Here is a 128,110-nt window from a genome sequence, read left to right on the forward strand (position 1 = left end):
CTGATGCTGGTGTTGCTTCAAAACTTATTTCCATAAAGGAATTGTATCTGAAGAACAAATGTGAGCTGTCTTGTGACTGTTTATGGTTTGCAACCAGTGTTCCTGCATTGCCAGGGTGCCAACATAAACTGGCAGTGAAGCTCCTATCATAAAATCCTGCCTCTTTTTCCTCTGGATAGTGTCACTGCAGCTGGTGGAATGACTCATGTGAGCAAGGTGACTAAGACTTGGCCCCTGAATTTACATTCCTGCAGGGTAGTTTCTGTTACATAAGTTGCCTATGTAGATATGTAAGCTGTAATCAACTATTTAATGAAAAGACCTTAAAAGAGCAGTAAGATGCCAAATGTTTGGCAGGACTCTGAAGAGTAGCTCAGCTTAATTGTACAAGTGGAAAGCATTATGCTGGAAAATGCCCCAGTTTCTCACTCTGCTCCCTCCCTCCCACAAAGCCTTCTGTAGGCTGAAGTAGGTTTTAGCAATCTGCTTTCTTAATCCCAAGGAAATAGAGGTACTTGAGCTGACTGCCTGAGCTGGGGGCATGAGGGTGAAGTGTGTGCAGTGCTAAGCACAGTTAATTATGAGCATACTCCAGCCATAAAAAGCTAACAAAACTTGTCAGTGATCTAGAGGACTGCTGTGAAAAGGGAGTGTAAAACCTGTCATTAATCTATTCTTTATTTTTCAGGTCAATAAGACATTTGCAAGAGGCTTCAGCAACAGATGGGAAAGGCAAGTAATCTGTAGTCTTTTTCCTCTTTTATGCTACATGTTCTAATGCCAGAATTTCAAACATCTGATGCAAAAACCAAACTAAGGCTATACATCTACACTGTATTAGTGTCCCTCTGCTTTTCTCAGTGGGCTCATGGGAATAACTTTTGGAAAATGACCTTTTTCTTGTATTGCTTTAATTAGCAGAACTGCAGTGTATAACCCATTCTCTGCTACTTGCACAGCTCTCGGTGCTCAAGCTAGACATGACATCTAGAGCAAATCATCTTGACAGATTTGCCATTTTTTCCTCACTTGAGTGTTCAGAAACAGAACTAGAAATGAATTCCAGAATTGCTGACTATTAGCCCAAATAGACCCACTTATTTCAATTTCTGCAGAAATGTATTCCTGACAGAATAGAGGGAAATAAACCTCATTATGAAACAAAACATAACTTGGCATTCAATGTAGCACAGTTCCTGACTTGTCCATGTTTGTGCAGCAGCTCCAAGAGCTGCCTGTGGAAAGTGGAGTTTTGTTTATTGTAGCACTGAAAAGGAGCTGATGGATGGAAAGGCCAAGCATGGCTGCTGTAGATTGTGCTTTTCCTGCCTTATCTGCTCTTTTCTTCTGGATTAGTTCCTTGGGTACAAGGTGTGGAGCACAGAACTGGCTTCCTTGGAAGCAGGCAGCCTTTTCCATCTTCTGTCATTCAGTGGTTTACTCTTCAAAGCTTTGTTTGTAGAAGGCCATTTGTTGGCAACAGCCTTTTAACTTCAGTCTCATCCTTCAGCTCTTGGCTCTCCTTTCTGGAATTCTGTAGCCAGGTCTGGATACTTCTTCCAGCCTTTTCCTTGGCTTTCACAGGCATTTCTGCACTTCACTGCTGATTGTAGGTGAAATGTAAGGTTGGGTACTGAACTTAGTTCTGTGCAGACCATACATGAGTTCATGTTTTGCCATCTGTTAAATTTAAACAATATTTATGATGAGCCAAGCATGCTATCTTGATGTTCCAAGCTGTTAAAACAGCCATCAAACAACAACCCTACAAGTTACCTACACCAAACCTAATGGTGGAAAATTATAAATTTCTAATAGAAACAAATGTTAAAAAGGGTAGTTATCAAAGTCTAATATAAATGTTGTTGGAAGCATTCTTATCAGTGTATTCAGTTGGGTTCAGTGACATTTACTGATGGATTTTTTACCTTGTCCACTGAACATATATTCTGGAGTATTTGTGCTCTTACCTTTAAAAAGTCCTGATAAGTTCTGATTTCCTTGAAGCAGTCTTTCTTCTGAACCAAGGACTTCACACATGTCAGGCCTGGTTCTTAGCTGGGTGGCCATGGATCTGTCTGTCCTGCTGGTGAGCATACAGCAATTAATGCACATAATTGAGACAGAAACCCTTCAGATCTGCGTGGCCCCATGTGATCCCCCTGTACCTTCTTTGGTTGTTATCACAAGATGGTGCTGTGGAGTTTGATAAATCTCAGACATGCTGAGAAGTGGTGAGGTGGCCATAGCAGGGATGTTCAGACAGGGACAGTAGACAGGCTGAGCCTCATACCAGGTGAAATCCAGATCTGAGTAAATCCAGGCACTTCTATAGGATGAAAAATTGTGGAAGGAGAAAAATGGTAATTTGAGAGGAACTGGCTGTGTCTTTACAGCTAGTCAGAGCAGTAGCACTTAAGGTCTGGTTTAGTCCTGTGGTTTGTGTTTTTCTCCATGGGTGATGATGCTCTTTGTCCTGAATGTTGCTTGTGAATCACCTACTGCTGTTGCCAGCTTTACCTGCTGCTGTTGCCGTCTGGTTGTGCAGATCCTGCAAGTTCAGTAACTGTGTATTCAGGGGGACTTAGCAACTCTGTTATGCTACACTGATAATAGAAGAATAGCTAAGGAATAGATTTTCAGGGAAAACATTGCACAGGCTGAGAGCAGATTGTGGCTGCAGTGCAGGGACTCACTTGTGAAACACAATCTGGTTGGGCTATTTAGAGGCTGTTGATAGGAGCCCACGGGGAGCAAGTGAATGGCAATGTGATGCCAGAAGCAAAATTTACCCAGTGCTGTCATGCTGCTAGGGTGTCTGAGAAAACCAAAAGTGATTTGGTTGCACTGTAAAAAAGTGAAATCATTCATGTTAGGCTTATCAATGAATTCTCTTCACTAGAACAACATGCTCTGTAAGCTTCCTTTGGAGGCCCTGTTCTTCTGAGGGGCTGCTCCATGTCTCAGCCTCTCATGGGAAGAAAAAATAGAACCATTGCTTACTATTAAATCATGAGCATTTTTCCCCCTGCAGTTAAAGGCAGTTTTCTCATGGAGTAGTAAAAATTACTGGATTTCCTCATGATGCAGATTAAGCGTCAGCTCATGGTTAGAGCTGGCTGGATTGTGTGCAGGCTCTGCTAGCTGGGCTGCTTCTGGCCTGCTGGGATTTATTGTCTAGTCAAGGGCTGCTTTCCCTCTTCTCACACAGACTTCATTAACTTCTAGAATGTTTTGGGGAATTACATACTAGACATTCAATAGCTGCTTTTCCTGCCACTGAGTCTTCTGGTGATGTCCTTGCTGGTGACAAACACCTAAGGAATTTTTTTTTTCTTGCTTGTATATGTTAGGACTAACAACTCCAGGACTTTATGGCTCAGTATCCTGGTGGTGTTTCCTGTTTCTCATGTTCTCTTCCAGGTGCTTCTCCACCTGTTTGTTAGGTAGCAGTCTCCTGGGTCAGGTGGCAGCCATGACTGGAGTGTGACTGGATTAGGAACAAAGCAGATTTGGATTTACCAGACCTTTAGCCTGGGCTTGTCATAGACCATTGTTTTAGCAACATACAATTAATAAAAAAGCCTGTTATAAGTGGCACTGATTTGGAGTTATTAGCTAATAGTAAGTTAAACTAGATTAGATATTTTAAAAGAAAAGCAAAGTGGGAAAGCTGGAGAAATGGGTCTAAAGCCATAATTATCCAGGGAGACCTTACATACCCAGATGCTATGGATTGCTAGTGAAGAGTAGGCAGGGCACAGTGCTACAGCTGAGTTTGAGCTGCCTGGTTGTTTGCCTTTTTCCCTTGAAGGTGATCTTTAAAGCAGTATATCTGACCTACACAGGCTTCTTATCTTGCACAGCAGTGGGCGTAAACATCCCATTTTTAGAATCTTTTTTCCTCCCCTTTTAAAATCGCCACCTTCAGATTTGAGCGAGTGCTTAGCTACACCTTTGATCTGTCACTATATCTTCCTTCAGGTGGGAGCCTTTGCTCTCTGTCCATTTGTAGATCTGCATTGCAAATGTCTTGCAGATTTGAGGAAATCAGCCTTGCAAACTGACCTAGAATTGTTCAGCCTGCCAAGCTGCTCAACTGCCACCACCTTGTTTACAGGCATCTCGAGAAAGGAGAGGGAGTATATATATTATTTGTACATCATTTTTGTTTGAAACTCCGAGTTTTTGGTCACTGGACCTCTCAAGTCTCATAGCACACCCTTGTGATCACATCCCCTGTTGTTTGAGGGAGGAATGGGGTTGGAAAGCAGGTTGTTCTGCTGGTACCTGTTTGTGATGACAGATGTGACACAGCACAGCTGGATCATGGGTTGCTGTTTTCCTGGAGCACTACATTTAGAGTTGGCAGCAGAATTAGGGGAAGTACATAGCAGCCTGTTGCTCCCAGGCATCATTCATTCCCTGGGCTCTGTGCAGTGGGCAAATGGTGATTAATGCTTTCGTGCTTGCCCCCATGTCAGCAAAAACCATTTGCAGTATTCAGTGTCTTCCTGCTGCTGTGCCATGAAAATGCTGTGAGCAGAGGGCCTGGTCCTGTGTGGTGCAGAGCAGCCTGTGCTTGGCTGGGCTCAGCACCACTTCCAGGTGCCCAGAGCTGTCCAGGCTTGATGTGGCAGCTCTGTGCTGGAGGTACAGTGCTTATCCTGTTCTTTGGACTTTCATCTGACCCTGGTGGAGCAATTCTGTGGCAAATGGCTGATGTGGTTCAGGACATTCAAGATTAATGAGTCTGTGCCACCTTCTTGGTGACACTGAGCCTTGCTCTATCTGTCTGACCTCTTCTTTCTAGTACAGGAATGCTTTTAAGCAGAGAGCTCAGGCTGTAGAGCCACACTTCTCAGAGCTGCTTTTTTGAGGGTTAGATCTACATGTGCTGCATCATCGGGAGAGAGCAGAAAGCTTCCATTTACAGTTTGCTAATGGCAGAAATCACATCTCAAATGCATCAGCGTGAGTAGGGCAAGCAAAGCATTGAAGAAATACTCTCAGCTGTACCTTGAGCACGTTCACAGGCTGCATTATGGTTTTTCTTTATGGATTGTATTGTCTGGGCTCAAGCTCCCTGCACCCTCAGCTGAAATCCTGTGATTGTTATTGCATACATATACTGAAAAGGTCAGATTTATTCATCAGAAGGCTATTGTGTGGTGTGCAAGTGGATGGTCCAGCTTCTTTTTCCATCTTCTAGACAGCCTCAACATTGGAAATTAGCATGGGGACAATCTCAAAAAGAGACTGCTTATCAAAACACTGGGGCGTGCTCTGTTTTGATTGAGGTAGATCAGGCTATTGTAGGCACAAGCTGTTAAAGTAAATGGTGATAGAGAGGGAAAACTGAGGGAAGCAAGGTATAGATGTTATAAATCTTCCGTGGAGGATGGCTCTTATCTTTCTAATTACTGTTTGAAAGAGCATGAATTAATTTCTAAAACCTTTGGTGGAAGGTCTCTTTCTGATTTTTTTTTTTCCTTTCTCTGCAGTTAAGTACTGTCCTTTGCAGAATGGTTATCATACTCGAAATACAAATTTACCCAACCTTTAGTGCATGCTGTGATTGCTGCTGTGTTATCACAGCCTTACAGGTTGGGGTTGCAAGTGATTCAAGTTGTAAGTGACAGCTGCTGGCTGAGCCTTGCTCCTTGTAAATGCTGCTGTCGCTGTCTGGGCTGCCAGGCTGAGGTGAACAGGAATCTTGGAGTGTCCATGATAGCAAGATTCAAATAATACTGCTTGGAGCACATTCAGCCTGTGAGGAAGCAATTCACAAGCTGCTGATGCCAAGCAATGATGATTTTAGATTTTTCTCCAGAACAGTGTGTCCTGTAACTTTGAGTTGTTTAAAAAAAAACTGGCTGAATTTTGTAGACATGCATTAATGCTGACTTACGTATCTGATAGTGGAGAGAAATATTGCTGCAGTTGAGGAGGGCAAGTCAGCTTCCACAGGTGCCTTGTCAGCCTTTCTCCTTGATGGTGGCTGTCTTTTTTTTCCTCTCCTTGCCCTTCCTTCCCATGCTCAGACATTCTGGATATGTGAATGCACCAATTTATGACTCTCTGCTATTGATTATCATGATGAATAGCTGAGATGTTGAGCTGTGCTCCATCTCTAACTGGGAGAGGTGGAATTCTGACACTTCATTTGGCAGTCAGATCTTTGGCTTTGCTGTCCTTTCATCCTGTGCAGTCATGAATCCAGCAGAAATGACTCCCCAGCTCACTGCTGTTGACTGTAAAGCACTGCTAGACCTGCAGTTTGAATCACAGCTGTTGAGTTGGTGTTCCTTCAGCTACAAAGCCTGGTAATTCTTCTGGCCTGTCAGTGCACCAACTGGTGGCAATTCTTGAAGTTGGACGTGTTGAGTTCAAAATAGATCCTTCTGTGTGCAAACCGGTGTGTGGGAAATCACAAGATCTTCATGGTCACACTTAATGCAGCTCTTCTTTAAATAGGACAATATTGCTTTCCTGTTTCACAATTCACTGCACTTATCATGCATATTTACATGCTTTCATCTTTCACCAGCTCTGTTAGGAAAAGCTTTTAACTTTAGATCATCAGTCAGTTCATGCCTTGTGCTGGTCAGGTTGCTGCTCTTAGAGTGTGTCTGCTGGGGGAGGGTTTGTATCTGCCTGAGGTGTCTGTAGCTTTCAGTAGTACCCCAGGAACACTAAAGGTAAACTGGAAAGGGACACTTGATCTTCAGATTATAAAAGTAGTTTCATAACAGAATTCTGTCTGTCTTCACTGTAGTTTCTGTAGTGGGAACCTACAGGAATTTATTTGCAGTGGTGCATTTGACACTTCCTTTGCATAAGAAAAGCTGCTTTGTTTTTGTCAAAGGAGGTGAAGCATTTCTTTGGGAGCTATTAGCTCTCCTCTCCCTCATCTGAAATACTGTATTTTGCTGTCTTGTGAACCTGGAAGACCTTACATGCAAATATGTGCAGCCTTTTATAAATCATTGCAGTGGGTGATTTCTGTGAGGGGGTGCAGGTGAACTTCAGCTCGATGTATTGCACTTCCACATCTGATAAATACATTATGGGGACTTGGAGGGAATACCAGTAAATATGTGGCAGTATTTTTTAACTGGCAGCTCATGTTCATTGGCTCTGAACTGCATCTCTGTATGCTGTCAACAGATCTTGGACTCTTTGCCTCTCATGTTGTCACAAAAGCATCAGTGGCCTCTGTTTGTAATCCTGCTGCACATCTAAAAGCTTTCTCTCAGAGCAGAGCTGACAGCTGCTCCATCTGTTGTTGACCTCAGCTGGTTCACACAGTGCTCTGTGCTCTCCAGCTGATGTGATGTGTGCAAGAAGGGCAGGTTTGCCCCGGGCCTGGGCTGGCACGTTTGGGGAGCTGCTGGGGGTGATTTCCTGCCTCGCTTTGTGAGTTGTGCCTGAGCCATGACAGAGGAGCTTGCTTAGGTTTTCAGGTGCTTGGGCTGCTGTCCAGCAAGGTGCAGTGGTTCCCAGAGCTGTGATTACCTGCAGGTTGTTCAGCTCAGCTGTAGGCATGGAGCAGGTCAGGGAGGGCTCTAGAAAGACAGGAATTTTCTAGGAGGCATTGTCAGGTGGAATGGCCCTTCTGGCAGGAGAGAGTGACAGAATGTACACAGGTAGAGGAAGGTTCTGTAATGCAGAGTGTGTGCATATAAAATTTAGAGACTGCAAAAGCAGTCTCAGTTCCCTTTTTGAGAGTGGATTCACCCCAGCCTGGGAGTTATCCTGTATGTGGGCATGCCAGGCTGGCACTCCTGACACAAATCCTTCTAGCCTGGGGTTACCTGAGTCCTGGTTTTGACCACTTGCCTACCCTGCAGACAGGCATCAAAATAAATTCTCATGTTAACAATTTTCTGATGAACTTTTGTGTTCTCTTGATAGCTGCCATTAACCTAGCAAAGCTGAAGCTCTTCAGACATTACTATGTCATGGTAAGTAAAACACCTGCACACATGCATGTGGGGAACTTGGAAGCTTTTCAAAGCTTTTTATGGAATACTTATTGGAAACTACTGCAGCTGATGGATGTGGTAGAGGCTCTTGGCACTGCTGTGCTTTGGCATCTTGGTCAACTGGCTTACAATCCTAAAAGCAACTTCCTTTTTTCTCCTAATGGTTATATCCTTCTGTCTCTCTTTAAATTCCAGCTATTTGTAATGCTTCCTGATTTCCTCTGGAGACAGCTTGAGCTGCCAGTTGAATTGATGGGCTTGAATAACATACTGTAAACTTGCTAAAAATTAAACTTGGGACCAAATGGTGCCTGGAGATGCATGTGTGCAGTTCCTGATTAAGTCAGTGGGAGCCATGAGTACGTTTCCCAGGAGAACACAGGCTTCTTAATGATTTCCAACGGCCTCATTTCAGGCTCTCCTAAGTGGCAAGAGTAATAAATTACACTTGTGATTCTTGAAATTCTATGAAATTGTAATACTTAAAGCATTTCCTGCTGTAACTTGAGTATGTTACCAATAGTTTGAGTTATTGGATGTTCAACAAGCAGTAGAGCCCTCAGCCTATATCTTCCATGTTTGAGGAGCATAATAAGGCTAGTCTGACATGATGAGTTGTCTGGGAATTGCTTGAGCTATTTCTCTGGGGTAAGAAGGTTCTATAAGGACGGTGCTATTGTTCTCATGCTTTCTCCTTTTCCTTCCCAGATTGTGTGTTACATTTACTTCACACGGATCATTGCAATTCTCATAAAGATTGCTGTTCCATTCCAGTGGAAATGGCTGTACCAGGTATTTGCCAGCAAAGGAAAATACATCAATTTCTTGATGTTTTTCTCTATTATTCTTTAGATATAAATGCACAACAAAATTCCATGAAATGTTCCTCATGTTGTACTAAAACATCTCAAAGCACAGTGCAGTACCCTGCCTCCTCCTGATTTTATCACTGATGTGCTTAAGGTGAAAGAATATATTCTTAGTTTTATGTTTGTCCAGCAAGGCTGCTGGATTATACATGAGATGTCTGAAAGTAATTGCATTATTGATTTTCAGTCTTTCAATTTAAAAATGTCTGAAGGAAATTAATCTAGAATGTACAAAGGAGAAAAAATTAGTCAGGTTTGCTCTATGTAATTGAAGCCTGAGGGAGCCAGAGAAATAGGCTTTTGCTCTTCCATCTATAGGCTTCTTTTGCCTATGGACTTCTAAATACTTGGTTTCTTAACACATAATCCAAGTAACTGTGCAGGGAGTCCTTGGAATACATTAACTGTTGAAAAAACTAAGCAATGTAAGGATGATTCCTTCCCCCACCATTTAAAAGCCAAGTCTTGCCATAGTTCTTTGAAAGCTCTGGAGAGATGGATAGAACTGTAACTCTATTTAAAGTGACAGGGAAAACTGAAAGAACAAAGGATTTGACAGCCTTTAGCCTGGGATTAATGACAACCAGACAGGAGTTATTTTAATTCTGCTGTGGCCCAGGCCTCTTGGCCATTAAACCTTGAACCTTCTGAATGAGGAGCAATGTTTGGTGACCACAGAGCATAGCAGGACTGAACTTCAGTCTGGTGTTTTCACTTGCAGCTGCTGGATGAAATGGCCACGCTGGTGTTCTTTGTCCTCACTGGGTACAAGTTCCGTCCAGCGTCAGACAACCCTTACCTCCAGCTCTCTCAAGATGATGAGGATGACTTGGAGATGGAAGCTGTGTAAGAACCCCTCTCCCCTTTGTTTACCTCTTCACTTGATTTGAGAAAAGTACTGTTTAAAACCAGTTTACTTGAATCTCTCCAAATCCTTCTGTGACAAAGATGATCTGCCCACGTTTAAAGAGGAGGTGTCTGTGTTGGTGTGTGTAAAGAGATTTGGGGTGTGCACAGGAGCCTCTGACCTGGATATTGCAGTAGTGTGGAAAAAGCTGGTAAAGCTTTTCATGGGGCAAAAAGATGCCTGTGAAAATGTGAAGAAAGCTTTTAATTTTAATTTAGATCATGGAACGTGAATAAGTTTTACAGTTCATCATTAATGCTTCATATTTAAAAAACTCAAGTGAACAACAAAAATGACCCACCAATCTGCAGAACATAAATAATAATAAATGTATAAAAATAATATAATAATAAATAGAGAAACAGGGTGTAAAGTCCCTTCTGCCTTGGTGTTCAGCATATAGCTTTGCAAAAATTTATTTTAAGCAACACGGAGCCAAGGAGATGGATTTTTATCAATATCTTCCCTGGTTTATTCCCTGCTGTGAAACCACGAGGCACCACAAATGCTTCAGGACCTGAGCTAGTCTGGAAAAATTACACAGCAGGGCTCAGGCTAAGTCCCTGTCATTTTCTTTGCAGTGGTTTTCTGAGGACTTAAAAAAAAATGAGTGGCATTTTTGAATGTGTAATTAAAAATGGCCTAAGAAATTCAGCCTGCCAGGAGTGTTGGATACAGCTTTATGTGCCCCACAGTCTGCTGCCTTAATAGGAGCAGAGCTGACCTAATCCTTTGGTAGTTATAGGTTTGATGCATAATTGCAGTTCATACTCAGAAGCCTCTTCCTAAGAGTTTTTCCAGTTTGGCAAATCTCCTTTACCTGGGTGAAATAAATCAACACTGGTTTTATTACAGAGGCAGAAAAAGTCCAAATGTGTTTGCTGTCATAGTTAGCTCAAAAAGAAATTAATCTTATTCAAAAACTGCTACAAGGAGGTTTGAATCATAGAATCCTGGCTGAAATGTCATGTAAGGAGTTTAACTTCTCAGAAATATGGCTAGTAACAAAGATCTTTTTAAATGCCTAGCTATTTTTGCTTCGGGTCTAGGAAATCTGTCATTTTTGCAAGTGGAATCCAACTAGTGGGTAGTGACCTTAAAATCACTATCACTTACATGTGTTTAAATGGTTTATGTAAGAAACTGGTCTCAGTTTGGAAGCTGTAAAAAAGCATTCACATCAGGAAGTCAGTGTCTGAACTGGCAGGATTTGTGATTGTACCAAAACAAGCTTTTTCCCTTTTTGCCTGTTAGAGCGAATTTCAACTTCGTATTACGTGCTTAATGAATTTTTGCTTGTGGGGGTTTTGCTAGGACTAATAATAGGACACCTTTCAAATACAGTGATTTTAGTCAATTGAGAAGTTGCTAAATTTAGGAGAATCTGCCAGAAATGAGCTGGAGAAAGTTTAATTAAGTAATTCAGTGATTTACATCTCATCATGAGATATACGTTGCTAAAAACTCCAGGGTTAGAATTCCTTGTAAGCCTTTTCCTAGTAAGGCATTTTGCTCTTTGCTTTGGGAGTTTCCATTGTTGTGCCTTGTGGGTTGTTCCCCTTAGCCTTGCTTGAATTTTCTGATCTGATTCACCAGAAGTTTTTTTCCATTTGGGCACTTGGCAGGGTATCATCTATGTCTGGTTCTCCCTTCCCCAGCTCCATCAGGAAGGTTACTTTTGTTGATATTTGAAAAACAGAGTTTATACACATTTTGAGACAGGTGAAGCACTGCAATGGATGTGTATTAAATTTCTCATTGATTTGGTCTTGCTGGTCCTGTTTTTGTCTTCATAAATATTAAATGTTGTTTCTGTGGGGGAAAAGATACCTGGGTTTATTTGAGTAGGTGACTAAGCATCTGTCAGTGTCCTGACTAACCACTGCATGAGTGTTTTGTCTTTCATGTGATAAATACCCACTTGTCTTTACAGGCTATGGCAGAAACAAAAAACCTGTGAACTTCATGGTGTTCTGCTATGTCACTTTTATTGTGATTTTCCTCTTTTGTTTTTGTTTAAAATCAGGTTCTCTAAAACAGAAGCATTCAGTTCCTTTAGATTCTACATTTCTGTGAGCCAAGAGAGGGGAAAGCTGTGAGGTTATCAAACCTCTTTTCCAGGCTTGTTTGTCTTCCATTAAAAAAAAAAAATTAGGACATTTTAAGTGCAGCTCTCTAGTTTGGGTCTGTTTTCATGCATTGCAAATGATACAAATCTTGGTCTGGCAGTAAATGCAAATATTGCTAAGGACATTGGAAATCTGGGAAGTTTCAAGAAAAATCTGCAAATTAGGTGTCTGCACAGAAGCAACACAAGGCACTCTCTTTGTAAGTCCTTGTAGCTTTCAGGAATAAAATACAAATCAAGAGTAGCAAAGGCAGCTCTGGCTTGGGGAAAGGATCCACAGACTTTGCTGGAATCTCTTCAGTTGTTCCAGGCTCCACAGAAGTTGCCCTGGCAGGGAGGAGAGTGTGACTAAAGCTGAGCTAAGGAGCTGTCTGTCCTTTTTCAAGCAGGTTCAATAGCCATTCATCATCAGCAAAGTGGCTTTCTGTGTATTCTGTGCTGGGCAGCCTCTTGAGTTCTGTCAGTACGGGGGCTCGTCGCTGACAGTTTGTTAGATTAAAGTTCCCTGCTTGAAAAGGTGCAGCCACACTTGGCAGAAAGAGCTGTCAGGCTTCCAGTCCTAATGCCATTTCTGGGGCATGAACACAAAAATATGAACAGTACAGTGGGTGAGGTGGGGGTGAGGAAGGGGAAAGGAAGAATTTTTGGTTGTTTTGGTTTTTTTTTTAAATGTCATTAGCTTGGTGAGCTGGATATCAAAATGCTCTTTAGTGGGTCTTGGTTGAGAATGATGTTGATGCATGCAGGGGAGGTTAAGATATTTCCACTGGAGGAGGGATTGCAGGAGAAGAAACCATTAATGGTTTTGTTCTCAAGTTGGTAAATCCATCTTACTCAGTGTGTGGAGACTTTGCTTCTCCCTAACACCCAAAACAGCCTCAACACAGGGAACTGTTGTGGTAACACTGATCTTTGCTTATGCCTTGGGATCTGGAGTTTCTCTCTGTGTCATGAGGCAGCTTATTCTGTGCTGAGATTTGATGAGCTGCTTGGTTGTTTTTCTCTGCTTTCTCTCAGGTTGTGCTTCATGGCAGACTGAGTCATGGTGCTCTCCATTAGCAGTGATTTTTCTTCACCTAACACATCTTTTGCTTGCAGAGATCAGCTTTTTTGCTCTATGGCTGATCAGTTTTCACTCCAGTTTGCAATAACTTGCAAGGGCTGGCTGCTGCCAGTATTGCAGTGTTTCTTCTTGGACTATAAGACAAATAAATAGGAGAAAAGACATTGAAATCCACCACTGTGGAGAGCTGGAGATACTTCTGAATGTTTAGCCATTCCTTGATACCTTGGATACAATGCAGGAGAAAAATAAACCCCATGAAATCTCTGCAGCACGTAGCACTGTGTGATGGAGTGCTTGGGGAACTCCTTCTCTGCCTCATTTGTGACAGATATCCCTCTGGCAGGCACAGAAATGCTCTCTGGAGAGGGATGGTTCAGTGAGAAGGATTTGTTGCATTTTAACTGCTGCTGATTTGTGGGCTGGAAATGCAGTTCAGCAGACTGCAGGTGAGGAACATTTCCCTGCTGTATTGCAGGTCAGAGCTGAAGTGCTGAGATTGTTCTGAGGACAATGAGCATTTCAGTGTGCTTGGTCTTAGTGCTGCTGCCCTTATTTTATGGGGCACTAAAATGTGATGACTGGACTGATTTTGAGAGTGAGAGGAATTGCCTGTTGTACCTGAACAATCTGAGCAAAGGAGGGAATTGAGAGCTACTTCATACACTTGTCACGAGACAGGAACAGTCTCTTCAACTCTTCAGATGGGATTTAGCCTTCACTCTTGGAGAATCCACACAGAAATCTCTCCCAGATATTTGAGGGGGGACACAGTAAATGGCCTCTCTGGTAGCAAAGGCTGTGACTTGATCTGCCTGCACTCTCAGTGTGTAACTGGCCCATAAACATGGGAAGTGGATCATTCCCTCCTAGCTGTAACCTTGCCTTACTTCTGTCACCACCTTGGTGTGCAGGGGCTCTCTGATGGCATTAGAGTGCAGTGCTGGAATCTAGGCTGTGTGCCAGGTGGGATCTTGCCAGCTGTGAGTCAAGTGCTGGGACTGCTTTGGTGTCATGCATGTGTGAAACACCTCTTTATATATCCCAGTGTCTGCTGCTGCATTGCTGTGTGAGATGCTCCTTTCTGCTTTGTAGTTCATGGCAATCTCCAGCTCCTCCCTGAGGAATAGATACTTAGCTCCTCATTCTGTAATTATGAAGTTGATTATTTCTGAAGAGTAAACTTGGTAGCTGTCTTGCTGCATCCTCCTGTACTTTTCAGACTATTAGTTCAATTTGCCAGAATCTTTCTGCATTCTGGTCTTGTTCTCCAGTATGTAACTCTTAGTGTCTTGTGCAGATTTAATAAGCAAGTTCTCTATTCCATTACCCAGGCAATTACTGAAAATACTGAGTAGAAGTGAACCCAGGACAGGCCTCTCTGGAACCACACTCAATGTTCTTACATTTTTGACAGGAAACCATTAAGTAAATCTCAATGCATACTTTTCCAATTAGTTATCCATCTCCTTTGGTTTTGTCTAGCTTATGTTTCTCCAGATTTTTTTCCTATCTGACTGTGGGAAACCTTTGGCAACAGGGAGAACTTAAAAGATCTGCATGCCTCTGTACTGATTAGTTTGATTTCTTCAAGGGAATGTTTATTGTTTAGTAATTCCATTTTTCTCCATTAAGCAACCTGCTTACTTATCTCTGTACTTGCCATTTTTTACTTTAGTAGGGAAAGAAGTTATTTGATCTGTACTCTTGTGACCCTTTCCTATTAAGCCCAAGCTCATCTAGGCTCACTCTAAAGTGAGAACCAGTGATGATGCCAGTGTGGCCACTGCTGGAATGTCACTGAACACAGCAGGCTGAGTAAATTATTTTTACAGTACATGAATAGAAGCTGGGATCTAACATGGAACTAAGGGAAGAGGAGTGTTATCTGAAGATAACTTCTCCTCTTGGGGTGGTGCTGGGAGATGTTGTTAGCAACTCTGATCAAATAAAGCACTCTGACATGGTAAACAGCAGGTGAAAGTGCTCAGAGAGCAACAGGGGCAGCTTTGAACAGGACAGGTCTGTGTGTGCTTCCAGGCATCCCTTGGGAATGCATTGAGCTGTTGGCACTCTTACCTTCAGCATCCAAAATAACCTTTGTAGCATGTTTGTGGGGGAAAAAAAATACCTGTATGGAATAAGAATCACACTGTGCAAAAGAATAAAGGAAATGTGTTGTGCATCCAGATTGCCTGTTTGGTGTAGCAGCAGAGAAAAGCTGCTGAGCTGAAGAGCTGTGGGAGAGCCAAGGCAGTTCCAAGAGGAATGGTGCTGTTCTGCCTGGATAATCAGTTCAGTCTGCCTCATATTGAATGCTGTTGTGAGGCTTTGTACTTTAATGGTCAGATTGCCATGACAAATCCAGACTTGGATGGTATAAAAGGATAACTTCTTTCTTTTTTGTTGCTGCTCATTTTGCTATTAAGAGGAGCTGGTGTGCATTAAGCTAATAAGGTTCATCTGGGGCACTGTCCACTGTGTGTTTGTGTAATGTGTTGTACCTATTAAAATGCAGAAGAAAGTCACAGAAGTAAGGGTGGCCAGCTGCATAGTAAATGGGGTTTTTAAAGTGAACTGCTCAAATGTAGCAAATAAACACCTGGTTTAGCTGTTTTACCACCCCTGTTACCTTTTTTGAAGTATGAGCCAATGTTACTTGCTGCTTTAGTTTAGTGATAGATGGGAAGGGCCTTGAGGTGCTCAAGGACAGTGGCTGTGCTTCCAAGTCCCATCTGTGCTGTGTCAGGGTGCAAGAGATCAGACATAGGAACTGCTCAGTGAGGGTCAAGAGATGTGGGAAGTGTTGTTTGATGGCTGTGAGCTGTTGCTGAAATGGATTTTACAGGTCAAGGTCTGATGCTTCTCCCTTCTCTTCCAGGGTGACGACTTCAGGAGTGATGGAGGGCATGAAGAAAGTCAAGAAAGTGGTGAATGGTTCAGCAGAGCCTCAGGGCGAATGGGAAAGCACAGCATGATGGACTGGACTAAGGCAGCACTTTCAGAGAAACTTTTTTAATTTATTAATACTACTCTCAGTGGAAAGGGAGCAACTTGCACTCCCCACCACTGAAACTGCAGAGTGGGGTGTGTCTAGGGAGAGCAAAGCAGTGCAGAAATATAACTATTCCTTTGATCATAAGAAAATGGGATCTCCTGGTACCTGCAAGGAGCATGAAGCTTTCCTAGGGATTTTGGGTAGCTTTTTTTCCCCCCTTTTCTGGATTGGTTCTTTATTCTGAATTGTTGTGTTCCTCAGAATGTGTAATACTAATGTGAAGAGGGATCTTCAGTGTGTATGTAAAGAATATATTTTATATAATGCTCATATATATACACACACACACACTTGCTTTGTAACATGAATGCTGGGACTTGCAAAGCCTGTCAGAAGGTGGGAAAAGAAGATAAAGACATGTAAGTATTTTTTTTCCTTTTTATAAACTCTCCTTTTGGCTTGGATGGAACATTGCAAAACAAATGGATAGGAACAACTGCAGTTATTTGAGAGACTGAACGTGTTTTGGATCAGATGACTTCTGCCACTGCTCATGCAAGTGTGAAAGGTGATAAGTATGTTCTTGTCTTATCCCTGCAGGTGTCCACCTGAATGTGTCAGGTTTTCAGATGTGTTGCTGTAGAGGAAATGAGTGACTATTCTCCATTAAAGCACTAAGCCCATAGTGCAATCAGTATTTATGTATGTTGTCCACTGTCCCTGGAGTTGCTCTTGACTCACCCCTACCTGACAAGAAGTACACAAGAGGTGTAAGACTGATGCTTGCTTTTTAGGGGTCTGCCTAAATGTTTACTTTCAAGCTGTGACCCAGAGCACATTGGTTTGCTTCATAAAATATTTTCAAGGTATTTCAAAAGTCACTCCTTTCTGGCACAGTATAAACAGTAGCAGACTCTCCAGTGGAAATCTGTCTAGCCATTTTACTGCAGCATAAATCTCTGGTTCAGTTACCCTGAGTTACTGGGCCTCTCTTGCTGGCTACTTGTACCTCTCTGGCTGTGTAGGATTAATAACACTGCTGTTTGAGGTGAGCTGAACTGGTCTAAGTAGTATTGCCACCAAAAACAGTAACTCCCAGTCCTATTTTTTTCTTTTTTTTTTTTTTTGTCAGGAGAGGAGAAGATTATGACCAGAACCTTGATGCAGGGGAATATGGAATCCTTGACTGTTAGCTGCAGACTTGCAGTGGAGTCTTTACAGACACATTCCAAAATGCCACGTGTGTTTTCTCTGTAGTCCCTGGGGTTCTCAGTAGGACAGTTGGTGTCCAAAGCTGTAGTTGAGAAAATGGGTGCTCATCTGGGGGAGGATGGAAGTGGCTCAGTGGTGGAATGAGGATTAGCTTTAACAAAAATAAATCATCTGTAAGTCACTGACCCACTGAAGCCTTAATACTCATGCAGAGACATTGACATGTGGTGCTGTGGAGCCAAGTGCTTCTGCCAGGGTGTCAGGGAGAGGCATCATCAGAGCTCTGGATGTGCAGCATTGCTTACAGACTCCTTCAGGAATTGGGTTTATTTTATTCTTCAAGCTGAGAAGGAAGATTTCCTCCAGGATCTTGAACCACTTCCTCACTCCTGAGCAGGGATTGTGGAGCTCTTGGTGAGCTGTCTGTACCAAGCCTTGCTGTTTGAGGAGCAGCATCCCTTTCCCCCATTGCCACTTCTTTTCCCAGGTGTTGGTTCTATGCACCATGGAGGTGGTAGAAACAAATCTGCCTGCTTTGATACCTGGAACTGCTTTCTCTTCAGATAAAGCACAAGAAGAAGAGCATTTGTCTCTGGCTGCAGAATCCTCTTCTGTTTTCCTCTTCAGCTGTAACCTCACAGTAATCACAGCAGTGATGGTTTCACTTTGCTGTCATTGCCTTGCATTGCCTCACAGTTTTAGTGAGAAGAGATCCTGTACCACTGGAAAGGCTCTTAGGTGACCTGTGGGCCTTTAGGCCTTCTGGAGGAAGAAATCTACATATTTAGCCTGAAGTGTGAGAAATTGGACCATAAACAAACACTGGCAGTCTCAGCTCTTACATTTAAATGCAATACGTGGAAAATTCATCCTCTGCAGTTTCTCTGTCCCTAGTCACTCCCTGCATCCAAAGGGCTGCTCAAACAGGCTGTAAAGTTTCTTCAGAGAAGCCCACTGAAGACTTGAAGTGTGTTGGCACTGAGGTATGTAAGGGATAAGGATGTGCTGGCAGGAACAAAGAGCATCTGGACAAGGCTATTCTAGAGCCTGTTAATCCTTTTGTGAATGAGATGTGAAGTTGTCATAGGTGTGGCATTTCACCCAGAACCACGAGGGCTGTGCTGTGATCCCAGGGAATGCTGAGCTGCTTCCAAACAGCTGCCTATTCCATACCTCAGCATCAGTGGAGCTGACAATTTGGCAAGTGCTGTTACCTTAGTCTCAGGTTTCTTTTTTTTTTTTTTTAATATTCAGGGTTTTTTTGCTAAAGTTGCATATGGTGTAGGTTTATCTGCCAAGTCCCTGCCTCACCAGTCAAAGGCCAAAAAAATGGGTCATTTCTTTTTGTCTTTGCATGAAAGGCCGCAGCAGTATTCTGGAAGTGCATTTTTTTACAAGAGCTTTTTCCAAGTTCAGCCCTGAGCTTCAGCAGCCAGCTCCACAACCAGCTCCTGCTGGTGTTTTACACAGGATGCCAAGCAGCAGGAAATGCTCAGACCTGAGCATTAGGAAGGAAAATCAGTCATGGACAAGTCAAAACCAAAAGATTCTTATTGTGGCCGTTTCCAAAATGAGTTTTCTCTGTTGCAATTCCTTGGATCAGGACAGAAAGCCTGTCTTGGTGGATATGATGGATGGGATGGCAGCTGGGAAGTTGGAGGGTGGAGGGGATGGCTGCAGCTGTGCTTCTCTCCAGCACAGCAAGTGCTGCACTGCAAAGCATCAAAGACAGGAGTGCTCCCTCCCCTCCTTCCCAGCAAACCCAGAGCTGCCTGGCTGGCACTGCGTGACTCGGGGCTAGTGCAGTGCAGCAGTCGGGGCTCCGGGCAGGATCGTCAGTGCCTGCCTTTCTCGTGCTGATGGCTGCTGGTCTGGTAGGGAGCTCTGCCTCTCAGGGAGGGAAGAGAGGAGCTCTTGTGGATTACAGATCGTTTAGGAATGTGCAGCTTTGCTTCCCCTGTCAGTGAGGAGCTGAAGCGATGGCCAGCAGTACCCAGCAGAGTGACAGGAGTCCTGGAACAGCAGCTCTGCTGCAATGGCAATAAATGGTTTGAATGCTTTCCCATATGCTGCTGCAGCCGAGCACTCGGTCCCCTCTGCAGGCAAAAATGAGATTGGTTCAGGCTTCACTTGGAATGCAGGTTATGCCCCAATAAATCCCTGGGGATGCTGGCATGCACATGGCACTGCTGCACCCCTCCTTCCTGCCCTGGCTGCTCAGCAGGCTGTCTTCCAGAGGAAGCCTCCTTGCAGTGCAACTGCCAGACTCTTGCATTCTTCGGGCTGGAAAATGTTTTCCTTGATGGTTCATCAAGAGTCATACTAAAAGAAAGCAAGACATAATGGGGTCATGTGGAACAGTGCTGCTGCCTGCTCGAAGTGGAGCAGTTGGAGTTGAAGAAGCCACATGCTGTCCTATTAAGATGCTCTTTCATGTTGCCATCTGACTGGGCGTGCTGTGATGTGTGCAGTGCATTGTTCAGTGTTTCCCTCCAGCTCAGTGCCCTGTTCCTGGATTTCCATGCTGGCATGCCCTGGGAGAGCATGTTGTAAAAATTTGCTGCATTGCAGCATTTTGTCTGGGGCTCGTAGTGTGGAAGATGTGTTTTTTCTAAGCTGAGTGGACTCTCTCTGGCATGAGTGTGCATCCACCATGTATCCTTGAGCACTGTGGCATTCCTTGTGACAGTGAAAGGCCATGCCCTCATCCCTCCAATGTGCACATCTGGTGCAAGTCCTCTAGAAGATTTTAGTGTTGTCTTTTATCCTTACTGTGTGTTCTTCTTAGAGAAAAGCAGTTGAGCCACTGACAATCAAATTGATGAGAAGGGAGGGGATTTTGTTGTTTGAAAACTGCCCAATTTGAAGGAAATGCTGGGTATTGTAGGCTCTATTGAGCTCTGAGAACTGGAGTTCTTCAGCTATTAAGGAGAGGGAAGGAAATCTTTCTTCCTTTAGCCTACTTGGTTTGTCTCCTTCAATTTGACCTGTCATGCTAGCTAACAGATTGCTGTCACTTTAAAGAAGACGTTTTATAGCTCCTGTGTTATGATCTCTGCTTCACTCATAGAGCACATCCCCATTTTTCACCTGTGTACAGAGTGAGGAGCTGTGGTCTGCAGGAGTGGGAGGTGCAGTGAGGTTTGAACACAGTGGGACTCACTGAAACTGTGACCTTGTGTGGAGTAGCCTCAATGTTTCATGAAAGCTGAGGTGGTGCTGCCCAGGGACACTTGACCAATGTTTCTTTGTGTTCCCTGGGGCTGATATGCTGTAAAATGTTCTAAATTGAATTAATTTGGCTTCTTTTTTGTAGCTGCTGGATACAATACTTTTGGGCTGATTAATCACTTTTCCTTGGCAATATTGGGAAGCTGTGCATTTTCCCTTTGTAGTGTCTTGCCTGGATATAGCAGTGATCCTGTGAGAACTGCACATGATCTGTGCTCCCAAGTGGCTGGAACAGGATGTAGGAAAATATCAGTACTCAGGTGTTGAGTGGTGTAGGAAGAAAGTGGCTGAGAAAGGAGTCACTCCTTTTAGGCTGACTGGCTCGAGAACCCATTTGTGTTTTGACTGCAGCAATCCTCTAGAAAGGACAGTTCCAAATAAATATTTCCCTGTGGGGTTTCACTCAGTGTTCTGCTCTCTGTGTACTGAAGTAGAGTCCGACCTCCACATCATCACAAGCACTTCATCCTGTAGCCAGTGGAGCTGGTACCTGCTCTGTTAAAACAGAATATGGGTCTAAATAGCTTCCCTTGCCCTTTAGGAACTATTAATAATTAATTCTAGATCCTCTTGTGTCATTAAGCAGCTTTAGGGCACCTTGTACAATGTAGCTTTGAATTCATCTAGTAAATGACCTCCAGAAGAGCTAAAAAACTTTTCTGTGTACAGCAAGGTCCAATTCTTGGGGTTTTGGTGACCTGTAAATATCCTATTCCTCAGTTCCTGTTCAGATGTAAAAATGGATTTTTTTTCAGTATTTTTTTAAACTTTATTAAAAGAAAAGCAAACAGTATTTGAAGAGAAGCAAGGTAGAGACAAGTCAGGACAGTCTATGTAACTTGGTTTCCCTGCTGTGGTGCAAATGTATAAAATAAAGATTGACCAGAAAGAAGTTTTTAATGCATCTCATTTTCTCCTTCTGACCTGCCAGCAGCCAAGCTGACCCATTGTTCCCAAAGTCTGCATTTCCCTCTGCTCAACTTCTGATTCCAGCCATCAACATCTGCATCATGGACTCAGGGCCAAATCACAAAAGTTGTGTGGAAAACTTCTTTAGAAGGGAAAAGCTTTCCTGTCAGTGGCCCAGTGAGGTTCACTGAGGTGCCTTTTCTTGAGCTCCAGCTACTGGAGCCGTGCTTGTGTGTGCCCAGCTGCTCTTTTAGTTTTGCAAGCTGAACTTCGGCAGTGTTTGTGGACTGAGTCTTGAACAAAAGTGTTTCTCCCAGCCCTGTCTCCTGCAGGCAGGAATCCAGGAGCATCCAGGCTTTGCTGCTCCCCAGCCCTGTGCTCTGTGTGTTCTCTGGTGTCAGCTTGGCAGGCGAGGGCAGACAAGGAGCTGATGATCTGAACCTTGGTGTCCAGATACAAATTATGGATAGAAGGTTACTTTTAAAGTGATATCTCTTGTGGATTTGGCCACACTATCTCAGAGGGGCAAGTCCTTGATCTATTTTAGGTTAGACTGATGGTGATTTGGGATGTCTGTAGTTGTGCTCTTCCTGAGGTGTTGGGATCTAACCTTGCATTTAATTCTTCAAACTGGTTGGGTTGGCAGGGATGAGGAGGGCACAGCATTCCTGTGAAGTGTTCTTCCTGATAATCCCCCCTCCCTCAAAAGCGTATGTCCTTCAGCACGAAATTCCAGTCTTCAAGATGTTTCTTACAGTTCAGCCTGTTGTTCTCATCCTGCCACCAAGGGGTAATGCCAGAAACAACCTCTCTTTTCTACCCTGCAGCTCCCAGGCAGCCAGTTCTGCATTGCCTCAAGCCTCTGGGTGGATGGTGTTTTACCAGGCAGCTAAATGATAAAAAGTACTTGGAATTTGGATTTCCTAATACCTCACTGCAGGTTAGAACTAACTTTCCTGATGCAGGTGGTCACTGCTTGTTGCATTGGCGTGGCCTAAATCTCTTTAATGCAGGTTTCTCCAAACTGAACATCCTCTGCATATCCTGTCTGTTGTGTATTTGGCCTTAAAACATTCCCCCTTGGCATTCCCTGACAGCAGCTGAGACTCATCCCCAGAGTTGCCTGCACTGAGCCAAACATCCCTCAGCATAGGGAAAGGTGAAATGTTAAGGGTGGAGTGTGTAAGGTGGGACTGAATTGTGGGAACACTCACTTGAGAAGGAGACCAAATGAAATTATCAGTGGAAAAATTGATTCCTGACCATTTTCTCCAAGGAGACACAAAGAAGAGCTCCCAGTATTTGAAGTCTGTTGCAAGCAAAGGTCATCTGGCAGACTTACACTGGGAGCAGAAGAAACAAAACCACAGCTAACAAAACTTTCCTCAGTGTTCTGTGCTTGGATGTAATTTTGTAGGTGTTTTCCTGCCCAGGGGACTAAATTGTTCTACCTGCACTAAGGTTTTTCTTCCAGTGTCTGAAATTCCCAGCTGTCTGATCATTTGCAGCTCCTCATTGCAGTCCTGGCTGCCTGCTGTCAATGCTTTTGCTCCAGCAAGGTTATCTTCATGACTGCAAAGAGCTGCCTTCTCCTTAAATCTGCTTTTGCCTTCCTTTCTTTCTGACTGACAGGCTCTAATGAGGGGAGAGTGTTGTAGTGCCCTGTATAGTGAGTGGTCAATAAAAACCAAATTGCTTTGTACAGCAGAGGTAATAACACAGCTTGTTATTGGCACAGCTGATCCTGATATTGGGGCCCTTGGTAAGGACACAAGGGCTTTCTCCTGTCTTAAGCAGTAAAAAGTGAATATCATCCATTCCTTTTCTCCCCCTCATCCATGGAGAAGGGTAATTGGGGGTGACACTGCTTTGTTGTGGCTCTTTTCCCCTGTGGGGTGGCTGAGACACAACACATGAGATGGCTTTTGTATTCCTGAAAAAAAAATAAACAGGCACGTGGGGTGAGGTTGTTTCAGGAGTGGCAGATGGAATAGGTGAGGATTGAAATGGAAGAGGCAGTGTGAAATTCCTTTTACTGCTCCCTCTTGGGATGATTGTGCTGAGCTTGGCAAGAGCATCCTTGATGAAAGGAGCAGTTCAAACATGGGTTACCTGTAAATGTAGTAATGAGTTTGAGGGTTTTAGCCCCTGAGGACATTGCTCTGGGGTGGATATATTCTATGTGCCTTCAGTCCTGAGTCATTTGGGTAAGGTGTCACAATATCCCCTGATATGCCATCACCAGCTTCTCCCTGAGATTGCACCCACTGCTTACCTGCAGGTGTGGAAGAGTCCCTGTCAGTGCTCCAGCTGCTTCTTCCCTGAACTGCTCAGGATCTTTGTTCTGCAGGAGCTCTGTGAAGCTGGAAGGAATCCTCCACCCAGCACAGCTGTGAAGGTATTGATCTGCCTCTCCTGGCAGAAGCCAAACTTGTTCATGTTGGGCTAGGTCTCATACCAGGAGGCAGTAGCCAAATTGGAGGGGCTACAAAGAACAGCTGCAGTGACTGAGAGAGGAATTGGGCAATGGCAGAAGATTACAAGAATGAAAGCTGTAAGTCTGACTAAGTGATGATTAAAGAAAGCCAAGAAGATGCAGCTCAGTACAAAATGGCTGCATGGGGGTAACCCACAGAAATGGGTTTGGAATTAGTGTGGCTGAAGGCTGAGCTGTGGAGGAAAACAAGATGTTAGGAGAAACCTTTTGCCAATGAGTTTGGCTGCAAACAATCTCCCTGGAGAAATGGAGGCAGTTCTGTGTTGTTTTAGATAATCAACACTAGGCTGGACAAATCATTGCTAAATACACTGCAGGGAATGACCCCTTGTCAGCTGTGAGCTGGATGAAATGCCTGGCTCAGCCAATTTCCATTTGCTTATCTCAGTGGGAAATATATTGCGTGCATAATTCCTGGTTTGGGGGGGTCATTTTAGTTTTACTGTTAAACCTCACAGATGCCTTGAGTGAGCCTGGCTGCTCCATAGGAGGAACACGTTGAGATGAAGCTGGTTGGTGTGTGCCCTAATCTGTATTCCGAGTCAGTCAGGGTTTTAACTGTTGCTGCAAAATCTGAGCGGAAATATCTGCTGGGATTTACCCAGCACACAATGCCTGAGTGTTGCCATGAATCAGAGCAGCCTTATGGGAGGCAACAATTCAAACTCTTAAACAGCAGCAGAATTTGAAGAATAGGTACAGGTCGAGCAGGTTGATTTTTTTGTATGTTGGAATGTTTTTGGGGATTGTTGTGGTTTTGTTTGGTTTGGTTTGGTTTTTACGGTTGCAAGCCAGGATTTGGGTGGGCAGACATCACTGCTGACTGCACAGTTTGCTTACAAAGCTTGCTCAAGAGACTTGTATCTTGTCTTCAAACCAGAGCAGGTCAGCACCAGCTGCCCCAGCCCACATGGGCTCAGCAGACAGACCCTGGGCACTGAGGGGCTGGTGAGCCAATGTAGGATTGATGAGTAATCAAGAGGCTGATTTCTGTCTGGTTTGTGGTGTGAAGCCCACCACTCCACCATTCCCTGTGCCCTCTGCAGGCTCAGAGCTCAGCGAGGAACAGACACCGAGCTGCCTTCAGAGCAAACATCTGGGCAGGATCACAGAAGAGCTGGAAGCCACGTGACTTCCCTTTATTTTGAAGGTTCTTATAAATATGTATATTTTCTAAAAGCTCTGTTCTGCTCCAAACCTCTTTCAGGTTTAAGGACGCTTCTGTCACAGATGTGGGGTTTGTTATTAAAAGCCCCTGCTGAAGCTTGGCAGCAGAGCTGGTGAGCAGTGCTCAAGTCACCTGCAGTGGGTGGAGAACAGCTCCTCCAACCCCTTTTCCAGCCCGGGAGGTGCTGGTGGATGCTGCCGGGAGTCTTTGCTGCAAAATGCTACTGCTGCCTCTGTGACTGTGATCTTATCTCACCCAGACAAAGTGCACAGCACTCCTCGGTTGTCCTTACAAGGAGCCTTTTATTTTCAGTCTGTCTGGAATCGAGCCTTGGCTCAAGGTGGCTGGGCTGAGCTCTGCAGGACGAGGACGGCAGGAGCAGAACAAGGGTGATTTCCCACTTGCCAGCCGGGATTTGTGATGTGCCACGAAGGAAGATCGAAGGAAGACCCACAAATCCTCCTCCTGCTTGGCTTTGTCTCAGCCCAGGGCTGCCTGCAAACTGCAGGCAACGGGAGAACAGCTGATGAGTTCACCACAGCCACCCTTCCCGGGTACCTACATTAGCATAACAATTACAGCCCCAGAGGCTGTAAGGAGAATACAGGCTTTAAAAAATAAACTAGAATTTAACAGAGAAATTAATAGCGTAGCAAATTGTGGCGCTGAGCGTGCCGGCTGCGTGTCAGGCTCGAGCGCCAGCTGTACGTGCAGCCCTGGCACAGTTGGATTTCCAGACCTTCCGCTGCATTTGGCCATCATTTCAGTATCTACACTTCCATTTCCTGGGGAAAGAGCCTGCCGGGCACCACTCCTGCTGCCACTTTCCCCAAAAACCTGGAGTGTTTTGTGCCTGTTGCGGTTTCTCCGCAGCCATGGGATGTATTGGCATTAAAGTGCTGGGCGATGGAAATTAATTTATGGCAGTGATAGCCATTAGAGCTGCTGTAGTCCGAGTCTTGGAGTGGTTTTGGTTATAAATCTTGATTTTTGAGGGCTTTCTTATTTAGTCATATATAGCTGAGCTATCAAAGCAGTTGGTAAATGCCAGCACTGGGTGCTTGCTGTGACCTGCAGTGATACCAGGGGCGAAGCAAGAGCAGCTCGCTCTCATCTTGTCAAGCACAAAACAGCTTCAGGAACACCCTGGCTGGTGAGCTGGAAGCTGTGGAGTCCCGTGGAACGCTGCTCACAGCCTTGAGATCAGCCGGATGTGCAATGGTTGTAATCCGAGATGCGGGTGATGCCTGGGAAGCCGAGGGTGTCCCCAGGACGGGCTGATGCATTCCTGTGCTCGTGGTTGTTGCACCAGGATGTTGAACTCACTCTAATGGCATTTTTTGGTTCAAACCCTCTGGAAAAGCAGCTATTTTGGTGGCTCTCTGTGCCAGCGGTGACCATGGCTTGTCTGGGGGAGCAGCCAGCACTGATGCCAATAATTCCTTTGGCTCTTTTTCTGACTGAGTCAGATCACTCAAGCATTAACCTTAAAATAGCAACTATTTTTTGTAGTTGATATAATTAATCTCCTCTGTGTGTATGTTCCTTCCCTATTCCAGGCTCCGATGCTTCACCACTCCCCTGCTGACCCACTCCTGCTTTGGCACAAGAAAACTCTGAGCAAAACTTGGCTTTTCCACAAAAAAAAGCACGAACTACAGGCTGTGTGTGCTCTGCTGCGTGAGTTCACTGCCAGGCTGGTGCCTCCAGTCACAGATTCCTCGCTCATGTGGTCTGTTGGTTTTGGAGCATCTCCTCGATCTGTTTTTGGGTGGGTGGATGTGGAAGGGGGATGTTCACAAGCTGCCAGGGCTGGGGGTGACACTGGCCACGAAGACAACCGTGATGGGCGGGTGGGTGGATGTGTGGGTTTCGTGATGCAGAAGGAAAAAGCGGTTTGGAGAAGCCTGAAGCCTGAGCGGACCCCGTGTGGAGCCTCGTCCAGCCCTGGGAAGGGGAGGAGCGAGGAAGGGGATGGGATGGGCTAACCAGCGTCCATCCCCTGCCTCTCTTCTCCCTTTCCTGGGGCAGCTCCTGCGCCAAAGCACATCTGAGTGCAAGTGTGCCATGCTGGACACTACCCCTGCCCCAGCTCCAGCCGTGCCAAGGTGGGATTCAGTGGGTGCTGTGCTTGGGCTGTGCGACACCAATGATTTTTTAGGTCTGAGAACATCAGCGAGGAGGATGAAGGGGGAAAGAAAAAACCATCTGTGATGAAGCACAGAGTGAGCACATGAGATCAGGACAGCCTGCACCTCGCTGCTTGCATGCAGTGCTATTCCCACGAGGCAGCTGCAATCCTGGCAATTAAATCAGGAAGGATGCGTTGGGGAAAGCCCCCGTGATGGCGTCTGAGGCTGCTGATTAAATGTGCACAGCCTGGTGAGCCCACGTGGAACAAATGGCTGCATGGCTGAGCCTGACAGACTTGCTGTGTCCTGGGCAGAAAGAACTCCGGGGTTTTATTAAACACTTTCAAGCAGATACCCGAGGAAGGAAAAGCTTTCTGCAGACACACACTCGGCTGTGCAGCCCACACAGCTCCCAGCTTTTACAGCCAGAACGTGCAGCATGGGATCCATCCCAACCTCCAGCGCTGGCGTGGCAGGAGGAGTAACAGCTTCCCTTGGAGCAGGAACCCGCTCTGACCAGGCAGCAACAGCAAATATTGCCCAGGGAATGCTCATTTCCATGGCTGCACTGTGTGGATCAGACAGCGGAAGCCCTGCAAGCACACGCTGCTTAATCAAAAAGCCAGCCCGGGTCACGCCTGGGCTGGCTCTGAGCTCGTCCTGCAGTTGCTGGTGGTGTGAGATGCGAGCAAAGCCTGAGGTCTGTCTTGGAAGAGAAAGCCAGGGGCATTTATAAAGCAAAACTACTCTCAAGGAGTGGCGTGCAGTGGATTTTCCTCTGAGCAAACAACCCGGCTCCTTCCCGGGCACGCTGACCACATTCAGCTGGGCACGATTGTTTTGTGTCCCAGTCGCTGTTCAGATTTCAATCCTGTCGGCCCCAGGAGTTTTTCCAGGCTTGGGCTGTGTTTCTCTGCCTGTAGAAATGTCACTTCATTCTAGAAAATGTCACTAGGGTTGTTATTTAAACAGTAATAGGGTTAAAGTTAATAATTGGGAAGTGAAAGTGACTGGCTTGCATAGTTTCCGATTACTTTTCTCCTCTCGTCTGTGTGATTTGAGTTCTCTCCTCAGCATTTTGCGTGAGGGAGGCAGAGTTTTAAATAGAATTAAATCCTTTCAACATGAGTTTTGCAGCAGCAGAGCCTGTGCTAGGATGGCTGTGCAGTGCAGGGAAGGTCTGGGACCTCGCTGGCCCCCCAGCCGGGCACTGACAGGTCATGCTCTGCACACAAAAGGACACCCCTGCTGCGTGTGGCTGCAGCCCAGGGAGCACAGATGAAGGGAAATACTGCAGAAATTGGAGTTTTGCTGATGGGCAGCAAAGAAGGGGCTACACAGGGTGTTTTTGCAGCACATTTGGGAGCTAGACTGGAATCTGAGGCCTGTTGGAGTCGCAGGCAGGCCTTTGTCCCTAAAAGCCATGCAAATGCTGGAAGCGACTGGGAGGGATGCTGCAGGGGAGACACGGCCTGACAGAGCTCTGCCTGCCACGTGCTGCCAGTCCCCTGTGCTCAGTGCCATCCCTCCAGCTCATCCCCAGGCTGTGCTGCTGCTGGGACGTGGTGATGGTGTTTTTATCCTCTTCTGCCTTAATGAGCTCGTTTGTGTGAGGCTGGGTAATGGAGGACGAGGCGTTTCAGAAACATCCACTTGGGGAATGTATCCCTGGAGAAGTGAGTGTCAGGCAACGTTTGGCTGGTTAAAAACAATAAAGGTGCAAAGAGCAGTGCTGTGTCAGCTGTGCTCCTCTGTGTCCTCTGCAAACACCCCATGTGTGTTGTGTTGGGCTCCCCACAGCCCCACAGACAGGTTTTGCTGTATCCAGGCACAGATTTTTCCCCCTCTTTGGTTGCTACCACGGGAGTCCAGGCATGCCCAGGCAGCTCCAGCAGGGCCCTCATTGCAACACAGGCAGGAAGAAAAGTGTATTTATCGTGTGCATCAGTACAGCTAATGACTGCACACAGACACCGAGCTGCTGTGGAGGCACAAAGCCCTGCATGGGTTTGAGGTGGGGAAAAGCCGGGTGCTGCTGCTTTTAACACTTGTATGGTTTCCTGGCTGCACCACAAACCCGCTGTAGGCTGGATCTGTGGGGCTTTTGAAGTGATTGAACTTCTTCTCTCTATGTACACATTGCAGAGTGTGTGAAAGCTCAGAGGAGCCCTGGTGTGAGAGAATGGTAAAATCACAGAAGGGTTTGGGTGGGAAGGGACCCTAAAGATCATTTAGTCCAACCCTCTTTCCAGGCAGGGAGACCTTCCAGTAAACCAGATTGCTGGCCTTGCACACTTCCAGGGATGGGGCAGCCACAGTTTCTTTTGGAAACCTGTGCCAGGGCCTCACCACCCCCAGAGAGAAGAATTTCTTCCTGATACCTAATCTAAACCCTGCCCCCTGTCAGTGTGAAGCCATTCCCCCTTCCTCCAGCCCCTTCATGACCTTGTCCAAAGTCCTTCTCCAGCTCTCCTGGAGCCCCTTTAGGCACTGGAAGGGGCTCTAAGGTATTCACAGAGCCTTTTCTTCCCGGGCTGAACAAACCCAGCTCTCAGCCTGAACATCCTGAGTGGAAAGGGACCCACATGGATCTGACTCCTCCACGTGGGGAATAAACCCCTCTTCATCTGGGGAACCCAGGGGTTGGAAAATGCTTCTACAACTGGAGGTGTTGATGTCCCACCAAGGTCACCCCCGGACTGCGAGCTCAGCCTTGCTCCAGGCTGTGTTCCACCGCCAGCCCCCCTTCTCCTCATCCCCCCGCTGCCATCAGCCCCCCCCGGCAGGACCCCGATTCCCGACATTTCCCTCCGAGTGTTTCCGCCCATCCCTGCGGGGCGGCTCGGGGGGGTCCCGGCGGCGGGGCCGCTCTGGAATCCCCCCTCCCTCGGGGGTCCTCCCGCCTTTGGGAGCGGCGGGGCCGTGCGGAGCCCCCTCCCCATCCCCATCCCCATCCATCCCCATTCCCGGCGGAGGGCGGGGAGGGCGCGTGGAGCCGCGGACACGCACACGGACACGGACACGCACACGCAGCGCGGCCCCGCAGCGCGGCTCTGCGGCCAAACCCCGCCAACAAAGACCCCTCCGCCCCCCTCGCCGCCGCCCCCCGCGGGATGTAGCCGGGCCGGGAGCCCCAGCGAGGCAGCGGCCCCGCCGCTCCGTGCCCCGCAGCGAGGCCGGGAGGCGGCGGGCTCAGAGGCGCTGCCGCCACCATGGGCAAATCCAACAGCAAGTTGAAGCCTGAAGTTGTGGAAGAGCTGACCAGGAAAACGTACTGTGAGTGCCCGGGGGGCTGCCGGGGGGATGCCGGGGGTGCGATGGGGTCCGCGCTGCCGCCCGGCCCCGCCGTCCCCCGGCTCGGTGCCGCGGCGAGCGGCGGCTCCTGCGGGGCCGCTCCCGGGGAGGGCGCAGGCTCGGCCGGGCTTTGTTGGAAGAATTCAGGGATTGGCCTGGGAGGAGGAAAAAACCCATAAGGCAGCAGAGACACGGAGAGGGGCAGCGAGCCAGGGGAACGCGCTGGGTTTTTTTACAAAAACCATCCTCCGTGGCCTATTTCTGAGCCTCCGGGAACGGCGGGGCCAGGGCCGCATCCTGCCCGCGGAGCATCGCGCCCTCCCCCGCCGCCCCCCGGCCCTGCCCCGAGCATCCTTCCCCCGTGCCCGGTACCCAGGGCCCGCCGCGGGGGTTGAGCTCCCCGCGCTGCCTCCCCGGAGCCCGGCAGCAGCTCCCGGAGCGGGGTGCCGAGCCTCTGGGTGGCTTCCAAAGTTTGGGTGCGTTAGTTGGAGGGGTTCCCTTTGTTATTGCGCTCTGAAGTGGAGAGAAGAGCCCGACACCGGCGAGTTCGATATTTATCTGAGTATCTCAGTATCGGTTTAATAACCTGATTTTCTGAACGAGTGGCTTTCCCGTCTGGACCTCCACCGTAATCTAATTAACGTGGCTGGTGCCTCAGCCATCCAGTTTTAGCAAAATCATTTTTTTCCCTGAAGGATGCACAAAGGAAACGAAGGCTTTGGTGGCTCAAGTTTGCCTCCCCGCTCTCAGGTCGCAGATATTCCCCAAACGTGCAGCAGACCTGCGAGCTCTCCCCGCTGTCATTGCTGCAGTCCCACGGCAGCGCTTACCCAAAAAGGCAATAGATTAGGATGCAGCAAGTTCTCCCATATGGAGAAGAGGCAATACTGGTGCATTGCACAACCCTACACGCGGGGCTGCTCTGTGCCGTGGCACAGCCGGCAGCGGGCGGCAGGGCAGGCGCCGGGGGCATGTCCGCATTGCCAAGCCGCCTGTGATGGTGGCAGAGCCTGGGCTGCCCCGGCTGGGCTTCCTCGAAGTGCTCGGGGGCAGGAAGGCGTGGGAAGGTGGCAGTGCCAGGTGGGCATGGCCCCCGCTGGAGCCGAGCTGGGTTTGGTGTCCTCACTGCAGCTGTCGCCCACGGCGAGGCAGCCGCGCCGGGCCGGTGCCGGCGGTGCCGTGCTGCAATCCCCGCGGTTCGCAGCCGCTCTGCCCACCTGATCTCCCATGGAGAGGAACCTGGGAGCTGCCAGCCCCAGCACAGCCCTGTGTGCTGGTGATCTCCCGTGTGCTGGGCTTTCTGCACACCCGGGGTGGCTCCTCTGCCCAGGAAGGTGCTGGCACCAGTGGGGCTGACGCGGGGCACACAGGCAGTGGTGCCCATGTCTCACTGGCAGCCAAAGCCAGCCAAACACAGCGCTGGTGAAACCAACATCTTTGGGCACAGGGATGTCTCTTAAGGTCAGCAGGTCATTGCTTTTTTGAATCACTTCATTCCCAACTTTCTGCTCCTCTCTTTTGGGTGCCCTCCCCTTTCTACTGCATCCTTCCCAAGAAAGATTGTGGTCCTCTGATCCCTCCCTCAATGAGTTTCCAGTCTGTCTGGAGACTTTCCTGCCTGCTCTGGACCTCTCACTGCCTCTTTTCAAAGATTCCTGTACCTGTGCAGGTGAGGCAGCAGCACCCAGCAGCACGTGGCCTTGTGCGTGGCTGGAGTCTGGTGCAGCATCCCAACGTGCCCCAGCAGCATGTGGCTGCTGTGTGGTGCCTGTCAGGGAGAGCTGTCACTAATTCCAGGGTCTGTTTGTTGAGCTCTGCTCATTCCACCTCTCATCTCTGGGATTAATTACTTTTGCTGTGTGCCTCTGCCCCTTTTCTGCAGCTGTCAAGGCGAGCGTGCATTCCCTTGTCTGGTGAAGACTTTACAGGGCCCTCCCAGGCACAGCTGAGAGCCTCTGGTTTATCTTCAGACCATGGGAGATTGGAAAGATCCCAATTTCCTTCTGTGTTTTGGGGAAGCCAGGCAGAGGAGAGGCAGGTAGGAGGGCAGGGCTGCACTGGGAGGAACTGATCCAGAGCCCTGTGCTGTGGCTGGTGGAACAGCAGGAGCAGGGGACAGTCTTACACACAAAGCCATGGCCTGCTCAAGAATTTCTGGGGGCCTGCTTGGAAAAGGTTTTTTCTTTCCACAGCATGTTGATATTTAGGCACGTTTCTGGCAGACACACAGGAGAGCATCCCTGGCCTGTGCTGCCTGTCCCATGTCCTGCCACATTGCTGAGCAGGTGCTGTCCCTGCCTTGTGTGTCCCTGCCTTGTGTCCCTGCCCTGGGCAGATGTCTCTAGCAGCCCAAGCTGATGGCAGCCTGCATTTCTCCCAGGGAGGTTCCCGTGGCAGCCTGAGCCGTGGCTGTGGTACGTGAGGGGCTTCTCCCACGCTGGGATTTCCTTCCATTGCATCATTTTCTGCTTGTGTGGATTTCCACACAGAACAAATACCAAAAAGGCCCCTCTGAGTTCTGCAGGATCAGAGGGAAATGTCACCCCCTCTCCTTGCCCCACATGGCTTTTCTGCTAATTTATCTCCTCCATGGGACACAGAAGACATCTGCTTCCCCTCAGTGCTCTTCAGTGCCTGGTGGCTTCTTGTGTCCCTTGTCCTCTCTGAGCTCTCCATCTCCTATTTGTGGTGTTTCTCTGGCCTCGCCTCAGCTGCAGCAATCCTGGGAAAAGCAGGAGATGGGAGCAGGCAGGAGAGGAGCAGGGAGGGCTCAGGTGCCAGGGCAGCTGTGGGCAGGGAGGCTGAGCTGAGGATGCCGCAGGGCAGCCGTCAACGGCCTCCGTGAGCTGCAGAAATATTTTCCTGTGTGCATTCAGAGCAGGCTGTCCCAGGCCCTGCTGGGAACTGGACATGGAAAGGCAGGAGCCTGGAAACCTCATCCCTTGGCTCCCCTCCCCACTCTGCTCCCGACTTCCAGTGCTGGGGGCCAGATTTTAATGGCACTTGGACACCTAAAGGCGCAGAAGGGCTTCTTTGAAGCGCCGGCTGCCCAAGTCCTGTTGGTTTGGACCCATCTCCGTGTGCCTTTCTGTGTCTCTGGGCACCTGAGTGCCCAGGAATACCTGGCAATGCCAAGCTCCACCGTCTGCCAGGTGCTGGAATAGTGCTGGTGGGGACAGCCAGGCTGCAGGGCTGTTTTACCCTCCTTGGAGACCAGGCTGGTGCCACACAGGAGCGTGCAGGAGAAGTCAATGTGGAGTGATAACAATACTGAATAATAAATTATGTAATTCGTTGTGCTTTCACAGATCCTGTCATTGAAAAGTGCTTAATAATGATTAATTTATTAATCCTTCTGATGCCTCGTTGGGGTAGCTCAGAGATGCAGTTTGGTGGTGTGTCCTAGGAGGTGATAACTCCCGAGACTTTTAGGAACCACCGTCCTCCCTGGATCACATCCTCTTCCGTGGGGATTTAAACCTGAGCTTAACTTGGGCCAGGTGCTCACGGCTTAGGGCCACAGTAGGATTTGGGATTGTGTTTAAGAACCTTGTGGGGCCACAGTCAGAGGGTTCTGCTCAGCTGGAGGTTTATGAAGGTCCTGAGGTGTGACTGCAGCCTGAATGGAGTGTGTGACGTGCACGCCTGCAGTTGTGGGTGCACAAAACATGTCCTGGGTGGAGAGGACTTGCTTTGGGGAGAGAAACTGGGAGAAAAACACAGTTCTGAATGTCCCTACTCACAGCAACATTCCCAGCCCAGGAACCCTTAAAATCACAAAGCAGTTTTAAAAATGAACACTTGTTTCAGAAGAGCACCTTTTAGCTCTTTTTCCCAGTCATTTTGGGGAAGGTTGGCTTTCAGGGTTCCCTGTGCACAGCTCTTGCCCATGTCCAGAAGTGGCTCTGTGTTATTTTTGAGGCTGCAAGAGCTGAGCAATCAGGCATGCTCAGAGCTCTGCCGGTGCAGCAGCGTGGCTCTGGGGCCAGGCTGGGGTCAGCATGGCTGGGGACGGTGCTCCTGCTGCTCCTGAGCCCACAGTGGGGCTCAGGTGAAGGTGTGGGAGCCACGGTGAGGGTGCCAAAATGACAGCCAGGCTGCAGAGTGGGTGCGAGGAAGATGCTCTTTTCCCAAGAACCGCATCCCACCCACTGTGATCTATTTTGTGGATTTTAAACTCACTCCAGCATCATCATTTTCTGCTCTTTCACAATAAGCCACAAAATTGGCTCCATTGCTCGACAGTAATGCAGGGAATTAAAGGGCATTAGTTTAAGAGCAAACTATAAACATATTGATTTGTAGTTACGGGGGTATGTGGTGGCGGGTGGAATTCTCTGGGAAAGGAAAGGAAATTCTACGATTGCAGCAGTTTTCAGCCAGGAAAATGGATTGGTTCCTTGCTGGCTGAGCCAGGCTGGGGCTTTGCTCCATCATGCCCCCCCAGTGCTGAGGAAATGTGCTGGCTGGGGCAGTGGGCAGGAGCAGAGGAGAGATCTTGGTCCTCCCCCCTGCTGCTGGTTTATTTTTAGCCTCAGAAGTGTTTGGCCCCAGGCACTGGGTATCTCTGCCAGGTTGGTTTGTGTTGAAATCCCTCCTGTTGCTCATCCAGCAGAAAGCAGGGTGAGCTGGCCAGGTGGCTACGGACCCGTTATCCCTCAGAGGCAAAGGCTGGGTGAAATTGTCACTGTGGGTGACTTTTAACAGGGCTTGGAGTGACACATTGGGCAGGAATGGCTTCAAACTGGCAGAGAGCAGGGCTAGATGGGATATCAGAAAGAAATTCTTCCCTGTGAGGGTAGTGAGGCCCCCTGGCACAGGCTGCCCAGAGAAGCTGTGGCTGCTCCATCCCTGGAAGTGCCCAAGGCCGAGTTGGTTTGGGCACTGGGGCAGGACGATGGGCAGGAGGTGCCAGAGGGATGCCCAGGGGCTGGAGTTTGTTTGTTTTGCTGCAGCCACGTGTAAGCCAGAGCTGTGCAGGGGGTTGCTGTGGTGCAGGTTCACTGCAAGGACAGTGTGGACCTGCTGTGCTGCCTCTGGAGGACTGTGGTGCCCTGGAGGCATCTCCAGCTCCTTCTCCAAGGCAACCCAACCTGTTCCCAGTGAATCCGACCCAGAGCACGCATGTGGGCCTGGGGCTCCATAGGTAGATGCAAGCAAAACAAGTTTTGGGGTTTCAAAAGCAAGTTTTGAGGAGTCCCTGCAGTCTCTGGGAGGTTCTTGCAGTGCCAGGGTGGGAAGGGGCAGACACGACCCACACCCTGAGGGTTTTTCTGCGGCAGAGCGGAGCAGCCGTCCCCGCCGGCCACGCTCACTGCTCTGCTCCAGCATCACAAGAATCACATTTCATTTATCCCCTGACATGTTAATGGATCTGCTTAACCACTCTCCTGACCTTTGCTGCTGCCGCTATAATTAAGGTTGTGAAACAAGAAGCTCTGAAGGCATCAAAGGAAGCGGCTGCTTCAGGGAGGAGCCCGTGGGCACGCTCACTCTGTTATCAGGGTGACATTTGTGGGGTCACTTTGTTCCTCCTTGTTCTCCTGGATCTTCTAGGGAGCTGGATGTCAAGGGAAGTCAGGGTTCATGCCCTGGGCAGGGGTGGCCATGGGGGCTCAGCCCCAGGGCATGGTTTGTGTCACTTCCATCACTGCCATGAGTTCCCAGCCCGGTGCTGCCAGCACAGGGCTCCCTCCCCACACCTCCTGCTGGAAGGAGAGCTACCTGTGCTTCATCCACCTGTTTCTCCAGCATCTTCTGATCCATGGCTGGACTGGTAGAGCTGCTCTGGGTCTCTGTGTCACCCCTCAGTGCACAGTGATCCCTGCAAGAGACACCAGGAGGGCAGCAGAGGTGGCCCTGCTGCCAGCAAGGCTTTGCCTTCAGCATCCTCCTGACCTTCCCATGGCTCCAGAGAGTGATGGCTGAGCCAGAGGCACTTCCTTCCTACTGCCACGCTGGTCTAGAGGGGAGTTTTCTCCTCTGCCCAGGGCAGGAATTGTTCCTTGGGTTGGAGATGGTGCCTTGCAGTGCCAGATCACCCTGAAATCCCTGTGGCCAAGGGATGGATTTAAGCAGGTGGCAGGACACAGCTGCCCCTGGATGGCCGGGCAGGGGGGCTGCTCCATCCCTGCTCCCAGCAGCACTGGGAATCCTCTGCCCCTCCAGGCATTGCTGTGTTGGCTCGTGGGGAAGCTGGGATTCAATCCTGAGACTGCCACAGCCACCAGCTCCTGCTGTGGGGGTGCTTCAGCCTGATTAATTTCCAGATGAAGGCACTGTCTTTGCCCTTCCTCTCCTGCCTTTGCTTCAAAGAACAACTTACTGCTTTTTCCCTAAACCCAATTTCCAAAGCCTAATGTCGGGCCCTTAAATATTTAATAAACTCTAAAAAGGATTTCAGCTGCATATTGGCTTTCCTGTTGGTACCAGCCCCAGGGGAGATGAGAGCTGCTCATGGACCTGTTTATCCAGTCTGGGAGCACGGCAGACCACTAATGGCAGCCTGGTGAGGAGGGTGCCAAACACCCCAGTGCTGCTGTGAGCACTGCTCCGTGTCCCAGAGTAACAAATGCCACCAAGAACTCTGTCAGGCTGGAGCTCAAACATCTCAGAGGCTCCCAGACCTGCTGAGGTGCTGGTGGTGTCTGTGTCTGATGGGGAGAGAAGCCAGCCTGGGAAATCTGGAATGGGGAAGTCCTACTGTTCCTGGCTGTGCTGGTGCCCCCGCAGCTGGGGCTGCCCCCAAATCCCTTGGGGATGTGGCAGGGATGGGCTCCCACACAGGGACACCCTGGTGTGTGGGTGATGTGGCCAGGAGCAGGGATGGGCACGGGGGTGAGCTGGGGAGCAGTGGTTGGGGTGAGCTGGGAGCAGAAGAAAATGCCATCAGTCATATTCCAGAATCAGCTGTTTGCATGGGCTGACCCTGGTGCCACAGTGTGTGTTACTGCCTCTGCCCCAGAGCTGTCCCTGTGTCCCTGGGAGCAGCAGCAGAGCCCAGCCAGGGGTGGTGTGGTGGCCCCAGAGCTGGCAGAGAGCTCAGGACTAGGACATCATTAAGGAGTTCAACCTGAATTTTAAGGAGACCACATCATCAGGATCAAACTATCCAAATTTCCAAAGTGCTGATGTGTGGTGTATCCTAAAAGTTACCATCATCAAACAGGGACCTGAGTGAGCTCTGAGTGCCCCAGGATGGCTGATGGACAGTCCCAGGGAAGGACTGCAAGAGTTCACCCCATCCCTCCACCACCGTGCAGCTCCCGTGGCACTGGGCTCTGCTGGAGCTGGGGCAGTGCCCTGGGAAGAACCTCGTGCTGGTGCTCCAGCTGTCCCTGAGTGCTTCCCCTGCCTGCCCCAAACTGCACAAAGCCACCTGACAGCCCAGGCTGCCAGGGGTGCCCCCAGCCAGCCCTGGCATACAGGGCCTCTGGCTCTCTGCAGGGAGGTGCCCGTTCTGCACCAGACGAGTTTGGGGGCTGGATGAGCTCCCACGGCTGCTGCACTCACCTGCACCGGCTGCTGCCGAGCTCTTGGCTGAGTGTTTTGTAGGGACAAGGCCTGGAGCTGGAATGGGATGTGTTTAGCCCAGGTACCTCACCCTGCAGAGCCAGGGGCTGGCACTGGGTGTCCCTGTGCAAACCACAGCCCTCGCCGTGTCCGTGTCTGCAGGTGTGAAGCTGCACCGAGCTGTGGTGGCTCTGAGGGACCAGGGGCGAGCTCTGCAGGGGCTGTTCAGGCCGTGATGCTGGCGCTGTGCTCCAGGGGCTGGAGGGAAGCCGGAGCGAGCCCGCACACGCTGCCGAGCCGGGCGGGAGGGAGCGGGGCGCTCCTAAGCGGTCAGTGTTAACATTGTGATGATGCTGAGGGTGCGGTTTGTGTCAGATTTATTCAGAAAAATTCCTAAATGCGTGTTTCGCCGGGCCGAGGGGCGGGGTGTGTTTGGCATAAAGCGCAGGGTGTGCGGGGCTCACCCCGCAGCTCCCGGCTGTTTTAGCGTGAGCACCCCGGGCTCGTCCGCATCGCCCCAATCAGTTCACGCATGAGCACCCAATTAACACACGCATGAGCGCACAGTTCATTTGCATACGAGCACCCAGCTGCATTTGTGCATGGCTGCCCAGCGAATTCCCGCTGGATCGCACGCTGCTGCTCCGCGCATGAGCGCCCCGGCTGTGGATGCATGAGTGCCCAATTAATTGGCGCACGTGGCTGCAATTAGCTCATGCCTGAGTGTCCAATTAATTCATGCATGAGCACCTGATGCATTCACACCTGAGTGCCCAATTAGTACGTGCACAAGTGTGTTATCTCCTAATTACACTAATTTACACATGAGTGCCCAATTAGCTCACGCAGGAGTGCCCAGCGAATGGACGTGTGAGTGCTGAATGAATCCATGCATGGGCGCCCCGTGAATTCATGAATGCCCAAAAAAATGGATGCATGGAACGCCAGCTGGTTCGTGCGTGAGCGGCCCTTTCACTCCCGCCGCAGCACCCGGGCAGTTCATGCATGAGCACCCAATTAGTTCACCTAAGAGCACCCACATAATTAATGCACGAGTGCCCAATTAGCCCACGCACGATCTCCCGGGGTGTTTTTGCATGAGTGCCCCTCTGGCTCATGGGTGCCCACTTAGTTGTGCATAAATGCCCCATTCCTTCATGCCTGAGCGCCCATTGTGGGTGCTTCATTTCCCCCCGGCCTGGGCACTGCTCTGAGCACCCAGAGCCGGTTTAGGCAGCCCCAAACCCGATGGGAGCCCTATCTTGGGGTGCTGTGCTGGCTCCCCCACACTGGGATGCCCGGGGACCCTGTGGAGGAGCCACAGCAGGTCCCTGGGGGAATAAATGCCCCAGGACTGCCCCTGGCATGACCAGTGCGTGGTGCTGGACCGGTTGCCCGTGGGTTGGCACGGCCCGTGAGCTGGCATGGTTGCAGTGCCCTGTGGCGGTGGGGGAAGCCGCTTTGTGCCTGGAAATAATTAACTGGTTTCCCTGGTAAGGCTGCGGTGCCCACGGGATCAGGGTGCTGTTCTAGCAGCTGAGACGGGGGGGACGTGTGGGGGCTCGGGGGAGACTCCTCACTGCGTGGGGCCGGTGCTTGCAGAGCCCTCGGGAACCCAGACCTGCACAAGGACAGAGCCGTGCCCTTGGTTTTGGCTCACAGGGCTGAGCTGAGCTCAGTCCTGCTCAGGGTGCAGCCAAACCCCTGCCCTTGCACACAGGGATGGCAGCACAAAACGAGCCCCTGGGGGGCTGGAGCATCGCGTCACCTCATGCATCCCACCGGGACCGGGGGTTCCCGAGCCATTCGAATCCTGCTTCCTCCTGCCCTCCTTCCTCCCGCCCCGTCCCCTCCAGCGAGCTCCCTGCGCCCGGGCCACGGATGGGGATTTGCAGTCCCGGGTCCCTCCTCTCCTCTCTGCCTGGCAAACGCAAATTAACAGGCTCGAGCACTGATTAACCAGAGCTGATTCTTGCTGCAGTGGCAGCTGGGTGGTGGGAGGAGAGGGGGCACGCGGAGGGCGGGTGGTGACGGAGCTGTCAGTCCTCGCCTGTGCCGCTGGGATTGATGGAGAGGTGGGGGGAGAGGGCTGGGGGGAGCCTTGGGGGGAGCCGTGGGGACCGGCAGCGGCTCGGAGCGGGCTGGGGGCTGCTCGGAGGCTCTGCCCCTCTGCGCTGTGGGAGACGAGGCGCCGCAACCTTCCTCCCCGAGGTGGGAAGGGACCGACCAGCCAAGAGAGAGGGCCCTTGGACGGGGTTTGGCCGTGTGGGGCAGCTCCCGAGCTGCTCTGGGTGCCTGTCCGTGTCCCTGTCCCCGCTCTCCGTTCTTCGCACGGGGCTGGGCGCCGGGGCTCCCCGCTCGGCGAGGCCTCTTCCAGCCTCGCTGTTCATAACAAACGAGAATACTCTGCCTTCATTTAGCGCCTTTCATCCCCGAGGAGCCCGGGCCACGCTGCTGCTGCTAACAAGCTGCTGCGTGCGCTATTTACAGCCCTGCCCGCAGCTGAGCCCGACCCTGCTGGGCTGGGACCCGGCCCTGCTCGGCCGGGCTGCTCTGGGGGGGCTGCTTGGGTCACCCCCTTGTTTTGAGGCGCCTGGTGCAGGTTTACATCGCTGCGGATTGATGTGTGCCGCAGTCGATGCCGCGGGAGGGAAATGCAGCAGCTGCCGCTGCACGGGAGCTGCCGCTGCACGGGAGCTGCCCGTGAGCCCGGCCGGGCTCTGCCGGCCGTGCAGAGCACCGGGACAGCCCCGGCCCCGCCGCTGTCCTCTGTCCCCAGCCTCGGGACGGGTGGCTCCGCCGCGCACGCAGTAGCGTGTCCCCAAGGCTCTGTCGGGCATCAGCGTTCCTAGTTGGTGCCACTCGGAGTGTCACCTCCCAGCAGGGCCGGAGCGGCTGGGAAGGGCAGCCGGGGTGTCATCGTGTGTCCATCAGCAGGTGCAGGAGGCAGTGCTGCTCAGTGCCACCCGGGTCGGCGCTGGGCCGGTTCCCTGCCCTGCGAGCAGACGGCGGATTTGGTGGCAGTAGAGGGGCAAACCCAGGGCTGGGTGGTTTTCCAAGGGCTGGGAGATGAGGCCGTGCTCCCACCTCGGGACAAACCCCGCAGATCCCCAAGCTGGAGGGCAGGCAGCGGTGCCGGTGTGCTGGAGGAGGGATGGGGCTGCGTGTGGCTCCGTGCCAGCCTGCACATCAACAAATCCCGTGCACATTAACAAATCCCGTGCACATTAACAAATCCCTCATCGGGAGCCCTGTGCTGATTTCCAGCCTGGCACCTGAGCGGTTTCCTCCGTCGGAAAAGCCTCTCCTGGGAGCATCACACATCTCCTGCGGCACGAGGGGAGCTGGCTCCGTCCCTCCCTCCCGCCTCAGCCCGAGCTGTCATTACCAGCATTTCTCCCGGACTAAAAAAAGCACAAATTTCTTAATTGTTTCCTGCTGGAGTTGAAAGGCAGCTCCCGGGCCCAGAATAGCACGTTGGGGGAAAAGCAGTCGAACAAGAGAGAGCAGAAGGCGATTTGCCTGGAGGGGCTGAGCCGAGCTGTGAGCGCAGCCCCGGCTGCTGCTTCGGTGCATTTTCATTTTTTCATTTTGCCTGCCCCGAGGGCTCACCCTCATCCTCCTCCTTCCACCTTGGTGCCCTCCTGGGTGCTCGGGCCTGCAGAGCCGGTGCCTGGGGCATCCCCCGGGCATCCTCAGGGTGGAGGTCACGCCTGGTGTCTCAATGCAGGTGTGTGCAGGCTCCTGCTGGAGATGTCACTCTGCATCTCTCTTTTGGAAGGATGCTTCTGTGCAACCCCTTTTTTATCTTTTTTTTTTTTTTTTCTTTATTTTTTTTTTTTGGATGGGGAAATCCCTTGGAACTGCTGTGACTGATGTTTTAGCCCACCCCAGCTCGGCTGCTGGATGCAGCATGACCTTCCTGCCTCCCTCCTGCCAAGAGACCGCTGTGTGCCCAAAAAAACCAGCCCTCCACTCCAAATCCCTTCTGTGGCACTGCCAAAGCTCCCTGTGCTCATCCCAGCTGCTGAGCATCCCTGTGCCTGTGTCCCCTCTCCTGGGGAGCTGCTGTCCCACACCCCCTGGTGCTACAGTGGGTGCTGCTCTTGCTGAACCCCAGGGGAAATGGGGAATGGAAGGCTCTGTCCCTTCAGCGACCCCTGTGCTGGGATGGAGGGACCCTCCAAAGCATGGGGACAGCCTTGGGCACAGAAATTCCTGCTGACAGGGATGCTGGAGCCAGAATCCAGCTGGTGATGAGGCGGGGGCCGTTGTGTGCCCTCACCTCTGAGCTCTACGCCTTCTGCCGGGCACGTTACAAATCTTCCTGATGGAAAATTGCTTTCTTTATTTTTCTTGCCATCCAAGGTAATTGGCATCTGTCGGTGTGTCTTCGGTCTCTGTTTTTATCAGCCGTTTGCACATTGACATCTCCACTCGCCTCATTATCCCCGCGCCTTTCAGACCTGCGGCTCTTCCATTATTATTTAGATGCACGACGCAAAGGAAATGACAAAAGAGGCCGTTCCCCCCTGTGCCCACCTGCTGGCACCTGGCTCCCCGCTGTGGGGAGGCACAGGCACAGCTCCTGCAGTGGGACACGCAGTGACAAGTGCCAGCACCCCGCACCCCTCAGAGCCTTTCCTCTGCTGAGGACATTGTCCATCTCAGCAGCTGTCCCTTGGCTGGGGACACTTGGGTTGCCAGTGCTGTCTGTTGGCTAGTTTTTGCTGTATTTGGGATTTTTCCAGAGCCTGGTGAGGCTCCCCAGTGTGCTGGGATGGGTTTGGTGATGTTTCTCCAGAGACTGCTGGTACCTGGGGGGATGCCAGCCCTGGGGCTGTGCCCACCTTCAGTGTGTCAGAGCCAGGCAAGGCCCTTCCCTGAGCTGCCTCCAGGCAGATGTTTTGGCAGATGTTTTCAGGGATGTTTTGGCTCTGGGAAGAGGAGGCAGCAGGGCCAGATCCTCCCTAGGTATGGTCAGCTTGTCCCTTTCATGGACCATCGTAGTTCTGCACTCCCTGAGCACAACACAAAACATCTTGGGAGTCTCCCTGGTTTTGGGGACCCCCAGCACCTGCAGCCCTGGCCCCATGGACCACCTGGGCTGGCCTGGGCTGTGCCCCAAAAGCAGTTTCTGCCACATAGGGAAAGCTTGGCAGCTCATGGAGCAAGTGAGCCCTGGGGCATTCCCCAGGGAATTCATTGTTGGGAGCCTCAGAGCATTCCCCAGGGAATTCATTGTTGGGAGCCTCAGAGCATTCCCCAGGGAATTCATTGTTGGGAGCCCCAGAGCATTCCCCAGGGAATTCACTGATGGGCCGTGCAGAGGAACAGCTGCCACTGCAACTGATGGGCCGTGCAGAGGAACAGCTGCCACTGCAAAAGCACTAAATTTCTGTCTCTTTTTTCTCTTTTCTCCTGTTTTCTCTTGCAGTCACAGAGAAGGAGGTGCAGCAGTGGTGAGTGCCCGCCGTGGTGGTGAGCTGGCTGGGGCAGGGGGCTGTGGGCAGGGGACAGGAGCTGGTGGCACTCAGCCACCCCACTGGCCAGGCAGAGAGGGACACGCAGGAGGTGTGGGCAGCACACCTGTACTGGGGTGCAGGTGCTGCCTCATAGAGGGGAGACCAGAAAATGGAGGGGTTTTCCTTGCACACCCTGTGCAAGGACTGGGTTCTAGTGGCTCTTCCCTCCCCATACGAGCAGCCAAAGAGAGTGGGGACACGGGGACTGTCCAGCTGTGACCTGGTGCAGGAGGCTGGCGCTGTCCCAGCTGTCAGGGGTGGGATCCACAGTTTCTTCCCAGCTCTCACTCCATCCCCTCCACCCCACCGAACACGGCGCCCTAGAAAAGCCACTGCTTCCCTTTCATCTCGCTATCCCACCAGCCAAGGTTTGCTTTCTTTATCTCTTTCTCTCATCCTTCCCCCCCTCCCGATGAGTCATAGCTGCAGCAGCGTGAAAAAGATGTCACTGGCACTTCGGATTCCCACCTCGCCACCCCCTTCCCCTCCTCCTCCAGCCCTTGTCCCGCTGCAGCGGGCGCCTGACAGATCTGGGCGATGTGTTGCATAATATTCCCGTACCCCACGTGATGCCCCTGTGGTCCCACCTGCTCCCTTCGTGCTCCCTTGTGGTGCCCACACCCACGGAGCCGCTGAGCCCCTTCCCCGCGCCCCCCGCCTCAGCTGCACCTTCCAGCAGCCAGGTCCAGCCTGGAGCTGGGACCGAGGGCTTTTTGGGGTGTTAAAGCATTGATGGGTTTTGGAAGTGACTGGGCTGTGCCACCTGAGGACACAGGAACCTTGCTGTGCTCCCCAGCTCCTCTGAGCAGCTTTCATTTGGGATCGTGCAAAAATTATCACAGAATATCCTGAGCTGGGAGGGACTCAAGCATCAGAATAAATCCAATGGTCCTGCTCATCCCAAGAACCTCATGTGCCTGAAACTGTTGTCCAAACACTTCTTGACCTCTGGCAGGCTTGGTGCCATCACCACTTTGCTGGGGAGCCTGTTCCAGTGCCCAGCCACCCTCACAGAACTCAGAGGTCCCTGTGCCATTGTTTTTTGCCAGGGCACGGCTGCAGCGTGGCATCGCTGCCAGTCCTGGCTGGGCAGTGGGTCCCTGTCACCTCCCATGTCCCAGTGTTCAACACAAGCCTGGCTGTGGCCCTTGTGGGCTGGCAGCAGGTTGGGGCAGTGCAGTGGGCATCACTCGGTGTCACTGGTGCCACTCACTGCTTGTCCCCGCTGCCACCCTCACTGTGGTGCCCACAGGGCTGGGGTGCTGTGGGCGGGTGACACAGGGAGCACCTGGGGACCTTGCCAGCTCCAGCCCACTGGGGAGAGCCTCCCATGTCAGGGGGGAGCCCTCCTGGGCCCACCTGTGCCCTCCATCCTCAGGTACAAGGGCTTTATCAAGGACTGTCCCAGCGGGCAGCTCGATGCCGCCGGCTTCCAGAAGATCTACAAGCAGTTCTTCCCCTTCGGCGACCCAACCAAATTTGCCACCTTTGTTTTCAATGTCTTCGATGAGAACAAAGTAAGTCTGGCATCCAGAGGCTCGGTCCAGGGCGGTCGGGGCTGGGCCCGTGGTGATGGTGGGATGGGTTTGGAATTTTGCACCGGAGGAGCAAAATATTCCAGCGCTTCCTGGGGTGTGAAATTGCAGCAGCGCAGCTGGAGTGAGCCCCTGTGCTTATTTTAGTTAGGTTACATGGGGAAGGGTGATGAAGTGGCAAAGCAGGAAAGGAGCAGTGGTGTTTTGGTGCCCCAGAAGCCCATTCCTGTGGTGCCCCCTGCATTCCAGGGCTGCTCCTGCCGGGATGTTCTCCAGTGGGCTGGGCACCGGCAGCTGGGTCACAGCGCTGGGGATAAACGTGCATCACTCCTCCCTCCCTGCTGCCTTCCAGATGTGCCCCCAGAGGGGATACCTGGGCAGGGAGGGCTTTGCTGGGCAGCAGTGGCAGCAGCAGCCTGACCCCTCCTTTCCTCCCCCAGGACGGGAGGATTGAGTTTTCGGAGTTCATCCAGGCGCTGTCGGTCACCTCCCGGGGGACGCTGGACGAGAAGCTGAGGTGTAAGTGCTCCCCGTGGGATGGGGGTGGGCTCAGCCCCACGAGGGTCCAGGCTGGGGGCCGCAGTCCCAGCCCCTTGGGGCTGCTCTGTCTCGCAGGGGCGTTTAAGCTGTACGACTTGGACAACGACGGGTACATCACGAGGAACGAGATGCTGGACATTGTGGATGCCATTTATCAGATGGTGGTAAGAGGGGCAGGGGGGCACGGGGCAGGCAGTCCCTGCTGGGCTGGAGCTCGGCTCTGTGGCTCTCTGGAACACCCCCAATTCCTCTTCTGGCCTTTTTTGGTGGGGGGCTGTGGCCATCATGGCCGGGGCAGTGTCTGGATCTGGTTGCTGAGGGTGGCTTGGGGCAAGCAGCCCCTCCTGGGCTGGAGCTCGGCTCTGTGGGAATGCTGGAACACCCCCAATTCCTCTTCTGGCCTTTTTTGGTGGGGGGCTGTGGCCATCATGGCCGGGGCAGTGTCTGGATCTGGTTGCTGAGGGTGGCTCTGGTGCCAGTGTTGTCCCCTTGCCCCCTGTCCTGATGTGTGTGGGGGGACAATCCTCGCCTGGGGACACTCTCCAGGCAGGGCACGGATGGGTGTGTGACCCAGTCCTGTGCTGCTGCTGCAGGGAAACACAGTGGAGCTTCCTGAGGAGGAGAACACGCCAGAGAAGAGGGTGGATCGGATTTTTGCCATGATGGACAAGGTGAGGACGCTTGAGGGTTTTTTCCCTGTGGCCAAGGGATTTAGGAGGTCCCTTTGCTGCCAGGATCACTGTGGGATAGCCACATCCCTCTGGGATCCCTGTATCCATTTCAGGGTCTCCAGGGTGGCATTGTCCCCTCCATGGCTGGCTCAGTGGGGAAACTGAGGCAGCGCAGTGGGCAGGGTGTCTGGGCTGGCGTGGGCTGCCGGGTGCTCAGCTGGGTGCAGCAGTGCAGTCACAGGAGTGTTTTGCAGAATGCAGACGGGAAGCTGACGCTGCAGGAGTTCCAGGAGGGCTCCAAGGCCGACCCCTCCATCGTGCAGGCTCTCTCCCTCTACGATGGGCTCGTATAGTCCCGGGGCCGAGCGGCGGTGAGTGCAGTGCCGGGGGCTCTGGGGGGCCCATCTCCCACTTGCCTCATGCCATTCCCACCTCCCCCAGGCACAGGCAGCTGATTCTCCTCTGCTGAAGCAGCAAAACATGGATATCCCCCCAAAATCCAGCCAGGGGAATGTTACCCCCATTCTGATAAGTGTCTCCCAGTCCTCCCCGTATCACAGAGCCCCTCAGACCTCATCCCATGGGGATGGAAAGGTTTGCCTGAGGCACAGCTCGTGCCCTCACCAGCAGATGTGGCTGCAGAGGAGGCAGGGAGGCAGCTGGCATGCTGGGGGCATGTGGACACTCCAGAGACAGATTTTATTAAATGTTTTATTTATCTTAGATCTTATTATATTATGCCCTGGAGCTGGTTTGGCACGGCTGTGTCAGGGACACTGGTTCACAGCATCATGCAGGTGCTGGGCTGAGCATCCCCTGCTCCTTGCTGTGCCCTGTGGAGCTGTGCAGAGTCCCTTGGGGTGTTTTTGATCATCACAGTCCAGGCAGTGTCCTGGTGGTGGGGTGGAGTTTTGAGATTTTCACTATCTATTCTGTTTCCAGCTGTGTGCTGAGATGGCCACAGGGATTTCTGGCCATCCTCCTCACCCTTTTTCCCTTCTCCACCCTCTCCTGCAGATGCCTGGGGGAAGATGCTCTCCGTGCCATCCGACCACCGCCGTGCGAAGCTTGCCTGTCCCTCCCGGCCTCCCTTCCTGCCCTGCGAGCAAGGAGTGCCCTCAAAGCGCGAGCTCACCCCCTCTCCGCCCTCTGAACCAGCCGCTGCCCTTCGCCAAACCCCGCTTTTCCCACCCAGCCCCGCGCCAGACCCCGGTCTGAGCGGCAGCGAACGTCCAGGACCTCGGGGCCGGGGGGCGCAGGCAGAGCCCCCTCGGCCTCCTCGCCCCTTCCCTCCCTTTTTCCTTCCCTCCGGATGGGACTGCGGCTGTGCCGGCGGGGAGCCGGCCGCAGAGGAGCCCCAAGGTAGCGGGGTGCGCCCGGGGTGTGCCCGGGGTGTGCCCGGGGTGTGCCCGGGGAGCCGAGGCACCGACGGCGGTTGGGAGCAGAGTCCTGGCGTCGCCCACGACGCCGCTGGCAGCCCGGCTCGGCTCACTAGGGATATATATTATTTTATTTTTTTTTTTTTTTTTGGGGGGGCAGTTTTTTGGTTTTTGGTTTGGTTTTTTTTTTTTGGGTTTTTTTTTTTTTTTTTTTTCCCTTCGGTGGAAAAAAAAGTGAGGCTTTTTTTTTTTTATATGCCTATCTCGACGGTCGATATCCTTATTTATTTGTTGTAAGTGTTGCTGCTGTGTTTTGTCTCTCGTGTGTGTGTCCACCCACCCAGGTGAGGATTTGTAAGGTTTACATGCTCGTACACTATTGCGGGGACCCGGGAGCCTGCAATAACAATGAAGCCAAAAATCTGCCTTCCCCCCTCTCCTCCCACCCCCCGTATCCCAAGCTCCGTGGGCTGGCTGCTGTTTGGAGGGGATGCTGTAGCTTCTTTTCCTCTCCCCGTTCCCGTGTTCCCTGCATTTTTCTGTCCACTCTTCCCTTTGGGAGCTCAGTGAGGGCTCACTCAGCCCAGACTCTGAGCAGACCAAGCTCAGTCGGGCAGGGTGAGCAGACTGCTGGGCACCAGAACATCCCTATTTCCTTCCTTTTATTCATTTTCTCACTGCATGAAAAAGTATTAATGGAGCCCTGAGCTGGGTTCTGCTTTCAGGCAGATTCCTTTGCTATGTTCAGCTTTGCAAACGGCGGGAAGGTGTTTGGTGGTGTCTGTGAACCATCCTGTGTGCTGCAGGGACAGCCTTGCTCCGTCCCCCCATCCCAGCTGGGACAAGGTGCCAGGGCAGTGCCAGGCTGGGCTGAGCCCAGCTCAGGGTGTCTCCTTACCCCAGCACTCCCACAGGACGTGGGAGGATTTGCTGTGCCCCCAAGCAGAGCCGCTTGCACCCACCTTGGAGGGGGTAAAGGGCTGGGAATTTACACCTGGGGACACTGAGCTGCAGCCCCCCATCATGAGCAGGACCTGCGTGGCCCCTCCAAACTCCATCAGCACCCAGCACCCCTCTGGGAAGTGCCCCCAGCTCAGCCCCACCGTGGGACACAGTTGGCATCTCTGCTGGAGAATGAGCATTGCTTGGGTGATGCCCCAGCTGCTCTGGGATGCAGGGATGTGCATTCCCTCGGGAGGAGAGTGCAAGAAGCCTTTGGGGCCCCCAAAGCCACCCTGGGGCCTCACCCTTCCATCTCTGGCCCAGCATCTCTGCACCCAGCTGTCCCCCAGCTCCTGTGGCTAAGCCCAGACAGAGGACTGTCCCCGTGGCAGGGGGAGGTGACATCTGCCTGGCAGGACAGTGGGACAGGTGTCCCACCATGCAGGAGACACGGTGGTGCCTCAGCATTCCCTGAATCCTCCTGGCATGGCAGGGACAGATGCCCCAGCCAAGGGATGCTGGTTCTTCACCCTGCAGCCCCACTCCCCACTTTTGGGGTTTTGTGCTTGTGGTATTTCTTTATGCCCATAAAAAACACCTTTCCCCATCCCCAAGGAGACTGACCTCACGTCCGTGTGCAATATTCCTGCCTCTCCTGCAGTTCCTGCCCCTGAGGATGCCCAGTTTCATGGTGGGGGTGCTTCTGGAGGGTGTCCCTCTCCACTCCCATGGAAACCCTTTTCCTTCTTGCTCTGTGGCCAAAATGCAACTCTCTGGGGTAGGTTTTTGCAGTGCCTGCAACTTGTTGAATGCTCATGTGCCAGACTGGTCCCCTCCTGGTGCCAATCAATGTTCCCAATGAATGTGACACTGCTGTAATCACCTCTGCTGATGAATGATGGCCCCTGCCATGTTTGACATAGTTCCCAGGCAAAGGCAAACCTCGTTTACTCTGACACTGTTCCCCTGGAAAGCTTTTAATTTTTGGAGGACCTGTCATGGGCTGAGCTCCATCAGTGCTCACAAATGTCTCCCCAGGGAGTCAGCCCTGCCAGGGCTCTTGACATGCTGAGTGTCCCTGAGCAAAGCTGTTTTGGCCCCAGTGTTCCCCACTGGCTGTGGATTTGGAACCCTGGCTTGGATGTTTCCAGTCCCACTTCTGGGGAGCACCGAGGGCCCCTGATTCCTCCTGACCACCACCAGGATCTGCAGCATCTTGGTGTCACTGAGAATAAGGCTTGGAGCATCTTGTGCTTGGAAATGTCAGCCTTAACCTCCTCGTGCCTCAGTTTCCCCCTCAGTGGAGTGGCTGGGTGAGCCATCCCCCTCTGGAAAGCAGCTTGGTGTCTGTGCCCTGGCAAGCATGATGCTGGGTACAGCCCAGGACTGTGGGCACAGGGCTTGGCAGGACCCACCGGGCATCAGGCACGTGCAGAGCACCAGGAACAGTGCATGGAATGCTGGGTTTGCCAGGGAGTCTTTAACTCCAGCCTCTGTTTTACACCTGCTCGTGCTGAAACAGGCAGCAAGCCCTGCTTTGTCTCTGTATTCGGGTTCCTGGTGCCTGTCCAAACCAGAGCCCTGGCCGTGGGAAGGGGGCCCAAAGCACAGCCAGGCAGAGGTGAGGGTCCAGCCCTGGTGGCTGTGGCATGTGCCCCCCTCTCATTTGTCCCTGTCACTGTTGCCCCATTAAATGCCATGTCTGTACTTTCCTTTCTTTTCACTTTTCTGTCTGTGTGCTGATTGTTGCTGCTTTGTGTCCGTCTTTCCTTGAGCTCTGGGGCTGGGCTGAGCTGAGCTGTTTCCCCCAGGAGCAGGAACGTGGGAGAAGGCTCTGGGGGCAGATTCCCCCCTGCCCTCTCCTACAGCACAAACCAGGACCCGAGAGAGAGAGAAGCGAAGGGTTTTTCCTCTGGAGCAGCCTGTTAATTAATGTAATTTATAACGAGACCAGGCTGGTCCCAGGGGCACTCTCCACTGGGTTGGTGGAGGGGGGTGTTTGCTTATGGGGGACCCCAGACCCTGTTTGTGCCAGGTACCAGCTGCATCTCACCCTCCTTCACAGGAATGGATGCCTGTTGGCTCTTCCCTGCCTTCAGGACACCACATTCCTGTTGGATGGGAGCCTGAGGTCACTGCTCCTCCAGAGGGTGGAATGGTCTTGGAGCCTTGGGATCTGGGTTTGAGCCCCACTTGGAGCAGGGCTGGCTTTGAAGCAGGGCCAGGCATGGCATGGGAGCAGCTGAAATCACTAGAGAGCTGCCCCCTTGCCATGTATTTAGGGTTGGGGGGTCATTTGGGATGGGTGAGTGACCTGCAGCCAGCTCACTGTCCCCCATCCAAGGAGGAGATTTGGGGCATTTGGTGAGAGCATCGGTCACCTGTCCTTCCCAAGGGCATTGGAGGGGAGGGTCTGGCTGGGACAGAAAGGAGGGCTGAGGGCAAAGCAGGGACTGATGGCCCCAGTGTCAGTGCACAGTTTGGGGTGCAGCAGTTTTGGGGTGTCAGTTACCATGTCAGCCCTGCCTGTTCCAGCAGCGCTGCAGCAAAGCCATCCTTCCCTTCTCTCTCTGCTCCCGTGGCCACAGCCCTGGGCTGGGTGCCCTGTGCCACAGCTGTGACCCCTGCCCAGGGGGTGGCCGAGCCCTGGGCTGGGAAGCAGCAGCTCCAGCAAAGAGCCTTGTTTGTGAAGATGAAGCCTGTGTGTGCGTCCGTGCCGGTGTCTCGGCTTGCATGCCCCGCTGCCTTGTCTTGAGATGAATTCAAGAGCAAACCAAGCAAATGAAACAGTTTAATAACAGAACAAAACAAAACCCAGGAACTTTGTGACAGTGGAAATAAAAGCTTAATGACAGTAACGAAGTGGCAGTGGTCTGTGATGTGTTGGGGGGGTTCACAGGGACCCCAAAGCTGCCCTGGCACCCACCAGGGCTGGGAGCTGGGCTGGGGGGCCACTGTCCCTGCCCCAAGCACAGGGCAGTGATGGCACCAGCACAGGTGTAGATAGGGATGCCCTGGGCTCTGTGGGCAGGCACTGTGCCCACACCTGTGATGAGCTGCCAGGTCTCAGCTCCAGGCATCCCCTTCACCCCCATAACGCTGCTCTTCCACCTCCTTTCACCCAGACACAGCTTTCCCTCTGCTGGATCCCATCCTGACACAGTGCCTGCATCCCTTTTGCTTTTACAATGGAGACACAGCCGTGTGCCCGTGGGCAGTGTCCCTGTCCCCCATTTGCAGTGGGGACACAGCTGTGTGCCCGTGGGCACTGTCCCTGTCCCCCATCTGCAATGGGGACACAGCTGTGTGCCCGTGGGCAGTGTCCCTGTACCCCATTTGCAGTGGGGACACAGCTGTGCCCGTGGGCAGTGTCCCTGTCCCCTCTGAGCCCCCTGGGTGCAGTGGGCTGGGAGCCATCGGGTCACTTTTGGCACACAGTGGCTGCAGAGGAATCTTGATACAGATGAGCTGTGTGCCCATGGGCACTGTCCCTGTACCCCATTTGCAATGGAGATGAGCTGTGTGCCTGTGGGCAGTGTCCCTGTCCCCCATTTGCAATGGGGACACAGCCGTGTGCCCGTGGGCAGTGTCCCTGTCCCCCATCTGCAGTGGGGACACAGCTGTGTGCCCGTGGGCAGTGTCCCTGTACCCCATCTGCAATGGGGACACAGCCGTGTGCCCGTGGGCAGTGTCCCTGTCCCCTCTGAGCCCCCTGGGTGCAGTGGGCTGGGAGCCATCGGGTCACTTTTGGCACACAGTGGCTGCAGAGGAATCTTGATACGAGTATTCCATAATTGTGCCCCTTGGCAGCCCCCCTGCTCCGGGCAGGGCTCTCAGCCTGGGCTGGGTTTTCACGTGCAGCTTTGGCCATTCTGCTCTGCCAACTCCTCCGGAAACGAGCCCCGCAAGGCCTCCCTGGCAGCCCACGTCCCTTGTGTTTGCTCTCCTAACGAGGCTGGCTCATTATTTTCGGGAGGCCAGAGGAGATGCCCTAATGGTCCGAACAAGGAGGCTGTGTTTGTGCAGGGGGCTTTGTCCAGGGGTGCTTTGTGCCAGCACATGGTGGGAGCTCCCAGGGATTCCTCCCCTGTGCCATGGAGTGGGCAAGGACAGGCACAGGCTCCAAAGCACGGTGGTTACACAGAGGCTGTGGCTGAACCCCCAGCAGGGAAGGGGTTAAAGCCCAGCTAGCATAGGTGCTCTGGGGACTGGGAGCACTGGTGAGCATGGGAAGGGCTGGCTGGGGTTAATTTGTTGGGGTTTTTTGTGCCAGCCGTGCTGGTGCTCCCTGCCAGGGTGCAGGATGGAGCTGGCACGCAGCCTGGGGATGCTCCAAGGGGGGTTTTGTGGCACTGTGGGGTGGGGGACTCCCCTCAGCTCTGTGGGGCTGGGAGTGCAAGCCCTGCCTGTGGGACAGGAGGGGAACAGGCCACGGCACAGCCCCAGGGGCAGGAGTGTCATTGCCCTGCTGTGGAGGGGATGTCCTTGCCTGCGCTGAGGTCGGGCTAGGCTGAGCCCACCCTTGCAGGGATAAAAAAGGCACAGGACGGTGCCACTGTCCTGTGTGTGGGTTATGAGGTGGCTGACCCCCAAGCTCCCGTGCCTGGGAGGAGCAGGGCTGCAGGAGGGGCTGCAGGAGGTGCACAGCTTCACCTGGAGCCGCCTTTTGGCCGTGGCTGCGCCTGGGTCGGGCTGCGGGGGAGTTGAGCGAGAGCAGAGCATCCCAGCGGAGCCGTGAGCTCAGCCCTGCTCCCCGGCCAAGCGCTGCCTGTCCCGGCCAAGCGCCGCCTGTCCAGCCCTGTCCTGGCTCTGTCTGTGCTCTGCGTGACTCTTTGCTCCCTGTTCGTGGGGTGGCTGAGCCCACCCGAGCCCCCCACAGCCCCCCCGACCTCCGAGCCCCGCTGCAGACCCCATTCCAGGGCTCTTCGCCCAGCAAGGGGGGTTTGGGTCCTTGTGCTCCTTCCGCAGCTGTGTCCCCCGCCGGGTTTGGCAGGGTTCCCTCACAGGTGTGACCCCCGTGTCCTCCCCTGACCCCCCGCTCCCCCCAGCAGAGCAGGGGCTCTCTGAGCCAGGGGCTCGGCGCTGGGGAGGGGTCCCGGGCAGCGTTTCTGACAATCCCGTGGGCTGCGGGATCTGCTCCCCAACCCCTGGATCTCCATCCCGATTCCCTCCAGCTCCCACCCCCCTCCCTGCCGCGTCGCTGGCTCCCACAGCCCGCTTTTTCCTCCCGCCCTCCCTGCTCCCTCCCAGAAGCTGAGCTGGACGAGCAGGTCCGCAGCTGCGGAGGGCTGGCTGGGCGTTCCCTGCCCGGGTCCCCTCTCTGTCCCCGCCGCGTGTGGCCCCTCGCACCCCGGAGGGACAAGGGCGCTGCTGGCCCCTGAGCGTGTCCCCCGCGATGCCACCCCACCGAGGGGTGTTTGTGGGTCTCTGGGTGCTGCTGGCCCTCAGTGTGGCCGAGACCCCTCCGGGGTGGGCCACCCTGGCCTTTGTCTTCGATGTCACCGGCTCCATGTACGACGACCTGGTGCAGGTGATGGACGGCGCCTCGCGCATCCTGGAGAGGACGCGCAGCAGGAGCACGAAGCCCATCAGCAACTATGCCCTGGTGCCCTTCCATGACCCAGGTAGGTCCGGGACAGGCTGAGGGGGTGTCCTGCCAGGCATGGGGCCGTGGGGAGCTGGGCTGTGGCTCTGGCTGGGTCTGAAGCATGCATTCACAAGGGCTGGCACTGCCCCTTCTCCCTGTTTTTGATGCCCTGGTGACTGCTGTGGTGGGGATGGCACCTCAACAGCTGGCAGCTGGGCTGGGGCTCCTGTCCCCAGGCCACCCTGTGGGCACAGGGTGGGCTGATTCCACTGTATTAATCCCAGGGGTGTGACACGTTGTGGTGGGTGGCTCTTCCCCTTCCATGCTGCTCTAATCTCCCTGGAGTAGTCACGGGGGTATTTCTGTCCAACTCCACAACGTGCTTCCAGGTCACCTCAATAAAAACACCACTTGCTAAGAGGCTTTGGTAACTTGCTGTGATACCAGAATAATTTCCTTCTGCCCCTACCTTTGTCTTCTTTTTGTGCACACCCATAAAAGGGCAGCTGCTCCCCAAAAGAGCCCTGGCCTCCCACAAGGAGAGAGGGACACAAGCTTTATTTTCAGCAGAAACACTGAGCTGAGTGAGGCAGAGGCAGTGAATTGATTCCTGCATTGCTTTGCTGGGAGCCTCCCCCAGTAGAAAAGGGCAGCTCACCCTGGCTGGGACCACCCAGCATGTCGGGAGGAATTCCTGGGTGTAGGAATTGTTTGCCAAAGCGGTCACGGTGTGGGCACAGGGGCTGGTCTGCCCAAACCCACTTCTCTGCTGGTGCCAAGCCAGGGCAGAGGCTGGACCTGAGTCTCCCGGGTGCCAGGAGCACTGGCAGGGTGGGTGGTGCTGGAAGGAGCTGGTGCTGGGCTCGGGGACTGAGGGGTGGCCTCCCTGTGCTGGCAGAGGTGGGACCTGTCACCCTCACCACGGATCCCCTGCTCTTCCAGCAGCGCCTGCGGGAGCTCCACGTCCAGGTAGGCATCCTGAGCCCCACGCTGCTCTGCCAGGCCTCGGCACTGCATGCTGTGGGTTCTGGGGGCACTCCCTGCATCCCCCACAAGGGTGATGGGGGTTCAAGCTGAGCCAGGCTGGATGGGGGCTGCACGCAGGGCTGGGAGTGGAGAGGATGGGTGATGCCGGTGCTGTGCCCCAGAGTCCTGCAACAGGGCAGAGACTTCCCAGTCCACAGCTCTTGTCCCTAACAGAGATGCTGATCCCAGGAGAGTTTGCACAGACTCTCCATGGAACCAAAAATCTCCTCCTCTACAACCACTGCCTGATAATTGAGTTTTTAATATCTGGCTTTTAAAATATATTTTTTAAATTACTTTGTATGTTTTTGCCAGCTGAAATGTTCCCTGGGAGCTTAATCCTGCTTTATCCATCCCCACTCTTGCCCTGCCTCCCATGAATTGCTAAATCCCTGTGGTGTTTCCCCTCGGATGCAGCTGTTTTGGCAGGAGGTGTAAGGCTGAGGCTGCAAAAGCTTTCCCAGCCCTTGGGGGGTGCCAAGCCCTGGGAAAGTGGGAGCTGGTCCTCCCTGTGCCAGGAGGCTTCCCTGGGGTGGCTGGCACAAATGTGCCCACTAAAGGTACCTGTGGGAAGCCAGGGGTTTCTGTGAGCATGGGTCCCCAAACGGGTCCTTTAATTATCCTCGTCTGTGTGACCCTGAGTGTCCCTGCAGTTCCGCCCCGCTGACTCCAGGAACACGGGGTGGTTCCTGCCCGTGAGCATCCCCCGGGTGGGATCTGCCAGGGACTGAGCCCCGCGTGGCTCGGTGCCGGTGCCACGTCCCCGCCTGTGTCCCCAGGGCGGGGGGGACTGCCCGGAGATGAGCGTGGGGGCCATCAGGGTGGCCGTGGAGATCTCGCACCCCGGCTCCTTCATTTACGTCTTCTCGGATGCTCGGGCCAAGGACTACGAGCAGCAGGAGGAGCTGCTGCGGCTGCTGCAGCACAAGCAGAGCCAGGTGAGCAGCCCTGCGGCAGCAGCATCACATCAGTGACACGCAGCCATAAAACCCCTGACCGGGGGAATGTGGCACCCCCCGGGCCGATTCCGTGTCCTGGGATGCTGGTGGGTGCCAGCTGTGTCCCCTGCCGTGGGTGGCCGGGATGTCACGGGGCCGTGGCTGTGGCAGGTGGTGTTTGTGCTGACGGGGGACTGCGGGGACAGGAGCCACCCCGGGTACCGCGTGTACGAGCGCATCGCCGCCACCAGCTCCGGGCAGATCTTCCACCTGGACAAGCAGCAGGTGGCAGAGGTGAGTGGGGACACCCGGCCCCTTGTGCTGAATTGTGTGACAACTGGGGAGGGGAGATCCAGGTTTAATCCTCCCTTGCTGCCTCCAGGTGCTGAAGTGGGTGGAAGAGGCCATCCAGGCTTCCAAGGTCCACCTGCTGTCCACGGACCATGAGGATGGTGGGGAGAACACGTGGCAGGTCCCCTTTGACCCCAGCCTGAAGGAGGTCACCATCTCCCTGAGCGGCCCTGCCCCAGGGATCAGGGTCCAGGATCCTGCAGGTAGGAGCCAGGGGAGAGGGACAGCAAGGGGAGGTGGGGCTTTGGCCCCCAGAAAGACCTCAGGTGAGGACAAGCTGGAAGGGGCTCACCAAACCCTGCCCTAAAACTCAAATGAAAAGGTGATGAGCTACAAAGCCCTCAGCAAACACCAGCACATCTCCCTGCTCTCCTCCCAGGCTGGCTTTGCCTCTGCCTTTGAGGGTTTGCCCTGGCTGTGAGCTGTGCTGGGCTCTGCACTACCCTGAGCCCTGAGGGAGGCCATTCCTGGCTGCTGTAGGAGCCAGGGGATAGACCTGGGCTACCCACCTGAGACATTCACATCCTGTTACAGGAAATGTCCTGGAGAAGGGCCGAGGTCTGAAGGAGCTGCTCAGCATCCCCAACTCAGCCCTGGTGGTGGCCGTGGAGCCCTACGAGCCAGGGACGTGGCTGGTCACGGTAGGTGCTGGCAGACCTGCACATCCTCTGCCTTTCCCCCATGGATATTTACCTTGCCAGGCTTTTCCAGGGGTGGGCTTTCCCCATCCATCTCCGGCCAGGCAGAGGATGTGTGAGCAGGCTGAAAGGGGCCGGCTGCAGCCTCTCCCTTCCCTTCCCATCTCCTCTCCCTTCCTATGCCCTCTCCCTTCCCATCTCCTCTCCCTTCCCATCTCCTCTCCCTTCCCATCTCCTCTCCCTTCCCATCTCCTCTCCCTTCCCATATCCTCTCCCTTCCCTGCCCTCAGCACTTGACTCTCAATCTGCTTCCAGACCCGGAGCAGTGGCCGCCACTCGCTGAGGATCACAGGCATCAGCAATGTTAATTTTCAAGCCAGTTTCTCCACCCAGCCGGAATTTGACAGCAGCCAGCCCGGAGAGCGGCCGGTGCAGGGTGAGGGTGGTGCTGCCCGGGGGGCTGGATGCACATCTGGGCGTTTGCAGCTGGGAATGTGGTTGGAGTTTTTTTTTCCCTCCCCATTTCCAGGCCTGCCCATCTCTGTGCTGGTGAACTGCAGCGGTCTGAGGCCGCCTGGGCGCCTGCAGGAGATCGAGCTCTTCAACACCTCGGGCCACGTCCTGGTCTCGCTGCCAGCGCGGCCTCTCCTCAACTCCTCCTCCGGCCCCGCCACGCAGCTCTGGGTGGGCTCGCCGCTCTGGGTCCCCCCGGGTGACTTTCTGCTGAAGGTGAAGGGTGAAGATGGCCAGGGCCACCCCCTGCACCGCCTCTCGGGGGTCACCTACACCAGCGTGGTCCCCGGTGAGTGGAACCCGCGGGTGCTGGGCAGGGACCAGAGGTTCCAGCGCTGCCTCTGCTTTGGTTTCTTTCTCCTTGGTCATCCTGCTTCCCAGTGCAGCTCCCAGCCAGCTTCCAAGGGTGTTGTACACCTGCACATCCCCTTCCAGGTCTGCCTAAAGTGAACATCTCCAGCAATATCCAGGCCTACAGCCGTGAGCCACAGCTCATCTCCTGCTCTGCACGGAGCGAGATCCCTTTCCACCTGCAGCTCAGCCGTGGCAGGATGAAGCTCGGGGAAGAGCAGCTCTTCAGGTGAGCCTCTGGTATGGCCCAGTGAGCCCTAGGAACGTCCCATGTGGGTCCCTGAGCTGTGCCAGATGAGGGGGTGCTTTGTGCTGGGTGAGTGCCTTCAGGTCCTGAGCATGCCAAGAGAAAAATTCCAAGGGACAGGTCCGCAGCACGTGGGGATGCACCTCTGCCTGACTCAGATGAAAAAATATCCCAGGGAGCAGGACTAGGACTAGCATGGCAGTCCCAAGGTGGGAGTGATCCATATTTCCATCTCCCTTTTGTAGGATTTCAGGGAACATCAGCTGGCTGATCCCTGCAGTGTCTGAGAGTGACGAAGGCTTTTATGAGTGCACGGCCACCAGCAAGGTTGGAGTGACCCGGGCCCGTGCCTACGTCTCTGTCTCAGGTGGGGGCTGCTTGTGCCAAGCCTCAGAGCCCTTCCCCTGTCTGTGGCTGGCCACGGGCTCCTCTCACCCAGGCATCCCGTGTTTGCAGAGCCACCACCGCGTGTCATCACCCCGGGCAACATCACGGCTTCGCCGGGCCAGGACGTGGTCATGTCCTGCGTGGTTCTGGGGGATGTGCCCTACAACCTGACCTGGAGCTGGGATGGCAAGGTGGCACAGCCAGGGCATGGCAGGAGCCGGCTGCTGCAGAACAGCTCCCTGGAGATCAGCCAGGTGCAGCCAGGGGACGGGGGCCTGTACGAGTGTGTGGCACAGAGCGCCCGTGGCACCGCCACTGCCTCCCTGTGGCTCTTCATCCAGGGTAGGCTTTGCCCCTGTGTGGCACCCTGGCCTGGGGGGGCATTTTGCTGCCCTGTGGGAGGGTGGTGAGTGGCACCTGGAGGCTGAGCCTTGCTCCCACCCCGAGCAGAGGCGCCGTGGGTGAGGGTGGAGCGCGGCCCCCGGCGTTTCAGCAGGGGCCAGGAGCTGCGGCTGAACTGCACGGCCGGGGGCCACCCCCAGCCCCACAGCAGCTGGAGGCGCTGGGGCTGGCCCCTGCAGCAGGACGAGAGGTAACCCTGGGGAGCCAGCACCTCCATCCCCCCGTCCCTGGGGATGGTGCTCCCCTTGCAGGGAGGGAGGGAGGCTCGGGGCTGCCGTAGCTCTGGAAAGAGGGAGGCATTGCACTATCCCAGCCTGTGCTCCTGAGAGGCTTGGCATGCTGCTGGCCTTAATTTCCTATATTTATTTTTAATCTGTCCTGCCTTATCCAGGTCACCGTCCCCACTTTGCACACCTGGTGTGAGCTCAGGTCTCAAAATACTCCTTGTACTTCCCCTTAATTTCTTCTGCTTTTTGCCTTTCAGCTCCTGCCCGTGTCAGGCTGTGAGTGCAGGAGTTGACTTTGGGGAAGGCTTTTGGACTTTTGAGATGAAAAAGCCCAATTCTCAGTGCTTTTCCCTGGTTCAAAGCAAAGTCCTTCCCTGCAGCAGCTGGCTCTAAGTGCTGACCCACATCCACCACATGCCCAGCATGGCCTGAAACCTGCTCATTTATATGAACACATTTTCCATCATCCCTGTTTCCACAGGGCTCATTTCTCCCTTTCTCTCCCATTTGCTGCAGGGTTTTCAGGGATGCTGAGGGTACCCTGCACATCAGGTCTGCTGTCCCCGAGGATGCAGGGAATTACAGCTGCTATGCCAGCAGCACACTGGGCTGGGATGAGCAAGTGGTCACCCTGGAGTTCACTGGTACCTGCTCACTGGCAGCACACTGGGAACAGGGCTGTGTGTGATAAAGGTGTTGGGGACAGCACACTGGGATGGGGCTGTGTGTGATGGAGGGCACTGGGATCAGCACACTGGGAATGGGGCTGTGTGTGATGGAGGGTGTGGGGTCAGCACACTGGGAATGGGGCTGTGTGTGATGGTGTTGGGATAAGCACACTGGGAATGGGGCTGTGTGAGATGGAGGGCACTGGGATCAGCACACTGGGATTGGGCTGTGTGAGATGGAGGGTGTGGGATCAGCACACTGGGATTGGGGCTGTGTGTGATGGAGGGTGTGGGGTCAGCACACTGGGAATGGGGCTGTGTGTGATGGAGGGTGTGGGGTCAGCACACTGGGAATGGGCTGTGTGTGATGGAGGGTGTGGGATCAGCACACTGGGAATGGGGCTGTGTGTGATGGAGGGTGTGGGGTCAGCACACTGGGGATGTTGTCATGTGTTATGGAGGGTGCTGGGGGACAGCCCCCAGGGCTCTGGGGTCCCCTCGGGCTGGATGGCATCACACCCAGCGCAGCAGAGCGACCAAAGACACCTCTCCCCACGGCACAGAGCCTCCTGCCATCCTGGCAGTGACGCCCAGCCTGAAGGTGCTGGAGGGCGAGGACGTGACCCTGGAGTGCTGGGTGTCGGGGGCACCGCCACCCCACATCGTGTGGTACAAAGGTGAGGCCGGGGAGGACGCTGCACGCCACACGCGGGTGTGACAGCCAGCGAGGCCCAGGGCGCTGACCCGGGGCTCTGGGCAGGCGAGCAGGCCGTGGCGGCGTTCCCGGCGGGCAGCCAGCGCGCCGTGCTGCGGCTGCAGGCCGTGCGCCAGGAGGACGCGGGGCTCTACGGCTGCCAGGCCCTGGGCGAGGCGGGCGTCGCGCTGGACAGCACCGCGCTGCACGTGGGCTGTAAGTCCTGCCGCGTCCTGCCCGGGGGTCAAGCCTCTTCCACAGCTCTCCCTCCCGGCTCAGCTGCCCTTTGCTGCTTTCTGAGGTTTCCCAGCAGGGAGGTGTTGGTGCTTGGGGGAAGCCTGGCAGGAGTTCGGAGCTTTGGGGAGATGCGGGAGGCTCAGCAAGTGGGAAAAGACAAGAAAGTTGTTTTTGCATGGAGACATGGGGGCTTGGGATGCAACCAGGGGGATTAGGCAGAGGTGGGGGCTGATTTTGTGTGTCTGAAAATCCAGGTGAAAATCTTTTGCTGGAGGCAGAAGGGATGAAAGAGCATGAGGAGGAGGAGGAGGGAAGGCTGTGTGTTGAGGGCAGCAAGGTTTAAAGCAGTTAAAGATGGAAAAGTGCAAGTTATTTTGCTGAGCCAGGGGTTGATGAGCATAACTGGAAGGGGTGGAAATTGCAATGAGTATGAGAGCTTTGGAAAAGCACCAAAATCTTTAAGTCAGTCTCATAACCTATCAGGGCATGTAGCTCATTGCTTTTGCAGCCCCATCCCTTCTCCAGCCATGGGGATGCTGGACCTGCTGAGCCCTTTCTCTGCTGCTCTCTCCTCCAGCTGCCCCTCACTTTCCTGAGCCCCTGGGCGACCTGGAGGTCAAGGCTGGGGAGAGAGTGAGCCTGCTGTGTCCTGCCGAGGGATCCCCCCTGCCACAGGTCACCTGGTCCCGGCAGGACGGGAAGCCCGTGGTGAGCTGGCAGGGACCACGGGATGTTTCCAGCCAGCTGGAGGCTGCCCAGCTCCTCATTGACAGTAAGAGCTGAGCGTGCATGCATTTATTTGTGTTTTTAACTTGTGCAAGCAGTAACAGCCTGCAAGCCTCCAGCTCCGAGGGGTGCGTCCCCACTGGAGATGGTGGTGGGGCAGGGGAGGGTGGTCCCTGTCTTGGAGATTGCTCAGGGCTCTCCAGCCCCACCAGGCTGAGGTTTCTCCCCACTGTGCTCCAGGTGCCTCGCTGGATGACCAAGCCATCTACATCTGTGAAGCCCAGAACGAGTTTGGGAAAATCCACGCAGAGGTCAAGCTGACAGTCACTGGACAGGGTTTGTTTTCCGTGCTGTGGTCGGTGAGCCCATCCCAGTGAGCTGGCAGGGGGTAAGGGGCAGAGACCAGAGCAGCTGTCTCTGGTGCTGAGCTGGCCACAGTGAATGCTCAGCGACCCCAGGGCAGGGTTTGGGCAATGCCCTTCCAAGCCCCCTTTGGCTTCATGTGCTGACATGGACCCACACTGCAGCGAATATCCCCAAATTCCTGGGGAGTGCAACCAGAGCTGGCTTATGCTGAGCCAGGATCCAGACCTTGGAAGAAAGGTGATCTACATCCATTCCCCTGAGCGTTCCTGGCCAGTTCATCACTGATTAATCCTGGTTCCCTTTCCCCTCTTCGAAGCAGCCCCAGAGATAGCCCTTGCCTCCCCTGTGGTGCGTGTGCTCCCAGGCCAGCCCGTGTCCCTGCCCTGTGTGATCCTGGCTGGGAGCCCGTTCCCAGCCCGCCGCTGGCTGAAGGACGGGCAGATGGTGAGACTCCCGTGCCTGCTGGGATGGTGGGTGGGTGGCTGGATGGACACCTACCCCCTGGGGGGCCTTCACTGCAGGATGGGTCCCCAGCCTTTGGGGCGAAAGCTGCTGGTGAAAGAATCCAACAGAGCATTTGTGCTGGGAAGGCAATGTGGGTTTATCTCCACGTCAAGGTGTTGCCCAAGGATTCATTTCTGGATGTGCCCCAAAGTTGCAGGGATGTGTTGGTGTTTGGCCCTGCCATGTGCCCTGCTCTCTGCTCTCTGCCCATGTCCAGGTAGCCCCAGGTGACCCCTATTCCATCCGGGCTGATGGGAGCCTGCACGTGGAGCAGGCATCCCTGGGGGATGCAGGAACCTTCACCTGTGAGGTGAGCAACGCCCTGGGCTCGCACAGGCAGGACGTGTCCCTTGTCATCCACGGTGAGTGACAGCGAGCTGGGTGTCCCCTCTGGGCAGTGACAGGGGGCAGGGGCTCGCTGTGCTCTGCTCCCTGTGCTGCACGTGGCCTGCCATGCAGGATGAGGGGCTTCTCTTCCTTCCCAGTTCCTCCCAGCATTGAGCCTGGCCCTGTTCTTGTCACTGCCACCGAGGGAGCGGCTGTCACCCTGCGCTGCAACGCCACCGGCGTGCCCCCCCCTGCTGTCACCTGGGCAAAGGTAGGGGACAGGGACAGCTGTGCCCCCGCCAGCCCAGCTGAGGCCACCCTCGGGTTCAGGGAAATGTGTTTGAAGGGGTGCAGCTCTCCAGCATGGCTGTGGCTGCCTGGGGAGGTGGCACCAAGCACCCTGGGGAGCTGAGACCAGGGCATGGCCTGCTCTGGTGTGTCCAGAGCTCTCTTCTTGCCCTTGGGATGTTGAGCTCATTGGAGAATCTCTGCCTTCCTCCCTTCCTTTTCCTCTGCAGGGCACAGAGCCCATTGCACTGAGCCCACACTACCAGCTCGACCCAGATGGGACCCTCCTGATCCCTTCATCATCCCCTGGGGATGCTGGCACCTACTTCTGCACAGCCACCAATGCAGCAGGGTTCTCCAGCCGGGAGATGCAGCTCTCCATCAGCAGTGAGTGCCCAGGACAGCTCCAGAGGGGACAGGCAGGGAGACAATGACCTGGGAACACTCCTGGCTTCCTTGGAGCACCAGTCCAGCTGCCAGATGGGTTTGGAGGATGGGCAGAGAAGTGGTGGGGGCTGTGGGCACTGAAGTGTCCCTGCAGCAGCTGTGCTCCCTCTCCTTGCAGCAAAGCCCAGGATCAGCGTGAATGGATCGCAGACATCAGCCCCTGTCCCCATGCTGGCTGTGCTGGGGCAGGAGACCACCCTGCCCTGCGAGGCCCAGGGGCAGCCCCCTCCCCTGGTGGTGTGGAGCCGGGAGCCCCAGCCCCTGCCCCTCGCCACCACCAGGTGAGGGGGGCTGTGGCTGCTGGGGACCGCCAGCTCCTGCGATTTTGTGTCTCTTCAGGGGGATGTCAGGTCCATGAAGGGACCTGGCTGCTTGGCAGGGGGATGTGAAGGGCACCCCTGGCACCTTGTGGGCAGTGCAGGAGCTGGGGCAGCCGAGCTCTGCATTAGCTCTGCTCTCCTTGGAGAGCACCAGGCTTTCCTTCCATCTTCCAAACATCTGGGACCAAGCAGCTGCTTCCAATCCCTCGTGTGCCTACCCTGGACACGGGAAGGAAAGGCAGCTCCAGTGCAGCTCCTCACCCTGCTGTCTGTCTGCCTTGTGCACATTCCTGCCCTGTGCTGTCACAAGGTCGGGGATGTGCCTGGGGATGGTGGATCCCTGTGGGAAGTGTTGGATGAGGGCCTGATGCTTCTCGGGACAAGGTTTGGCACAAACACAGTTTTCAGCCCAGTAGTGGTTTTGTCTGCTCTGAGATGTGGGGCTTTAGGCCAGTTTTGTTCCAGTGAGTGACTTCTGGAGGGACAAATCAATTTGTTGATGGTGTTGAAGCAGATGACGGCCATGAGACAGTCAGTTAATGTGATTTGATGGGTGAGGATAAACTCATGTCCAACCATACTCCAGATTATCTGGTGTCTTGGTCTTCCAATATTTTCCCCATATGTTAACACCATGTTGGAAGAGACCCCCTAAAGCCACGGGCCCTGGCCTTGGTGTTAATCCTGTACCTGAGGATTGCTGTGGCCTGGGGAAGCTGGAAGGCCTCTTGGTTTTGCTCTTCTTGGGGGATGCGTTGCCTTGTTGTTCATGTCAGATTTGCCATGGCTGTTCCTGGCTGACCCGTGCTGCTCCCCACATCTCAGCTGGCTTGTCCGTGCTGGGTGATTTATGGGAGCACACGAGGAGGCATCTGCAGCCGTGGGCTGAGATGATGTTATGTCTGTGGAGCACAGATGGGGCTGGAATGAGAGCTTGGCCAGCTCCAGCTGCAGGGACTGTGCTCTGGGGGGAACCCTGTCCTCCTTCACCCCCCTGAGCTCATGTGATGAGCTCGTACAGGGGCTGAGCAAAGGGGATGTGCCCCCATGGGCAGCTGTGCCACCCTCTTCGATGGGAGGTGGCCATGGTGACCTTCTCTTGGCTGTCCCGAGGTGATGGTGAGCTCTGAGCCCTCAGCTCCTCTCAGGGTTGGGTGATGGATGACATGGCTGTTTCTCCCATCCAGCTTTTCTGTTCCTTCTCCCGCCAGGTTCAGTGTCCTCCCTTCAGGATCTCTCCACCTGGCTGAGCCCCAGGTGACAGACAGTGGCCTCTACACGTGCACGGCCTCCAACGCCGCGGGGAACGCCTCACTCAGCTACAGCCTGCACGTGCAAGGTCCAGACCCCTGCCCACTGGGCTCCAAACCTCCCAAACCCTTGGCTGTCCCACGCTCCTGTGGCAGGGTCTGAGGGTGGGCACAGCCTGAGGTCTCCTCTCCCCCAGCTCCCCCCCAGCTGTGGATTGGTGATGGGGAAAGCCACCTGGCAGCTGTGGCCAACACCTCCCTGCGGATTCACTGCCACAGCGTGGGCAGCCCCCCAGCCCAGATCCAGTGAGTGCTGCAGTGGTGGGTGCTCCCTGTGCCCCCAGGGTGGCTGGGAGAGGCCTCTGGCTTGGGGTGTCCCTAAGGGTGGAGGCAGCCATTCCTTCTCCTTGTCCCTGGTGTCCTCTGTCCTCTGCTGGCACTGCCAGCCCCATTCCAGGGGACAAGGGGACAGTCCTGGCTGCCAGCGCCCCGCTGCTCACCCTGCTGGAGTGCAGAGACAGGGCGTGGGTGATGGCAGAGCCAGGACGTGCTGCCTGTCCCCTTGCTCACAGGTGGCTGAAGGATGGGCACCCTCTGGACGGGCAGGATGGTGTGATGGTGTCCGAGGATGGTGGCACTCTGCTGGTCACCCGAGTGGGGCTTGGTCACCAAGGGCTCTACATCTGCCAGGGCAGCAACCGGGCAGGGCTGGCCCGGGCAGAGGTGCAGGTTTCAGTGCATGGTGAGCGCAGTGTCTGGGGTGAGGTGTTCTATCCATCCATCCCATGTGTTGGGAGGAACGTGGCTGCCCAAAGGGATGGGAGTTCTTGGCCCAGTTTTTGGTAGGTGCAGGGTCACTGCCTTGATTCCTTGGGTTCTTGTCCTTTGTCAATGAAGCTGAGAGGTGATGGCACTGGCACCACAGTAAATCCTTGACTGGTGCTTCCTGCTGGAGGGTCCTCCCCCAGCCCCATTTCCCCTCCACCAGCAGGGTGTGACTGAAGGTGCCAGGTGAGAAACCAGGCTGGGAACAGAGATCCCTCCCTGGGAAGAATGAATGTCTCACTGGGGCAGGGACCAAACCTCTGCCTGGTTTGGGGAGCACTGGTGGCACCAAGGGGTGGTGTGGTCCCCTCCCAGAGCAGGGACTGAGCTGTGGCTCTCAGCTGCTGCTCTGCCAGGACTTGGTGTGTGCCAAGAGCCACCGGTGAGCCTGGCTGTGCCCAGGGCCCTGCAGGGCTGCAGACAGCCCGGGTCACAGCGGTGTGGCTTGCAGTGCCTCCAAGCATCGAGCCCAGCGCGGTGGATCTGGCCATCCCGGAGAACAGCTCGGCATCCCTGGAATGCCTGGCCTCGGGGCTGCCCGCTCCCGGTGAGGCAATCCTGCCCCTCAGCTCCTCCCGGGCTTTTCCCTGGCTGAGGGGGCAGCAGCATCGTTCCTCACCGCTCAGCTCTCTGTTCCCTGCAGACATCGCCTGGTACAGGGGGCTGGAGCAGCTCCCGGCCGGCGCAGGACTGACCCTGTCCGGGGATGGGAAGCGCCTGGAGATCCCCCGTGCCCGGCCCTCCCACGCCGGCAGCTATCGCTGCGTGGCCTCCAACGCGGCCGGGGTGGCTGAGCTCCAGTACAGCCTGCAGGTCACCGGTGAGTGCAGCCGTGCCCTCCTGAGAGGTGAGGGCTTCCCCCCCTGGAATATCTTGGGTGAGTGTGGGATCGGTGGGGTTGTCCCAGCCCTCAGGATACACCCCTGGAAGATGGCTCATTTGCAATTCCAGTCATGCAATCCCCTGTGTCCATCCCAAACGCTATCCTGGAAAGCCATGGCCCCATGGATGGGTGTTGCCAGGTCCCCATTACGGGGTCACCTACCCACCCTGTCCCTTTTGCACCCTGTGTGCCTGGTGGCATTTCTGTCCCCCAGACTCAGTGGTGACTCCTGGGCTGCTGCCAAGGCAGGCACTGCTCACTTTTCTCACTCGATCCAAGCATCCCTGCAGCTTCCCAGACCACTCAGCATGTCCACAGCTCTGGGGGCTGAGCCAGGCCCTGGCTTTTCTCAGGGATGCTCCAGTTGGTGGAAGTCCTGCAGGCAGGTGGCCAGGGTGTGGAGAAGATCCAGTTCTCCTGCTCTGGGCTTGTTCCTGCAATCTCTTCCCAGGGAAATGTTTGCACGTCTGCCGTCCTGGCTCGGGTGCATTGTTTGGGTTCTGCTGTTTTTGTTTTTCAAGGGTTTCTGGGTGTTGAGGTTTTTCTTCTCCAAACTGATATCCCTCATGGGAAGGAGTTACCATTTTCCAGCCAGCTGTATTTGTGAGCAGCTGAGAACATCATCCCATAATGGAAAGAGTTGGGTAACCTTCTCAGTGAGCAGGGCTGCCTAACAAGGCTGTGTCTGGCCAACCTGACCTTGGCCTGCTTGTGGGATGCTTGGTCATCCTCTGCTGTTGGCTACGTGCAATTAAAAGCATCCCTCACTTGGCTGGAGAGACAAGGTTATTGTTTCCACATGAAGCCAGGGCAGGGGAATGTCACTGGGGCTTTTGTGGCACCCAGCAGGGCTGCAGGGGGTGTGTGTCCAGCAGGATGGAGCTCCAAGCTGCCCTTCTCCTCCTGTCCAGTGCCATCACTGAGCTGCTCCTCTCATCCCTGCAGTGCCTCCATCCTTCTCCTCGCCAGAGCGCGAGGCCGTGTCCGTGCTAGAGGGACAATCTGTCCAGCTGCCCTGCGAGTGCCACGGGATCCCCCTGCCCACCCGGAGCTGGTGGAAGGACGGTAGGGGTCTGTTCCTCAGCCTCATCTCTCCCCACATGGGTGGTCCCAGCTGTTGGTCTCCTTGGAGCTGTTTGTTGAGCAGAATCCAGATTTTGGGTGGGAATTTCTCCTTCTGGGAGCCTGAGGGGAAGCTGCTGTCCCCTTCCCTGGGCAGGTGAGCCCCTCTCCACCCAGCCAGGGAGCCCAAAGCTGGTGTCCCCAGGAGGGAACGTGGTGTACATGGAGAAGGTACAGCTGCTGGACCAGGGGACGTACACCTGCGAGTGCAGGAACGCTGCTGGCAGCAGCAGCAAGGAGCATCACCTGGAGGTGCACGGTGAGCACGGGGCACCAGAGACCTGTGTGGGCAGGGGGAGGTGCTGGGACTTCTCTCAATGCAAGGTCCAGCTGGATCCTAAAGCCATTGCCTGGTGCCTTGGATATTTTGGAAGGGATGCTGCTCTACCTTGGTCAGCTTTGCCCTTCCACTTGTGCACGGCTGAGGGAGCTGCACATCCCCTCCACCCCGTGTCCCTCTGCCCACAGCAGTGCCAAGGAGCAGCAGCAGCGCCCTGAGGAAGGTTTCTGTCATCGAGGGGGGTGAGACAGTTCTGGAGTGCGAGGCCACGGGGACAGCACCGCCGTGGGTGACGTGGGTGAAGGACGGGCAGCCCGTGGCTGCTGGGGACGGGCTCCTGCTCACGGAGCAGGGCAGGCGGCTGCACATCCCCAGGGCAGAGGTGGCCCATGCAGGACACTACACTTGCCTGGCTGCCAGCACAGAGGGGCAGGAGCAGAGGGAGTTTGATGTTGTGGTGCATGGTAAGGACGTGGGACGGGGCTGGTGGCTGGGGTGGTGCAGGCAGGATGAGGAGGGTGGTGATGTGGAGTGACTGGATGTGGAGCAGGTGTTGGACAATCCAGCATGTAGCAGGTCCCAGGGTCAGCAGGGTTATGCTTCAGGAATAGCTGTAGAACTGTGTCCATCAGGCAGGAGTTTCTTTCCAGAGCCATCACAGCAGATCATCTCATATAAAGTCCTCTACTACCTCATGGGTCAAGGTCACTTGAGTTATAAAAGGTCTGAGGTGGCTCAGGCTGTGTGGCCATCCCAGTGTGAACCTGTAAGCCTGGGCTCAGCTGTGCAGGTAAGGGCACATCTGTGCTGTGGTTCACCTGTCCCATAGCACCTTTAAAGTCACCATCTCCAAGTGATGCTAATGGTCCTTCTGGGTTTGTGTCCTAAAGCTGTACAAAGGTGGGACAAAACAGGTTCACCCAGTTCTCCCCTCCTTGCTTTGCTCCTTCAATGTCCTGGCTGCTTTGTAAATGGATCTTCTTCTTCTGCATCCCCAGTTCCTCCTGAGTTCATTGCAGGATCAGGACTGACAACCAATGTCAGCGTTCCCCTGCAAGGATCCCTGACCCTGACCTGTGAGGCCACTGGCATTCCCCAGCCCGGCGTCACCTGGTTCTGGGATGGCTCTCCTGTCACCCCCAGCCAGCACACACAAGTGCTTCCAGGTCAGAGGTCTGGCTGCTGTGAGACATGAGTGCTTTGGGAACGTGTTTTACCCCCACACTGATGAGTTCAGGCTCATGGTGGAGCTGCAGCCCCACAGGAGCACAGTTCAAACACCGCTCCCATCCAGCTGGGATGTGCTGGCACCTGGATGAGGCCCTGAGACCCCTCTGCTCTGTGCTTCCAGGGGGCTGGCTGCTCAGGCTCACCCGTGCACGAGCCCAGGATGGTGGTCACTATTCCTGCCTGGCCAGCAACGTAGCTGGGGAGGCCAGGAGGCATTTCTACGTGGAGGTCCTAGGTAAGGAGGGGTCTTCTGTCTGCTGCAGGATTCCTGCTGGGGTTTCAGAGCTCCACCCTTGCAGGAACAGACATGAGTTAAGACTGGACACGCTGGGTGCGCTGGAGTCCTTAGGATGTGAGGTCAGAGGCCGAGCTGGCCAGCTGCTGAGGTCCCTGGGGGCTTGTGTTCCTAGTTCCTCCCCTCATTGAGAATGTGGATGAAGAAGACACCTTCAAGGTGCCCGAGGGCCACCCTGTCACCTGGTCCTGCCTTGCTTCAGGTGAGCATCAAGTGGGGAAGGGAGGTGGCATGAGCAAGGGGGAGATGGGGCTCAGGGGCAGACCTGAGTCTCTCTTTGGGGTGTGGAACAGACGGATGGCTCCAGTCAGAGACACGAAATGTGGAGGTCCTAGGTAAGGAACAGACATGAGTTAAGACTGGACACGCTGGGTGTGCTGGAGTCCTTAGGATGTGAGGTCAGAGGCCGAGCTGGCCAGCTGCTGAGGTCCCTGGGGGCTTGTGTTCCTAGTTCCTCCCCTCATTGAGAATGTGGATGAAGAAGACACCTTCAAGGTGCCCGAGGGCCACCCTGTCACCTGGTCCTGCCTTGCTTCAGGTGAGCATCAAGTGGGGAAGGGAGGTGGCATGAGCAAGGGGGAGATGGGGCTCAGGGGCAGACCTGAGTCTCTCTTTGGGGTGTGGAACAGACGGATGGCTCCAGTCAGAGACATGAAAACAGCTGAAGTGGGCTGCAGAGCTCTGTTGGGATGGCTCCTGGCTCTGCAGTTGTGCTGTCCGGGAAGCGCTGGGGAGGGGACGCCCACATGGGGAGCCTGTTCCACAATGTGAGATCCAACCTTTCCAAAATGGAGCTAAAACTCCTCTAATCTCATTTCTCCTTTAGTGATGGGAATAATTAATCACCTCCCACTCAGGACAGTTCTCTTTCTTCTTGCTGGCTCATCCAGCAGCTTCTAAAATCCTGATCCAGATCATGATAATTCTGATTTGGGATGATGTCTCTGCTTTCCAGAAAAGCTCTGACAGTGACCCCAGCCAGGCTGTGCTCACACATGGAAAAACTTCACACAAAGGCCAAAATCTCATTTTCCATCCCTCACAGGCAACCCACAACCCAAGATCACCTGGATGAAAGACAACCACCCTCTCCCTGGCACCTTCTCCATCTCCCCTGATGGCTCCCTGTTCCACATCCCCCGAGCCTCCCTGGCCCATGCTGGTCACTACTCCTGCGTGGCCTCCAACTCTGTAGGAAATCAGACCAAGCATTACCTGCTGGATGTTTTGGGTATGAGGTGCCTTTGGATGGAGGCAGGGTCTCAGGTGTGAGCAGACTTAGCGGGTTTCAATGGCCTGCCCCAGGGAGGCGGGGAGGATCCCTTAGTCCTGCAGCCAAAGTGTGGCATGGACCTGTCCCAAAGCCCTTGTGAGACCTCTTGGAGGAGCAGAAAGCACCTGCTTAGTGCAGGGTCCAGCTGTGATGGTGGCTTGTGGAAGGGGGGATGTGTCTCCTGGACCCCTGTGGTTTTGGAGGGCAGCAGGACAGGGCAGAGTCTGAAGCTGTGTCAATTCCAATTCCCTGAACATGGATCATGCTCTCTGGTGGGGGGATAAAGCACTGGGAAGCCAGAGTGTGTGCTAGTGCTGATCTAACACACAGCCACGTCTCTGCAGCCAGTCCCACCTTTGCTGGAGATGATGCTGCTGCAGAAGAAGTGACAGTGATCATCAACAACCCCATCTCCCTGCTCTGCGAGGCCCCGCCGTACCCCTCTCCCAACATCACCTGGCTCAAGGACCAGGTTCCTCTCACAGCTTCTGGAAATGTCCTGCTGCTCCCTGGTACCGTGCTGCTGTCCCCTGGCTCTGCATGACTGTGGTGGCCTTGCTGTGCATGCCTTGGGGAGTGGGAGTGGGGCCTTTTCTTGGTCTGGCAGGGGTCCAGCACAGTGGGATGGTGAGAGGCCATCATCCTGCAGGATCTGAGGGCTCAGGGATCAGCTGGATGCTGCTCTTCCAAGTGCTGCATCCTCTGATGAGAATGAGCCTCCTCAGTGCTGGTTTTTGTAAGCCTGGGACTGGGCTCTAGAAGAGCATTAGGCCCCCTCCAGCCAGGCTTGCAGGTGCTCAGCAGGTCCCTTGAGATGCCTTCAGGTGCTGCATGGGGACAGAGAGCTGTGGCTGTGAGCAGCAACCCTCTGAGGAGACCATCTTTGCCCAGGTGGCCACGGGCTGCAGATCCTGAATGCCCAGGAGGAGGACACGGGCACCTACAGCTGCATCGTGGCCAGCGACGACGGGGAGGCTGTGAAGAACTACGCTGTGAAGGTCCTGGGTGAGGGAGCTCCCCATGTCCTTCCTAATTCCTGCAGTGACCCCACCACTGTAACGGGGCTGGTGCTGCTCCCCTGTGCTCCCCTGTGCTCCCCTCTGCTCCCCTGTGCTCCCCTCTGCTCCCCTGTGCTCCCCTGTGCTCCCCTGTGCTCCCCTGTGCTCCCCTCTGCTCCCCTGTGCTCCCCTGTGCTCCCCTGTACTCCCCTCTGCTCCCCTCTGCTCCCCTGTGCTCCCCTCTGCTCCCCTGTGCTCCCCTCTGCTCCCCTGTGCTCCCCTGTGCTCCCCTCTGCTCCCCTCTGCTCCCCTGTGCTCCCCTGTGCTCCCCTCTGCTCCCCTCTGCTCCCCTGTGCTCCCCTGTGCTCCCCTCTGCTCCCCCTTGCTTCCCTTTGTCTTTCCCCACTAGTTCCTCCTTGGATTGCCAGAGAGGATCCTCTGGGGGAATTTGCCATGAAAGAGGTGAAAACCAGGGTGAACAGCACAGTGGTGCTGGAGTGTGAGACCTGGGCTGTGCCTGAGCCCACCATCCGCTGGTACAAGGACAAGCAGGTGAGGTCCCAGCTGTGACCAGGGAGGAGCTGCTGGCTTTGGGGACTGTCCCAGCTGGACGGAGTGGGAAGATACCCTTTGTACAGCTGGCTGGGCTCTGCTCCACTCCTGGGTGTGTAATCCTCCTCCTGCCCTTCTCTTTCTTCCCTTCAGCTTCTGGAGAGCTCTGAACACATCCAGATCCTCAGTGAGGGGCAGGTCCTGCAGATCCAAGCAGCTGGTGTCTCGGATTCGGGGCACTACACCTGTGTGGCCACCAATGCTGTGGGTGAGGATGACAGGGACTTCATCGTGCACGTCCAAGGTGAGCCCTGGGCAGAGAGCCAGCACCCAGAGCAGGGGGTGTCTCAGCAAGAGCAGGGGTCCTCAGGGTCACTCGTGGGAGCAGAGAAGGGTGGGCAGGAAAAAAAGTTTAAGCCTGCTGGAAAACAACAAACATCTCAGCTCCAGTGAGGGCAGATGCTGTGGGTGCACCTGGGGGCAATGTCCCTGTTCCCCACAGCTGACCACAGCCTGTCCCCGCAGTGCCCCCCATCTTCCAGCAGCAAACAGGCCCCAAAGAAGCCCTTGAGATCTTCTATCGGGAGGAAGACCAGGACGGGGAGGTGACAGAGCACCGACAGGCTGTCCTTGGCCAGCCCGCCGCTCTCTACTGTGACACCAGTGCCATCCCACCCCCCCAGCTCACCTGGTACAAGGATGGGGAGCCCCTCTCCCCGGGCCTGGGGGTGCTGCTGCTGCAAGGTAATGGGTAGTGGGTGTGAACCCCCCCGTGGGGCTGGGGGTGTCCTGCAGGAGAGCATCCCTAGCACGGAGGAGGATGGATCTGTCCCCTTCCTCCCGCCACCACACACAGCACCCGCGGGACCTCTGAGTCACTGGGGCTGTGCAGGGCTCTGTGCAGGGCACGGCTGGGGGATACCCCGCTGACCCTTCCCTGTGGCCTGTCCCGTGTCACAGGGGGCCGGGTGCTGCAGCTGCAGGCGGTGCAGGAGGGGGACAGGGGCAGGTACACCTGCGAGGCGGCCAACGCTGCGGGGCGCGACCGCCTGCACTACGAGCTGGAGGTGCTCAGTGAGTACAGGGACAGGGGACGCTGCACTGGGCCACATGGCAGCCCCATAACCACCTGCTTCCAGCTGCCCCGGCCATCCGTGGTGGCACTGAGGACCTGGTGGAGGAGGTGACGGCCACCATCAATGGCACTGTCCGCTTGGAGTGTGAAGCCACTGGGCACCCAGAGCCCACGGTGTCCTGGCTCTGGAATGATCTCCCCATAGAGGCTGGCCCACGGCACCAGCTCCTGGAAGGTGGCACAGTCCTGCAGGTTGGTGTGCCCCTGAGCAGGCGGCTGTGCTGGGGAGAGACACAGGAGACAGCAGATGGAGGGGATGGGGCATTCTTTCCTCCCAAAGGTGGCTGCCCTGGTCTCACCAAGGTCCCCATGGGAGTCCCAGCACCTCCCCAGCTTGGGGCAGCCCTGAGTGGTGCTCTGCTCCCCCTCTGCAGGTGGCAGTGGTGGAGGCAGGTGACACTGGGAGTTACACGTGCATGGCTGAGAACCCGGCCGGGTCAGCTGAGAAGCACTTTGCCCTCGCTGTGCAGGGTAAGGCATCTCCCCTTCCCTGGGTCACTGATTTACTGCCCTCCTCCTCTTTCTCCACCAACTGGAGTTCCCTTTGGCTCTGGAACTGCATGGCTGTCCCTTGTGCTGGTCACGCTCACCCTGTGTGAGGAGGTTGAGCAGGAGAGGGGCTCGGTGCGTGTTTCCTCCTGGGGAGGCATCGACCCCCACAGTGAGGGCCCCCCTTTGGCACTGTCTTTTGGGTGCACTGGAGCAGAAGCTCCCTGGAGCGTGGGAACAGACCCCGAGAAGGTCGATGGCGTTGTCAATGGCAGCGTCTCCCTCGTGTGTGACATCCAGACCCACCCGGCTGCAGAGATCTCCTGGTACAAGGATGGCCACGTCCTGCGGCTCGGAGAGGACGTGACTGTCACCCGAGGTATGCTGGGATGAGCCAGAATCATTGCCTGGGCCCCAGCTCTTGACAGCGAGCTCTAGGTTCCCTAATCCCCCTTTTTGGGTGCCACGTGTGGGTCCCCAGCTCAGCCTTTGGGTTTATGACACACTAATGACACACTGCTGAGTGATCCCCTCTGCAGAGGACCAAGGGCTCCATCCTGCAGAACTCCACCCTGCTGCTTCCTGGGAGCTCAGTGCCCCTTCCTGTGGGGCACAGCAAGGCTTTGGACCTCAAAGATGGGAATGCCATGGCCAGACTCCTTTTGCAAGGGATCAGTCAGCTTGCTGGCATAATGGCCCAGACCTGGTTCTGCTCCAGGCTGTCCTGATTCCCTGCTCTCCACTTCTCCCAGGCTCTCGGGTGCTGCAGCTCCCTCACCTGCAGCTCTCCAGCTCAGGCACATACACGTGCGTGGCCCTGAACGTGGCCAGCCAGGATCAGAAGAGCTTCATCCTCACCATCCATGGTACGTGGTGAGGGCTCAGCCAGGAGCTGTCCCCCGAGCACACTGAGGAGTGACAGTGAGCCCTGGTCTGTCTCACACCCCCTGTCCCTGCTCCTCCTCAGACCCCCCAGGCACCCAGGACCCACAGCAGGAGACACTGGAAGCTGACATGGGGACACCCCTCATCCTGAGCTGCCACGTCACCGGTGTGGCCAGTGCTGTCACCTGGCTGAAGGACGGGCACCCGCTGGGTGTGTGTGCCAGGCTGCCACCCCAGCCTCGCTGCTGCTCCCCTCCAAGCAGTCCTGCCTCAGTTTCCTGACTTCTAACCCCGCTGCAAGAGACCTTCAGGGCTGCACAGGGAGGGGACAGAGCATGAAGGGTCTGGCCTTTCCCCTGCACGCTTTCAAGAGAGCTCAGGCTCATTCCTGAGGCTCGAAGCCATGGGATGTGGGCACAAAGATGTGATGGAGGGATATGCAGGGGGTGAGCTCTGTGGGTACCAGCCCTTGGGGTGCTTGCTGGGACAGGGGTTTGTTCCCAAAACAGTGGCTCTTTTCTCCTGTAAAGCTCCAGCAGTGAACTCTGCAGAAACCCTGCTTTGCTTTAACAGTGTCCCCAAACCTGGGTCTGGGGGGGAAGGGGGAAGCACAACGGTGACCCTGGGGAGGGCTGAGTGGAGGAGCACTGCTCAGACCCCCTCGCCCTGTCTCCTTGCAGAGATGAGCCCAGAGCAGGGTTTGGTGTCTGGCGGGGCCCAGCTCCTGCTCAGCCCCCTCCAGCCCTTCCACCAGGGCCGATACACCTGCCTGGCACGGGGCACGGGGGCTGAGACACGCAAGGAATTCACGGTGCTGGTGCGAGGTAGGGCTTCCCCAGCAGCCTGCTCCCCGCGGGCTCTGCCCCAGAGGTGAGCCTTCCTCCCCCTCCCCTTCCTCAGCCTCCCTCTCTCCCCGGTGCAGTGGCCCCCCGGATCAGCAGCGCAGGGGAGCCCAGCGAGCACAGCGTGCTGGAGGGCAGCAGCGTGAGGCTGGAGTGCCGGGCAGAGGGGCAGCCCACCCCCCACATCTCCTGGCTGAAGGACGGGCAGCCCCTGGGGCTGCAGCCCCCCTCACACGCCCGGTGAGTCTGGGGGACACCCCAGGGGCTCAGTGGCCTCATGTACAAAATTGCTGGGCAAGGCAGGTTGAGCTGTGCTGCTTCTTCCCGTTGCTTGCTCTGGGATGCGCTCATCCCGGCTCTTTGCTGAGAGAATGTCACCCCGGGGTAAATCTGGGAGGCTGGGATGGTCACTGCCACCCTGCAGGGTCCCAGGTGATGCCCTGACCTTGCAGCGTGCCCAAAATCCTCACCCCGGGCTGCAAGCTGAGCACAGAGCACTTCTGCGCCGCGGGCACGTTGGGGACGAGCACACCGGTCACTGTCCCACCCTCCCCACGCAGGCTGTCCCCGGACGGCAGCGCCCTGCTCCTCCAGGCCCTGCGAGCTGCCGACTCCGGAGCTTACACGTGCCTGGCCCGGAACAGCCTGGGCGAGGACACGAGGCTGCACACGCTGAACGTGCTGGGTGAGCAGGGCTGGGACCTGCGGGGCAGCGCCGGGGCCACCCCGCCCGGCAGCCGCAGCAGCCCCCGTGTCCCCTCGCCCAGTCCCTCCCAGCATCGAGCGGGGTGCCGGCGACTCGGAGGCGGTCCGTGGAGTGCTGTCCGCCGCGGTGACACTGCAGTGCTGGCCACGGGGGTCCCCTCCGCTGCACGTCAGCTGGCTGAAGGACGGGCTGCCCCTGCGCCTGTCCCCTCGTGTCACCCTGCTCTCGGCTGGGCACGTCCTCCGGTGAGAAGGGACCCTGCAGCAATGGCCAGCCACGGGTTTTGGGGCTGCTAGCCGGGTTTGCACTGCTGCACCCTGAAGTGTCACCTTGGGGAGCAGGGGGTCACCCCGAGCTGATGTCCCCTCCCCATCCCCGTGTCCCATGCCACGGGTTAGGATCTCCCAGGCTCAGCTCGCCGATGCCGGACTCTACACTTGCGTTGTCTCCAGCCGGGCGGGAGTGGCCGATCGCAGCTTCGTCCTGCAGATCCAGGGTACAGGGCAGGGGGCTGGGCAGGGCACGGCAGGGGGCACCGGGACACTGCTTTGGTCGGCAGAGCACACGCTGTGCGCTGCACCCATTCCCAAGCAGTCCTGAGCCATTCCTCCGCTGCTGGGGTGGGCTCAGACCATCCTTTGTTCCATCCTGGAACAAAGCAGGAGCAGCCTGAGCGCAGTCCCAGAGCCTCCCGCAGGAGGGCTGAGCCACCTCTGGCTGCTCGCAGGACACCAGCGAGTGGCCAAAGCCAGCCCCGGTGTCTGGGGACCTGACTTTTCTCCCCAGTGCCCCCGGTCCTGGAGAGCCCCGAGAGCAGTGAGGAGCAGGTGGTGGCCGAGGGCTCCGATGTCACTTTCAGCTGCAAAGCCACCGGGTCCCCAGCACCGTCAGTGACCTGGTTGAAGGACGGAGAGCCCCTGGGGCAGCAGGGTGCCCGGGTGCCTACTGGCCCACAGCTGAGCCTGGTGGCCGTGGCACCAGCTGATGCAGGCATCTATTCATGCCTGGTGGTGAATGAAGTGGGAGAGGTCAGCAAAGCCTTCCACCTCGTGGTGATGGGTGCGTGTCATCCCTCTGGGCTTTGGGAAGGGCAGCTGAGCCAATTTTTTGGGAGCAATGAGGGATGAGCCCTCCTGCCTTGATGTGTGCCTTGCAGAGCCACCCCGTGTCGAGGCTGGGTCCCACCCCACTGAGATATCCATGGCTGTGGGCACCCCTCTAGGGCTGAGGTGTGTGGTGACAGGTGTCCCCGTGCCCACTGTCACCTGGGAGAAGGATGGACAGCTGCTGGCAGGGCCCTCGCTCGTGTCAGGGAATGAGAGCACCCTCCACATTGACAGCACTGAGGTAGGATCTCCACTTTTTTATCCCTGCCGGGGTTTTGTTTTTGTGCCTCAATTTTTCCCTCTCCTGGCTGTGCAGGTGGCTGATGCTGGCTTGTACACCTGCCTGGCCACTAGTCCTGCAGGGGAGGACAGCAGGAGCTTCCATGTCAGCATCCAAGGTAGTGAGATCCCAGCAGTGCAGCGAGGAGAGGGCTGGCAGGGGGGGCTGCAGGGTGGTCCAAGCCTTGGGGGACCAGAGAGCCAGAACCTCCTTTTTTGGGATTGATGTGGGCTCCAAAAGAGGGATCTGAAGCACAGTGCTGGCCCTGCAGAGTGGGGGCCTATGCATGACTTATGGGGACAGGGATGGGGGTGCCCAGCACACCCTGACCCCCCTGGCCCATGTCCCACAGCACCCCCCAGCACTGCCAGCGCCGAGGAGATCCCCGTCATCACGGCTGTGCCAGGGGGGCAGCTCCTTCTGGAGTGCCCAGAGGGTGCTGAGCCCCACCCCAGCATCGAGTGGCACCGGGAGGGCTCCCTGCTGCAGGTACCTGTGACGGGGCCAGGGACGGTCACGGTCGGGGCCGGGGGTGATGCTGGGTGGCTGCTGACGGGGCTCCCGGGGGTTTTAGGAGGATGCCCGCAGGCAGGTGCTGGCCCAGGGCCGTTTCCTGCAGGTCCTGGCCGTGGCTGCGGCGGATGGGGGCGAGTACAGCTGCAGGGCCACTGGGGACACCGGGGACACCGGGGACACGGGCCCACGCGTCCGGGTGCGGGTTCACGGTGAGTGCTGCCCTGACCTGCCCGAGTGCCAGCTCCTTCCCGGTTAAATCCAGGATGCGGGATGTTCTAGGGTGTCTCGTGGTCGGGTGATGGGATGGCAGGGCTGGCGTACACCCAGCCCCCAGTGGCGCCCTCCCTCCCCGAGCCCTGTCCCACACTCGGTGCTGTCTCTGGCGTTGCTGCAGTGGCCCCGGAGATCCAGGCGGGCCCCCAGGAGGTGAAGGCACTGCTGAACACCTCGGCCGTGCTGCCGTGCCGGGCACAGGGGTGGCCCGTGCCCCGGGTGACGTGGCGCAAGGACGGCCAGCTCCTGCCCCTGCCCGGGAGTGACAGGTAGGAGGCTCTGCGGGTTGGTGGCACTCAGATCATGCCACCCTCCACAGCAACAGGTGATTAGTGTGCCAGTCACCCTGTGAATGGCTGTGCTCTGTCCTCACACCAGCTTAGGGCAAGAGTGGCATGTGGCTGCCATGGCGCTGTCACCTTCCCAACCCCTGCTCCCTGTGTGATGCAGCCTGGCCACGCAGAGCCCCCACAGGCTTCCCCTGCTCTCCCTCCTCAGGCTGCAGCTCCTGCCAGGTGGCTCTCTGCAAATTGACCCTGTCCAGGCCCAGGATTTGGGCCATTACCTGTGCATGGCATCCAGCCCTGCTGGCTCTGACCGGCGAGGCCTGGACCTCCACGTCCTGGGTAAGCAGGAGAGTCGCATGGGTCCCTCCTGGGCTCACCCTCCTGCAGCCCAGCGCAGTGCAATGCTGTGCTGCTCTCCTCTGCTCATGGCTGCCCTCCCACAGTCCCTCCTGCCATCACACCTGGGCCCTCCAACCTCACCCTGCTGGCTCAGCAGCCAGCCACGCTGGGCTGTGACGCCTGGGGGTCCCCCGAGCCCCACATCAGGTGGGAGAAGGATGGCCATCCCCTGAACCTGCACCTCCCACCTGGCACCTACAGGTACCTGTACACCGCAGGGTTCCCCTGAAGGGTGGGGCTTGCCCCTCCTGCTGCTCCCTGGGGCACAGGGGTGATCCTGATGTGTGCTCTGCCCGCACAGTTTGCAGTCCTTGGGGTCACTGCTCATCTCCAGCCCTGCTCCCCGGGACCAGGGGAGGTTTGAGTGCATTGCCACCAACGCTGCTGGAGAGGCTCGAAAGGCCTTCCTCGTGTCTGTCCATGGTGAGCTCCTGGGGCTGGGGGTTCTGCTGAGAGTGGCTTTCCCAGGGTCTGTCACCACCTCGGCTGTGACGTGGGTGTGCTCCAGCCCCACACAGGGCTGGGTGCCCACTCAAGAGCTGGGCTTGGGGGTGGACGAGAGGGGAAGAGAAATACTCATGCCCATATGAGCAGGGACAGAATCCTCTTCAACACTTACCACACAGCCCTGCTCACCTCCCTCCCTCCTTTCTCCAGTGCCCCCCACCATCGCTGATGGCCTCACGGACGTGGTTGTCACCCGGCTGTCCCCTGCAGTCCTCACCTGCTACGCCTCGGGCGTGCCCCCTCCCACGGTGTCCTGGAGCAGGGGGGGGGCTCCGCTGGGCAGCAGAGGAGGGGGCTACCGCGTCCTGCCCAGAGGTACAGCCCAGCCCCGCGGGGACAGCGATCCCTGCCCGCCCTGCCGCCGCCTCCCCTCCGCCTGCTGTTTTGCAGGAGCCCTGGAGATCCGGCAGGCGCTGCCTGCGCACTCCGGCCGCTACACCTGCACGGCTCGGAGCGCCGCGGGCACGGCCCGCAAGCACCTCTGGCTCACCGTGCAGGGTAAAAACAGCTCCGGGGCGCTGCTGCCGCGGCTCCTGCGCCCTCTTCCCAGGGTAGCACTTCCCTGCCTTCACAGAGCCCCCTGCCTTGAAGCCCCTGCCTGGCATGGTGATGGTGATGGTGAACAGCAGCGTGGTGCTGTCCTGTGAGGCCACAGGCGTCCCCCGGCCGGAGGTCACCTGGCAAAAGGATGGTGTTGGCATCGCTGGAGGTGAGCAGGAGTGAGCTGGGGGCTGGCAGAGCCCACGTTACCTGCCAGCCTTTGCCTAGGGGGAGATTTAGGGGCCAGGGGTTTGTAGGCATCCAGCAGGGTGTGGGGTGTCACTGTGCATGGATCCTCCTGGCTGCTGGCTGCTGTCCTGGGTGGGTGTGTGGCCGCTGAGCCGTTCCATGGAGACTCCTTGAGAAGAGGCACCTCTGTGGGGGAAGCAGACCCTGCCCATCATCCATCTGTGCTGCCCCATCCTGTCCTTCGTTTCTGCCAGGCTCTGGGCTGAAGGTGCTCCCTAGTGGGCAGCTGCGCCTCCTCCGAGCAGCCCCAGAGGACGCAGGCACCTACCTGTGCATGGCCCGCAACCCCTCGGGCACGGCTGCGGGGAGGACCAGGCTCGTTGTGCAAGGTACAGCCGCGCTCAGAGCTCCGGAGCTCGCCCCTCTGCTCAGCCCCTCCCCAGCGCCTCTCAGCAAAACGTGTCAGCCCATCTGTGAGCAAACCCCTGCCCTTTTTCCTCATCCAGTGCCCCCCGTGATTGCTGGCGGCCCGCTGGAGCTGGTGGTCCCGGAGGGGCTGCAGGCGCTGCTGCCCTGCGCTGCCCGCGGTGTGCCCGAGCCCCGCGTGTCCTGGAGTCGGGAGGGAGCGCTGCTGCCCGGCGGGAAGGCCACGGTGCTGCCCTCCGGGGAGCTGCTGCTGCGGGATGTCCGGGTGAGCACCGCCCCGAGGGCCGCTGAGGGGTTGGAGTGATGAGGAACGAGCGTCCTGCTGAAGAGCTTTTGGCTGGTTGTGGAGACATCTGGCAGAGGGAGAGCCCGGTGCAGTCCGGTGCCTCAGGCGGGAGGGTTGGGGCAGTGTGAGGATGCTAATGCGGGCTGGGAAAAGCGGCTCTGTCCAAACTTGGACTTTTTAGGTGCCCAGGAAGCAGCGGAGCTGTAGCTCAGCGAGCCAGGGCTGCAGCTAAAGATGACTGATGACTCCCTCTCATCCTCATGCAGGAGGGGGATGCCGGGAGCTACTCCTGCACCGCGGTGAACTCCGCCGGGAGGGCCGTCCGCCGGCTCTCCCTCTCCATCCACACCCTGCCCACCTTCACGCAGCTGCCCACAGACCTCACCCTGAGCCGCGGCGAGAGGCTGGAGCTGCTGTGTGCCGCAGCGGGCAGCCCCCAGCCCCGCGTCTCCTGGACGGCCAACGGGCAGCTCATCACTGGTACCAGCAGAGGATGCTGAGCTGGGGGACAGTGCCATCCTGCTGCCACCCGTGTCCCGCTTTTTAGGGTCCCCGCGGTGCCAGCAGGTCTGGCCGTGCGGGGTTGTGCCCAGCTGATGCCAACCGCCCTTTTTGGGGGTTTGCACCCCGCAGATGGCGCGGCGGGGCTCGGCGGGCGGAGCGTCCTGCGGCGGGAGGCGGCCGCCCCCACGGACAGCGGCACCTACGTGTGCCACGCCGAGAACAGCGCCGGGGCCATCAGGGCCGCTGTCTTCGTCTCTGTCAGAGGTAGGAGCTGGCAGGGAAACCGGGGTGCCCGGCCAGCCCCCCTCCTCTGCCACCCTTTCCTCTTCCGCAGAGGCACCCGTCATACAGGGGGAGGCCAGCACCTACCAGGTGGAGCACTCCGGAGGGGATGCCCTGCTCGACTGCCACGCCCAGGGTCACCCTGAGCCCCTCATCCGCTGGAGCAAGGACGGGGAGCCGCTGGTGGCCCGCGGGCGCCTGCAGCAGCTGCAGAATGGCTCCCTGGCCATCCGTGCTGTGGGGGTGAGCAGGGCCTGGGGGTGCTGGCTCATTTCGGGGTGCTCTTCTGGCAAAGCAAAACGCTGTGCTGATGCTGTTGGTCCTGCTAGAGCGCCGATGTGGGGCAGTACCGGTGTGTGGCAGAGAACGACGCAGGCACAGCAGCAAAAGTTGTCACCCTCGTTCTGCAGAGTGAGTGCTGGCCCCCTCCACACCCTTCTTTTAAGGGACTGCAAACCATGTCACCTCCCAGCCCCTCCAACTCCCCCTGCTCCATGCTGCATCACTGCCTGCACCCTTCTTGTAAGGGACCGCAAACCATGTCACCTCCCAGCCCCTCCAACTCCCCCTGCTCCACACTGCATCACTGCCTGCATCCCTTTCCCTGCCCAGGTGCCCCTGTGGTGACAGTGACACCAGCAGAGCTGAGGGTCCACGCTGGGCAGCAGGTGCTGCTGCACTGTGTGGTGTCAGGGGAGCCCACCCCCTCCGTGGAGTGGCAGCGGGACGGGGAGCCACTGCCCGAGGGTCCCCACACTCGTGTCCTGCCCAATGCCACCCTGCTCCTGCCCTCTGTCACCCACCGTGATGCTGGCAGCTACTCCTGCCTCGCCCGCAATGCCCTGGGCTCTGCTGCTGCCCACAGCTCCCTGCACATCCAAGGTGGGTGTCTGCCCTGGCACACAGCTCCCTGCGTGTCCCAGGTGGGTGTCTGCCCTGGCCCCAGGGGCTGGGGCTGCCTGCAGGGCTGTTCCACCCGGGGTGACACCTCCAGTGTGGAGCTGACATCCAGGCTGCTGAGCCCTTTCATTCCTCTGTGGCTCACACTCTGCTTTGTCCTCTCTCCTGCCCTGAGCCCAAGCAGGCCCTGTCCCAGCCCTCACTCGCCTCTCCTCAGCCTTCCTGCCTTAGCTGCCCGTGATTAAATTCCTGCAGGGCTGTTCCACCCGGGGTGACACCTCCAGTGTGGTGCTGTGGGTGACACTGCCCTGCTTGTTCTACCCCCTGTGGCTCACGCTCTGCTTTGTCCTCTCCTCTCCTGCCCTGAGCCCAAGCAGGCCCTGTCCCAGCCCTCACTCGCCTCTCCTCAGCCTTCCTGCCTTAGCTGCCCGTGATTAAATTCCCCTCTCCCAGGGGCTGTGTTCAATGCACAGACACATCCTTTCCTGCTGCCCTGGGGAGCAGAGAGCTAGGCTGGAGGAAGTGCCAGGTGCCCTTTGTGCCCTTGTGTGGCTGGTGGCATTTTGCTGCCAGGCACGCTGGAGAAGCAAATAAAAGCTTGGGGCTGTGCCAGGACCTTGAGGCTGATACAGAGCAGGGTTTGGGGGTGTCAGTGCCTGTTGGTGTGACGAGGCACAGGACCACACTCACAACATCCCTTGTCAACATGGCCTGGAGCCATGGGGACCCTGGGGACTGCTGCAGCCAGGCAGGGACACTGCCTGCCTGGCTCTGGCTGCTTTCACCTCCACAAAACAAGATTTTTTTGACATGCAAATCAGTGAGAGGGCAGTCAGGCAAGTGAGTGCAGTCGCAGTGCTGCTGCCTGACCCCATCCCATGTGCCCCAGGGGAGCTGCACCGGGTGCGGGGCAGCCTGGTCGGTGTCATCAATGGCCACGAGCTGGGTGTGTCCAGCCTCGATGCCAGCGCGCTGGGGGACTCCAGCACTGCCACCCTCCGGAGCAGCGTTGGGAGCATTCCACCTGCCATAGGTGCGTGGACATTTCTACCCTCACCCCGTGAGAGTTTTTACCTTTGTCAGATGTAAATCTTGAGGGAAATGTTTTTATTTATTTTTCCCCCAGAAGCAAACCTTTTTTCCCTCAAACCTTCCACTGCAGGCGAGGAGGGATGGGACAGTGCCCCCCAGGAGGGTGCTGGCTCTATGGTGACACCCTTTCCTCCCCATTCCAGGGCCGCTGATGCGGGTGCTGGTGACCATCATCGCCCCCATTTACTGGTCCCTGGCACAGGCCAGCGGGGCAGCCCAGAACGGCTTCGTGCTCACGCAGGGCACCTTCCAGCACGAGTCCCTGCTGCGCTTCGCCACAGGTGAGGGGTCCCCGACAGCCTGGGCAGCTCAGCCTCCCTGGGCAGCTCAGCCTCCACCCCCCCATGCACCACCCTCAGCCAGGAGTGCAGCTGGGTCTGGGGGTGCCGTGGGATGCTGATCGCCTCCTGTCCCCCCCGGCAGGGGAGCTCCTGCGGGTCACGCACCTCGCCCGGGGCGCGGGGGGCGCTGGCGCTCTGCGGCTGGACAGCGTCATCAGCGGCTCCGTGCCGGAGAGCTTTGGCGATGCCGTGCTGCTGCTGCAGGTGCTGGCACTGCCCGTTATCCCCGTGGGAACCTCGGCTCCCATGCCAGTCCACGGCCTGACCCCGCTCCCTGCCTCTCCCCAGGATTTCAGCGAGCGCTACGTGCGCACGGGCGCGGGGCAGCTCGCCGGGGGCTCGGTGCAGAGCTTCCTGCAGGATGGGCGCCTCGTCCGAGCCCACTGCAATCACACCATCGTGTTCGACCCCCCCGTGGGGCCACAGCCCCCCCGGGTGCAGCAGCTCCGGGCCAGAGGCATCACAGCCTCCTATGACCCAGCCAAACAGGAGCTCCGCTTCCAGCTCCGTGCCTCGCTGGATGCAGGTAGCCAGGGGAGTCCCCAGCGTGGGGATGGAGATCTGTTAGTTCTGGGTATCTGTGAGGATGCAAAGACCATGTCCCTGCAGTGACATGTCATTCTCTCTGCTCAATTCACAGGGGCTGGCAGAGACCAGTGCCCACTGGGATTCATCCCAGACCCGGGGCAGCTGTACTGCATGGGTATGGACCCTTCCTGAGGGGACATGAGGATGGCAGGGGGCCATCTGGTGCCACTTCCCTGTGCCCCCAACCCTGTGCTCTCTCCCCAGATGTTGATGAATGCACCGAGGGCTCCCATGCCTGCCGGTACAACCAGATCTGCCAGAACTCTGCTGGCTCCTACAGCTGCTCCTGCCCTCCTGGCTACCGCACGCTGGGCACGGGCTGGCCATGCCTGGGTACGAGCTGGGCTCTCAGGGCCATGGTGACACCCATGGGCACCCCCCTGCCCTGTTCCAGCCTCAGCTCCCCCACCCAGCTGCAGCTCCCCACCTCTTTCCTCCCCCAGATGTCAACGAGTGCCTGAATTTTCCCCCACCGTGTGCCTTCGAGTGCCGCAACCTGCGGGGCTCCTACGAGTGCCTGTGCCCTGCTGGCAAGACCGTGCTGCCGGGCGGCCGGTGTGGCAGCGCGGGGATGGAGGGAGGGGACACAGCGAGCAGGGACACTCCCCTGCGGCGGCAGGGGCCGAGCAGCCGCCTCCGAGGCCGATCCTTCTACACGCAGCTCGCCCTGCGCCGCGTGGCCAAGGATGCAGCCAGGGGTGCCCGGGGCCCCCCCTGCCCCTCGGGCTACCTCAGGAGGAATGGCACCTGCACTGGTGAGCGTGCTTGGGGAAGGGTGTTGAAGGGAGTGCAGAGACTGCTTTGTCCCCAAAAGGTACCTCGTGTCCTTCTTGCTGCCCTGTCCACCACATTGTTTGGGCCCTGTGGTCTTTGCTGTGGTGAGAGCCAGGCTGGCCCAAGGCAGTGGCACCAGAGGGGGCTGATCCTGCCCTCTTGCCTTCATCCCTCTCATCCCACAGATCTCGATGAGTGTCAGACCCTGAACCAGTGCCAGCACGAGTGCAGGAACAGCCCGGGCAGCTATCACTGCCTCTGCCCCACTGGCTACCGGCTGCTGTCCAACGGGAAAACCTGCCACGGTCAGTGCAGGGTGCCAGGGGGGTGCCCCGTCCCCGTGGTGCTCTGGGTGTCATCTTGTTGGGGCTGCAAGTCTTCCTCCTCTCTCAGGATGGTTGTTCCCAGCCTCAGCTCTCCCCAGTCTGAGTGCTCGTGTCTCACTGCCTCAGGCAGATGTGAGAGGGTGGGGGAGACGGGGATTGAACCCCATCTCAGCCACCCCAGCACCTCAGACCTGTCCCCTCTGTCCCTGCAGATGTGGATGAGTGCACAGAGGGCACAATCCGGTGTGGCTCGAGCCAGATGTGCTTCAACACGCGTGGAGGTGCCCGCTGCATGGACGTGCCGTGCCCAGCCGGGTACCGCAGGGGCTCCAGCCCGGGGTGAGTCGTGCTGCGGGGCTGGCAGTGCCCATCCCGCTGTCCCCATCTCACCACGACCCCGCGTGCCCTGTGCGCTCTCCGGCGCCCAGCACAGCCCACCCTGCCCGTCTCTCACGCAGGCTGTGCGTGGGTCGCTGCCCCCCGCTCTGCAGCCCGGCCGGCCCCCCCACGCTGCAGTACCAGCTGCTGCCCCTGCCCCTCGGCATCGCTGCCCGCCGGGACGTGGTGCGCCTCACCCCGGCCACCTCCCTGCGCCACCGGCCCGTCTTCAGGCTGCTGGAGCAGGACCCCGAGGGCCCCTTCGCCCTCCGCTCCGAGCAGGGCCAGGGCATCATCTCCACCCTGCGGCCGCTGCGGGAGCCCGGCACACACCGGCTCAAGGTGCAGGCGCTGGTCCCAGACCGCCAGCGAGCACCCAGCACCTTCCTCCTGCTCATCTCTGTCTCGCCCTACCCTTACTGACACAGCCCAGGGACAGGAGGGGACGCAGGGACATTTCTCCTCCTGTCCCTCCCCACCCCATCGGTGGGGCACGTGGCTCAGGGAACGCTGAGCTTGTACCTCTTGTGTCCCTCCCAGACACCCCTTCCCCTCTCAGCTGTGTTCCTTTCACCCAGGGCCGGGCCTGACTCAGCAGGAGAGTCAGGATCCCGAGGGGATAAGATGTCCCAGCAATCTCCTGCAATCAGGTCCCAAATCCCAGAACAAACACAGCTTTGGGTGGCCTTGGCCGCTATCAGTCCCCAGATGTGGGGGTGGGAAGATGGACTGGGTGACAGTGGCCAGCAAGGGTCCCACTAGGGTGCAGGGAGGGATTTCCTGGGCTGGGGAGGGTGTGGGGCACCCCAGCATTAACCATTATTAAATTGAAATAGTCTTTTTGTTTGTTTGTTTGTCTGTTTTTTAATCCACTTGGTCTCTGTGCACTCTTATTGATTTATGAAGGTGTTTTGTGGCTAAATATTAGCTGTGCCTGAAGAAGGCAGCTTCCTTCAGTGTGTGGGAGAATTCCTAGGCTTGGACACCTCCCTGCCTGGCCTTGGACCATAGAAGGGAGGATATCTGGATGTAGCAATGCCAGAAGGCCAATGTCCAGCCCCTGAAGGTCCAATCCTGCCCAGGGTTGAGCCCCTCAAGCAGCAAGAGCAGGAGATGGCCTCTCTGCACATGGTGAAGATGAAGGCTGTTCCCAAAACACTGTTTCAGTCCTAGCTGATGGTGTGGGATGTGGGTGCTGGCCCCAGGAGCTGGGCCATAGAGGCTGATGGTGGCTGTGCACCTTCCATGGTCAGATCCTGTCACTGGAGATGGCCCTTGCTGCACCTGAGATTCCCCTAAAAAACTCTGTCCTTTGGGCTGGAGCTTTCCTGTGCTCCAGAGCCAGGAGTGCTCTGGGTCTGTGCAAGGGGGAAAGGTGAGTTTGGCCCCTGCCCTGTCCCCTCCTGCCCACCCTGGCTCCTGCATTGCCTCCTGATGGAGGTTCAAACAAATCCAACCTTCCCCCTCCTTGCTGGTCCGGGGAGCAAAGCCAGGTGCTGCAGAGCACCATCTCTCCTCTGCCCCCATTTTCCCCCTCCTCGGGGGCAGGTGGCTCTGTGGAGTCCCCCAGGGGAGGGTGACACCTCTGTGGAGGTTGCTGAGGAGGTCAGGAGCAGGGGGAGAGCACCCAGAGCAGCCATGCAGGGCGTGGGGCTGGGCACAGGCTCCCTCCCGGCCCGGGGGCAGCTTCTGCCCGTGCTCTGCGGGGCAGGAGGAGCGCAGGGCTCTCCCGGGGCCGGTGCCCGAGGGGGGCCTGTCCTGCGGCGGCCCCGCCTGCCTGAGCCCGGTATAAAGGAGCAGCAGGAGGGGGAGGATGCTCCGGGCACCGGACCAGAGCACCGAGGGCAGCCGGACACCGGCAGTGCGTGAGTGTGGGCACGGCAGGGGGGGAGAGGGGAGAGGGGGGGGATTTGCCTTCGGGGATGTCCCCTCACCCTGTCTGTCCCATTTCCACCCACCCACGGGTGTCTCCCACCCCTGGGTGCTGGGGCAGGGCAAGGGGTGCCAGCTCCTTCCCAGCGAGGTGCAGACTGCAGTCAAGCCCTCCCCAGCTCAGTTTGGGATGGGTGGGGAGTTTCCAAGCGAGTCCCATTTCCCTGAGGGTCCCCTTGGCCACCTCAGGGAGGGGAACTGAGACCTCAGCCGGGACCTCCTTGTGCCCTCTCTGCTCTGGGGATTTTGCGGGGCAGGATGGGACCTCCACGGAGTGATGCTGAAGAAAACCCCATGCAGCACCGAGCACATGCCTCTGCTGCTGGAAAGGCTGTTCCTGTCCCTCCTGCTTGCCTTTGCCCCTGTCCTTGCCTCTCCTGCCTGTCCCTGCCTCTCCTGCCTGCTCCATCCCAGCCCTCAAGCAGCAGCCCGGCTGGTGAGAACAGTTCCTCTCTTCACCAAAGTTTCACGCTTTTTATTCTCCTCCTCTCTCTAATTATTTCTTGGTTTTAAAACCGAAAGCGCGGCGTTCCTTTGGCGCAGGGCAGCCCCAGCCTCTCCAGCAAAATCCCTGCCCAAACTCACACGGAAATCGCTACGGAATAATAATAATAAATGCTGAGAAAGCCCCGCCGCGTTCCCCTTCACCGAGCTTTGTTTGCTCTGATTTATTGCCACGGAACGCTGGGACTTCGGGGCTCTCCCTTCCTGGGCAGGCAGATTTGGCACGAGCCGTGTTCCCAGGGCTGGGATCGCTGCTGTCCCCACCCCCTTTCTGGGATGCAGGATGCGTCTCCAGGACAAAGTGCCCCCAGGCCCTGGGGCATTGCGACATTGGGACGCGTCTGAGCAGGCAGAAGTTGGAGAGGTTTCCTTATCTCCCTGCTGGGCCACTTGTAGAGCCAGTGTGCCTGCCCTCGGAGGTGCTTACTCAGGCTGGCAACCACAACAGCGATGCTGGCGGCCACAGCGGGGATGAGATTGGCACTAAAGGAGGGAAGTTGGCTCTAAAGGAGCCGCAGGAGCAGCGTCAGAGCCGGGCTGGGCCGTTTTGGGAACTGCGAGTGCCTTCCTGTAAATGCCCCGGTGAGGAAGGGACGGCTGGACCTCGCTGGGCAGAGACCCAGCTTGGCACGGCCACGGGGAAGGAGCAGGGAGATGCTGCCCGCACAAGCCTGGGCACCGGCTGCTGCCTGCGCGGCAGCCCGACGGGCACGGGCAGGCTCGGGGAGCCGCAGGGAAGGGTTCGGGGCTGCCAGACCCCTTTGTAGCTCCGCACGGAGCCGGCAGAGGCAGGGCAGAGCTGCCTGCGCTGGCCCCAAGCCTCGCCCCGTGGGATGCTGGCTCGGCAGCAGCGGGGCACAGCCCGGCACCGCCGCATCCCGCCGGGACAGCGCTGGGTGGGCCAGCCCCGAGCGGGCACGGCGCCCTCCCGGCCTGCAGGAGCAGGATTGTGCTGACTTGGCAGCAGCAGCAGCGTGAAAGCTGCTCGGGACAGGGCTTGGCCGGCTCCACGTCCGCCTCCCCCGGCCAAGGGTCAGCTGGCATCGCCTCTTCGTGGGGCCCTGGGATTCACAGCCTGGGATTCACTGCAGCAGCCCCTTCCTGCCCGGGACCCCCAACCCCCCCGACATCCAGGCTGCTGAGCCCTTCACCGTCTCCTGCTGTTGGCTGAAGTCCTGGATCTCCTTGGCTGGAGGGTGAGGGGTGCTGAATCCCCACGTAGGTGTTTGGTGCTGGCAGAAAACACTGCAGCGCAATTAGAACAAATGCCCTGCGAGCATTAATTAGACTTGGGGCTGGGCTGGGCTGGGCTCAGGGGGATGCTGCCAAGCTCCCCCAGCCCTGCAGCCATTGCTGTCCTGACGGGCACAGGGGGCTGAGCCGGGGCAGCTCTGCAGAGGGCAGGACGTGCTGGGCTGTGCCAGAGCAAGGCACTGAGCTGTGCCTCTGCCACGGCGCCTGAGCCCCGGCTCCCCAGCACTGCAGGGCACGTGCAGAGCGTGGGGCAGGCTGTGCTGGGGCTGCCAGCATGGAGAAAAGGTAAGAGCAAATCCACCCTCCTGGCTGTCCTGGGTTCCTCTGCTGTCCAGCCACGTCAGGGTGCACAGGCAGGGTGTCCTCCCTGGCTGAGAGCCACAGCCTGGCCATGCCCACAGGCTTTTCCTTGCCCCCAGCCCTGCCCTGGCTCCCTGCTGATCCTTCCTGATGCCGTGGCTGATGGCTGCAGGAAGGGCAGGAGCTTCATGACCCCCTTTTGCTTTGCTTTGGCAGCACCATGGCTCAGTCCAAGGGCACGGTGGTCCTGGCCTACAGCGGGGGGCTCGACACCTCCTGCATCCTGGTGTGGCTGAAGGAGCAGGGCTATGATGTTGTCGCCTACCTGGTGAGCTCGGGGCTGTCCCCAGGGGCTGGGGGTGCTGGGCCATTGGTCTGGGGGGGCTGGGTGAGCAATGGGGGTCCTGCTGGGTGTGTGTGTGTGCTCTGGTGGTGACCCTGCTCGCACTGGTTAACCATGGCCCAGCTCTGCTGCTCTGCTGAGCTGCCAGCCCCGAGTGGCACAGCCTGTCCCTGCCAGCTAATGACCCTCTGCTAATGAAGGCAGGGAATCAGGGCAGAGCCAAGGGGCTTGGCAGAGGGGGGCATGGCACTGAGATATCCCCATCCTGCCCCTCAAGCCCAGCCACCATGGACTCTGTCATGCCATGCATGATGCCCTGTGCCAAACTGGCCTTGCTCTGATTTTGTGGTCTTGTTTCACACCGAGTCTCTTTTTTTACTGCTTTCCAGGCCAACATCGGGCAGAAGGAAGATTTTGAGGCAGCACGAAAGAAAGCACTGGCACTGGGGGCCAAGAAGGTGAGTGTCCCTCCCCTTGCTCCCCACCATGGGGGTGAACACTGGGCTCTCACTCGCCCCAGATGGGGGATTGTGCCAATGAGAAATCCCTTCTCCAGAGGATTTGCCCCAAACCTTTTAGTAGGTTTAGAAAAAGAGTTGGGTTTGCCCAACTGCCTTCTCCAGACGATTTGCCCCAAAGCCTTTTAGCAGCTTTTAGGAAAAGAGAGGCAGAGATATTTTCGCTGCACTGTTCCTAAAACTGCAGGGTGGGTTTCCCCTGCAGCAGCCCTTCCATCAGGGTCCCTCTGCTGGCAGGTTTACATCGAGGACGTCAGCAGGGAGTTCGTGGAGAGGTTCATCTGGCCGGCAGTGCAGGCCAACGCGCTCTACGAGGATCGGTACCTGCTGGGCACGGCCCTGGCACGGCCCTGCATCGCCCGCGGGCTCGTGGGCATCGCCCAGCAAGAGGGAGCGCAGTACATCGCCCACGGGGCCACGGGCAAGGTGAGGGGGGCAGCGGGCAGGGATGGCTCAGGTGCTGGGATGGGGGGGCTGGTCAGCCTGCAGGGCGAGCTGTGGGTGCCAGGAGGGGTGCACTGGGTGTTTTGTGGGGGCTTTTGTGCAAAACTCAGCCGCGTTTCAACACTTCCTCCTCGCTTCTGGGATTTCTGTGCCCAATTTCGGTTCCGTCTCGCTGTTGGGAAGGTTGGAGTCACACTGAACGCTGAGTGACTGGCAAGAATTTCAAAATGCTGAGGCCTCCCGGGCCAGGAGCTGGCTGGGACTGAGCCAGCACAGTCCGGCATGGCCAGGGGCGTCCTGCAACAGCTGCGGCTGTCCCAGACTCTGTCCCTATTCCCGTCCCCGGTTCTGGCTCTCCCGGTCCCTGTCCCCATTCCTGTCCCTGTCCCGGACCTTGCCCTCTTCCTCCCGGCTGTGCCGGTCCCTGTCCCTGTCCCCGCTGTCCCCGCTGGCCGCAGGGAGGGCACTTTGCCGCTAGAGGCAGCCAGAGACCGTGGAAAAGGGATGCTCGGGGCCAGCCCGCTCCTGGAGAGGGGAAACCCCCCTCGGGGGGTGTGGGACCTGCGAGAGGTGACCGTGGGTCACCCCAGCGCCTCCAGCCACTGCCCCGTCCGGGCGGGCACACCTGGGCCAGGTGAGGGCTCAGCGGGTGAACCCAGGACCTGCCGGGTGCCTCCTCCTCCTCCTCCTCCTCCCGTGCCTTGGGCTAAGGCCAGGTGACTCCCCGGGGGAATCGCAATGGGTTTGGGGGTCCCCACGGAGGGGACTCCGCTAGAAAGGGGGTGTTAAATGCAGCCAGGAGCTGCCGAGGGACTTGCCAGCAGCCAGGAGATGGGGCACAGGGGCAGCTGGGGGACACATGACTGGAATTACTCTGTCTCCTGCTGCAATCGGGTCCCTGCACCCCTTTCTGTCCACCCTATCCATCCCCAGCAAGCTTTTCTTGAGCAAGGTGCCCTGGGGCAGCACACCCCCAACGCCACGGAGTCCCCTCTGCTGCCGGGTGCCACCAGCCATCCCTGCTGGCAGGGACACCCTCGGTGGCTGCACTCCCCGAGCCATTAAGCCGCGGGCACGGGCAGGGACTGACTGCCGGTAACTCGACCCGGCTGCGGAGCTTGAAATGCGACCATCTGGGGTGTCCCCGCTGCCGAGCAGATGGAGCAGCCCCGGGCCCGTGGGGGAAATGAGTGCTCGGCTGGATGTACTTGCTGTGTGTAATAGTCCTCTGGGAACGCCCAGCCCGGTGTAAATGTATCCTCCCGGCCCACGGCAGGGAAGTGGGGGTCCCTACGCCCCTTGGGGAGGGGGGAAAATAGGTTTTAGTGAGTGCTATTCCCTTGGAAGTGCTCGTAATTCCCAGCCTTGCTACTGCTCCTCGCCTCTTCCCAGATACCTGGGCTCATTAGTGGGATCTAATCAGTAAGGGATAATCAAGGTAAAGGGAGGTTTGGAGCTGTTGAATTATGAGTTTCTGCATCCCTCTGCTCACTGTGCTCTTACCCCCACCTTGCCCTCTTCCTTCTTTGTCCTTTGATGTCCTTGGGGGAAAAAATACCCAGATCTGCTCTGAACACACAGCAATCAGGAGCTGCAGGAAAGGTGGCTTGGGGTTCCAGCCAGCCGTGGAGATGGAGCAGGAATGATCCCATGGGACAGAGAATCCTTGCCCTCTGTGCCCAGGGTTTCCAACAGCACCAGGGGAGCTGTGGCTGGAGCCAAGCAGCTCCTCAGAGGCTGAGTGTGTGTGAGTGTGTGTGTGTGTCTGTTATCACACCCTGGGCTGGGGTGACCCCTCAGCACCTCCCTTTCCTGTTTCAGGGCAATGACCAGGTTCGGTTTGAGCTCAGCTGCTATGCCCTGTGTCCCGAGATCAAGGTAAGGCACCCCAAAGCATCCCCTGCCTCCCCACTGCCGGGCTCCTGGCCCCTGTGCAGCTGCTGGGAATTCTGTTTAAACACCGATGCAAACGGCCCTGCCTCACTTTAACAAGCCACCAGCTGCACGCAGCGACGTTTTGGCATTTCAGGGGGCTGTAATGATCCTTAATTGACCTATTTTTACCCCAAACACCACGAGGCCACAGAGGAGACAGTACCAAGGCAGCTGCTGGATAATTGATGCTGCCTGTTTCCCTTTGCATCCAGTGCCTGGTTAGGGCCGGGGTTTGGTTTACTCCCACCTTGTGCTGGGAGATTAAATTTCAGCTGGGGGAGCAACACCCTGTGGGTTTTGGCTCCCAGGGGCTTTTCATCTCATGCTCCTGCCCTCCTGCCAGGTCGTTGCACCCTGGAGGCTGCCCGAGTTTTACCAGTGCTTTCCTGGACGCCGTGAGCTGATGGATTATGCCAAGGTAGGAGCTGGTGTGGGGCAGCCACAAGATGCCCAGGGCAGCAAAAAGGTGCTCAGAGTGGCTATGGAAGCTCAGGGTGGCCGTCGGATTCTTGGAGGGACCATGGGATGCTCAGGGTCACCACAGGATTGTTGCCATGACTTGGCAGGTGACAGCAGCACACCCTGCACTACATCCCTGCAGAACCACTTAGGAGCCTCGTGGTCAGAGTTTCCCCCACCCCCCTTTCATCTATTTCTTTTTCTTTTTCCTTTCTAAAAGCCCCATAATTACCTGGCTATTAATTGTAACCCTCTTTCCAAGGAAACGGGTCTCAGCTCCCTGACTTGAGTAACAGACAAAGCAAATTCATTCACCTTTGTTGTCCCTTCCTTTTTGAAGTACAAGTTACAATAAAACATATTAGAAGTTTTGCATCAGGTTTTTATGTGCCCACCAGGGTACCTTTCTTTTTTAGCGACTTCATGGAAATGCTTGACAACTCAGCTCAATCAATCAAGAGGGAAAAGTCAGCTCTGTGCATAAACCAGAAAATTGCTTCAGTTTTTAAATAGCTGCCACCAAAGCTGCCTGGGTAATCTCGGGGAAGGCGAGGTGTGGAGCTGGAGGGATGTGGCGTGGGGTGAGGAGCCCTCAGAGCCCATTAGGGCCGCCGGGAGAGCGCGGAGTGTTGAGGATTGTGTTTGCCATCTGCCGCTGTATTATGAAGGGGAGAGTTTACGAGAGCTTTCCATATGTTGCCAAACAAATTGTCAAATAGGGGAGTTATTAAGAGCGCCGCGGTTTTATTATATGGAAAATGGAACATGTGTTTTTGGGGTTGGGGGTTTTGTTTGGCTGTGGGGATTGTTTTGTTTGTTTGGGAAGGGGGAGAAAGGGAAATGAAATGGATTGGGGCCCCATTCCAACAGCAAAAGGTTGTGGGGTGAGGGTTTAAGTACTTTTCAGTCTTTGGTTATCTGTTACAAAAAAAAAAGGTGGTTTCCCTTCTTTTTCATCCTGAGCAGAGGGAGATGCATGGCCAGGTCCTTGGAGCACATGCATGTGCTCACCTTGGTGCTGGGGGAACTGGAAAATGGTGCTGTGTGAGGCTCCATTGATGCCAGGGAAAGTGAGGCTCTGTTTCACTGTGGCACAGCTCTTTCCATGGGTTTGCTGCCCAGGGGCTGAAGCCAGCCTTGCTCTGGCAGCAAATCTGTGCCAGTGGCTGCTTCATTCTCACACACCTTAATGAGAGCAGCCAAACTCTCCTGGGTGCTGCTCCAGGATTAGCCCGGCCACAGGCAGAGCCAGGTGAAGCTGAGAACAAAATCCCTCTTTGGTCCTGGCACCTTTGGCTCCAGCAAAGACTGCCTAGGCTCTGTAGATGTTGTGTCTGGACTTGAAATGGGGTGAGGATGGGTTGGGGAGCACTGGCTTCCCCAGCCGCCAGGAGGAGGCAGAGGCAGGAGGGGGCTGGCTGAGGGCACAAGCCAGCTCAAGATCACTGGTCATTGAGGTCTGAAAGATGGATTTGTACACCCCAGGTGAGATGGGTGTGCCAATGCTGGGTCTCTTCTCACAAGTATAAGATGGGACAAGAGGAAATGGCCTTAAATTGTGCCAGAGAAGGTCTGGATTGGATAATGGGGGGTCTCAGCAGGCCCTGTGCTGGAATTATGGTGGGGAGCCAGCAAATCAGAACCTCTGAGCCTGAGGCCATGTCCCCCCAGGAGCAAGGCTGAGTCAGTCCCTCTACAGCATTAGGAGATCTCAGAACTTTGTTCCCACTTCAGGTGATGATTTGAGGGCTGTGATGCAACAACCATGATAATTTCCTCCCCCTGTTCCTGGCAAACAAGAAATGTCCACTCAGCCCCCTGCCCCAGCTGAGCCCTTCACTGGGTCTCTGCTGTGGTGACACTGAAATGCCAGAGCTGCCCAGCAGTGCTCGGGCTGTACAGACACACCAAGGCTCGGTGGGAGCTGCTGTCCCCATCCCTGTCCTGCCACGGCCATCCCACAGCCAGCACACTGTGCCTCAGTGTCCTGGCAGGGTGGGTGACGTCCCCACTGCTCCAGTTCCAGCCTGCTGCCGTCACCTCTCCCGCTAATTCCCCCACGTATTCACCTCGTTTTCACAGGCAATTTCCCCCATTGAAATGTCAGTGGATAAATGGCACGCTGGTGACCTCGTTAGGGAGCCAGGCTCGGTGCTGCAGTGGTGCTGGCCGGGCAGCTGCTGTGGGGCCACACGTCCCCAGGCATGGCGTGCTCGGGGTGCCCGGGCTCAGAGGGACACTGAGCCTGCCTGGGCTGCGTCTGCTTCCCCACGTGTTTGCACGAGGCTGTGAGGATGTGCTGCTGTCCCGACAGAGCATTTGTCATTTTTAGGCTCTAGAGTGTTCTATGGGTTTGGGGACTCGGATCCTGGTGTCACCTCCCCTTGCTGAGAAGCCTGGCTGGGGGAATCAGAATCATGGAACATTTTGAATTGACCCACAGGGTCATTGAGTTCAGCTCCTGGTCCTGCAAAGAGCACCCCAAAAATCCCACCACATACCTGAGAGCATTGCACCATCCTGGCCCTGGAGCCAGGAAAAGCAGACATCATCTGTGCTGGTGTCCCCATCTCTGGGGTTCACGGGGTGCTCTGGGGACCCTCCTCAGCCTGTGGCAGGGCCATCCCACTGTGTCCCTGATGTCCCTGTTGAGGGGGCCCTTGTGGTGGCAGCTGACATGGGAGTGCACCTGGCTCTGTGCTGCCCTGCTTGTGCCATGGGTTGTGCCTTTGTGCTTTTGGGGCTGATCCTGCTGGGAGCCAGCACCAATGGGGGCTGGCTTTCCCTGCAGGCTGGCTTACCCCCACTCTCCTTTTCTCGACAGAAACATGGGATCCCAGTGCCTGTGACACCTCAGACACCCTGGAGCATGGATGAGAACCTCATGCACATCAGGTGAGGAGCTGGGCAGGTGGGGAGCTCCTATGAGGTGAAGACTTGGGATCTGGAGCCCCAGTCCCCTCCAGAACAGCCCTTAGCACATCCGTTGTCCCAGGCTGCCCCACCAAATCCTCCATCCTCCCTTTCTATCCAGTTGTCCACATTCCAAGAGGCAACATTCACCTCCTGGACTCTCCTAAGCCCGGCTCTCCTTTCAGGGCTGCTGCTAAAACACTCTGGAAACCCATAACGTGCCCTTATGTCCATCCTCATGGGGTGGGGGGGCGCGGGGGTCTCGTCCCGCTGGGTTTTGGGGCTGCAAGTTGCAGGTGCTGCAGTGACTTCTCTCTCCTTCCCTGCCTGCTGCAGCTACGAAGCCGGGATCCTGGAGAACCCCAAGGTAATCGATCACGGCGCCGGGGGCGTCTCGTGTGTTTGCAGCCTAATTGGGAATTTCACGGCGGGGCCGCCCGTGTGTGCGGGGAGGCTCCGCCGCCGCCCCCGGCGCGTTAATTGCCGCGTTAATTGAATAGGGGAAGGGACCGCCTCAGGGTGACACCCGAGGGGACGGTGTCGCGGGCAGCGCTAAAGGAGCAATGAGGCAGACGCGGTGCTGGTGACAGAGCTGGTGGCGGCTGGCAGAGGTTCGGGGTGTCCCCTGCAGCTCGCCCAGCCCTCCTTGCTTTGCCAGCCCGCTCTCCATGGGGGTGAGGGGTAAAACCTCCCGTGGGATGGGTGCTGTGGGAGACCCTGTGGGCACCCGTGGGGCCACCAGCTCTGGCTGCCAACAGGGACCGGTGACATCGCCACATCTGCGGCCACTGCGAGCCGTGCCCGTGCTCCTGCTGGCGCTGCCGGCGCCGTTCACGCTCCAGCGGGTCACCGGCCCGGCCGCTATTTAAACTATCTATTTAAACTATCCATCAGGGCTAATTAGACAGCCCGGCGAGAGGAGGGGAAGGCGGGCGCAGAGGGAGCGGAGCCGCTGGCGCTCCGTGCCCGCAGCCCGCAGCGGGGCTGACGCGTGCCTGCGGCGGGGAAGGGAGGAAGAGGAAGGTGAAGGCGGGGAGGGGGTCCCGCTCCTCCCGCTCCTCCTCTGGTGCCCTCCAGAGGGGTGTCTGTGGGTCAGGCTGTGCACAGGGGGTCCTGTGGGGTCTCCTCCTCGGCTGGCACAGGGATGGGTGCTCACGGCTGCGGCTGAAGGTGGCACGGGCCTGACCCGCGCCCGTCCCGAGCCAGCCGCTCCTCCCGCACTCCCCAGGCTCTGCCAAGCCCGTTCCCTTCCCAAACCCCGCTTGGAAAACGGGGCTGAGCAGTGCCCTGACCCCATCCCCTGCTCGGGCACCTCACCCCATGACAGTGCTGGACGTGGCTCCTGGAGCGCGGTGTCACCGCTGTCCCTGTCACCGCTGTCCCTGTCACCGCTGTCCCCTTCCCGGCCCGGGAAGCGCTGCTGGGCACACGGTGGCCCTGGCAAGGTCCGGGGTGCCGGGCACGGCGGGCTCCCCTCCCCAAACCCCCGGGACCTGCCAAACGCAGGGATTTGAAAGCAGATGGTTGAGCTATTTTCTGCCTCTGTGAGGCCCGATTGAAGGGCAATGAGGCAGCTAATGTGGAGAAAGATAGAAATTTACTTGCTTTAACTTCATATGGCACTCTGAAAGAGTTCATTCAGTCCCGGGCACAACAATATCAGCCGGATGAATAAACCATTTGCGGCATCGATAGCTCTGCATCATGGTTTACTTCATGGACCATTTGCTTCCAATTTCTTCTCTTCTTGCCCCGTTTTTCTTGCTTCTTTCTTCCCCCCTCCCTCTCTCACTTTCCACACACTCTTCCTTTTTTTTCCCCCCTTTTTTCCCCCCCTTTTTTTTCCTCTCTTCCCTTTAAAGATGACATTGCAGGACTAGCCCCCCTGCGGGGAGGGATAAATAGAAGGCATTGATACACTGCAACAAACTATTTGTCATTTGAACTGTGCTTTTAGGAGAGAGAATAAAAAGAGGACAGACTCACACCGTAATGATGGAATGCAAGCCAAATGTCACTTTTATTTCTATTTAGTTATTTTATTTAATAGGGGTTTTCATAGTTGGCTCGGAAAATTGGAAACTACCTGACTTTGACTTCCAATGTTTAGTAAAGAGTTTTTAATACTTTCCGGTCTTTTTTTTCCCCACCCCCCTCCACCTTTTCCTTTTGAACTCAAAGTTTTTCATCATCTCTCACAGGTTCATCTAGTTAATAAGTGTGATCAGGGCTAGGAAAGGGCAGACGATGTAAAATTGAAATCCACAGCCCGTGTAATCTGTGCGTGGGGGCACGGGGGAGATGAGCCTGCCTGTCCCTGAGAACGAGGGAAAGGGACAAAAATGACATTAAATGGGAACCGAGGAGGGGTTTGCTGCAGTGAGTGCTTGGGTAGCTATGTCTGTATTCCCAGGATTCGGCTGGGGCTGCTGTTGGGATGTGGACCCCGAGGTTTGGGGTGAGGCGAGGGATCCCCCCCACTCTGGAGGGTGGGATGGGGTTCCCTTGCAGCTGTGTGGGGTTCCCTCAGGTGCTGGCAGTGCTTCAGCAAATATAAATACATTTGGACCAAAATAAATGGGAGTTTTCCTTAAATTCTTGTTGCCTGTCTGGAAAAAAAATTAGATGAAAACTTCTGCTGTAGAGAAATTACTTTTGCACTTAAAAAGCTTAATTTTTTTTTAAAGCAATCACTTGGTGGGATTACTATGGGGCTTTTTTCCCTAACTTGCTTTATACCTTATCATTTTTTTCCTTGCTGGAATGCAAGAGAAGGGAGGAAAAGGGACATTTAAAGGTCCCTTCCATCCCAAACTATTCTATAATTTGATTGAGTGGAAGAAGAGTGATTGAAAAAGAAAAAGAGGAACAGGGAGAGCATGGGCCAGGCATTGGGTGGGTGGGTGCAGGCAGGGCCCCCTCAGCCAGAGACACCCAGAGCTCCAGCTCTGTCCAGCTGGGTTCAGTGGGGAAATACCAGTTTGCCACCTTTAAAAGGGTGCTTGACTCTCCATGGTGCTGCAGTGCCCAGGGTGCTCTGTGCCTCCATTCCACCTCCTGGAGCTGTGGCTGGGTGGGGAGTTCCTCTGGAGGCAGGAGTTTACAAACACAGATCTGAAAGTATTTTGGGGTCAGCCTGTGCACTCGCATCATGGGTGAGTGCTGAGGGGCCATGTGAAATTGCAAAGCATTTGTTCTGCGGGACGGAAAGCTTTTTTATATTACATTTCCCACCCCCCTACCTCCGCCCCCCCTTCTTCTGGCACACACTTCAATTGCAGCAATTCACCATCAGCACCCGGGCCTCTGCTGGCCTGGCTCTGATGGAGATAAGATGCCTCTTCCCTATAAATCTCAGAAAAAAAAAAATATACATAAAGGTTGATGTGCTCTGAAATGGGTTTTTGCTTTGCTGCTCTATTTTCCCCCGTGTGTATTAACCCCGGGGACACCGCGGAAGAGCCGGTGTGCCGGGAGCACCTGCTGGGGTCAGGCCTCCTCATCAGCCTTTTCGGTCAGTGCCGAATCAGCCCGGCCGCGGTGCGGGGACGTGCGGGCGCCGCCGGCGTCCTGCTTTTCCCTGCCTGACTTGCTTCTCCTCAGCCATCCCGCCTCCAGCTGTGGGGGCGGTGGAGGAAAAGATGAGATCAAGTTGAGGGGAAAAATTGGCTGATTCTGCCAACCCCTTTGTTCCCGGGGCCCCCGGTAAGCGCCGGTGCTGTGCCGTGCTGGTCCTGAGCTTTGGGATGGGGGATGAACCCCTGGGAGGGGAATGTGCTTTGGGATGCAGCCTTGGAAGCAGCATGTGCTTTGGGATGGCGAATGTGCTTTGGGATGGGGGATGCAGCCCTGGAAGCAGGATGTGCTTTGGGATGGGGAATGTGCTTTGGGATGCAGCCTTGGAAGCAGCATGTGCTTTGGGATGGCGAATGTGCTTTGGGATGGGGGATGCAGCCCTGGGAGCAGGATGTGCTTTGGGATGGGGGATGCACTACAGGTTGGGGCTGCCAGCAGTGTTGGCCATGGCAATGCCACTGACTGTCCCTCTTCTCTCCCTCTCCCTGCAGAGCCAGGCTCCTCCCGGGCTCTACACCAAGACCTGTGATCCGGCCAAGGCTCCCGACACCCCAGACGTGCTGGAGATCAAGTTTGAGCGGGGTAAGAGCCTCCGTGCTGCCAGGCCCTCGTCCCTGGGCCCCCAAGCCCCACTTCCCAGCTGGGACTGGGGTTCTCTGGCAGCTGGGAGCACCCCCAGGGTGGGGACAGATGGATTGCCCTGACTGGTGACATTGGGGCCGAGGATGGTGCCTGCAGCATGCCAGGGCTCTTTGAGGGGTGCAGAGGGTCTGCTCAGACCTCAGGGGCTTTCTGGGACCCCCCTGAGAGTGGAAAGGGGTCTGAGCCCCCTCACCTGCCACCAGGGCACAGTGGGCAGAGGGTCCCCTCTCCTGCAGGTGGCTCTGAGGGTATGCAGGTGACACTGGCCAGGGAACAGCTGGGGAGCTGCTCAGCAGGGTTTGGCTGCTGATGCTGTCATGAAGGAGACAGGGATGCTCCACTGCATCCCTGGGGACACACGGCAGGGCCCAGCCCCGAGCCAGCACTGAGCAGGGGACACTGGGCAGCATCTCCACCTCTGCCAGCCACTGCCATGCCCATCCATCCTGGCAGCAGTGGCGAGCCCAGCACAGGCTGTGGGGAGCCCCTGCTGGGAGGGGACACCCCCTCCCCACCGCCAGCCTCCCTGCTCCTTTAGAACCATCCCCCTGCAAGGAGCAGCCCCCCTCCCGGCAGCCCATTCAGCCCCTAGTTAATTTATTTGAAGTTTTAATCTAATTATTAACTATTTCAAAGGCTAAGCAGCTTTCAGCAACAACAGCCCCGACAACGTCGGCTCTTCGCCGAGCGGACCCGGGCCAATATCCCGGTGGAGGATGAGGAGAGAAAGAGCCGGGGCGAGGGGAGGGCGCGGGGTGGGGGGGCCCACGCCGAGAAGCAGCTTAAGGTTCATTATTGCCGCGAGTTTACATTTAATAGCAATTTACAACTGAGTTTATAAACCCCTGGAAAATAGGGGGTTTAAGGGGGGGGCGGTGGGGGGGAGCTGACAGCCCCCATCACTAGGCAGGGCTCTTGCGGGCGCCTATATAATAAAGACTAGAAAGGGAGGCATTGAGGCTGATTGGCAACTGATAGTGCGTTAAATGGTAATGAGGAGGGCAGATGGAGGGGGGATTAGCCTCCAACTCCGCACCGCTTTTCTTTGTGGGCTCCGCAGCCCCCTTGTCAGCTTCCTAATACATTTATTGCTCATTTCACACCGCTAAAGAAAAATGCCTCTTTCTATTCAGCATCCCCCCTCCCGACCAACCACCACCACCCCGCTCTGCTTTGCTCCTGCCCGGTGCCCTTAAAAAAAAGGAAAAAAAAAAAAATTAAGGGGGGAAAAGAAAGAAAAGGTGCAATAATTAATTCATGGCGGGGAGCACCCCGCCGCGGGGTGCGTGTGCGTGCGTGTGCGAGCAGCCGTGCCCCAGTGTGGGGGTCCCCCCCAGACACCCCCCCGTGCTGGGGAGGGAGGGGGGCACACATTTGTCACTCTGTCCCCCCTCCCCAGCAAGGGCTGGTGGGACAGAAGGTGCTGCGCTGTAAGACAATTGCGGAGCGTGAAATTCAATTAGTTAAGGGCCTGGTTGCAATTTCACAGGCCCTAAAAAAAAAGAGAGGGAGGAGAGAGAGGAAAAGGGAGGGGGTGACGTTTTTATGGCCTTTTTTATTTATTTATTTCGCTCCTCTCCCGAGGTGGGTCCCCCTCCCCTCGCCTCCCCCTCGCACCAGCTTGGATATGCCTTTTTAAGAAGTTATTTAGAGTTCATATCTGTCACATCTATTTAACGCCCACGGGATGATGTTCCGGGGGGATCCTGACACTGCCTGATCCTGCCCATCCTCTCTCCCCGCCTCTGCAGGTGTCCCAGTGAAGGTCACCAACACTGGGGACGGAGCCACTCGTTCCTCGGCCCTGGAGCTCTTTGTGTACCTGAACGACATCGCGTGAGTGCCACCCTGTCCGGCCAGCAGAGGGGACAAGGGCAGCGTCCCCAGGGCACCAGGGAGGGTGGGAGAGGGATGCTCACAGCAGACAGTCCTGATGAGCCCAGGGATGGTGGCCACTGGGTCCCAGTTGTGCCATAAATGCCAGCAAGCAGAGCTGGCACCAAGGCCAGCAGCACGAGGGTATAAATACCTCAGGGTTTTGCTCACTGGGCATGAGGAGGATTAAAAAGTTCTCTGAACACTTTCTGGGCTGCCCGTGTGCCCCAGCTGCCCTGCCCACTGCAGAGCACCCTGTACTCCTTGTCCCAGCTCAGCCCTGGACCCCCTGCTTTCACATCTTGCCTTTCCCTGTCTCCCTGAGAGGGCTCAGTGTCCTTTTTGTGTGGAGAGTTGACTTTTTGGGGAATGGAGACCTGCTGGCCAGGTTCATTGCCCTTTTCTATTCCTATCTCCACAGCAGCAGCTCCTTTGGGGTTTTCTTTCCATGTGCCACCCCATGCCCAGTTTCTGCTGCTGCTGGCACAGAACCATCCTCATTTGACCAAAAATACAGCAGCACCCATGAGGGCACCCACAAGGGCACCCACCCCTCCTAAGTGCCACCCAGTCCCTGGCCATCCTCCTCTGTGACTTTATCCTCCTGGTGGTGAATGGCAATGAACTTTTCCACTTTGTTCACTCTGTAAATGGTTAATAAGTGGTTTTACAATTACTTTGGGAATGCAGCTGTGCCATGTCCTGTCTCCTTGCCCAGTTTATTTCCCAGTGGCCAAAGTGCCACAGCTGCCTGCAGCACTGGTGGCCCCAGTGACAAGTGGGAGACTGGTGGAGAGAAAAATCCATTTCCTTGTCACCTTTGTTCTTGTCCCTGCTGCTGCTCAGCAGTGCTGGCCTGCTGTCATTTGGGGTTTTTCCCCACTGTCCACCCCTCTGTCCCACGGTGGGGCTGGGACTGCTGCAACCTCCCTTCTGCTCACAGGGGCAAGCACGGGGTTGGGCGCATCGACATCGTGGAGAATCGCTTCGTTGGCATGAAGTCCAGAGGTGAGCCTGCCCTGCCCTGGGAGGACAAAAAAATGGGAAAACCACGGTGGGTGCTCAGTGATCCTGGGTTCAGGTCACACCAGGAGCACTCAGCCTTCCCCTCCCCATCAGCTTTTTGGCAGAGATTTCCCCGTGACAGGGACTCCTTGTTGCTCTCTAATGGCAGCTGCTGGCTCTGTCCCTGTGCCCCCAGGTGAGACCTGTCCCCACAGCAAACACACCAGGCTCTGGGCTTGTGTGGGGATGTGCTCATGGAAGGTCCTGGATGGTGCCAGACTCTCCAAAGCCTGTGCAAACCACAGGAAGCTCATGCAAATGGCTTTTGATTTTTTTAAAAAAAGCAAATATTTGATTTATCCACACATTTTTGAATCCATGTCTCCTAATATTGATCTTCTATTGGGATCAATTTCATTGGAAATCTCTGGAGGTAGCAAGCTGCCCAGTGCAAAACTAAATAAGGAGGTGGCTCAGCGTCATTTCCCAACTCCTTATTCCAACTCTTTTGTGTTAAATCTTATTAATACTTTATTAGAAGCTTCCTTTCTTTAAACTTGCCCTCTGTGCAGGACAACAGCAAATATTTTGGTAAGACTAAGCCTGCAGTGTTCTTCCCCACCACAGAGCAAGAAACAAAATCCAAAACCATTTGATCTGAGTTTGAATAATCAAGTTAAAACCAAAACAAGGAAGAAAAAACCACGGCCTGCACACGCCAGCCTGTGCATTTGCATTCAGGATGCTGAGTAATTTGTCAAAATCTACTTTATTTTTTTAAGAGCCACTGACACGCTCTAGTGACCCTTCCAGCATTTAATAATTTCTCTAAACCCCATTTAACTGTCATGTCTGTCTCTCGTGTGACATTGCTGAGCGATCGCTGCCGCGTTCCTGCGCTGGGGGACCGGGGGCTCTGGGGCAGCTCTGCAGGGATGAGACCCTGGGGTGGCTCCCCTGGGGATGAGACCTTGGGGTAGCCTCCCCCCTTGCTTTGAGCAGGATCCTGTCCCTGGCTGGCTTTTTGGGATTAAGAGAAAGCTCCCAAAATCTGCTGTGCAGGAGAGGGAGAGTGGGATGGGAGCAGGCCAGAACAGGAGGGGGCTGAGGGCACCTGCTCTCTCCCAGGGTTTTGGAACTCAGGGTGACCCCACCAATGCCTGGAGCATTTTGGACCCCAAATGGATTTAGGATCAATGGTGCAGGAGATGGAAGCTGGGCTTGGAGGAGACAATCCTTTAAACCCCAGCAGTGTGCGGCAGATTTGGGGTTCTGCAGGGGAAACTGAGGCACAGGCAGCAGCGCGGCCAGAGCCTTCCCTGTGGTGGAGGTGACAGCGAAGGTGCCTCCTTTTCCTCATCTCCCAGTCCCAGCAAGCCAGAGAAGAGGAAAAATTAATTTGCATTGATTTTTACTAAGCTCCTAATTGGACTTCGTTAAGGCCTAGTGGGCGAGGGGCGCAGGGAACTCGGCCCGGCCTTTTCAGCCCTGTGAGCTCGGAACTCACCTCAGCCTTTTCAGCCCTTTTAACCCAGAACTCACCCCAGCCTTTTCAGCCCTGTGAGCTCAGAACTCACCCCAGCCTTTTCAGCCCTTTTAACTCAGAATTCACCCCAGCCTTTTCAGCCCCATGAGCTCGGAACTCACCCCGGCCTTTTCAGCCCTGTTAACTCAGAATTCACCCCGGCCTTTTTAGCCCTGTGAGCTCAGAACTCACCTCAGCCTTTTCAGCCCTTTTAACCCAGAACTCACCCCAGCCTTTTCAGCCCTGTGAGCTCAGAACTCACCCCAGCCTTTTCAGCCCTTTTAACTCAGAATTCACCCCAGCCTTTTCAGCCCCATGAGCTCGGAACTCACCCCGGCCTTTTCAGCCCTGTTAACTCAGAATTCACCCCGGCCTTTTTAGCCCTGTGAGCTCAGAACTCACCCCAGCCTTTTCAGCCCTTTTAACTCAGAATTCACCCCAGCCTTTTCAGCCCCATGAGCTCGGAACTCACCCCGGCCTTTTCAGCCCTGTGAGCTCGGAACTCACCCCGGCCTTTTCAGCCCTGTGAGCTCGGAACTCACCCCGGCCTTTTCAGCCCTGTTAACTCAGAATTCACCCCGGCCTTTTTAGCCCTGTGAGCTCAGAACTCACCTCAGCCTTTTCAGCCCTTTTAACCCAGAACTCACCCCAGCCTTTTCAGCCCTTTTAACCCAGAACTCGGCCCAGCCCTTTCAGCCCTGTTAACTCGGGTGTGCCCTGTTTGTTTTAGTGGCAGGAGGGTGGCTAATTACGGGGTGCCAGGGTCGGGGGGCACGGCTCGGCCTGGGGCTGCGGCTGCACAGCCCTGCCTCTGCCTCCCGCTCACATCCTCATTATCGAATTATCTTTTTAACTCCGAAGGGGGGCTAATTAAGTGAAGTAAATGAAATCAGTGGGGAGGAAGAGGGAAGGAGGGGGACAGCCACTGCCAAAAGCCGAGCACTGCTGGCGGCTGGGGCTTTTCCTCCCCTTTTCCCCTCCTTTTTCCTCCTCTGGATGCGCTGAGCTGATGGAGGAGAAGAGTGGAAAACCCCTTCCCTGCAACGAGCACATACCAGGAAAAACTTGGCCTGATGGCTCAGCTCTGGACCAAGGGTAGAAATTTGGGCAGCATTTTCCCGTGGGCACAGCATCACCCTGCCCTTCCCCTCGGGAAGGCACCACATCCCTTCCTGTCCCAGGGATGACGTCGGGAGTGACAGCCTGCACTCAGCACAGCAGAATTGCTCGGATGGAGGTGAAGTGACAGCCGAGGTTACAAATTAGAAAATTTTAAGTAGCGGCAGCTGTCTCCTTCGCTGCCTCCCTCCCTGTCCCCCCTGCTCCATGTCCCCCCTTCCTTAGCGGTAATTATGGGGTGATTGAAGCATCGTTGGGCTGCAGTGCTGACACCTCTGTCTTTTTCCTGTAAACATGGGGAGAGGAAAATAGGCACTTGGAGATGGTGCGAGTGTCACTTTGAAGGTGTCTCTTGTCTCCTCGGCAGTGGCGAGGCTGGAGAGTGGCTGTCAGCTGCCCTCCCCTCTGCCCCAGCTGATGCTCTGGTCCTGTCTCCCAGCACCCCCAGATGGGCAGGAGGTGGGGGTTGAGGCATGCACCCAAACCTTCAGCCCAAACTGGCTTTAACAGCCCCTAAGGGGAAGGAGAGGGAATATTAATTGTAATTGTATTAATTATGTTTTAGTGGTGGGCTCAGCTCCACAGTCATGGGCTGGAGGGGACAATGAGCAGGTCCCTGTGCCCCTGTCACTGCTGTGCCCGTGGGGACAGCTGGGTTTTGGTGTTAATTTGGCTATCTGCTCCACATCCAGAGGGAATGGATGTTTGGTGAACACCTGAGCTGCCCCAGGGACTGCACTGCACCATCACTGGGGTGGCTGGAGAAGGGGCTGGCTCTCCTTTGGGACAGTCAGGCTGTGGTCTATGCCTGTAGGGTGCTCACATCATGGGCACTGCCTGGGACGAGGTCTGATGGAAGAGCCTTGGGCTGTGCCCGTGTGGCTCCTGTTGTGTCTGTGGGACTGTGGCCACACTGGCACAGGATGTGCTGAGCCTGTGCCACTCTGCAGGGCACTGAGAGAGCAGAGCCTGGTGAAGTTCTGAGCCCTGTGGGCTCCCTCAGCCTCTCTTGGGGCAGGTTGGGGATCACATCCCCTTCATAGGAACTTTGTGCCCTTTGCCATTCCATGACTGCTCCACAGCAGATGCCCAGTGCTGGGAAGGACCATCCCTGTAGGCAGGGGACAGAGACATGCTGGTGGAGCATCCCTGGCTGTGGACAGCTCACAGCCTTTCCCATCACATATTCACTGCCAAACCAGCTCAGCATTTCCCCACGATATTTCCCCCTGCACCCACCACAGACAGGAGAACTACATGACCATACTCTTATTTAAACACCAAATAACCACACCGTGCACAAAACAAGCCTCGAACGGCTAGAACAAAGGAGCAGCTCGCCAAAATAATTCAACATCCTCCATCCCCAGGCCTTGTGCAATGGGAGGGGGCAGCAGGAAGGGGCTGGGGGGGCCCTGGCAGCCCCAGAGGAGGTTGCCCTGGCAGCCCCCAGGTAGCCTGGTTGCCTCGCAGGGAGAGGAGGGCTCTGCGGGCCCTGCGCTCCCCATGCCTGTGCCCCGCTCGTTCTGCTAATTACAGGTTTTCAACTGCAGACCGTTGGGCACGGATGGGTGGGGGGATCGGTTCCCAAACCCTGTCATTTAGCCTCGTCAGAGTGCCTCTTCAAAGAGGGGAATCTAGAAATTTTCTCCGCAAGGTGCGGAGTGGACTGTCTCGGCCCCAGCATGAATATAATGACAGATGCATTTTACAGAGAGCTGAGACTGAATGCGCTCGACCACGGCTTCTTCTGTCAGCCAAGTCATTATTTTTTGTCATTTGCTGACAGTTTTGGTCTCATTCGTTTCTCTCTCTTTTTCTGCTTTTCCCCCTGCCTGGAAAAATGGCTAGGTATCTATGAGACCCCAGCAGGAACGATCCTATACCATGCACATTTAGATATCGAGGCCTTCACCATGGACCGGGAAGTGAGGAAAATCAAGCAGGGGTTCTCCTTGAAATTCTCAGAGCTGGTGTACAACGGTAGGTGCAGTCCAGTCCTGCCACAGCAGCATCCTCCCAGCTTTCCTCCTCATCCTCCCTCCTTGCTGCTGGAGCTTGCAGGTTCTATTGGTAGTGAAACTGATTTGTAAAACTCATTGGTGTGGGTTTTGAGGCTGCTCCTGGGGAGAAATGTGGGTTTGGGCTGAGCAAAACCCCGCATTGTGCCCAGGGAGCCTGTGCCTGCCTTTGGGAGGCAATGCCATATTCCACGAGATGCTATTGCTCATGGCATCTCTCCCAGCCCAGTGCCACCACTTCCTCCCAGCCAGCACATTTGGATGTAATTCACCATCCTTTTGCCCCCTCTCATGTCACCTTTCCCCAGCTCTCACCTCCAACCCCTTCCACTCTGCCTTTGCCTCATGCACACTGGAGTAGGGGGCACCCAAACTTTAAACTTCAAACCCTGCCATGGCGTTTGGAGCTGGAGAGCTGTCCCTGTGCCCTGGCAGTGTGGCACAGGGGACTCGGGGGATGGAGGGTCCTGGCTGTGCTATGTGGTGCACAGCCCACACAGGGGCACTGCGGGTTGGGGCTCCGCTCTGGGACAGGACAGAGCTGCCTGGGGAGGGCTGGGAGCCATGAGGAATGAGGGATGGTGGCTCACCCTGGCAGTGAAGCACAGCAGTGAAGCCCTGTGTCCTTCCTGCTGTGCAGCAGCCCCAGCCCCACACCGTGGGCTGAGTTTGAGGGGTCTCAGCTCAACATTCCCCCTGTGCCACAGGAGCAGCTCCCTGGCCTGGCAGCCTGGGGGGAGAGCCAGCACTGCCCTGGGGGCTGCTCCACGGATCCACCCCGACCCAGGCTCTGAAGGAAATAGGATTAGCCCAAAGTGCCCTAAGCAGGCTCAAAACCCCACTGGCCACACCTGGGTGCTCGGCTCAGAGTCCCCACAGCAGGAGATTCCTGCCCCATGGCCAAACATCCGCCCTGATTTCTCAGCCTCCCAGCTCCTCCTCCCATCACTTTTCAGGTGTCTCTAACCACAGGGGCTGGGATGATTCCTGTGGGGTCTTCCATGGGGAGATACCCTGAAATAACCTGATTTTGGGAGCTCAGGCTTTGGGCAGCAGCAGGTCAGTAGGACTGGGTCAGGCTTTTCTCCCCTGCCGTTTCTGATGCCAGTGCTTGTCACCTTCCTCTCCAAGGACATTCCCTCTTGCATCTTCCTCAGCAACTGGCATTTAATGCCTGAGCCCCTTTGCTGTTTAAATCACATTTTAGGGCCCTGTCAGGGCCTGGGGGAGCCTTTGCCACCTTCCTCTTGGATCACAGCCCCTGGCCTCATTCATTCTCCAGTGCCACTCATGCCTCTGGCCATTTTTATTAGATTTTGACCTGGCCTGCCTTTCCTTTGACTATTTTTTTTTTGGCATAAACCTGTTTGTCTGTTTATTCCTAACCACTGGCTTGTTGTGCAGCTACCAGCTTAAAAAGCCAAGCAGGGAATCATGGTTTCAATTCTCCCTCCCCACATCTGCCAGGCAGAGGCTGCTTTTTCCCTGGTTCCACGTGTCGAATCCCCAGGGATTCCCAGCTTGGTCCTAGACTTCCCAGCCAGTCCCGAGTCCCAGGAACAACCCCAGCAGGGTGCAATAAGCACCCGTGGGTCCCCGTGCCGGAGGCCAGCCTTTCAAGCTCGCCTTCCTTTAACACCTCATTATCGCAGCTAGTCCCGTTTTTAGGAGAATTAGTGTTTATCTTCCCCCTGTTCCTATTGATCCCTTTGTGGAGGGGTGGCTTTGAAGCCAGTTCCCGTCCTTTCCAGGTGCGGAAATGCCATTGTCCCCCTGCCTGCGCCGTGATTAGGGCAGGATGGTGGGAAGGTCATTAAGGGGGATCGCTTCCAGTGTCTGCAGTGGGGGGTCGGGAGGGGGGGATGCTTCCTCCCACCTGGAGCTGTCAGAGTCAGGATTTAAGCAGCTGGTTATTATTTTAGTGTGTCTGGGGTTTATTTTTACAGGGATTTTTACATCAATGCTGCTATTTGAAGAGTTGTACTTGGAGGGTGGGTACCAAAAAAAGGAGTGTATTTGCCTGGAGCCGGGGTTCCTACTGGCGTGGCAGGGCTGATTTCAGGGAAGGGGTCCCCAGGCCCCCCGGCCATGCCTGGGTGGAGCAACTGAGGGGGGTCAGTTCAGGATTTGGTGGCGAGGGGCTGCAGGACCATGGTGCTGTGCCTTGGAGCAGGGCCACACAGACCCCGGGGACAAGGCTGCAGGATAGAGCCCTGCTCAGGGGCTGGTGAGGCCAAACAACAAAAGAAATTATTTGTTTCTTTAATGGCTTCGGCCCCGGAGCCCAGCTGGGAAGGGAAAGGTGAGAGGGCACCGGTGCGAGATGGGAGAGATAAAGCCGGGGCATGACTGGAGGGCGGTGAATGGGCTCTTTCTTTCTCCACCTCTATCTCCTTCTACATCTCCCAGGCTTTATTCCGGGTCTCCCAGGACTCCCTGGCTAATAACCCTGCTCAGGGACAGGAGGGGCGTGGGGGTGGCAGGCAGGGCCACTGCCCCTCCATGCACCTGCAGTGCCACCAGCCGCTCCTCCAGGATGTGTTTTGGGGGCTGGGGTGTGACTGCACATCACCCCCACACCCAGCCTGGGCTTCACCTCAGGGCATTTGGGCTGCCAGGGGCTGCTGTCCTCACTGGAGCCAGGGCAGGAGCAGGGCAGGAGTTTTCTGGGGTGCCAGCACTGCTTCCCTGCGTCCCACCAGCCCCTCGTGCTGGGACCACAGTGGGGACTGGTCAAACTTTCCCATGAGAGGCAGCAGGGACAAGCTGAGCCTCGCTGACCTTGGGGGGCTGGGAAGGTGGAGAGCCCACCTGGGGCTGCTGAGACTCCTGTGCCCCAAAGCACAGCCCAGTGCAGCCCCAGTGCCAGCCCAGGCTGTGTGAGCTGGGGGGAGCTCTCTGCTCTGCATCACTCTGGGATGGGGAATGGGAACTGCTGGGGTGACTGCCCTGCTGGAACCCCCATTGCTGAGGGGGTTTCCCTTCCCAGAGCTGCTGGGGGGTGAAGTATTCCTGAGGGGCTGCATCCCCCTGAGCACAGTCCACAGGCTGGGGCTGGCTCTTTGGCCAGACCCCTACTCTGGTCATCCCAGGGGAGAATGGCTCATCCCCTTCTTGGGGGCTGGGAGCTGATCCCCCCCCACCATTGTTTCTGTGTCCATCTGTCTGTCGCCACCTGGGCTTCCCAAGATGGTGGAGTTCGAGTGGCAATTTCATACCTACTTAACAAATCTTTTCATTTGCATGATCACCCCTGCCTTGTTCCATCCTCTTCTCCCATCCTGAGGCCACCAAGAAGAAGGGAAACACCTGAGATCTCCATCCCTCATGGCTCAACCTCTGTGTCCCAGCACCTCATTCCCTCACCCAGTCCTGCAATTGCATCCCTTCCCCTGGAAATTACCCAGGCTCTGCCTTGTAAGGCTTAGCCTGGGGACCACCCTAGGCTGCCCTGGGGTACCACCTGGGGTCCCAGGCCCCTCTGGCCTTCCCCAAGCCCCTTGCTGATCCCATCTCCTGTCCTCAGGCTTCTGGCACAGCCCTGAGTGTGAGTTCCTGCGGGAGTGCATCGGGCGCTCGCAGGAGCCCGTGCTGGGCACCGTGCGCCTCTCCGTCTTCAAGGGCCAGGTCTACATCCTGGGCAGGGAGTCCCCACGGTCCCTCTACAACGAGGAGCTGGTCAGGTGAGTGGGGCTGGGGAGGGCAGGGTGGTGACAGTGAGCATCCCATCCCATCCCATCCTCATCCGCATCTCTATCCCCATCCCACCCCACCCCATTCCATCCCATCCCATCCTCATCTGCATCTCTGTCCCCATCCCAGCCCACTCATCCGCCATCCCATCCTTATCTGCATCTCTCTCCCCATCCCATCCTCATCCGCATCTCTATCCCCATCCCACCCCACCCCATTCCATCCCATCCCATCCTCATCTGCATCTCTGTCCCCATCCCAGCCCACTCATCCTTGTTGCATCCCATCCCATCCCATCCCATCCCATTCCCACTGGCACAGGTGACACCACGGGCCCAGCCCAGCATCCGGCCGAAGCATGAGCCATGTTTCAAGTCAATATTGGGTTTTTTTTTCCCCCTCTGGCTTTTCCCTTTTTCTTCGTGTTGTTTTCTCGCTTGCTCGCTCCCCCCTCAGCCCTCCCTCAACTCCTTTCAATCTCTCTAAACACTTTATAAGCCATAAATACACCCGAATGAGTTTAGATCAGTCGGAGTCAAATTATCTTCTCTCTTTCTCTTCTCTGGCTTTTTTTCCCCCCTTCCCTCCCCCTCAAAATCAACAGCTCCTAATAATCCGTCCCAACCCTTCATTATGCTTTGCACTCTCACTTGGAGAGATTAAATGAATAAAGTATTAAAAAAAAAAAAAGAAAAAAAAAAAGAGGGAAGAAAAAAAAGGAGGATGGAGGGGGGTGGGACGGAGGAAAAAGAGAGAGGGAGAGAAAAGCAGGGGCACTTATTCTCCCTGCGTCTCCAACCATTTTCCTTTTCTTTTTGATTTCTACATCGCTGGTTTGAAAGCCTTTGAGTGACGGCGTCACAGGAACCCGAGAGAAAGCTGTGAGAGGCAGAGCTGTGTGGAAATGCCTCTGCACAGTAGGTAGAAAGTAACGTAATTATAGAGCAGGTCAGAACCACTCGAATGAGCAAAAATAAAAGCACAGAGGTTTTTCTGTAGCCCGTCAGGGGAGGTAAAATCGTTGTAAACTCTTTTTTTTTATTATTTTTTCTTCTTTATTTCCCTCCACTTCCTCCTTTAAGGTTTGTGGTTTCTGGGAAATGAGCCGTGTGTTTTGGGGATGTAGGAAACTGCTGGAGCTGGGATTCAGTGGGTGGCTGCTGCCTTGGGAAAGGGGATGTGCTCAGTGCTGCACTGAGGAATCAGCTGCCAGGTCCATAAACCCCCACACCAGCGTGGGGCTGTCCCTGCCTGGATTCCTGTCTGTGCCTGGGGCAGTGTCTCCTGCCCAGGATCACCTGCCAGGTCCATAAACCCCACACCAGCGTGGGGCTGTCCCTGCCTGGATTCCTGTCTGTGCCTGGGGCAGTGTCTCCTGCCCAGGATCACCTGCCAGGTCCATAAACCCCACACCAGCGTGGGGCTGTCCCTGCCTGCAGTCTCTCCGTGCCTGGGGCAGTGTCTCCTGCCCGGGATCAGCTGCCAGGTCCATAAACCCCACACCAGTGTGGGGCTGTCCCTGCCTGCAGTCTCTCCATGCCTGTGGCAGTGTCTCCTGCCCAGGATCCCGTCCCTTTTCTCGAGCCATACCTGTAGGATTACTCTGGGACAGGGTGAGCACCCCTGGGCAGTGCCAGGGGATGCAAGGGTGATGATGCAGGTGAGGGACCGAGGAGGGAATTTTGGGGCTGTGTCTCTGGCAGGGCCTGTGGAGCCTGGGCATGGCTGAGCCGTGTCCCCCTGCCCCAGGGGCTGGCAGTGACCCTGACCTGAGCCCCCCGCAGCCCCCAGGGGATGAGGGGCCAGCAGCAGGGGAGAGCAGCCAGGTCTGGGTTCCCCCACATCTTCTCCCTCCCCAAAGGGCAGCCCTGATCCCCTGGGAATCCCGTGACAGCGCCTTTCTCTCCCTGCAGCATGAACGTGCAAGGGGACTACGAGCCCGCCGACGCCACCGGCTTCATCAACATCAACTCCCTCAGGTCTGTGGGCTCCAGTGGGACCCTCCCGATGGGGGAAAAGCCCCCAGCACCCCGGGGCTCCCCCCTGGCCTCACTCAGGCTCTGGGGGTGAACCAAGCAAGCTCTCCCTGAGCAGTGGGGTGCCACCAGCCCCGCCAGTACCAGCCCTGCTTAATTGCAGCCTTCCCCAGCACAGCCAGCCTCGTTATTTTACTTATTTCTCAGAGCCCTCCCAACTCCAGGGCTGTAAAACACGCCACATTTACATAATGGGCTCTTAATTTTTCGTTTGCCTGTTAACTGCTTTGTTCTCCCCGATCCTCCGTGTCCCCCCGACTCCTCTAAGATTAATTACATTATCTCGTGGGGGGAAAAAAAAATAATTAAACTGTACAGGCCTTAACAAACGCCTGCTCTTCACGCCCCCTCATTCTGCTTAAATTAATTGAAAGGAAATGTGTGTTCTTACTGTTAATTTACAATTAATTTTTTTTTTTCAAATCCCGGGTTCCAGGCTGAAGGAATATCATCGTCTCCGGAGCAAGGTCACCGTAAAGCAGGATGAATAGCAATCAATCGCACGCGAGCCTCCCGCTCCCCTTTCTAATTTCTCCAAGAAGTAGCGCTAATTGTGGTGGCAATTTGTAATTGTAACTCGTCTCCCTGGAGCGGAGTGGCGGCGGAGGTGACGGCTTTGTTGCGGGGCTGCAAGTGAAATGCAATCGGGGAGGGAAAAAAAAAAAGAGTTTTGTCCATCGGAGGAGAAGTGGGGAAAGAAATAAACCCCCAGCCACACGCGTGGGCTCTGGCATTGAGAGCCAGGCTTTATTCCTGCCTCGTTTGTGCTCCTCTGGCTTCCCCCAGCCTGGTTTTGTGGAGTTGGGCATGGATGAGGTGGCTGAGAAGGATGAAGGACGTGGGGGCTTGGTGGTACCTTGTGAGGAAGGTGGGGAGTGGGAAATACCTCTCAGGGAGGTATTTTGGGGGCTGCTGGGGTGAGCTGGGTGCTGAGGATCCAGCCCTGTTGACCCTTTCCTGCTGCGTTTTGGTGAGTTTTAAAGAGCAGGCTCGGGAAAGACAAAAATGCAGGGAATATCCTCTGGTGGTGCTGCAGGAGGTGAGGAGGAAAGGAGTTCTTGGTCCATGCTGAGCAGTGTGTCCCTCTCCCAGAGTGCCTGGAGGGCTGCAGGTCCCTGTGGTCCCGATGCTCACACCTGGCTGGGAGGCAGGGATGGCTCAGCCAGGGAAACCTGGAGCTGTGGTGGGAGCAGAGGGAAAGGAAAGAGGAAAAAACTGGATTTCCTCGCCGTGCAAACACTCAGTGCTGGCGCTCAGCACTGCTGGGACTGGGGAAGGACATGGTTTGGGACATCCCCACACTGGGTGTCCCCAGGACAGGAGCAGATTTGCTCCCTGGAACTGGGGTGCTCCAACCACAGCCAGCAGGGAGCTGGGCAGCCCCAGCCCAGCAGCAGGCATGTGCTGCTTCCCAACGTGTTTGGGGAACAAAAGCAGAGCTGCCACCAAAAAGGGGCACATTTTAGTAGCCCCTACAGAACAGCCAGGCCAAGTGGCCATTTGGGGACGTCCAGGCGTGCCCTGCCCACTCTGCTGCCAAGCCAGCAAGTGTGACAAGCTCTGACATCACAGCTGGGAAAATAACATGTTATTTTCCCAGCTTGGATGTGAATTTCCCTGCTATTACTCGCAGTGACCATCCTGGGAGGAGAAAGCAGCAGAGGGCTGTCAGGAGAGGGGAGAGAAATGGTTTTCTGGGCTGGTGGAGCCTGTCCAAGCCCTGTGGGCTATGGGGATGCTCTGCAGGGCCACCCCATTCCCTTAATCCCCCTGCTTTCAGCAGCAAGTCCATGCTGCAAGAGCAGCTGCACGTGGGGTTCTGCAGGAGCCCCAGGGGGGCTGGTGGCCAGCGGGTTGTGCTGACCAGCCACCCTGGCTGGGTGCCCAGTGTGGAGCCCTTTTCACCCCACAGCAGCTCATTCTCAGGTGTGAGAAGGGTTTGGAACCTCATCAGGAGCCTTCTCCTGAGGAATCATCCAAAAAATCATGGGAACAGAGCTGCTTCCCTTCCACACACCAGGGATGGACGCTGTGGTGGCCCATGGGTCAACGAGGAGCCCTGGGAGCTGTGAGAGTTCCCTCCCATGCCCATCCTTGAGCGTGGTAGAGCATCCCATTGGAAAAGTGGAGTTTGAAACAACTTGGTGCAATGAGGAGCTGATATCTTCTTTTTTTGGAGGGAAAATTCAACAAAACAAAGTGTCTCAGCAGAAGCTTCTTGTGCCCCAAAGCTTGAGAAATGCTGGAAAAGCTCTGTGAGAGCTCATTGGGCCTGCTGGGTGCTTAAATCATCACCTGGAAAAAGCCATTTAACTCCCACTCGTGGAATATCCTCCAGCACTCACACCAGAGCCCAGATCTGAGGGAATCCTGGCTGCCCCAGTGAGGTTTTTGGCTCAGGGCAGAGGATGCTCTGCCGTGGCAGCTCCTCAGGAAGCACAGGGATGCTCTCAGAGTCAGTGATGGACATGACACCTCAGCCTTGGAGGAGTATCACGTGCCAGCTTCCAGCTGCTGCTTCCAACTAGGCTGCAAGGGGATTGTGCTGGTAAGGCAGAGCTCAGTGTATTCAAAAAACCAAGTCAAACCCGGTGTGAGTCTTGGAGAAGGGAAAAAACTCTCAGAAATCATCATTTCAATGCATAGAGGACACCCACCAAAGTGCCTGCGCTTCCTGTTGGGCTGCAGTGATGGGATGCTGTGAGACAGACACCACATTTAATTACCTTGCTGCCCTAATTGCCATCAGCCCTTCCAGTTCCCAAGCTTTGGTGGTTTCTCAGCATCCTTCCACCCCGTTGTGTCTCAGGGATGTGCTTCAGGGACTGGGACTGCCAGGTGGGAAAAGCAGTGGGTGAGGAGCCCTCTGTGAGCACCTCCTGAACCACCTGGAACTCCCCAGCAGAGAGGTTTTTGGGGGAATATTTTGCCCTCTAAGGTGACAAAACTGTTTCTGCAGCACCCACCTGGCCCTGAGGGCAGTGAAGCTGGGCTGGGGGCTCCCCATTCCCAGGACAGAGCTGCACTGGGAAGAGCCCAGAGTGATCCTGGGAAGGGACCTGGGTCCCTGCTGGGCCTTGAGGCTCTTTGTGCATCCCCCACAGCATCACCCATCACTCCAGCCCCTTGCCACCCCTGGGGATGCCTTTGGGAGAGTGCAGCCCCTCTTTGCACCCCGGGCTCTGCCATGGGGCTGCTCTGCCACCCTCCCAGGCTCTGGTGAGGGCTTGGCCGGGGTCACTGCAATCGATATCTCATCTGCAGGCTCTCCTAGCGGAAGTGATGGTATATTGGAACATGGTAATGGGTCTTGTCTAGTGGAAAAGGCTAATCTTCCCCAGCTGTACAGGATCTCTGCAGGTGTCCTCTGGCTCTCCCCGCTGCCACCAGCCCTGCCAAGGAGCAGACACACTTCTTTAAAGCTGCAGCACTCCCATTTACTGCTGTCCTGGGGAGGGAGAGCTGCCTCCAGCCTGGCTCCATGGGGCACAGGGCTGTGGCTGGGGCTTCCCAGTGAAGAGCTGGCACCCCCGGTGTCACCACACAGCTGCTCACAGGTGCTGGGCCAAAGAAGAGGAGGTAATGTGTTCTCCAGAGGTAGCAGCTCCCCAGGGAGAAGAGGAGAAGAATGTGGGAATGATGCCAGGAGAGATGTGGACCCCCAAAGTGCCACCTGCACACGTGGGAAGGAGGCAGGGAAGAGCAAGGGTGACAGCTTCTTGCTGTTGATTTGGCTTCTTTGGCATCACACTTGCTGCTGGGTGGGACTCCCCACCTGGAACTTGTCCTGTTTTGCCCATCCCTCAGGATTGCTGCAGAGCCAGGTCTTCCCTTCCCCTTCCCCTTGTGCATCACACCCAGATGGGCTCGGGGCCCAGGGGGCTCTGTGTTTTGAAGCTGCCCAGCCATCCCTGGCTATCACATCCTGCTGGATGCCAGTGGCATAATCCATTTTCCCGTTTCTCTGAAGGCAGAGGTAATTACCAGCTGTGAGGTTTAATATGCATGTGGATTTGAGCATGAACTGCCAAGAACAGCTCAGAACAATGCACAGGTGTGTGCAGCACATCCCAGGGGCTCAGAGGTGGCCAAGGTGCGTGGAGCCCCCAGATGTGGGCTGTAAAATGGGGAGCCCAAGGGCTTGGTGGGGGCCCATCAGAGGCTGAGTGACCATCAGAGCCCACAAAAGTCATGCCAAGGGTTGTGGTAGCCTTGTTGGGGCAGGGATTTTTCCTGCAAAAGACAGTAAGGATAGATGGATTTTAAGAGAAAATTCCTGGAGAGATAGAGCAGCTGTGGGGCTGACGGGTTTTTGCTTGAACTTTATTTTGTTGGGCAAGGAAAAGCATTGCTGGGTCCATTCAAGGAAAAAAAACGTTGTTTTGCAGGAGGGAAGCAAGGAGGTCTTGTGTGGTTGTGCCCTGTGGGACTGTGTCCATATCACATCCCTTCCTGGGGCTCCATCTCCCATCTGTGGGGTGTGTAGGAGGGGACCCTGGACCACCTCTCCCAAAGGAGGGACAGAAAATCCTCTCGTGCTGCCCAGCATCACAGCATTTTGTGCAGATGGATGGTGTCCCCTCAAGCAGGGACACTGATAGCAACGGAGCACTCTTGGGAAAGCTACAGGAGTCCCCACAATGAGCGGCTGGTTCCCATTTTTGTGTGGAGATGAGGCTCCAGTGGTTGATGGGAGTGCAGAAGGCGCCCTGGGCTCGGCGCACGGGTCAGGGGCTGCAGCACAGCATGGCTGTTGAGTGTTCCCATCCTTCCAGGGCAAAGCCATCCCCCCGGTGAGGTTGGGAGTCACCATTCCTGAGCTTCCCAGGCAAGGGGGAGATGGTTGCCTTTGTAAAGCCCTTAACAAGGTGGCTTTGTCTCCCCGTTTAACAAGAAGCTCCCTCGCTCCTTCCCCGGGAGTTTCCCAACGCCAGGTCCCTGAAAGCCAGCTTTATGCTCCGGCTGGGTCACGCTGCTGTGGGGCCGGATCAGAGGGACACAGGGGCCCTTCTGCACGCCCCTGACAAAGGCTGCCCCGGGGGGACAGAGCGTCAAAGCCCAGCCGGCTCAGGGAGGGACAAGGGACCCACAGAGGAGGCTGCGCCCCGAGCCCTCCGTCCATCTGGTCACTCGATCGTGGCAGGCAGTGACCCAGCGATGCTCAGGGAGGGCCAGGGGCTCCTTCTGCTCTGTCCCCCCCGGAGAGGGGGCAGGGGGAGTGGCTGGGAAGGGACAGGTAGGTTTTGTTGGCCGCAGGTAACAGGATCCGCAGCCGTTGGTGCCTCTCTGCCCTCTGCTCCGGCTTCGGCAGGGGGGTGGGAGTGAGGAGAGGAGGGCTGCAAACCGAGACCTCCACTCAGCAGGGATGCTTCTCCTCACCTGGAAATGGGTTTGGAGCAAGCCTCGAGGTGTCTCAGCTCCAGCACCCCGCAGCCCTCTGGTCTGGACCACCACCAGGAGTGATCCTCAGCTATGAGCAGCACCCTGGTCATGGCAAAGGCATCACCCATCCTCATGTTCATGTCCAAGCTCCCCTCTCCCACCTCCTCTTCCTTCCCTGCAGGCTTTGCTGGCCCTGCTCAGTTTGGGAGCTCCTGCCCTTCCCTTGTCCCACCAGTAAGAGCCCTCTCTCACTCCCCCCTGCAGCCATCTGCCTCTGAGCCCCCCTCCCAGATTTACTGTCACGCCTTAAAACCACGGCTCAGCGCCAGGGTCAGCGTGTCACAGCGGCCCCTCATCGATTTGTTTTACCTCCCCTTGGCTAAAGCACTTTGGCCCTGGCCCCTTCCATGGCATAAGGAGCTTCCCAAGGCCCTCAGTCCTCCCCTTGCCCACCCTGGTCCTGCATGGCTGGACCCCGTGGGCAGCAGGGGCCCAGCTGAGCTGCTGATCTCCTGACCCTCCCCGGGACACCTAATGTGTCTCCCTGGTTTATCTGGATCAATATTTCTGCAAGAGTAAGGAAGATCCCTCCAGGGAAAGGAGGGGATGAGGGGATCCCGCTTGTTTGCACAGCCCCATGGCTGGTTTAATGCTTAGCTGGGCTGGGTCGTTTCTGGGAATTGGGAAGGGAGGAAGACTTTTAATCATGGGTGGAGCTCAGACCAGAGATGTTTGGGGTCTCCTCCTTCCAGTTTGTGGGTCTCACGCTCTGCACTGGGGCACAGTGGTTGTGACATCTTTGCCTTCAAAACCTGAGGAGCTGGGATGGCTTCAGCCTCCAAACCCCCTGCTCAGCAGGGGTGGGGCTGCTCTGGAGGATCTGCTTCTTGCTCGAGGTGTTTGGGCCTGGATGAGGGGTTTTGAAACTGTTCTATTTGATGCTGGGGCTGCCTTTATAGAAGCCTGGCAGTGACAGTAAAGGACAATCATCAACTTAATACATGCAAGCAGTGAGAGAGCTGGCTGGGACAGCAGCCTCCAGCCCTTCTTGCTGCACTCTGGGGGATGCCCAAGGCGTGAGCACTCTTGCTTTTATGGCTTGGCTCAGGGAATCAAGGCAAAGAACACATGGGCAACACTCCAACACCACCCCACAGGCTCCATCACCCCTGCTGAAGGCACCATGTCTCCAGAACCCCTCCTGTCCCACAGAACCACCCCCAGCACCTCCAGGGCCATGCCCACGCTCCCAGTGCCAGCAGCCAGGGCAGATGCCCAGCAGCTCGGGCAGCCCGAGGAGAAAAGCAGGGGGCTCTTGGCAACTCTGCCTTTTGCTTTCAGCCTCGCCCTCTCGCTATTTATTGGTGACTTTTGTCCTTGGCCAGCTTAGCGGCTGAAAGGGGCTGTATTATATCACATGTAGGCAGCTCCTGGGGGGAGAGGGCCGCGCTTTCTGCGGGAACAAAGCGCGGGTTGGCTAATTCCCCTCTCCTCCCGCGGCACCCGGGTCCCATCTGGTTGACACAGTTTGCTCCAGTGTCTCCTGCTATTAAGCCCCCACTTGCCTGCTTGAATCACCGGCGCTCCCCCGCCCCTGTACCCTCGGCCGCTTTTTCTTGCTCTATTTTTCATTTTCCCTAAAGCCAGGCAGAACTTGCTCCGTGGAGTGATGTCAGATGTGTGCGAAGCAGACCAATAAAACCTAATGCATCCCCCTCTTTGTCTGCCGGCCTCTCCAGCGCCTCACATTTTCCACTCAGAAAGCCACTTAAAACACATCAGCAACAATCCCTCACAAAACAGCCACTTGTTGGCTAATTGTGCCGAGGACCCGCGCGCCGCATTGCGCTTTCCTGCCAAGGAGGCTCCAGTGCTGCCAGGGACCACGGCTCCCCAGCAACCCCAGGGTGATGGGAACCCTCAGCACCCACCAGGGTTGGCCCTGGGGGTCTCAGCTGCTCTGCAGGGTGTGGTGGGGCAGGGGTGTGGGATTGGGGTGTTTCTGTTCCCCACAGCCTGCACAGGATGTTCACAGAGCCAGGACTGGGGCTCTGCTCAGCCCTCGCTCTGCAGCAGGATGGACGAGCAGAAGGATGCAGCAGAGCTCCCTGCACCCTGTCCTCCCTGCTAATTCCTTCCTGGGAAGGAAAGCAGGCAGGAGGGCAGCAGGCAGCTGCAGTGGCATGGGAGCTCTGGGGGATGAGATGGGTGCCACGCTGCCAGACCGGTGACTTTTAGCTCCGTGGTGAGACTCTGGGCTGTGGCTCTGCAGCTGAAGGCTGGAAGAGCTGGCTGCCCCATGTGATGGGAGAGAGCTTTGTTGCAGCTTAGAGGGATGCCATCACTGGAGGAGATGGAGATCCAGGTGTCTGATGGAGGGCAGAGAGGGTGCAAGTGAGAGATGCTTCAATGCTGGAAAGGAGGCAGAGAGGTTTGGACCTTTGCCTAATGAAGAAGCATCCAAAAAACCCTCCTGAGGAATCCTTTGGGTCCTTTGAGGTATAAGAAAGAGATCAGAGGGTGGTTAATCTCCCCCTCTGCAAGCAGGAGACCCAGCCTTTTCCCCCAGAGAGAGAGAAGTATGTGCAGTAGCTGCATTTATTTATTTTTCTGCAGAAAAACTTGGACAGCTTCTCCTGCTGCCACCCCCGGCATCCTGGGGAGCAGGACAGGAGCAGCGTGCCTTCACTGCCGCCTGCTCTGGGGGCGGGGAACTGTCACACCTTTTATCTTACAGCCACCCAATCACACCGGGTTTGGGGCTAATTTGAGGCAGGCAAGGAGGTCCAGAAACAGTGTCAGATAGTGGGAAGGCTGCCTGTGGGCTCTGTGCTGGGCAAGCAGCCCGGAGCCCTCCCTGCTGGCACTGAGCCCACCTGCCCTGCTCTCCTGCCCCTGTTCACCTGCCCTGCTCCCCTGCCCCTGCTCCCCTTCCCCTGCTCACCTGCCCTGCTCACCTGCCCTGCTCACCTGCCCCTGCTCACCTGCCCCTGCTCACCTGCCCTCACCTGCCCGTGCTCCCCTTCCCCTGCTCACCTATCCTGCTCCCTTGCCCTGCTCCCCTGCCCTGCTCACCTGCCCTGCTCCCCTTCCCCTGCTCACCTGCCCTGCTCACCTGTCCCTGCTCACCTGCCCGTGCTCACCTGCCCTGCTCACCTGCCCCTGCTCACCTTCCCCTGCTCCCCTTCCCCTGCTCACCCGCGCAGTCAGTTGTCACAGGGCAGAGCGGCACAGGGCCGGCACAGGGCGGAGTCCGAGCCCCACACGGGGTTCGTGCTGCCGCCTGCTCCGGCTCGGTAGCCGGGCTGAGCCTCTGCCTCTGCCCCGGCGGCAGCCAAGGGATGAGGCGGGAGATGCAGGCAGCTGCCCTCCATTCCCACTCCCACTTCCATTCCCATTCCTCTACCCATTCCCATTCCCATTGTTGTTTCTGTTCCCATTCCCACTCGCACTCCCATTCCTGTTCCTATTCCCACTCCCTTTCCCACTCCCATTCCCACTCCCATTCCCGTATCCATTCTCATTCATACTCCCCTTCCCATACCCATTCCTATTCCCACTCCCATTCCCACTTCCATTCCCATTCCCACTCCCACTCCCTTTCCCACTTCCATTCCCATTCCCACTCCCGTATCCATTCCCATTCCCACTTCCATTCCCATTCCCGTTCCCATTCCCACTCCCACTCCCATTCCTTTGCTCTGCCATGGGGGTCCCTGTGGGCTGGTCGGACCCCGCACACCTGGCAGTGCTGGGCAGGAAGGGGTTAAGGGAGCCAGCGGCGGCAGGAATCAGAGGACAGGAATCAGAGGATTACAGGTTTGTGGCCGGACTGTCCCATCTGTCACCCGCACAAAGACGAGCCCTGTCTCGGGCTGGGCTGTCAGCGCAGAGCCCACCACTACATTAGGACTCCATTAGGGGAGACTGGCGGTGGGAAATGGCAGCTGTCAGGACACTATCATTTCTCCTGTAATTCCTCCTGCTCCTTTCTCAACTGCTCTTAAATAGCAGGTCTACCCACTGGGCCAATTTTGCATTTTCGTCCTCCCGCTGCTCCTCTTCTTTCTTTAAAGCTGCAGCTCCCTGGGCCCCTTCCCTGCAGCCTGCTGGTGCCAGTGCCAGTGCCAGGGCTGCCTGTGCCTGCCCATGGCATCTCCACACGGGGAAGGGCTCAGGAGCACTGGCAGCATCCTCACCACGGAGCCACAGCCTGGTCTGCAGTGGGAACTCACGGGCACAGGGAGGAGAGGAGGCGGATCACACCCTCCAAGGATGGCAGGGTCATTCCCATCTCCCATCCTGAGCTGGAGGGTGTTCCCAGTCCGTGCCGCCCTGGTACAACAGGCTGGCTGCTGATGCAGGGCTGGCCCTGCTCTGCAAACTGGGACAGGGTGGGCAAACAACGGGTGGTGAACAGGGCTGGGAACCACGACCAGTGGCGTGGGCTGTGTCAGAACTGAGTTTCTTCTTCCCACCATAAAATCTGTCCAACCTTTCAGCGTTTGGCAGGGACTCCTGGGTCACACTGCCTGCTGCAGTCATGGCCATGTCAGGGTGGGATGATCCCTTGTGCCAGAGGTGAAACCACGGACAGACACACTTCCTGATGGGACAACATCCCCTGGAAACTCTCAGCACCTGCAGAAAGGCAGCTCAGCATGGCGGGGGACCATGCTGGGGGGCTCTGTGCTCACAGCTTTCCTGGGAATCCCTGGATCTTCCCACACCCTGCCCTGCCCTCAGCGCATCTCCAGCCGGACCCGTGGAGCCTCCTTTTCCAGCAGGGGATCAAAACAAACACTTGTGTGGGGAAGTGCATTGCAGTGGTGCTCGAAATAAATAACTAATTTCTCCCTACATGATCTGAAGGAGCAGGAGAGGTGTGAATAGCAGGGCCCGGTGTCGGGCTGACTGGACTCCCCGGTGTGGTAATTCAGAGGATGACAAACATAAGCCAAAGAAAAATGTTGAAAAATGGGCACTTCCCGCAGCCCTGAGCAAAGGAGCTATTGCAGGGTTTGGAAATAACGAAGGCAAAGAGAGGGAGAGAGGGGAATTTTCTCATTGAGACCAAGTGAAGTGCCAAACAAGCTGCTATTATGGTGGCTTTGAGAGGCACAGGGAGGGGGTGGTGGGGAGGAGAGTAGGGGGAAGGAGAGGAGGGAGGTGGGGGAGAAGAGAGGGAGAGAGGGCTGCAGGAAGGGAGAAGAGTGGGGGTGTGGGGAAGAAGGGGATGTGAGGAGCCAAAGGTGCGAGGTGACGCAGGGGAGATGGAGAGAGGACCAAGGTGTGTGGTGGTGGCAGGGCCACCACATGCCAGCACCCCACCCTCACCCCGGGCCCCCCCACATCTCCCCATCCTCATTCCCAGCCACCTTCTACCCCCCACAACCACCACCACCACCACAAGGGAGGGGAAAAAAAAAAAGATAAAAAAAGAGGAGCCAAGAAGGAAAACAAAATATCTACAGTTGTCGAGACAAGGGGAGAAAAATAGAGGCAAACATCCATAATTTTCTCTGTGGGGCTTTGCAGTAATTGAGCCATTTGGATAAAAATAAAGGCAGCAGGCCCTTTAGGTAAGAGGAGCTTTTGCAATCCAAGAAGCCTGAATTATGCGTCTTGTATCACTTGAAACCCCCCACCACATCACCCCCCTTCTGCCTCCCCCGTGCGACACCAAACCACTTTCCCTTTTCTTCTTCTTCTTTTTATTTTTTCTCCCCTTCCCTCCTCCTTTTTTAAGTACCCTGTCAAACAGCATCCGATGAGTGGAGAATTTCAGCTGTCACAACTAATTTCAGCGTGTGTGTGTGCAAAGGTGTGTGTGCGCCTCGTGCGGGGGGAGCCGGGGGTGGAGGCGTAGAATCACTCCCTTGCTTTTTATTTTTTATTTTTTTTATTCCTCTAAAGGAAGATTTACATCAGAAATTTGTTTCTGGAAGTGTTTAAGGCCTGTAATTTCCCTCTTTTCCATCACTGCCTGATGTCTTCTTCTTGCCAGCCCCGATGCTGAGGCTGGCTGTCACCCTCCCAGCAGCCTGGTCCTTCAGCTGCTCCTGCCAAGGAGGATTTTCCTTCTCTTACCAGGGCTTGAGGCTCCCAAAATTCAGCTCTCACAGCCCTGAGCACCACACTGGGTCTGATAGGGAAGGTTCCAGCTTCTCCCTGCCCCTGTCCCAGTGCTGGTGGCTTTATGCTTCAGGCTGGGTCACCTTTCAGCCACTTTGGCGTTAGCTGGAGGGTCACAGGGTGGATCCTGCTCAGAACAGGGCACCCCTGGGAGCCAAGTGGGGCAGTGGGGGTGATTCCCCACCCAGCATATGCCTGGGGAAAGGGGCAGCTGGTGCTGAGCACGTTGGGTCTTCCCAGCCAGTCAGGAGGGGGAAATTCCCTGAATCCAATTCTCTGGGTGTTTCCAAGACAGGAAGAAGCAAAGCCCTGGGAGATGGAGGAGATGGCTGGAGATGTTGCCTCCACCACGTTCAGAAGATGATGGGATGGCCGTGGTGATCATTCAGGTGATGAGGTGCCCCAGGCTGGATGGAGCTCTGGACAGCCTGGGCTAAGGGGAGGTGTCCCTGCCCAAGGCAGGGAGGTGGAACCAGCAGAGCTTTAAACCCAAACCATTCCGTGGTTAAGATCCTTTCCCCATGGGCTGTGTCCTTTCCCCTAAAACAAATGGACTTTTTGCTCAAGAAAATGACCCCGTTTCTGAGAAGAGGAAAGGCTGGGGAGCAGCCAGCCCAGGTGTGGGGAGGTGACCAGAGCAGAGTGCACCCAGTGAAGGGGTTCCCTTCCCACCAGATCATCCCATCAGCTCAGCAATTCCTGCCTGCTCCTGGAGGCACAAATGGGATGCACAGAACTGGAAAGGGCAAGACCCAGCCCAGGAGGAGCACAGAGCTCTGTGGGACATCCCAGGAGGAGCACAGAGCTCTGTGGGACATCCCTCAGGTGCTGAATTTCACGCTCAGGGCTTTGGGAAACGGGCTGTGGGGTCAGTGAACCTTGCACTAATCCAGGTTCAGGGTGCAAACCCAGGGATGCAGGCTGCATTTTGGGAGATATCACCCAAAAATGACACTCACGAGAAGCAGCAGGGAGGGCTGTGTAGGGCCCTGCTCAAGGAACAAGCTCGGCTTGTCCTTTGCATTAATCCTTGACTGACTGGTCCTGGCATCACCCCGGAGTCTCCTGCTGCTCCACCGAGGCAGGAGCGACGTGGTGGGGGCTGGACCAGGCCCGGGGGCACCTGCAGAGCTGCAGCTCTTGGCAGAGCTCCCCAGAGCACTGCACGCCCAGAATCCTGGTGCAAAGTGTCCCCAACACCACGGCAGTGTCCCCAACACCACGGCAGTGTCCCCAATAGCACGGCAGTGTCCCCAACACCATGGCAGTGTCCCCAACACCACAGCAGTGTTACCAACACCACGGCAGTGTCCCCAACACCACGGCAGTATTGAAGGGGAGGCTCGGGGGCTCTGTCACGGTGCCAAGCCGTGGCCGTGAGAGTGAGGAACGTGGTGCTCAATTAAACACATGGACCAAGGCAGGCAGGGAATGGGCACCGTGGGTTCCAGGGAGGGGCTGAGTGAGGGCTCTGATGGCACAGCCTGGCATGGGGTGGCACGGGCAGGGATGGGATGGAATGGCACGGAGAGGATGGCAGGAGCAGGCAGAGGATGGCCACAGGTAGGGATGGGATGGCACGGGCAGGGATGGGATAGAACAGGTGTGGATGGGATGGCATGGTCAGGAAGGGGATGGCACAGGTGGGACGGGCTGGGCCGGGCTGGCACAGGTGGGACGGGCTGCCAGGGGCACAGCAGGGTTCGGGCCAGCGGCGCTGCCGGTCCCCAGGGCCGTGTCCCCAGGGCTGTGTCCCCCCAGTGTCCCCAGGGCCATGCCCCCCCATCCCCCTGTGTCCCCCCTTGTCCCCAGGTATGTGTCCCCCCGTGTCCCCAGGGCTGTGTCCCCTCTATCCCCACTATCCCCCCGCTATCCCCCCCTGTCCCCCCGTGTCCCCAGGGCTCTGTACCCCCCGTGTCGCCAGGGCCATGTCCCCCGTGTCCCCCGGACCGTATCTCCCCCTATCCCCCCGTGTCCCCCCGTGTCCCCCAGTGTC

The 128,110-nt window shown here is 56.3% G+C and overlaps 4 protein-coding genes across 8 annotated transcripts in view; all 4 read left to right on the forward strand.

Annotated features, from left to right (window-relative positions):
* Positions 1-21,288, forward strand: part of GPR107 (G protein-coupled receptor 107) — a 37,837-nt gene extending 16,549 nt beyond the window's left edge. For both annotated transcript variants that reach the window (XM_039719954.1, XM_039719955.1), the window contains exons 14-18: positions 689-732; positions 7,918-7,967; positions 8,697-8,780; positions 9,579-9,703; positions 15,837-21,288. In XM_039719954.1, coding sequence (XP_039575888.1) covers positions 689-732; positions 7,918-7,967; positions 8,697-8,780; positions 9,579-9,703; positions 15,837-15,933 — 400 coding nt within the window. In that variant the 3' untranslated portion in view covers positions 15,934-21,288. The remainder of the gene's footprint in view (positions 1-688; positions 733-7,917; positions 7,968-8,696; positions 8,781-9,578; positions 9,704-15,836) is intronic.
* Positions 21,289-30,069: 8,781 nt separating this feature from the next.
* On the forward strand, positions 30,070-47,713 carry NCS1 (neuronal calcium sensor 1). The gene is made up of 8 exons (XM_039720229.1): positions 30,070-30,378; positions 43,346-43,370; positions 44,812-44,950; positions 45,409-45,487; positions 45,584-45,672; positions 46,102-46,179; positions 46,434-46,550; positions 47,197-47,713. Exons 1-7 carry the CDS (start codon positions 30,315-30,317, stop codon positions 46,530-46,532), a joined length of 573 nt encoding a protein of 190 aa, XP_039576163.1. The 5' UTR covers positions 30,070-30,314; the 3' UTR covers positions 46,533-46,550; positions 47,197-47,713.
* A 6,060-nt stretch (positions 47,714-53,773) lies between these two features.
* HMCN2 (hemicentin 2) lies at positions 53,774-87,314 on the forward strand. The gene is made up of 79 exons (XM_039720270.1): positions 53,774-54,124; positions 54,986-55,056; positions 55,893-56,051; positions 56,223-56,345; positions 56,434-56,605; positions 56,937-57,043; positions 57,356-57,476; positions 57,570-57,842; positions 57,989-58,133; positions 58,397-58,518; positions 58,608-58,880; positions 58,989-59,130; positions 59,684-59,811; positions 60,399-60,512; positions 60,596-60,745; positions 61,344-61,538; positions 61,733-61,828; positions 62,178-62,302; positions 62,580-62,724; positions 62,848-62,960; positions 63,208-63,364; positions 63,543-63,705; positions 64,956-65,083; positions 65,192-65,300; positions 65,567-65,736; positions 66,271-66,366; positions 66,463-66,639; positions 67,648-67,767; positions 67,922-68,083; positions 68,293-68,568; positions 69,103-69,270; positions 69,456-69,569; positions 69,745-69,831; positions 70,675-70,860; positions 71,247-71,414; positions 71,794-71,907; positions 72,310-72,452; positions 72,606-72,756; positions 72,978-73,196; positions 73,413-73,526; positions 73,592-73,779; positions 73,962-74,058; positions 74,294-74,455; positions 74,829-74,942; positions 75,044-75,172; positions 75,642-75,785; positions 75,884-76,043; positions 76,364-76,488; positions 76,571-76,754; positions 76,908-77,005; positions 77,296-77,568; positions 77,666-77,856; positions 77,932-78,013; positions 78,248-78,384; positions 78,470-78,620; positions 78,806-78,953; positions 79,183-79,310; positions 79,415-79,571; positions 79,672-79,793; positions 80,028-80,192; positions 80,268-80,375; positions 80,452-80,586; positions 80,861-80,995; positions 81,113-81,297; positions 81,585-81,798; positions 81,952-82,086; positions 82,157-82,347; positions 82,434-82,515; positions 82,717-82,986; positions 83,894-84,037; positions 84,240-84,377; positions 84,520-84,641; positions 84,726-84,963; positions 85,078-85,140; positions 85,230-85,358; positions 85,469-85,780; positions 85,985-86,104; positions 86,338-86,464; positions 86,584-87,314. Exons 1-79 carry the CDS (start codon positions 53,896-53,898, stop codon positions 86,924-86,926), a joined length of 12,171 nt encoding a protein of 4,056 aa, XP_039576204.1. The 5' UTR covers positions 53,774-53,895; the 3' UTR covers positions 86,927-87,314.
* A 972-nt stretch (positions 87,315-88,286) lies between these two features.
* Positions 88,287-115,347, forward strand: ASS1 (argininosuccinate synthase 1). Of its 4 annotated transcripts, none has more exons than XM_039720233.1 (15): positions 88,287-88,368; positions 90,710-90,821; positions 91,226-91,294; positions 91,592-91,780; positions 93,620-93,676; positions 94,077-94,151; positions 97,017-97,087; positions 97,442-97,472; positions 101,173-101,263; positions 103,075-103,159; positions 104,142-104,206; positions 108,699-108,830; positions 112,395-112,551; positions 114,475-114,540; positions 115,034-115,347. In XM_039720233.1, exons 2-15 carry the CDS (start codon positions 90,714-90,716, stop codon positions 115,086-115,088), a joined length of 1,251 nt encoding a protein of 416 aa, XP_039576167.1. In that variant the 5' UTR covers positions 88,287-88,368; positions 90,710-90,713; the 3' UTR covers positions 115,089-115,347. The 4 variants fall into 4 exon arrangements, with proteins under 4 accessions (XP_039576167.1, XP_039576169.1, XP_039576168.1 ...); XM_039720235.1 differs by lacking the exon at positions 88,287-88,368 and adding an exon at positions 89,706-90,157; XM_039720234.1 differs by lacking the exon at positions 88,287-88,368 and adding an exon at positions 89,707-90,135.
* Positions 115,348-128,110: the final 12,763 nt, after the last annotated feature.

This window comes from Passer montanus, unplaced genomic scaffold (genome assembly GCF_014805655.1).
Source record: "Passer montanus isolate IOZ18808 unplaced genomic scaffold, ASM1480565v1 scaffold43, whole genome shotgun sequence".
Classification (NCBI taxonomy): domain Eukaryota; kingdom Metazoa; phylum Chordata; class Aves; order Passeriformes; family Passeridae; genus Passer; species Passer montanus.

Excerpts from the sequence above, each read along its gene's own strand:
- NCS1 (XM_039720229.1), top strand. The coding sequence starts at position 30,315 with ATGGGCAAATCCAACAGCAAGTTGAAGCCTGAAGTTGTGGAAGAGCTG. Across the intron at positions 44,951-45,408 it reads ATGTCTTCGATGAGAACAAA|GACGGGAGGATTGAGTTTTC; the intron begins GTAAGTCTGGCA and ends TTCCTCCCCCAG. Across the intron at positions 45,488-45,583 it reads GCTGGACGAGAAGCTGAGGT|GGGCGTTTAAGCTGTACGAC; the intron begins GTAAGTGCTCCC and ends TCTGTCTCGCAG.
- HMCN2 (XM_039720270.1), top strand. The coding sequence starts at position 53,896 with ATGCCACCCCACCGAGGGGTGTTTGTGGGTCTCTGGGTGCTGCTGGCC. Across the intron at positions 79,311-79,414 it reads CCTGGACCTCCACGTCCTGG|TCCCTCCTGCCATCACACCT; the intron begins GTAAGCAGGAGA and ends GCCCTCCCACAG. Across the intron at positions 82,987-83,893 it reads CAGCTCCCTGCACATCCAAG|GGGAGCTGCACCGGGTGCGG; the intron begins GTGGGTGTCTGC and ends CATGTGCCCCAG.
- ASS1 (XM_039720232.1), top strand. Across the intron at positions 90,822-91,225 it reads ATGATGTTGTCGCCTACCTG|GCCAACATCGGGCAGAAGGA; the intron begins GTGAGCTCGGGG and ends ACTGCTTTCCAG. Across the intron at positions 101,264-103,074 it reads GGAGATCAAGTTTGAGCGGG|GTGTCCCAGTGAAGGTCACC; the intron begins GTAAGAGCCTCC and ends CCGCCTCTGCAG.